Source organism: Rutidosis leptorrhynchoides, chromosome 6 (assembly GCF_046630445.1).
Source record: "Rutidosis leptorrhynchoides isolate AG116_Rl617_1_P2 chromosome 6, CSIRO_AGI_Rlap_v1, whole genome shotgun sequence".
NCBI classification, from domain to species: Eukaryota; Viridiplantae; Streptophyta; class Magnoliopsida; order Asterales; family Asteraceae; genus Rutidosis; species Rutidosis leptorrhynchoides.
In genome coordinates, this window is record NC_092338.1 from 240963773 (window position 1) to 241107951 (window position 144179).

A 144179-nucleotide genomic window follows, 5' to 3' on the forward strand; every position below is an offset into this window, starting at 1 on the left:
TTTGTCTTTCTCGAGGAGAGACCGTAACGATAGGTTGTTAAAGTTAAGTGGTGCGTTGTTCATGTTGTTGTTGTTATTAGCGGCCATCTACAAAATTCAACAAAGTTCTTTTAAGTATCGATTTGGATTTAATAAACAATACCCTTTTAATTTGTTTTATTAAATATTAGAATCCAACGGTAAATCAAATTTCGGTTAGGTGACCTTTATCCCGTCATTTGATTTAGCTAGGTAGTCATAATGACAATTGCAATCCTTTTGCAACTTCTAAGTTATGGGATCATGCAATCCTTTTGCATGGCATATTAATCCCATCAACGCCTATTTGTTCCTCATGCTTCGGTGACCCTAAGTTCATGATTCCCAAATCAAGTCGTCCTACTTGTGTAGACATGTAGACTTAACATACAAGTGGTTAGGTGACCTTTATCCCACAAGCATGCAAAGTGTACTTTATTCATATTAGTTCACTCATGACGGTTAGGTGACCTTTATCCCATCATGAGATTCCTAATATGTCTAAGTGTTTCCACAAAAGGATGGCGTTTAACTTGTTTATCTTGTATTAGTAAAGGGATTTTAGGTTTTCTACATTCTAGTTTAGAAAACAAAGTGCTATACACCAACATGCATTTGGTGTGTAGTATGTTTATGAAAAACCCATTTTCATGTGCCTTTTAGTAACCAATTACTAGTTTTAACCATTTCATTACCTTTTTAAATAAACCATTTTATTCAAGTCTAATAACCAATTATTAGTGTCATTTTGTTATGTTTTATTATAACCATTTTATAATGTATTATGCAAGTGTAATCATGTGATGATCTTGTAGCAACCAAACATACAAACATACACAAACATGCATAGCAAAGTGTTCACAATCAAGAGCCATTTTGGTAGACATTTGTTTAGCCAATAAACAAATGTCACCTAAGGGGTTAAACCAAAGTAAGAGATTTTACCAAAATCTCCCACTTAATCTTGTAATCTTCAAAACTTCATCTTGTAATCTTCTTCATGAATCTTCACTTTCATTTTACAAAATCATATCCTAATACAATTTTTTTAGAAAATGAAATAACAACCTATTCTATTTTACAAACCAAAATAGAACAAATTACATACAAAATACAAGATTAATTACAACTTTTACAAACCAAAATTACAAAATAATTACAAGCCATATGAATGAATATTACACCCATGAATAATCACCAAATCAATCAACCAAACAAACACATGGCCTAGGCTCGATTGTGAACAACAACATAACATCAAACATGGCCAAAACTTGAAATCCCAAACCCATTTTTGGGACCAAATATTTCGGCCATCACCATACACCCACCAAAACTCAATATTTTTACATTCTACTTTCATGCATGTTGGTAGATTGTAAAGAAAGTGAGTTTACTAGCCAAAAACAAGAAGCATATTAACAAGACTTTGGCTCTAGATACCATTGATGGATTTCAATACATAAACAAAGTCACAAACCCATTTTGTTACATATAAATTCGTGTGTATATGTATATATAAAGCGGAAGCAATTTCAAGTTTATGCATGTAAAGTTTAACCCTTTAAATTTGAAATCCATTAAAGATCTAGTCTTGAAAATACACTTAAATGTAAATAGAGCTAGTTAGATGTTTATACCTACTCCAAAATGGAGGTGAAGAACTAGGATGAAGAAGATGATGTAGATGAAGAAAACTTCTAACTTGAAGCCTCAAATCTTTGATACCCACAAGCAATAATCAACACCCAAGACTTGGTTAGGATTTTAGACACTTAATTACTTGCAAAAATCAACCAAGAAGGAGAGGAAATTGCAAGTATTATTTTCAAAATGCTAGAGTCAAAGAGTGTGTTAAAAGTTGCACCAATGCATGTGTATTAGTCATAATTATATGGAGTAATCAAGGAAGGGTGGTTGGCACCTAGGAGCCTTCAAAAATGGCCCCCCCACCCCTTCCATTTATTTTATATTTTATTACATATTTATAAAACATACATGCATTTAGTTGTAAGTATTTTATTTTATAAGCCTTTTATAAAATAAAATGCAACACACATATGTTACATACACTTTATATTATTTATAACCTATATAAATAATATACAACATGTAGTAACTTATAATTATCCAAATAATTATATCTAGCATTTATTTTAGAAAACCAATTTCTAAAATTCAAGTGTCGTGTATTTGCTTTAATGATCCGATTGTCAAAACAAATACATAAAGTGTTGATAGCTTGTTATTGGGTATGACCCGACTTGGATCACAACATGTAAGCCACATTAATTTATTATGTCTCTCGGGCACAAGAAAATCCTTCAGTAAAAACTATATGATGACATATATATGGATATATATATATATAGTTAACATGATACTATGATAAGTAAACATATCATTAAGTATATTAACAATGAATTACATATGTAAAAACAAGACTACAAACTTAATGATTTTTAAACGAGACATATATGTAACGATTATCGTTGTAAAGACATTTAATGTATATATATCATATTAAGAGATATTCATACATGATAATATCATGATAATATAATAATTTAAAATCTCATTTGATATTATAAACATTGGGTTAACAACATTTAACAAGATCGTTAACCTAAATGTTTCAAAACAACACTTACATGTAACGACTAACGATGACTTAACGACTCAGTTAAAATGTATATACATGTAGTGTTTTAATATGTATTTATACACTTTTGAAAGACTTCAATAAACTTATCAAAATACTTCTACTTAACAAAAATGCTTACAATTACATCCTCGTTCAGTTTCATCAACAATTCTACTCGTATGCACCCGTATTCGTACTCGTACAATACACAGCTTTTAGATGTATGTACTATTGGTATATACACTCCAATGATCAGCTCTTAGTAGCCCATGTGAGTCACCTAACACATGTGGGAACCATCATTTGGCAACTAGCATGAAATATCTCATAAAATTACAAAAATATAAGTAATCATTCATGACTTATTTACATGAAAACAAAATTACATATCCTTTATATCTAATCCATACACCAACGACCAAAAACACCTACAAACACTTTCATTCTTCAATTTTCTTCATCTAATTGATCTCTCTCAAGTTCTATCTTCAAGTTCTAAGTGTTCTTCATATATTCTACAAGTTCTAGTTACATAAAATCAAGAATACTTTCAAGTTTGCTAGCTCACTTCCAATCTTGTAAGGTGATCATCCAACCTCAAGAAATCTTTGTTTCTTACAGTAAGTTATCATTCTAATACAAGGTAATAATCATATTCAAACTTTGGTTCAATTTCTATAACTATAACAATCTTATTTCAAGTGATGATCTTACATGAACTTGTTTTCGTGTCATGATTCTGCTTCAAGAACTTCGAGCCATCCAAGGATCCGTTGAAGCTAGATCCATTTTTCTCTTTTCCAGTAGGTTTATCCAAGGAACTTTAGGTAGTAATGATGTTCATAACATCATTCGATTCACACATATAAAGCTATCTTATTCGAAGGTTTAAACCTGTAATCACTAGAACATAGTTTAGTTAATTCTAAACTTGTTCGCAAACAAAAGTTAATCCTTCTAACTTGACTTTTAAAATCAACTAAACACATTTCTATATTTATATGATATGCTAACTTAATTATTTAAAACCTGGAAACACGAAAAACACCGTAAAACCGGATTTACGCCGTCGTAGTAACACCGCGGGCTGTTTTGGGTTAGTTAATTAAAAACTATGATAAACTTTGATTTAAAAGTTGTTATTCTGAGAAAATGATTTTTATTATGAACATGAAACTATATCCAAAAATTATGGTTAAACTCAAAGTGGAAGTATGTTTTCTAAAATGGTCATCTAGACGTCGTTCTTTCGACTGAAATGACTACCTTTACAAAAACGACTTGTAACTTATTTTTCCGACTATAAACCTATACTTTTTCTGTTTAGATTCATAAAATAGAGTTCAATATGAAACCATAGCAATTTGATTCACTCAAAACGGATTTAAAATGAAGAAGTTATGGGTAAAACAAGATTGGATAATTTTTCTCATTTTAGCTACGTGAAAATTGGTAACAAATCTATTCCAACCATAACTTAATCAACTTGTATTGTATATTATGTAATCTTGAGATACCATAGACACGTATACAATGTTTCGACCTATCATGTCGACACATCTATATATATTTCGGAACAACCATAGACACTCTATATGTGAATGTTGGAGTTAGCTATACAGGGTTGAGGTTGATTCCAAAATATATATAGTTTGAGTTGTGATCAATACTGAGATACGTATACACTGGGTCGTGGATTGATTCAAGATAATATTTATCGATTTATTTCTGTACATCTAACTGTGGACAACTAGTTGTAGATTATTAACGAGGACAGCTGACTTAATAAACTTAAAACATCAAAATATATTAAAAGTGTTGTAAATATATTTTGAACATACTTTGATATACATGTATATATTGTTATAGGTTCGTGAATCAACCAGTGGCCAAGTCTTACTTCCCGACGAAGTAAAAATCTGTGAAAGTGAGTTATAGTCCCACTTTTAAAATCTAATATTTTTGGGATGAGAATACATGCAGGTTTTATAAATGATTTACAAAATAGACACAAGTACGTGAAACTACATTCTATGGTTGAATTATCGAAATCGAATATGCCCCTTTTTATTAAGTCTGGTAATCTAAGAATTAGGGAACAGACACCCTAATTGACGCGAATCCTAAAGATAGATCTATTGGGCCTAACAAACCCCATCCAAAGTACCGGATGCTTTAGTACTTCGAAATTTATATCATATCCGAAGGGTGTCCCGGAATGATGGGGATATTCTTATATATGCATCTTGTTAATGTCGGTTACCATGTGTTCACCATATGAATGATTTTTATCTCTATGTATGGGATGTGTATTGAAATATGAAATCTTGTGGTCTATTGTTACGATTTGATATATATAGGTTAAACCTATAACTCACCAACATTTTTGTTGACGTTTAAAGCATGTTTATTCTCAGGTGAATACTAAGAGCTTCCGCTGTTGCATACTAAAATAAGGACAAGATTTGGAGTCCATGTTTGTATGATATTGTGTAAAAACTGCATTCAAGAAACTGATTTCGATGTAACATATTTGTATTGTAAACCATTATGTAATGGTCATGTGTAAACAGGATATTTTAGATTATCATTATTTGATAATCTACGTAAAGCTTTTTAAACCTTTATTTATGAAATAAAGGTTATGGTTTGTTTTAAAAATGAATGCAGTCTTTGAAAAACGTCTCATATAGAGGTCAAAACCTCGCAACGAAATCAATTAATATGGAACGTTTTTAATCAATAAGAACGGGACATTTCAAACGCACAGTATCATTTATCTAACACGTTGTTACGTTTTCAAGTTATAGTATATGTATCTATTTACATATAATTGTTCGCGAATCGTTGAGAACAATCGAAGGGTAATTGTATAGTTCAAAATTTTGAGATTCAACTTCATAGACTTTGCTTATCGTGTCGGAAACGTTAAAGATTAAGTTTAAATTTGGTCAGAAATTTCCGGGTCATCACACGTGACAATAGATGAAATCTTGTGGTCTATTTAAATGATGAAAATGAATGATTATGATAAACTAATGAACTCACCAACCTTTTGGTTGACACTTGAAAGCATGTTTATTCTCAGGTATGAAAGAAATCTTCCGCTGTGTATTTGCTCATATTAGAGATATTACATGGAGTCATTCATGACATATTTCAAAAGACGTTACATTCGAGTCAACGAGTTCTTCAAGATTATTATTAAGTCAATTATAGTTGGATATATTATGAATTGGTATGCATGCCGTCAACTTTCGATGAAATGAAAGTTTGTCTTTTAAAAACGAATGCAATGTTTGTAAAATGTATCATATAGAGGTCAAGTACCTCGCGATGTAACCAAATGTAATGTATTCGTCCAGATGGATTAGGACGGGTCTTTTCACTTTCTTGATTATCGTTCATTACGCACAAGGTGAAATTAGACCAAACGTCACCTTTTCGGATAGTCTTTTTAATGTGGTGAGCATCGTTGTTGGTGTAACGTTGTGAATATGTTCCAACGGAAGCGAAACCAAAAGCGGAAGCTTGTGAATTATCCATTGTAGGATTAGTAAGTAGAGTATAAAGAGTAATTATAATATAATTAGAGAGTATTTAGAGATTTAGAGAGAATTAAGAGAATTAGATGGTTTGCTTTCAACCAAAACCAATATCATCTATTCTATTTATACTTCACTTGTGGGTTAAAATGTACCATAAAAAATAAAAAATCTGCAAAAGAAACAGATATAAACGGCTATTTTTTTTAACCCGAATAATAAAAAGCCAGATTTTATCCGTGTAAAAAATTTCGGTTTTGTCCGCAAAATATCCGGTTTCATTCGACCGTTAAGATCCAGTTGGAACCGGTTCTGATCCAGTAACCGGTTCTGGATCTGACAGGGTCCGGTTTCGGATTTTTTTAGACATTTTCGGATTCGGTTTTTCTGATATACCTCATTGGTTTTTAAACTACCGAGTAATACTCTTAGGCCTACATGCAGATTCAAATCTTTGCTATACACATTTTTTAGTTATAGTGGTCTGACACTTCAATACCATATTGGTTTAATAAAAAATTATACACATTGGTCACCAAATTTACGTATTTTAAAGTTTAATTAAAGGTAATCATTTGTAATAAAATTATTTATTTAACGAAATAAATGTGGTACATTATATTTATGTTACAAGATAATTTAATATTTTTATGTTTCCACTTGATCATAATGTTTCAATTAAAATCTTGTAACTCGATATATTTTAATAGGGGCATGATTAATGGGGAAGTAACCAATTGGGGGAAAGTGGGGGGAAGCAAATTTTTTTTTTTTCCAGCATCAAGATCACACGAAAATATGAACATTTAGAAGAGACACTTTGTGATGAATGTTATTATTTAGGCAGGAAAACGATCGACAAAAATAACATTCAAGATAATATTGTTTGTGAAGAATATGAACGTTTTTTTCTTCTTCATGTTTTGTGAAGTAAAATTTCGCCCGATTTAGAGTTTAGGGTTTAGGATTTAGGGTTTGGTGTTTTGAATTTATTCCATAAACCCAAAACACCAAACCCTAAACCCTACACCCTAAACCCTAAACTCTAAACCGTTCGTGTTAAAAACTCAATCTAAACCCTAAATCTAAACCGTAAACCCTAAATTTCTAAACCATAATATCTAAACCCTATAAACCCTAATATCTAAACCCTAATATCTAAACCCCAATAGCTAAAACTTCAAAATACGTTCGAAAAACACGATAATTGTTATATATTACTTCTTCGAGCGTTTTTCCGCCAAAATAAAAACATTTATCACAAAGTGTCTCTACTAAATGTTCATATTTTCATCTCATCTATAATGTTCGTGAACAAAGTTTTTTCAAAAAACGAAAAAAAAAAAAAATTTGCTTCCCCCCGAATGGTTACTTCCCTCTTGATCCTACCACTATTTTAATATTATATTGTGATACGAACCATTTCAAATCCTGACTCCGTCACTGAGTTTAGGTATCTAAAAGTTGGTAAGATGAAGTGTAGATATCTACAAATTGGTAACATGAACCCATTCTTTTATTACTTACAAAAAGAAAAGGAAAGAAAAACTCTTACCAAAGATTTTGGTCATTGACATTCTATTTAAACTTATTAATGTAATTTACAATTTTCTATTGAATGTTGGTGAAGAAAAATTTATAGTAGATGGTGAAGGTGTCGGTATAGGTACGCAAGACGGAGTTGTGACAGCTTCAGCATTCTTTTCCATCTGGTATACAAATCAAATTCAAAAAACAAAAAAATTATTTTGAGATTAAATAAACATTTATAGCCTAATTACAAAATTAATTAAAGTTTTTGTACAAAAGAATGTGCAGCAGGCATGGAATTTTTGGTCCCTCCCAATGAGTTCAACCCCAGCTGGTGTGTAGAAGCCAAGGTTTTGTGATATATATATATTTTTTACTAAGATAACATATAGATATAGACATCAATGACACCTTAGACGTTGTATCAGTATCGCATTTAATATTAATAAAATAACAATCGTCGTATTCTTAGGGCGAATATGGCAATTCCTTACGATCGCCGTTGTTCGATTTCTGTGATTTCTGTTTTTTCTTCTTCGTTTTTTCTGTTCTGTCTATGTGGATCTCGTTTGATTGTTCTAATGGGAAAGAATTCGGGGGGTAATTCTGTGAAACCAAAAGTCACAACCATTCCTAGGGTTCTTCGAAAAAGGAAAATAGGGTTCGATAATCAAGGTGTGTCGGCAGAAGGGGATGCGAGTAGCACTAACCTAGGGATTCGAATAACACTGGGGAAGAGGACGCGAACAAAAAGGATCCGGTTTCTTTAGAGCTGCCGAATATCCAAAATTTAGATCCCTGTAATGTATTTTCAGAATCAATGATCGTGAAAATACTTGCAGTAACCTGGGAATCGTAAATTGAGAAACAGAGTCTGAGAATTGCTGCATTTAGGGTTTATATTGAAATTGCCCCAATTTGGGAATTTACAATTAGAAGAACAAGATAGGAAATTGATAACAGAAAATCATGACTAACTCTCTAACAGTACATCGCCTATATACAGATACGACCAATTGCAACAACTAACAACTAACTAAGTTTCCCTCCAATTCAGTTGACTTGCTTTCACATGTTGCTACATTTTAACTATAACAATCCCTTCCTCTTCAAAACATTCTTGACCTCAAGAATGGGTCACTGAAAGTCAAAATCTGGAAAGCGAGTCATGATGTCTTCACCCAGCTCCCAAGTAGCATCATCCACATCACCCAAATGCCACTGAATTAACACATAAACGACAACTCGGTTGTCCTGTTTCACTACCTTTCGATCCAACACATTCAATGGGGCAACTGCAATTAATCCTTCCATATCCACCTTTGGTAGTGTGCCCATTGCAGTAGGGATAGGTCCTTTATGTAACTTCAATTGTGAGACATGAAAAGTGGGATGAATCTGGGCAGTAATAGGCAATTCTAAATTGTATGCTACAGCACCCACACGCTCTATGATCAAAAAATGTCCATAATACTTTGGTGTTAGCTTGTGATATTTAGCCTTTCTAAGAGATGATTGCCTATATGGTTGCAATTTTAAGTAGACTCAATCACCCACTACAAGCTCCCTTTCTAAACGTTTAAGATCAGCATAATGTTTCATTCGTCTCTGAGCCTTTTGTATGTGATATTGTAACAACTTGATGACCTCTTCTCTGGCACACAATGTTCTATCAACTTCTTCCACTCTGCTGGTCCCACTGCATAACTAAAGGGTGTGGCAGGTGGTTGCCATACACCACTTCAAAAGTAGTCTGAATTGTAGAATGTTCACTAGTATTATACTAATATTCTGCTAAAGCTATCCATTTAACCCATTCTTTGGGTTTGTCACCAGTCATACATCTTAGAAAACACTCTACACTTTTGTTAACTACTTCAGTCTGTCCATCTGTTTGTGGGTGCTATGCAGTTGACTTATGCAGCCCCACATGCAATAGCTTGAATAATTCTCTCCATAAGACACTTGTAAACACTTTGTCTCTATCACTAACAATGATCTTTAGAAGCCCAAGCAATTTGTATATGTTATACAAGAAAACTGTAGCAACTTGAGCTGCTGTAAATGGGTGAGCTAAAGGAATAAAATGCCCAAATTTACTAAGCCTGTCCACCACTACCAAAATGACTGACTTGCCATAAGACAATGGTAACCCCTCAATGAAGTCCATAGAAATTTCAGTCCAAATCTGAGTAGGTATTGGTAAAGGTTGCAACAATCCTGGTGATTTGGACAGATCAGCTTTATTCTTCTAATATTCAGAGCACTTTTCTGGGCAATTGAGAAAATCAAAATCAAGAAATTGAAGGTTAAAAGGTCAGTGTTGATGAAGGCTGTTGGAGAAACAGAAATGGATCAAGAATTTAGACAGGAAGATGGTGATTCTATCAAGCAATTGGTTGATCTGATGAACACCATCGTTGTTGATATGAAGAAAATGGTGGCTGAACAAAAGGGGTTAAATGAAGAAATGCAGGAAATGACTGAAACAAGACAAGGTAATAATCGATCTTTTCAGTTTCTGGATTGTGATTAAAACCTCTAGTTTTTGCTCACGAGTTATTGGGAATTCAAAAGGCTTGATTGTTGATTATAACAATCAAAAACTAGCAAGAACTGATCATGCCTACAAGATGTTTGACAAAATGTCAATTAATAATTCTCTTAAATAAGAAACATCAATTCAAGAATATTATGAAGCCTTTCATTCTTTGTTCAAAAATATGGATTTGAATGAATCTTACATCATTGATACATTCATTTGGGGGTTGCGACCGGAAGTTAAGAGTGGTGTAAGTTTTTTTCAAATCGAAGAGTATTTATGATGCATATATTTTGGCTAAAGTAAAAGAAGATACACTAGCGGTAATTAAGCGTGGGTCTCATAGCTTTAATAGCCAGTTGTATGATTCTGCAACTTTTGGTCATAAATTCAATGTTGATAATGTTAGCCAATTACACAATCTACAAAGTCCCATTCATTTTAATGACATGGTTTTGTTTGAAGAAGATGACTTAACACCCCAAATGATGGAACCTGATGGTGAAACCCAAGTGTTAAACTTTGATAAAAATACACAAGTTGTGAACTTTGATGCTGAATTGGTGGTGGTGGACATTCCTGGTCTTGTCGACAAGATTGGAACTCAATTATTCAATGAATATAATATTGAAGAAGTTGAAGCTACATATAACAAAGGGAGTGAGAAGTCTGAAGTGATGGATATTTCTAATTTTGTTGCAAATGAGGTAAACAAGGGCAGCAGTAAGGGTTGCATCAAACCTTATAAGCCAAGTGAAGTGGTGGATTGTAGTTTTATGGAATCACTACCTTCTTTAAGCAACAACAACGATATAGATGTTACTGATATTTGTGAAGAAATTGTCAAAGATGATTAAAGCAAGTTTAAACGGACAATAGTTGAGAAGGAATCTAAAGATGTGATTGTGGTTGGCAGTGATTTAAAAGAGGAATATGTAAATTCCGTTTGTACTAACCTAGGTCATAATGTGTACCCAGAGTTTGTTGCATATGATCAAAATCAGAATCAAAGACGAGATGAGGCTGCCAATCTTACAAAAGTGCAATGGGGTACTTCCTTTTCTAATAAAGTGGAGCATAATCTCGTGAATGCTCTCTTGCCACTTAAGTGTGATAATTAGAAAAGGTACAAGAAGGAAAAAAATAGATGTTGATTTTGACTTATGGGGTTTGACTATGAAATTGTGTACAAAAGTGAAACAGACAATGCTGCAGCAGATGCTTTATCTAGGGTACAGGGTTGTGGTGAGCTGTTTGCCATTCAAGCTGTTACTATACAAAATGACCTAGTTAACCAAGTCAAGGAAAGTGTGAGGGCTGATGTGGACCTGCAATTATTCAATAAACAATTGCAGGATGGTACAGTTACTTCTAAACATTACTCTTTAAAAGATGGAATGTTGTATAGGAAGGGTAAGGTGGTAGTGGGGCAAAATAATAACTTGAGGTCACAACTACTGCAATACTTCCATGCTGATTCAATAGGGGGCATTCTGGAGTGGTTACTTCCACTAACAGAATTGCAACTTGTTTTTATTGGAGGAAGATTATGAAACACATGAGACAGTTTATTGCAATGTGCTCTGATACCAATTTATAATGTATTTTCAGAATCAATGATCGTGAAAATACTTGCAGTAACCTAGGAATCGTAAATTATGAAACAGATTCTGAGAATTGCTACAATTAGGGTTTATATTGAAATTGCCCCAATTTGGGAATTTACAATTAGAAGAACAAGATAGGAAATTGATAACAGAAAATCATGACTAACTCTCTAACAATACATCGCCTATATACAGAAACAACTAATTGCAACAACTAACAACTAACTAATTTTCCCTCCAATTCAGTTGACTTGCTTAAACGGTCAACCAGCTATTATATTCAAAATGCCCCCATGTGACTTGCACGTGCTGCTGCATTTTAACTATAACAATCCCATTATCGATCATAAGGTAAGTGTTCATCTTGATAATGATTTGGTTAGTATCCAATCTGAAAGTGATGCTTCTGTTGATGATGTTAATATGAATAATAAGGCTCAGAGCAAGGAATACGAGTATGTATTTCCACCACTTAACACTAATCATAATACCTTGCATGGGAAAACTGCTTCTGTGCAAGATTCATCACATCCTTCTAATCAAGGTTTGAACTTTCTTAATGTTGTGAATGGAAGCCGGGAAAATGGTAGCAAGAAGGTTAAGTTCAGGTTCATCGAATCTCCTTCGTCAGTGGACAAGGATATTGATATTGAATTACCTATTTCGCCAGTACTGGAAGCTAGCTAATGTTATAGTAATACTCTCTATGGGTACTTTATTGGTAAACATATTGCATATCCTGTAGTCAAGAATTATGTATCCAATGCATGGAAGAAACATGGATTAGAGAAGATCATGATGAATGCTAGTGGCTTTTTCTTCTTTAAATTTTCCTCTAAGTCCAGTATGGAAGAAGTGTTACAAGCAGGGCCTTGGATTATTCGCTAGATTCCGATCATACTCAATAGGTGGTCACCGAAACTGGTCTAAGCATAATAGCTTCGAATATTGGCATGCCTATGAATTCGTATACGAGTACCATGTGCTTGGAATCGTGGGGCCGCCCAAACTTTGCCAGAGCGTTAATAGAAATTTCAGCTGAAAATGAGATAAAAGAATCTATTAAGATGGCCATTCCTAGCGTCGATGGGAAGAATAGAGCTACTTGTGAGCTTCGAGTTGAACTTGAATGGAAGCCTCTGCGTTGTTCGTGTTGTCAAGTTTTTGGTCATAAGGACTCCCACTGTCACAAAGTAGTGGTGGAGTCGGTTACTACCCCACATGTAGATGCTGATGGTTTCGGAACTGTTGGGGGGAAAAAGTGATGAAAAATAACAATATTGCTACTAAAAAGCAAGCTGGTGGTTTTAATATTGGTAAACAAAAACAAACTCTTGTTTATCGACCTATTAAGAAGAAGGTTGTGGAAGAGTTTGCTATTTCTAACCAAGCAAAGCCTAATGATGTTGTCACCACTAATGCGTACGAGGTGCTGAATCAATTGAACGAAGAAAATGTCAATACATAGGTTACTACTACGTCAAAAGCTATACCGGATGCATTACCGGATGAAGAAAGTGATCAAGAACCTAATGGTGATGAGACTTCCAAATTTATGAACTACAAATCTAAAGGGGCAAGCAATCCTAATAAAGAAGTTTCCAATCGGTAGTTTTGCTACATGGAATATTCGGAGTTTGAATAACCGCCCGAGACAAAAGGAGATTCAAGACTTTGTAACTAATAGTAATTTATGCTTCTACGCGATTTTAGAAACTCCTGTGGATGTTGGCAATCTGTCTGGTATATGCTCGCGAGTTTTTCCTGACTGGAATTAGACGTCGAACCATTCTGTATTCATTGGTGGCACTCATATTATTTTAGGTTGGAATCCGAACGATATTAATGTCAGGTTTTAAATACGACCCATCAAGTCATTCGATGTTATGTTCGTACTATAATGGGCAACAATCAGCTTTATATCTCAATTATTTATGCGGATAATTACTATGTAACTCGTCGTAACCTGTGGCTTGATTTTAATATGCATGAGCGGTTTGTTGGTGATCATCCATGGGTCCTCATGGGTGATTTTAATGTCTCTCTAAATCCTGAAGGTTCTACTGTTAGTAGTCATCTAATTACCATTGCAATGAGGGAATTTAGGGAGTGCATGGAGGCAATTAGAATGTGTGATGTGAACCACTTTGGGTTGCAATTTACATGGAATCAAAGCCTTTTTTCTTCTGATGGAATTTTAAAAAAGATTGATCGAGTAATGGCGAATGATAGTTTTGTCAGTGAGTATCCTAGATTATTCCACAAAATTATTAAGGGAAGATTGCATCGCAGCCACATATTCGGATTAGTCAATGTGCGGTATGTTATTGTTGACGATTCTAATATTCCTTCTTTATTTGTTGATCATTTTACTAATTTTCTTGATACAAATGCAATTACTAATGTTCAGGTTCCATAAAATCTTATTATGAGAAGGTTGAGCACAGGAAAATCAGTTGCTATGATAAGGCCGATGACGGCAACTGAAGTAAAGGAAGCAATGTTCAATATTGGGAATGATAATTCTCCAGGCCCAGACGGGTATACAACGGAATTCTTTAAATCTTCCTGTAATATGATTGGTGATGAAGTTATTGATGCAATCCAATATTTTTTCCGAAACGATCAGTTACTAAAGGAGTTGAACCATACGGTAATTGCTCTATTACCTAAAGTTCAATCTCCGAGCAAGGTCTCAGATTATCGTCCTATTGCGTGTTGCAATGTTCTATAGAAATGTATTAGTAAGATCATTACTAATCGCATCAAAGATAGTTTGGATGATATAGTGAGTGAAAACTAGTCGGCCTTTATTCCTGGCCGTTCGATTTCAGATAACATTCTTTTAACGCAGGAACTAATGCGAAACTACCATTTAATGACTGGCCCTCCAAGATGTGTTTTTAATGTTACATCCAAAAAGCATATGATACGGTTGAATGGTCATTTTTAGAAGCTATATGTTCCATTTGGTTTGCACAGGATCATGATTTGTTGGCTTATGAAATGCGTGACTACGGTCTCTTTTTCTATTAATGTGAACGGTGACCTTCATGGGTATTTTAAAGAAAAAGAGGATTACGCCAAGCGGACCCTTTGTCCCCATATTTATTCACGTTAGTTATGGAGATACTCACCTTACTCCTACACCAAAATGTAAGCTCTTCTGAATTTCGGTTCCATCTGAAATGTGAAACGCAAGAAATTATTAATTTGTGTTTCGCAGATGATCTATTTATTTTCTCTAGTGCTGATTGTAATTCAGTTCAAGCTATTAGCGGTGCATTGGAGGAACTGGTCTGGGCTGGTGCCTAGCTTAAGGAAGAGCACAACGTTTTTTTGCTAATGTTACTCCATCTTTGAAAGAGCAGATCCTTGCCTTAATGCCTTTTGATGAAGGATCCCTCCAAATTAAATACTTGGGTATTCCTTTGATCGCTTAAAGACTGTTTTACAGTGATTGCAAAGTCTTAGTAGACCAAGTTAAATCTCGAATTAATAGTTGGCAGAACAAATTTCTCTCTTTCGCAGGAAGGGTGCAGCTGATTAATTCGATGTTGTCTTCGATGCAAATATATTAGCAATCCATTTTCCTTCTTCCTTCGGCAATTATTAAAGAAATAGAATGTTTGATGAGCAGTTTTTTGTAGTGCCAAGGTGTTATGAAGAAGGGTAAGGCGAAAGTTAAGTGGGCCGATGTATGTTTACCAAAGGATGAAGGCATCCTAGGTATTCGTCGGTTAATAGTTTGGAACATAGCTCTCTTTTTGACTCATGTTAGGAGGATTCTTAATAATAAAAACTCCCTTTGGGTCAAATGGATTCATATGTATCGTTTGATGAATCAAAATATTTGGGATGCATCTGTTCCTTCTAATGCTAGTTGGGGGTGGCACAAATTATTGAGTATGTGGGGTGTATTACGTGGTAGTTTTGTTCATATTTTGGGTAATGGGAAGCATACTTCAGCTTGGTTCGATGAGTGGGCTAGCATGGGTCACCTCTTGTCTATTATCCGTCGTCGTGACATACTTAGAGCCGGGCTATCCTTATCCCATTCGGTCGCAGATATTATTCACAATGGGGAATGGTTATGGCCTGCAGATTGGGTGGATAGATACATGGTGCTATCTAATCTGGCACCTCCCACGCTAAACAATGATGATGATATTGTCAAATGGAAAGATGTCAATGGTGTAGCTTGCGATTTTTCTATAAAACAAGCATGGGCATCAATTCGTCCAGCAGCTCCTCAAGTGTCTTGGGTTTCAATTGTTTGGCATTCACATTGTATCCCTCATCATTCGTTTGTTCTATGGCTTCTTCTTAAAGATAAGTTAAAAACGCAAGACAGATTGCAACCATGGGAAATTCATCAAGGAGATGCTATTGTGTGTCCGCTTTGTAACTCTGTGCCTGATTCTCATACTCACTTGTTTTTCTCATACAATTATTCGACTCGAGTATGGAGTATGGTCTGGCAACACTGTGATTTTCCGGTCATTAGTTACTACTGGAAGGACTTCGCGTATATGCTAAGCTCATTTGCATCACGTAATGTGGCCCGCATTGTTATTATTAAACTTCTCTTTTCTGCTTCGGTGTACTCTGTGTGGTAAGAACGTAACAGAAGATTGTTTAAGAAAGGAAGACGTTCCCCCGAATAGCTCTATCAAGTGATATATTTGACTGTTCGATTAAAACTTATGAGCTTTAAAAGGAAATCATCTCCAAGTGCGTCTTGAGTGTGTTTTTGTTTTTGTTCGAGCTTTTATGCTCTTGTTTGCTTTTCTGTCATAGTGAAAGCTCGGTAATTTGTGTGGTTATAGGGCGTGTCCTATAACTCAGTGCTTAATTCTTGTATCATTTTTGTTGATAATAATATATTCACCGGGTAACCCCTTTACCCAAAAATAATAATATAACAATGATAATAACAAAATACCTGAAGATTGAGATCGATGTAATCAAGTATTATAGGTTGGGGCTCCATGTCAATTGGAACCATGGAAAGATGACCTTTTATGGCATCATTTAGAATAGTTTTGACCATACGCAAGGGCTTGTCATCTGCTCCCACTCTGCGAGACAAAAATGGTAAAATGCTTAAATAGCAGCAACACTACAATTTGTATAATATAAGATTATATATATATATATATATATATATATATATATATATATATATATATATATATATATATATATATATATATATATATATATATATAATGATTTAATCAAGAGGGAAGCCCTTTTTTGGAGGGAAGTAAATTTTTTTCATTTTTTTAAAATTTTTTTTTCAGGCATCAAGATCACATGAAAATATGAAGATTTAAAAAAGACATTTCGTGATGAATGTTATTATTTTGGCGGGAAAACGCTCGGAGAAATAAAAGACACTTCGGTTTTTAAATGTCTTTTTTAAATATGAAGGTTTTTAAATGTCTTTTTTAAATGTTCATATTTTCCTCTAATCTATAATGTTCGTGAACAAAGTTTTTTCAAAAAACGAAAAAAAAAAAATGATTTGCTTCCCCCTTCCCCCAAAAAAGTGTTTCCCTCTTAATTATGACCTTGTATATATATATATATATATATATATATATATATATATATATATATATATATATATATATATATATATATATATATATATATATATTAGGGGCAGGATCAATGGGGAAGTAACCAATCGGGGGGAAGCAAATTTTTTTTTTCATTTTTTTTGAATTTTTTTTCCCGGCATCAAGATCACACGAAAATATGAACATTTAGAAGAGACACTTCGTGATAAATGTTATTATTTAGGCGGGAAAACGATCGACAAAAATAACATTCAAGATAATATTTTTCGTGAAGAATATGAACGTTTTTTTTCTTCATATTTTGTGAAGTAAAATTTAGCCCGATTTAGAGTTTAGGGTTTAGGGTTTAGGGTTTGGTGTTTTGGGTTTATTCCATAAACCCAAAACCCAAAACACCAAACCCTAAACCCTAAACCGTTCGTGTTAAAAACTCAATCTAAATCCTAAATCTAAACCCTAAATCTAAACCCTAAATCCTAAATTTCTAAACTCTAATATCTAAACCCTATAAACCCTAATATCTAAACCCTAATATCTAAACCCCAATAGCTAAAACCTCAAAATACGCTCGAAAAACACGATAATTGTTATATATTACTTCTTCGAGCGTTTTCCCGCCAAAACAAAAATATTTATCACAAAGTGTCTCTACTAAATGTTCATATTTCCATCTCATCTATAATATTCGTGAACAAAGTTTTTTCAAAAAACGGAAAAAAAAAAGTTTTTGCTTCCCCCCGCTTCCCCCCGATTGGTTACTTCTCCATTGATCCTGCCCCTATATATATATATATATATATATATATATATATATATATATATATATATATATATATATATATATATATATATATATATATATATATATATATATATATATATATATCAGATGCCAATACAAACCTCCTCCTGATTTCTTCCATACTGAGTTCTTGTAGATATATATGCATGCTTTGGAGAATTCGGTCAAGATCAACCTCATGTATGGTACTTTGAAGAACCTGCATAAATAATAAAAATTATAAAAAAAAAATAATAATAAAAATAAGAGGAAAGTAGAGAATGTGCACGCTTAGATAAAAAGTGTTTTGGTTCAACTTTACTAAACCCATACAATGGTACCCTTTACCAAACGGCCCATACAGTTTCTCAATCGCTCAATCGTTCAAATACTCCAAATCCAAATTTTGTTCATAGTAGAATATTCACCAACTTCCAATTCTGACCGCCAAAATCTGTCTTTGACCAACTAAAGACCGGCATTGACCAATTAATTTGAAGGATTTTGAAAAATCTAATCGATATGCTTCAAATAAAGGGTTTAATAATGGTTCAATCGGGATGTTTACAACCGTGTTAAGCTGACCTTTGTAATTTTGATCAAGCATTTGACGACCAAATCAGAAAACTTCATGTTTCTTGAAGCAAAAGATTGATTCGATGAAGGATATGGCCGTCTAGATGGGTCCAGTGGCTTTAAAAGATTGATCAATACCACAAATGATGATGTCCTCTCTGCATTATCCTGCATTACCAAAACATATTATAGATCATCAAAATAACACAACTAAGATGTGCGAGTTTAGGTTTAGGGGCCAATTAAAAATCACCAATATCTTAAGCATTAAGACATTTAATGCTTTCAGATGCTGACTGTCATCATCCATCATCATCCTTGGAACCCTTTCATCTATAAGCCAAAGCAAAAGCTCTGTGATCAGATTCTCAAGTGTTGTCTGATTGACTGAATGAGCCAGCCGTTTATTCTGAAATATCTGCAAAAGGGATCACACTTAAGCTTGCAACATTACATACTCTACTTAATCGGATGACCTTCTTTAGTGTGTTAACAACTTGTAGAACATGATATAAGAAGAACTCACCTGCATGAGTGTGTTGAGAACATATTTACAGGATCTTGAAGATGCAACCATCAAGTCAAATTCAAAAGTCTTTGCAACCTGGTAAATAATATAATAATAAAAATAAACCAAATTAATAGAGTGGCAAAGTGTAAAAGAAAAAAAAAATCAGATAGAGGGTAACCACAATTTACATTAGCAGATAAACATGAAACAAGTCTGTCAGCATCTTTGGTCAGATCATCAATTAAACTGCCATCTGGGTCACTGGTGGCAGCTGCCAGTTCAAGGCACACGACTTTCATACCTTCAACACACTGCAAGGGGAACAAACATTTACATAAAACTTAAGATATAAAAAAGACAACAAGAAATAAAACAAAGCAGAGGAAGACAAAAAAAAAAAATTAACATTAAAAGGCAACCAAACTTACTTAACACCTACCTGCTCAGTAGAAGAGAAATATGTTAAGACATCTAGAGCTTCATTCCAATCTGAAGGACCAATTGCACCTTCAGATGGCTGTGCCATTTGATGTCTTTCCATTTGAGCCTCTGGAGGAGTATAAGTTTCCCTGAAACCGTTTTAAGTCATACAAAATATAACAAAGTCAAATAACGTGTTCTTTCGAATTAAAAATAAATAAATAAATAAATAAATAAATAAATAAATGCATCTCACTACCTGCTAAAGACTGGTCCAGAGACTGGTCTTGAAACTTCACCACTTTTCTCAGCAATTTCAGAGCTGTAGAAAAGTAATTATAAAGATATATATTCTGGAAGATCAACAACAGTATAATAGTCTGTTCATTCTTTTAGCAAAATATAATATAGCTTTGGAGTTTATTATGTGTTCACTACAATAATGTTATCAGTCCATGCAACTTATGTAACTTCTGATATACACAATCTTATAACAAGAATCTAAGATATTTTTTTATTAGCAAATTTACTCCAACCAGTATAAATATTGATATAGATAAGCTTTAATCAGAAATTATTAACACCAAGTAACCAAGCAAGCAGCGAATAATAGTACACCAAATAATAGAAGGTAATTAAAGAAGGTAAAGCTTCTGATGCTTACCTATTTTCCCTCACAGAACGTCTTAAAGCAGCAGCAGCAGCAGCAGCTCTTGCTTCACCTGGCTTCCCCTCCTCCTTACGTTTCTTCATTTCATGGTGGGCCTAAGATTATGATTATGATAATAGACCAAAAGAATTATTGCACATATTAAGGAGCAAATTATACCCCAAATATAATCTACACGAAACAGAAAAAACAATATACCTTCCACTTAAATATATCATCTAGCATGTTTCTAAAAAAATTTCTAGGTGATACTCAAGTACGTGAACTTGGACAAAAATCCAAACTCAATTAAAGCTAGACAAGTTGAGAGTCATAACTTGAAAGAATTATTTTCTTGATGGTTCGGCTCAAGTTAATGACTCTTAAGGTTAAGGAGTCGCCTCAAGTCTAGCTTCGGTTGTTTGTTTAATGGGCTACAAGGCCGTTCTTCATTAAGTCTAGCTTCGGTTATTTGTATCCTTTTACCGAAAGAAAAAAAAAATGCAGCTTAAAGGTGGATGGATACCTTGTTAGAGTCTTTGACATGCAGTGAAGCTTGTGACTGAATGTTAATATCTTGCAATGGCATTATAGACTTTGGTTTTGAGTCCTTGGCTGAAACCCCTCTCTTCAATTCAAATATATATATATATATATAAAAAAAAAAAAAAAAAAAAAAAGATTTTCAATATCTATTAATCCACATATTTGAATGAACAAAGTATATCAGGTATTAATCATACCGAAGATACAGATTTGCTCCCATGCTTCGATCGATATTCATTAGTCTTGGCAACCTTTGAGCGAGTTTTTACTGTTTGCCCTGTTACTAATGTTTTGTTGGTGTCATTTACGTCTGAATATGCACCATGTGACTTCAACCGTTCAAGAACAATAGTCAAAGCAGGTTCCTGAATATCTCTTACATTCTTCATGACCTAGAGTGGACATTAACATACATCGCTCTTAAAAAAACATTACACATATATGTAAATATGTAACACAAAAAAAAAAAAAAAAATGTCGGTTTTACACACCATTTCAAGCCTACACACACTAACGATATCTCCAAAGAATACTTCTGCTGCTTTACGAACATCCGCTAACTTATCCTGATGAGTAAAGGATATTAAATCTATCACCGAGAATCGTTAATTATTTAAGGAAAAATTTAATATAATATATTCTATATATAAAATATATTAAATACCGTCATAGCAACAGCAACCGGTCTCAGTAAATGAATGGCATCAGGAAATTCTGCCGATCCTGTAAGTTGTTTAGATAACCAGTCTAAAAGGTCCTTGCGTCCTTCCGCACCAAGTTTAGCATCCGACAAACCAGTTGTGATATATGGTATCTATATATAAAGATCAACAAGTTGACACTAATTACAGTGTTATTTGAAAAAAAGAAAAAAACAGATATAATTAGGTTGTCTATAAATACTGAATGATATAGCTGTGAATATGGTTTTTATTCAATTTCCATTTATTTCCTGTCCTGATTAGACTTAATTTCTCTAATATATATAACTTGAGGTGCTGATACTAATTATATTTAGTAAATCTTTAATCATTCCCAGTCAATAAACATAAACCCGAAAAGGACAAAAAACACAGACCATCTTATCAAGATGGGTAGCAGCAACCCATGAATCCAAGGTAACCAAGGTACATTCTCTCATGTTCTTTTTGTTGTCACCAAATAACAACATCTAACAATATTCCCTGCAAGTAAAATCATGGCATTTATTTATGTTGTTTTTTGAGGTACAACATATGTATAAACAAATTAGGGTAGGTGTGTGTATCTAAGGACCTTGCTTGACTTTTCTATTGCGGGTCCCATAGCGGACGCGAGACCGCTGATAGATAACAGAGTAGCCATGATTAGCTTCTTGTTGGTGTCATATAGCCGACCTCTAAGAGCCCCAAACAATTCAACTGAACAGAAGGCACAATTAGTTAGTGTTGAGATTAAAAATAGGTTCATGATATTTTTTTTATACAAAATTATAATAACTCACAAATAATATTTATTACCAGTTCCAGTAGGCTGAATGCGCTTGTTAGCTTCTTCCACTATTTTATTTACAGCTTCAATAGATTCTACACGAACCTGAGTAAAATCAATATCCATTTCAAAGTGATTCAAGATTCTAAACGAACCTGAGTTTTCAATTTTTTTTTAGTTGACTTTAAAAACTTATGTTCTCGCAAAAGAAAACATTTCTGAAATTTTGAGAATTAGGTCCACCTTTGACTTTTTGAATAATGTTGACTTTGAGTGGCTGAGTTTAGTGCTAATTAACGGAGCTAACGGAAACCGTTAATTACTGAATGTTTTTGTTAAAAGTTAATTTATTTCAGCTTTACCTTCCAATCAGAACTATCGAATCCTTTCAGAAGAGTTGGTGTTATCTTTCCACTAATATCCTGACGTGGCAGGCTATCCGGGCCACCACCAGACACAGATGACACAGAAGAATCTAATGCCTTGACTGTCTTTTTTGGCACAGCAGCTTCACCCTGCATGTAAAAAAAAAAATATCAAAAAAGAATTTTTTTTTTATTTTTTATTTTTAGAAGCAGACAAATAAAACCATACCTCGAAAGGATTCTTTTCAAACTCCACCTCTACTGCAGTAAGAACCGTAGGCTTGACATCCGACAGGAACAGTTTAATATCAGGACCAACAAATTTATGCAATACGCCAAGAAGTTTAATGGTAGCATTTTTAGTAGCAGGAGGAGCACTTGATTGAAACCACGCAGTATCTTTGCTGAAATCAATAACATCTTTCAACTTCAAATGTGTTACACCAAAGTCCTCAACTGCAGAAACCATCCACAGTAGGCCCTCGCTAACGACCTTAGGATTCTTGTGCACTTTCATGATCTTATACATCTACAAAATCAATCAACCAAGATAAATAATATATTTATTATTGAACTCAAAAAATCTATATAAGGACATTTTCCTGCGTACACTTACTCTTTCGAAAACAAAACCTGGGCCCACTGCCTCGGAGAAAGTGGTTAAACATTTCATAGCTTGAGCACGGGTCTTAATGTCAGCCACCCTTTCACAAATACCTGCCAATATGTAAAAAAACAAAAAACATATTCACAACTCACAAGACGACCATGTTCCTTTAAAAGAAGGCTGTTAATACAAGTGGCACAGATTTATTTATTATGATTCTAAGATTGTGAATAAATACTAATCACAATGTCTTGTTTTACCTCCTATGCACAGATCAACACATTTTTTTGGAAACTTTGATGCGGTAACAGCTATATAACTGACAACTTCAATGACTTGCTGCTGGACCTTGACATTTTTTTCACTCCAACCAGGAACAGCACAAAGTAGTCGGATTAAAATCTCAACCGATGGGTCAAGTTCTTGGAGAGCTTCAACTTGTTCTTTAAATGAGGTTATCGCTACACAAAACATTAAGTATATTCCCTCATCAATCAACTTTGGTTTAAAATTGATATCATCTATATACTTAGCAAGCATCATCCATATTTCATTTTCATTAACTGTGAAAGCAAAAAACCTTCAAGTCGTTCTTTCCATGCAGAACACTTCAACTGGGTGATCGTCTCTGCTTGAATGATAGATCCTAATCTGCTTTCAATCTCTTCAAGGGTCATCTCAGAAGGCTGCAAGCAACAACAAGCAAACCATGCTGTTTAAGAAACACACATATTGCAAAACCATGATATTTGACCGACTTTGACCCAAATTTTCCCGACTTTTTTGCATTGACCGACTTATTAGACGTTTTTAAGCGAAACGGGAAGTGCTAGTCACCAAACTGCCGCAACCATGTGTGTGTGTATATATATATATATATATATATATATATATATATATATATATATATATATATATATATATATATATATATATATATATATATATATATATAGGGGCAGGATCAATGGGGAAGTAACCAATCGGGGGGAAACGGGGGGAAGCAAATTTTTTTTTTTTTTCGTTTTTTTTGAATTTTTTTTTTCTGGCATCAAGATCACACGAAAATATGAACATTTAGAAGAGACACTTCGTGATGAATGTTATTATTTAGGCGGGAAAACGATCGACAAAAATAACATTGAAGATAATATTGTTCGTGAAGAACATGAACGTTTTTTTTTCATGTTTTGTGAAGTAAAATTTAGCCCGATTTAGAGTTTAGGGTTTAGGGTTTAGGGTTTAGAGTTTGGTGTTTTGGGTTTATTCCATAAACCCAAAACACCAAACCCTAAACCCTAAACCCTAAACTCTAAACCGTTCGTGTTAAAAACTCAATCTAAATCCTAAATCTAAACCCTAAATCTAAACCCTAAACCCTAAATTTCTAAACCCTAATATCTAAACCCTATAAACGCTAATATCTAAACCCTAATATCTAAACCCCAATAGCTAAAACCTCAAAATACGCTCGAAAAACACAATAATTGTTATATATTACTTCTTCGAGCGTTTTCCCGCCAAAATAAAAACATTTATCACAAAGCGTCTCTACTAAATGTTCATATTTTCATCTCATCTATAATGTTCGTGAACAAAGTTTTTTCAAAAAACGAAAAAAAAAAAAAGTTTTTGCTTCCCCCCGCTTCCCCCCGAATGGTTACTTCCCTCTTGATCCTACCACTATATATATATATATATATATATATATATATATATATATATATATATATATATATATATATATGTGTGTGTGTGTGTGTGTGTGTGTGTGTGTGTGTGTGTGTGTGTGTGTGTACATAGCACTTATTTGTGTGTGGTGAAAGTAACTAACCTCAACATCTTCAGGTTCTACTTTCTTTGCAGGACCTGGCTTCTTAGCAGCAGGCTTAATAAGCCATATAGACATGTAAATACTTTAGAGCAATCCAATAAAATACATTGAAGACCGGTAAGTTATCGAAAGAATATAAGACGTTTGAACTCACAGCAGCAGCCTGAACAGGCCTCTTCCCACCAAGCATGCTAGCAGCAGACTTCTTTTTAGCACATATTCCATCACAAGCCTGCCAATATAAATATCACACAATGTTATTTTTCAATAAATTTAAGATATAACACTATTCTTACAAAACTATATTCTTATTAGTGAGTGCTTCAGTCATGGTAGGCTTTTTAAACAATTTTTATATGGAAGCTATGTTACCAATATCTTCTTAAACAATTTTTGACTGTTCAACATATTCGAGCAGCTAAGTTCATGAACAAATTATTTGCAGAAAATTACTAAAATAGTATACAAATACAAATAACAACAAAAAGAAACACACCTCTGCAGATGATCGAGTTCCACCAGAAGATTGGACTACAACAACAACAACAACAACACAAAAAAGAGTAAGTCTTACAAGTACGATAGTTATGTTGTGTTATCATACATGTGTAAATACATATTTAAAGAAACATAAGTATCACAAAACCTGCGCCTCCCACGGTCGAAGCACCACCTCCAGAAACACCAATCATTTCAGATAGCTTTTTTTTCCTGACATCGTCAAGTTTCTCCAATGATTTCTTCAATGGCTCCATGCCAACCAACTTTAAGGAGGTAGGGGGGGGGGGGGGGGGGGGAAGAAGACAAAACAAGTGTTAAATATGATATACTAGTGGCTTATACTGATCATTTAAGAAGAAAAAAAATGGATAGCCTACCTTAGTTATTGCCGCCAAGACTGAAAATGCGGCGTCTCTGACATCAGGTGTCCCGTCATTGAGACACTACAAGGAAAAATAAACTAGTTCAATACAAAAACAAGATATTGACAACAAGATAAACACCAACACCAAATTCAACACAAATTCACAAACTAAGATATCATGCTCATGAGTTGAACAAAATGAGAGATCTAATATGTGTTCATTATTAATGCGCTGAATCCGTTGGTTAAAGAACACATAATAATAAATAACCATTTATAACTAATGGACTTGATATTTAAGTATATACTTGATGAGACACCACCTAAGTTGCAAAATTCACTATTCGGAGATTAATCGGTCAGGACTTTGGAAGGAGTAATCGGCAATTCGGGGATTAGTCGGATTGTATTTAATACATTTCAATATTAAATTTCAAAAATTATATGTGCACTAACCTGCATGCAAATCGGAACATATTCCTTGCGCACTTTAAGAATGATAGCCTTGTTGCTTGTCTCGATGCAATGTGTTATCCAATTCAATGTCAGTGATCGTACAAGTGGAACTTTATTTTTGACAGCTGCTTTAACATCTGTAGTGAATCCATTTATTTAGGTGGATATTACTCCACTTAGAGAGTTGAAAGAATTATCTTAAGAGCATGAAAGCCGATAAAAGTAAATTTATATGCAACCATCAAATTTCACCTAGATGTGCACATCCAAATGCACCATTGACGGAATTTACTAATATTTGTTTACCACAATGGATATGGACAGGGGCGGACCTATTAAGGGTCAGGGTGGGGCACCCGCCCCCAGTGGATTTGCAATTTTTAGTGTAAATTTTTTTGGTTTTTTGATTTTGCCCCCGGTGGAATTTTTTTTTGCCCCAAGCCCTTCGTATTTTGAACAAAAATCTCTAAATTTTGCTCAAAAAACTCTATATTTTGCCCCAAAACCTCCATATTTTGCAAAAAAAAAAAATCTCTACTCATTAGAAAAAAATTTCGCCCTCGGTGAAAAAATTTCCTGAATCCGCCACTGGATATGGATATTCTAGTCTCTAATACAGAATAGATTGAATTATTATATTGTTCAGTAAACCATCTATCTATCCAAGTATTATAACAAAATACTTGTTGATAATATTCAGAAAATAAAGGCAAGAAAACTAAATTATAAACTGTCCATTTTAGTACCTTCAACGATATCAGCAAGAGTCACAGATCCAGCCTTGTGGATTGCTTGGAGAGTATTAGTAAGTGCTTCAGTCATGGTAGGCTTTTTCTCTTTCAATTTTTCCTTTAAGGAAAAAAAGGAAAAAAGATGAAGTTAAAAAAAAAAAAAAAAAGGAAGGTCAAAATAATATTACAACGTGCAAGGAACTCCATTACCAATTATTAGAAACTCAAAAATTAATTAAAAAAAAACAACTTAGCAATGTGAAACATGTTAACAGCCCACACCAGTAGCTGTATGAATACACAAGTAAACATGCATGATCGAATGTACACTCTTACAAGTAAAACGGGCAGTATAAAGCGTGCACAAGTGGAAAAATTAGTTCTTAGTCCCAGTGCAAGTTTGCCAATGGCTACGACTGCTTCAACTCCAACAGCAATATTTACATCGATTATAAGCTGCAAAGAGAAACAAATTCAAAATTACAATGTGGATTATAAAATAACTATGTCCGACAAGAGCAAATAAAATTCAGGAAATTTTGAAGGATATGGACAGTTATAAATACCTACCTTCTTAAGTGTACGACATATTTCTGTAAAATCTCCGGCAGCAATCCTCTTTGTAGAAGCAAGCTTAGTCAATTCTGCAACAGCCTCTTTCCGCTCAGACCACTTGGTAGCTTTCTGACATATCAAATTACTGTAAATATGGTATTCGTGCGAGTATAAAATTAATATTAATATTAAATATTAAATAGTAATAACATGAATGTAAACATGGTTACTGATTTTCCTAAACTAAACAAGAAGCACTCACTACTCCTTTCCTATTACTACATCACGCCCCCTTTCAGTGTAGGGCGGATCAATCCAAATTTGCAGCCTTCTGCAACGCTCAGACATCATCAAGATCCGGGACGTACCACCACAACCATAAAAGCGTCGACCGTACTGGATTCATCCGACAAGCAAGTTTTGACCACCATCTTTGAACCACATGTTCGACAGAATTTCACAACAAAAGTTTCTTCTGGACCATACTGGTAATGGTGATTCATATTGTGCAGTCACGTATTGTTGTTATTAGTGGGTTATTATATAGAAAGAATTTTCCCGCCTAAAAGCCATCTATCGTTTTCCCGCCCAAAATTTCCCACCTAAAGTTTCCCGTCAGACCGGATCGTTTAGGGGTAGGTTGATGTCAAACCCCGTCCAAGTCCCCCTGGACGAAATCATCAATATCTGGTTCCATTGCGATGATCGACTCCAAGTAATGTCTTTAGTATGAGCAAATGCACAGCGGAAGACTTAATTCGTACATGAGAATAACATGCTTTAAAAAGTCAACATAAAGTTGGTGAGATATATAGGTTTGATGCTAGCAGCGTTATAACTATGAACCACAAGATTTCATGTTTATACAAAATACACTCCTCGTGTATGAAAAGTCGTTGAGCACTTGGTAACCATACTTAATATATATATAATCGCAGCATATTCTTAAATAAACCCTACACTGTACCAAGTGTAGTAACGAAACGAAGTACTGTGCAACCATTTAAAACTGGTCGTCCAGCCCGGTTGGGGTTGTCAGGCCCGATAGATCTATCAACAGGATTCGCGTTTACGCTCCTCACGTAAATATTAGCTACCAAGTATAAAGAAATATGCCATGGTACAACTCAACGTAGTTTTTATTTTTGATCACTTGTGTCCATAACGTAAATCATTTATAAAAACAGCACATGTATTCTCAGCCCAAAAATATTTAGAGTTTAAAAGGGACTATATACTCACCATACTGTATTTTGTAGTAAAAATACATATATCATCATTGATCAAGTTTAAGGTTGGCCTCGGATTCACGAACCTATATCAAGTATATATATTAAAACCTATAATATAATCAAGTAAGTTTATATATTAATTTTTAGTAATATGCTTTATATTTTCATTTCCTATCTTGTTAATAAATAGTTAATATTTATTTTTAACTTAAGTAAGTTCTTAAATATTAATATACACATACTAATAACTGATAATCTTTATAATAATAATTTTTTTAATAAAAAGATAAATTTAACAAAAATGATATTTTCTAATAATAACGATGGTTTTTGTTATTAATAATAATTTTAATCAATAATGATTCTGTTAATAATAATAATTTTAATCCTAACGATAATAATATCAATATTAGTAATAATAATAATAATTTTTGGTGATATATTGTAAATGATAATATTTATAAAAATAATAATAATAATCTAATTAATTTTGTTAATATTAATAATAATAATATTTAAGATATCAATTTATACTTTAATACCTTAGCAGCATTAAAAAGGAATAAATTGCTCGGGAAGGACTCGAACCCGTGACCTCTCGCTCACCCGAACACTCAACACGCCTAACCATCTGAGCCATCCTATTTTTCTATTTATATATGGATCGTGATTATATTTAACCCATTACTAATGTCGTTCACTAAAGCCCAAGGAGTAAATCACCAAGCCCAATACTTAAATCAAACCCGCTAATTAACTAAACCCAACAAGACAGTCCAGCAGATACTTCGGCCCAATCTAGGTTTATTTAAAAAAATAATGTTCCCTCCTAGAATCGAACCCTGGTCCCCTCGTCTAAACACAACACCTTGAACCTTCTGTCTGCTGTCTACATTTCTATTTTAATTAACAGTCTATAACTATTAATCCTGTACTCTTCTGTTTCCATTTTCTTTTCTTCTTTCTTCACCAAAACTTAATCGATTGGGATCAAGAATTATCATAGTCCTCGTCTCTGAATCATCTAATATCGATCATTAAATCACCGTTCATCATCAACGGATCATCATCAACTTTACTAATTATCATTTTCTTCATCCGACATCATTATCGTTATACCTTATATTATCATCATCTAACATGAAACCACGATTATGCTTCCATGCGCCTCATCAATATCAATCCCGTAACCTATTCATTAACAACTATCATCCTAGTCATCATTACTATCATAATCATCGTAATTTCTAATCATTATCAACTCGTTAAGTAATAAACTGAAATATTGCAGCAGCCTCCAACGAGTACTACAGCAGGAGTCCAACCGAACCTCTAAACAGGCCCTCGGCCCAAGATAAACCCAATCAGATTTTAAGTCCATTAAGCAAATTTAAGTGGCCCGACTGGAAATCAAAACGTGTTCTGTTATGTTACCCGACTCCAAGGATTTCTAAATAAGAAAAAAAAAAACAACAGCTCAACAATCTGCAAGTGGGGTTTATCTATTCAGAAATTGTCGGCCATCAATATTTTTTTAAACGTCCACTAGCTCCTTTTGTGATCATAGCAATTATTTACTCGTTCATTTAAGGTAGGGTCAATCTTTTTTTTAAATGGCCACTATATCAAATCACTTGCCATAATATAAAGTTGGTACCCTATCACTTTTTAAAATAAAACGATGCTAGCTGCTGTAGTCATCGATGGTTGCAGCGTACTGTTTGTCAAAGAAATTCAGTAGGTTTTTGCAGTGTACTTCGAGTAGGTTTTATGGCAATTTTGTTTGTGGAAGAAGGTGATAGCGAGGTTAACGGTTATGGTAGTGATGGGGTGGTTGTGGTGGTTCTAGGGTTGAAGCAGGATGGTGGAAACAAGGACATATAAATAAGGTGATGGTTTATGTTGATGGTTTTTCGAAGAAGAAGGGAAAATGTGGAGTTGTAAGGTTGTAGGAGGTTGTGTGGTGGCGCGAAGATGGTGAGATATGGTTAGCCAATGGTTCATCAAAACAACATTAAAGAAGGTGGTTCATGGTGATGGGTGATGAAAACGACAAAGGTGACAATTTGGTTGTGGTGTTGGTGTTTGATGAAAGAGTTATTGACGGTGATCGTTGTGGTGGTGATTGAGGATGTCTGCCTCAACAATAAACGAAGTAGAAACAGTTGTGGGTCAAGGTGGTGTTAGATGGTCTCGGTTACAAGGTGATTCTTCGAATGGTAGTCTCAAAACCAAAGTGGGTTTGGTGTGGTTTCGAGTGGTGATGACCGAAAAAGAAATATGAAATGTTATGGTGGTTCGATGGAAATGGTTTGTGGTTAACAGATTGAAATAGTAGCAAGTGCTTACGGTTTATAAGTGGTGGTAAACAATGGGTATGTATTGGTGATCACGATGGTTCAAGGTGGTGGATGAGGGTGGCTTTGGTTGTGAGGTGAACGAAGATAAATCAAGAAGAAAGAAAGAGAAGAAGTGTTGTGTTTGTGTGTGTGATTCTCTAAGTCTGTATCTCAAGTCCATATGTATATATACTATAATATTTAGATAGTTGAATTGTGGATATCTATTTATCTAGTGCAGGTATATATGCATAAACAAAGAGTAGATAGATGGAGATTAAAAAGAAATAAAACAAAATATGTACTGTAATGAATTCCTTAAATCACGGAGTAGTAATTATAATAATATAATATAATCATAAATATCTATCTCAATTAAATCATAGATTGAAGAAACGTGTGAAACATTTTATTTTATCTATCGACGATTTTCATTCGGGTAATAAATCGTGCTCCATTGCTAAACAATTACGGATAAAAAGTGTTCCTAAAAATCCCAAATTTTTAGATTAAAAAAAATATATTTAATTATTTCACTCAATAACTGTTTGAAACCCGATCAAAATTTCTTAATTTTAATAATCACACAAGTATATACACATACATATCTATGTACACATAATTGTTCGTGAATCGTCAGGCATGGTCAAAGGTAACTGTTTATCCGAATAAAGATTTCACACTTCCTAGACTTAAAATTAAGGTTTTTGCTTATCGTGTCAGATACATATAGAAATTAGGGTTTAAATTTGGTCGGAAATTTCCGGGTCGTTACAGTACCCACCCGTTAAAGAAATTTCGTCCCCGAAATTTGGTAGAGGTTGTCATAAATAACAATAGGAATGTTTTCATGACGAATATGAGGTAATAACGGAGTTTTATCATTATTGATAGATATAGATAAAACATTTCGATCATGTGAAGCGTACGAGCGAAGCTATCACAAAAGAGAGTGAAATGAGTAATATGATATCGTTTTAACTGATGACGTGATTATGATTGATTTCCGGAATTCACAAGATTTAAGGAATACCTTTCGTAATAAGATTTGGTTCTTCGGCGATTTAGGAAACAGGATCTCCTTTGATTTAATGCGGCAAATCTGTTGTGATTTCTTTGTCGGATACTTATAAAACTACCCCCTTCGTTCCCTTATTTCCATATCCCACATCTTCTACTCTTTCTCCTTAATTCTTACTTAAAAAAAATATATTTGCCAATATGCTCCATCCTATTCTAATCCTTGATATATTATTAATTTTCACATCTGTCATCCTTCTTTTTCATCTACCACCAGAAGAATCTATTTACTTCTACTATACTCTTGTGTTTATAGTGTTTTTAATTCTCCCATTGTAATGACCCGCACTTTTTCGATCGTTCTATACTTATAAGATTAATATTTATATAAATTACACCTTACCAACATGATAAGCAATTCAAATTGTTGAGACTTATGTTTTCAAAGAGAGTTTTACACAACGATTGACCGTCTAGTTTGACCGATGATATCACGAACTATACAATATATGATAATTATACGTTTGTGTATATATATGTATATATACATATTTAACATGATCTAAGGATGTTTTAATATCTCATTTTGTATTAATAACAATAAGTTATAAGTATATTTTAAAACTACTAACTTAAGTTTTCAAAACAATAACCATACGTAACGTTATTTGACATAAATACTTATAACCTATAATGTTTATACATATATCGTATATGTAATGTATTTAATCACTTTTAAAGACTTAAATACATAAAACAATATAAGTATATTCACAAAAGATAGCTATATTTGAATTCTCATTCCATTTTTCACAAAATTTCTATACGTATATCTAGAGTACATGTACTCGTATCATACCTAGCTTCTATACGTATTTACTATTGGTATATACACATCAAATCACCACCAACCAGCCCTTGTTCAATGCCTTATGTATAAGGTAACTACTTTTGTTATCTAGTATGACAATTTCACATGATTAAAAGATTTTTTCACAAAATTACAAACTTATACACCTTTTACACCACCATTTATACTCCATTCCATTTTCATTTTACTACACATTTCCTTTAACTAAAACACACTCTTAAGAAACTCCATAACTATTCAGCTAGTATCCATGAAGATCTAGCCATAAAAACATCACTTAAACACCATAAGAAAAACCTTACAAAAACACTTCAAGAATCCTTTCAAGAACACAAGTTTACTTCCAATCTTTCATCCAACTCCACCACTCTTTTGGTTCTAGGTCTTTACTCCTCTTTTACAGCAATCTTGTCCAAGTAACTTGAGGTAGTAACTTTGTTCATAACCTTATTTGATTCATATATATATAGCTATCTTATTATATGGTATAAAATTTTAACAACAAGAACATAGTTTGAATGTTTTCAAACTTGTTTGCAAACTAAATAGATCCTTCTAACTTAACTTTTAAAATACTTCAAGACCTGTAATATATCATAAATATATGCTAATTTAACAAGGTATAACTTGGTTTTTCAAAGAACACCTTAAAAACTGAATTTACGACGTCGGAGTGCAACCGGGGGCTGTTTTGGGTTGGATAATTAAAAACCATCTTAAACTTTGAATTGGAGGTTTATTTTCTGGAAAAATGATTTTTACTATGAATATGATAACACATAAAAATTTCATGATTTAACTCAAAGTATATGTATTTTTAGAAAAATAATCATTTAAGGTTGTTTACATGATGGAAAATGATTAACTTCATAAGTTTCACTAAAGTTTGACCTATGACCTGTGATTTCGAATACAAACTAAGGTATTTACAGTTCATAGTCTTAAAGAGGGACTCGATCCAAGGAAGTGGCAAGTTGAATCAACGAAAACGGAGTTGTAACGAAGAAACTATGACCAAAACGAGATCGGATATCTAAGACTAGTTTAGCTACGAAAATAATTGGAGAAAATTAAATAAATCACATCTTTTTAAAATAACATGATGTTTTATATATATGTACTCATAATTTAATTTTATATGGTTCAGGATCACCCGTAAACAATACGAGAAGATTAATCATAAGATCTCATGATTGTACGCAACACGTCATTTGACAACACCGGTACTTTATGTACGCAACACGTCATTTGACAACACCGGTACCATGGGTCAAGATTAATCTCGACCAATACATATACGATGGGGGTTTTATTTATTTCATTGGGGGTTTATTAAACACCTAAAAATGAACCATTAAAATTGAATTACTAACATCGGACTGCTAACTACGGACTAAGAAATTATTAAAAGTATAATAAGTATATATATGTGACGATTGTTTTAAAAAGAAAAGGTATTGATATATTATATATGGATAGGTTCGTGATATCAATCGGAGACCAAGTCAAAATTACATATCTTCAAGACGAAAGTGAGTATATAGTCCCACTTTTAAACTCTAAGTATTTCGGGATGAGAATACATGTATTTTATGTTTTACGTTATGGACACAAGTAACTGAAAAATATATTCTACGTTGAGTTGTACCACTGGCATACTTCCCTGTAGCTTGGTAACTATTATTTACAGCGGTATTGTAAACGCGAATCCTATTGATAGATCTATCGGGCCTGACAACCCCAACCGGACTGGACGACCAGTATTCAACGGTTGCACAGTACTTCGTTTCGTGACTACATTTGGTACGGTGTAGTAAGATTTCATAATAAAGGGAATATGCGACGTGATAAAATGTTAAGTATGGTTACCAAGTGCTCAACCACTTAGAATATTTTTATTAAAATGTTTATATATGAAATCTTGTGGTCTATATATATATATTGCTGCCGGCATTAAACCTATATCTCACCAACTTTATGTTGACGTTTTAAACATGTCTATTCTCAGGTGATAACTAAAAGCTTCCGCTGCAACATGTTGAATTTAAACAAGATCTTGAGTATGCATATTTGTGTCAAAAATAAAACTGCATATCGGAGGATTTGTAATGTAAAATATGCTAGAAATCGTATTGTTATCATCACATGTAAAGTTTGTAAGTCTAAGATTATCGCTAAACGATAATCATCTTTATTTTGTCTAAAGCTTGTATCAAAATAAGAATTATGGTTTGTAATGTAAAATATATGCAGTTGTTCTTTTAAAAATGTCGCATATAGTGGTCAATACCTCGCAATGAAATCATACGTTATCTAACACGTTCTTATGGTTAAGGACGGGTTATGACATGTGGTATCAGAGCGGTGGTCTTAGCGAACCAGGTTTGCATTTGTGTGTCTAACTGATAAGTCGTTAGGATACATTAGTAAGTCTGGACTTTGACCGGGTCTGATTTAAAAACCATTGCTTATCATTGTTGGTTAAAATTTATATGTAAATATTATGTAGTACTAATGGGTTAGTTGTTGTGTGATAGATGTCGGGCTCAAAACTTGTCATCACATTCAGCGACTCCGAACCAGAATCTTCAGATGGTGTTCCAGTCATTAACCTATCCGATGACGAAAATGATATCTTTGGGGAAGACTCACAAATTTCGGATGAACCGACTATAGAGAACCCGGAAAGTGAACCCGAGGAGGAAAGTGAACCCGAGGAGGAAAGTGAACCCGAGGAAGAAATACAGGAAATTACAAAAGACAAGTTCGAACTAGGAAAGAAACGAAAGGCTAATGAATTAGAAAATTCAAATCCCGAGTTTAGTAAGGATGATGTGGCACCAACTCCACTAGACACTACCACCCCTATTCCCGCTATTCCTATTCGTTCTATCCCGGCATCCAGTTCTTCAGTCCCACAGTCAAAATATAGGCAGACAGCCAGGATAAGCGTTAAGCGATTCTTTGAACCTAAACGTCCTAGAAAATAGACCAAACGATGCGCTGCCGTATTAAACCATGGGATCATATAATGTTTTGTATAATATTATTAGTGTGGTTTGCTTAATGTTCGATGTAAGATAAGCATATGTAAAATAGTGAAGTGTGAAATGCAATAATTTTCCATGGTTAAGTATTATTTGGGTGGTAGTAATTGATTTTCGTACTAAGCTATTAAGTATGAACTTTAACGGGTAGGTACTACCCTAGATATAATTATAAAATGCTAATAAGAAGAAAAGGCTTTTATAATAATAACTGGTTCATATTATTAATAAGCTACGATGTACTGTAAATACATACTACATCTATAATATTCCATGTGAATAATTATTTTTTTTCATTCTTATTGAAGATTATGGCGCGATTGAACCGAATGACGGAACAAGAAATCCAGGAACTCATCAATCAGCGAGTGAACGACAGAATGTTATGGGTCGAGGCTGCAAGAACTGCTGCAGTTAACCCAAATCCTCGTGTAGGATGCACCTACAAAACTTTTCAAGCTTGCAAGCCCTCATCATTCAGTGGAACGGAAGGACCGATCGGTTTAACCCGGTGGATAGAAAAGATGGAGACTGTGTTTAAAATCAGTGGTTGTGTTGAAAAGGACATGACCAAGTATGCATCGTGCACTTTACAAGATAGTGCACTCACGTGGTGGAAAAATTTTGTGAAGGCTGTAGGAGGAGATGTAGCTTATGATACTCCTTGGGAAGAATTCAAAACAATGTTAATCAACGAGTATTGTCCAAGGAACGAGGTTAGGAAGTTGGAAGATGAATTACGAAGTCTGAAGGTTATTGGTACTGAAATCACCAACTACAATCAGCGATTCATGGAATTAGTTTTGCTATGTCCTGAATTGGTTCCAACCGAAGAACGGAAAATTGAAATGTACAAAGATGGTTTGCCCAAAAAGGTCAAGGCAAATGTTACAGCATCGAAACCTAAGACAATTCATGAAGCTATAACCATGGCAAACGAGCTAATGGATCAGGTCATCATGGATAAGAAAGTATCCAATACTGATGTGAAGGTATCAGGTAACAAAAGAAAGTGGAATGGAAATTATGATCGAGGTAACCAACAACAATCTTTTAAGAAACAAGAAATCACGCAAGGTGCGGGTAGTGGTTTAAGCTTTGGTTACAAAGGACAAAATCCTTTATGTAACCGATGCCACAAACATCACTCTGGTTACTGTAATGTGGTATGCAACAAATGTAATCGAAAGGGTCATCTTGCTGAAGATTGTAGGGCTCTCGTTACAAATACAAATGGTACCAAGACTCCTGCCACTAATGCAAATAGAACTACTTTGGCTACTGTTACTTGTTATGGATGTGGGAAACAGGGTCATTATAAGAGCCAGTGCCCGAATCCAGAGAAGAATATCGGACCTGCACGAGGGAGAGCATTTGTTATTAATGCTAGAGAGGCGTGTGAAGACCCGGAGCTTGTTACGGGTACGTTTACCATTAATAACTTATCCGCATCTATTATATTTGATACTGGTGCTGATAGAAGTTACGTGTGTAGAGACTTTCACGCTAAATTGAATTGTTCATCATTACCTCTAGATGCTAAGTACATGATTGAGTTAGCTAATGGTAAACTAATTAAAGCCGATAAAATTTGCCGTGATTGTAAAATAAATTTAGCTGGAGAAACATTTAAGATTGATTTGATACCCGTAGAATTAGGAAGTTTTGATGTAATAGTCGGCATGGACTGGATGTCCAAAATAGGAGCTGAAGTTGTGTGCGCCAAGAAGGCAATTCGCATTCCTCGTAAGGATAAAACGCCAGTAATGATTTATGGAGAGAAGGGTAACTCAAAGCTAAAACTCATTAGTTATTTGAAAGCTCAAAAGTGTTTGAAGAAAGGGTGCTATGCTATCTTAGCACATGTTAATAAAGTCGAAAAGAAAGAAAAAGAAAAGTGCATCAATGACGTGCCTGTGGCAAGAGATTTTCCTGAAGTATTTCCGGAAGAGTTGCCGGGATTACCTCCATTTAGATCTGTAGAATTTCAAATAGATCTTGTACCAGGAGCTGCACCGGTTGCCCGTGCTCCATATAGACTTGCACCGTCCGAGTTAAAAGAACTTCAGAGTCAGTTAAAAGAATTACTGGATCGTGGATTCATACGACCAAGTACTTCACCGTGGGGAGCTCCAATTTTATTCGTCAAGAAGAAAGACGGATCTTTCCGAATGTGTATAGATTATCGTGAATTAAATAAGTTAACTATCAAGAATCGGTATCCACTACCGAGAATTGACGACTTATTTGATCAACTCCAAGGATCATGTGTGTACTCGAAAATTGACCTAAGATCGGGCTATCATCAATTACGTGTCAAAGAAGAAGATATACCGAAAACTGCTTTTCGGACACGCTACGGTCATTACGAATTTTTGGTCATGCTGTTTGGATTGACGAATGCGCCAGCTGTATTCATGGACCTCATGAATCGAGTTTGTAGTCCATATTTAGATAAGTTTGTTATCGTTTTCATTGATGATATTCTTATCTATTCCAAGAGTGAGCAAGAGCATGAGCAGCATTTAAGGTTGATATTAGAGTTGTTAAGAAAAGAACAGCTATATGCTAAATTTTCTAAATGTGCTTTCTGGTTGAAAGAAGTGCAATTTCTTGGCCACGTTGTTAGTAGCAAAGGAATTCAGGTTGATCCAGCAAAAATTGAAGCCATTGAAAAATGGGAGACTCCTAAGACACCAACGCAGATACGCCAATTTTTGGGTTTAGCCGGTTATTATAGAAGGTTTATTCAAGATTTTTCCCGAATAGCTAAGCCGTTGACAGCGTTAACGCAAAAAGGGAAGAAATATGAATGGACTTCTGAGCAGGAGAGTGCATTTCAATTACTGAAAAAGAAGTTGACTACGGCGCCTATTTTATCGTTACCAGAAGGGAACGATGATTTTGAAATATATTGTGACGCTTCGCGACAAGGTTTTGGTTGCGTTCTTATGCAACGGAAGAAAGTTATTGCATACGCATCCCGACAATTGAAGATTCACGAGCGGAATTATACGACGCATGATCTAGAATTGGGAGCAGTCGTGTTTGCATTGAAGATGTGGAGACACTACTTGTATGGAGTTAAATGCACTGTGTTTACTGATCATAAAAGCCTTCAACATATTTTTGATCAGAAACAGCTGAACATGAGGCAACGTAGGTGGGTCGAGTTAATAAACGACTATGATTGTGAAATTCGTTATCATCCCGGGAAAGCGAATGTGGTGGCTGACGCATTAAGCAGAAAGGAACGAGAACCAATTCGAGTACGAGCGATGAACATAAAAATTCGCATGAATCTCAACTCACAAATCAAAGAAGTTCAACGAGAAGCACTTACTAAAGAAAATATAGGAAATGAAATAATAAAGAAGTATGAGAAGCAACTCGTTATGCGGGAAGATGGAATTCGATATTTTGCAAATCGTATTTGGGTACCAAAGTTGGGTGGATTAAGGAAGTTGATATTGAACGAGGCACATAAGACAAGATATTCGATACATCCTGGAGTTGGAAAGATGTACCAAGATCTTAAGACACATTATTGGTGGCCTAATTTAAAGACAGACGTTGCAACATATGTTGGGGAGTGTTTAACTTGTTCCAAAGTCAAAGCAGAACACCAAAAGCCGTCAGGGTTACTTCAACAACCAGAAATCCCAGAATGGAAATGGGATGGTATTACCATGGATTTCATCACGAAGTTACCAAAGACTGCCTGGGGATACGACACCATTTGGGTAATTGTTGATCGTCTTACCAAATCTGCACATTTCTTGCCTATAAAGGAAACGGATAGAATGGAGAAATTATTACGATTATATATAAAGGAAATAGTTTCAAGGCATGGAATACCTATTTCCATTATATCTGATCGTGATAGTAGATTTACCTCAAAGTTCTGGCAATCACTACAAGAGGCACTAGGAACTCGTTTGGATATGAGTACTGCATATCATCCGCAAACTGACGGGCAGAGTGAAAAAACAATTCAGACTCTTGAAGACATGCTCAGGGCATGTGTGATCGATTTTGGAAACGGATGGGATAAGTATTTACCATTAGCAGAATTCTCGTATAATAATAGTTATCATGCGAGCATTAAAGCTGCACCATTCGAAGCACTGTATGGAAGGAAGTGTAGATCTCCTATCTGTTGGAATGAAGTAGGAGATCGACAATTAACTGGTCCCGAGATCATACATGAAACTACTGAAAAGATAGTACAAATCAAGGAGAGATTGAGAACGGCCCGTAGTCGCCAAAAGAGCTACGCCGATGTTCGAAGGAAACCATTAGAGTTTCAGATCGGTGACATGGTTATGCTAAAGGTGTCACCTTGGAAAGGTGTAATACGTTTCGGTAAAAGAGGTAAACTGAACCCAAGATATGTAGGCCTGTGACGACTCCGTCAAAACACTTAACGGCTCCGTCACTTGGTCCCACAGCTTGATCGAAACTCTATATGAATTTAATAAAACAACCTTGCATTCTTTATTTAAAAAAAAAATGATTTCCTATAAAGGAAATCTACTAAAATATATAAGTTTAGAAAAACTATACAATAATACTTTAACCAAAAGTTGACCAAAACAAAGTCAACAAACAACCACTACCAAATGTAACAAAATAGAGTGCAAGTTAATGTTTAACAAAAGCTGCTATCATAAATATGCAGACTCTCTAAGCACAGCGGAAGCAATCAATCATGAACCTGAGAATAAAACATGCGAGTAACTGTCAACAAAAATGTTGAGTGAATTATAGGTTTAATATTGCAAACAATATTTAATTTAAACAATAAAAATTTATGTTTGAAAACATAAAACTCCTTTTTAAACCACCAAATTATATGCTAGAAAACATATAATAAAACATTATTCCATTTTCCGTGAGCCACCTGGTAACCACTTAACCATTTATTTACCCTTGCCAAACACAATAAATAATATACACCGAACAAGTGTATCTACAACAAAATACGAAGTACTAAACATTCCGATTATAAATTGCTAGCGCGACTAGCTCGAAATGGGGTTGTCAAACCCGATAGATCTATCCATAGGGTTCGCGTTCACCAGTAGAAACCAGTGATTACAGTTACCAGACTAGGGAATATTTTTGTTCAACTCACAATGAATAATTTAAACCAACTTCCACTTGTGTCCAAAATATAAAATAAATTGCATGTATTCTCATCCCAAAAGATTTAAAATAGAAAATGGGACTATAACTCACCTTAATAGCAACGAAGTAACCAATACAATTAAGCGAACAGCAAATGTAGTACAGTGATCAGGAATGATCACAACGCCGACCTATAAATAAAGCAGGTCGATATAAATAACTAACTTAGGTCAAGTCTTAGTATGACAGCTATTGTACATGTTGCAAGTAGTCATAGAACAATACTCAATATGCATCGGTTTGATCGGAACAGCTTACGGACACACACTTTCTATTTTTAGAAAGTTTCTATTTTTAGCAGGTTTCCATTTTTGGAAAGTTTCTATTTTTGGAAAGTTTCTATTTTTGGAAAGTTTCTATTTTTGGAAAGTTTCCAAATTTAGAAAGTTGCTATTTTAGGAAAGTTTATAAGTTAGGAAAGTTTCCTTAATTAGAAAGTCAACAAAAGTCAACTGAAAGTCAAAGTCAACCGAAAGTCAACTCAAAAGTCAACCTTGGTCAAACATGGTCAATGTAAATTTTAAAAGTGTAAGTTATAATAATAATATAAGTTATAACGTTTATTAAAGTTAAATATGTCTAATTATGTCATAACATAAGTTTAATTAAATTAAAATGAATTATTAAAGTTAATATAGATTTAAATGATATAATTAATATAACATAAGTATTTAATTAATTAATTAAATATTAGTCATAATATAAGTATTATTCATTAATAATAAATTTTAAATTATATCATAAGTATTATTAATTAATAATGAATTATTAATCATATCATAAGTTTCTAATTATAATCATTAAATCATAAGTATTTAATAATTAAATTATAATTAAATAATAACTAAGCCTTAGAATAATTAAATAATTAATTAATCCTTATTATAAGTCTTATAATAGTAATCTCATAATATAAGTTTAATACTTATCATAAGTATTTTCCATTAATAATGAAGTATCATTTATCATATGTTTAATTAAAATGTTAATTAAATCATAGGTATTAATTAAATGATATAATAAATATATATATCATAAGTTGTAAATAATAATAATTACTTTTTTTATCATAAGTAATTAAATAATAATGAAATCCATTATTTATATCATAAGTTTAATAATTAGTCACAAGTTTTAAATCAAAAGTTCATCGGGTCGTATCCTGAGCCCCGGGTATCGGTTTTCGGCGAGCCTTACATATATCTCCGCCCAAGCAAACCACCCGACACTTTGGTACACTCAAGAACACCCCAAGAACATCCCACAAGTCGTGATGTACAGCCAATTCACTACTTGGAACTTTAATTCAATCAAAAACGTGTTTTAGACGTAACGGGTGATTCGTGGCTCGGATTGAGATGACCCGAACATGAAAGTTTGCCCCACCATCAGTAGTAACACACTAACACACCCTAAAGTCACCAAATATGGTCACAAAGTCGGACCAAACCTGGTTCATACCAAAATCACATTTCAATCTTAACAAAATACCACTTTGATCGTAACTAGGGCTCCGGGAATCGAAACGACATGAATCCGGAGTCTAAAATTAATGTCTTGATGAGAGGAACTCATTTATATACTTTATTTTATGATCAACATCAGTTAAAATATCAGAAACACACGAAAAAGCTGCTGTTCCAATTTTATCAAACCGAAAAATATGCAATCGAGTAATTCTACGAACACAATCAACATTACAACAACTAATAATCATCATACTAATAAAATATAATCAAAATACAGAAAAATAAAGAAAAATTAAAAAATCTAGGGTTAGGGTTTATACCCTAATCAATAATCAAGAGATGTTAACTTGTAGAGAAGAACGTGTAGAATCCGATTATGCAATCTATTTGATGATCCATGCAAGATTAGATGAAGATGATGATGATTTGGTGGAGCTAGGGTGACGGCTCAAAAAAAAAAAAAAAAAAAAAAAAAAAAGAGAAGAGGAGGAAGAAAATAAAATGGGAGTAATTAGGTTTGAGAGGAAATGCTAGTGTTTAGAAAATGAAAAATGGAATAATGAAATAAAATCACAAACCACCCCCTCCCTAAGGGAATTTTCGGCCAACAACTGAATGGGGTGGGCCCCACATGGCCCACAATGATAAATATGTAATTTCTTTTAGCCCGAACGCCCGATCGAAGCCCGAAACGCGAAAACGCTACTACGCGATTGATTTTTCGGAGAGATAACAACTACGCGACGGATAAAATATATAAACACTATATATAATCATATGACATCAAAATATCATAATTAAAATAATTAGGACTTAAAAATTCCAAAAGTTCGACCGTTGGTTTGAAAACCGAAAAGATTCGCCGGATAGAAATCCGCGACTCGTAGGAACGTATAATTTAAAATATGAATACAAATATTCATATAACACATAATAATTAATATATTATTACAAAAATAATAATATAGGTCATAGAAATGACGTGGCATGAATAACAATTAACGGTCGTTAAATAGTTAACGGTAAAAGATAACGGAAAAAGTAGGGTCGTTACAGTACCTTCCCGTTACGGAAATTTCGTCCCGAAATTTAAGCAGGTGCAGGGGTTGACTCAGCATTTGGGAACAAATGCGGGTACTTCTTCTTCATCTGATCTTCACGCTCCCAAGTGAACTCGGGACCGCATCCGGTGTTCCCTCTAACTCGAACAATAGGAATTTTACTCTGCTTAAGAGTCTTTACCTCTCGGTCCATAATTTCAACAGGTTCTTCAATAAAATAAAGTTGCTTATCAACATGAAGTTCATCAAAAAGAATAGTTTCATTGGGCTCGGCCAAACACTTCTTTAAATTCGATACATGAAAAACGTCACGAATAGCACTGAGTTCTTGTGGCAATTTCAAACGATAAGCCACTGGTCCAACTCTCTCAATAATCCCAAAAGGTTCAACAAAATGAGGATTCAACTTTCCCCCTTTTACCAAAATGTATCAGCCCTTCCAAGGTGATACCTTCAACATAACACGATCACCGTCCTGAAATTCAATATCGTTTCTTCTTTTATTGGCATAGCTCTTTTGCCAACTTCTGGCGATTCTCAATCTTTCCTTAATCTGTGCAATCTTCTAGGTAGTCTCGTGAATGATCTCTGGTCATGTGAGTTGAGCATCCCCAACCTCATTCCAACAGACAGGAGACCTACACTTTCTACCATACAGAGCTTCAAATGGTGCGGCTTTAATACTTGCATGATAACTGCTGTTATAAGAAAACTCATCCAGCGACAAATATTTATCCCACCCATTTCCAAAATCAATAACACACGCTCTTAACATGTTTTCTATGTTTGAATGGTCCTTTCACTCTGACCATCCGTCTGTGGATGATAAGCGGTGCTCATATCCAATTTAGTTCCTAGAGCACCTTGTTAGGACTGCCTCAGTCCAACATAATCGATACGGGAACACCATGTCTCGAAATAATCTCCTTCAAATACAAACGAGTAAACTTCTTCATTGAATATGTTTCCTTAATTGGCAAGAAAAGAGTTGACTTAGCGAGTCGGTAACAATCACCCAAATGGTATCATAACCACCCACAACTCCCGGTAACTTCGTAATAAAGTCCATCTTAATACCTTCCCACTTCCACTCGGGAATTTCAGGTTGCACCAAAAGTCCAGACGGTTTTTGATGTTCAGCTTTAACCTTAGCGCAGGTCAAACACTTAGCCACATACGTAGCCACATCAACTTTCAAATTAGGCCACCAATACAGCTCCTTAAGATCATGATACATCTTTCCTGAACCAGGATGAATAGAGTACCTAGACTTATGAGCCTCATCTAAAACAAGTTTTCGTAGATCACCAAACTTCGGAACCCAAAGGCATCCCGCAAAATACCGAGTACCATCGGTTTGTACCTCTAACTGTTTACTCAAGCCTCGGACCTTCCCGTTACAAAATTTTCCTCCTTCAAGGCTTCTTATTGTGCCTCAAGGATCTGCCTAGCGAGGTTTGTTTGAATTGTCATATTCAAGGCCCTAAACCTGCGAGGTTCAGCCCTTTCTTTACGACTTAATGCATCAGCCACATCATTGGCCTTTCCCGGATGATATAAAAGTTCGCAATCATAATCATTTAACGTCTCAACCCATCTTCGTTGCCTCATATTTAACTGTTTCTGATCAAGAATATGTTGAAGACTTTTGTGATCAGTGTACAATGTACCTTTGACCCCATATAGATAATGTCTGCAAATCTTAAGCGCAAACACAACAGCTCTCAACTCTAAATCATGGGTTACGTAATTCTGCTCGTGAATCTTCAACTGACGTGACGCGTACGCAATAACTTTCTTTCGTTGCATCAAAACACAACCAAAGTCTTGACACGAAGCATCACAATAGATAACCAAATCATCATTACCCTCAGGTGGTGATAATATCGGTGCAGAAGTTAACTTCTTCTTCAGAGTTTGGAAAGCAGACTCTTGTTCACTCTTCCACTCGTACTTCTTCCCCTTATGCGTTAAAGCAGTCAGAGGTTTCGCTACTCGTGAAAAATCTTGAATGAACCTTCTATAATAGCCTGCTAATCCTAGAAACTGGCGAATCTGAGTAGGAGTTTTGGGAACTTCCCACTTTTCAATCGCCTCAATCTTAGCAAAATCAACTTGTATTCCTTATTTACTAACAATATGTCCGAGGAAATTGAATTTCTCTTAACCAGAAAGCACACTTAGAGAACTTAGCGTACAACTCTTCTTTCCTCAACAGATCAAGCACTAACTTCAAATGTTCTTCGCCCTTCATCACTCTTAGAATAAATAAGGATGTGGTCGATGAAAACAGTAACGAATTTGTCCAGATAGGGTCTACACACACGGTTCATGAGGTCCATGAACACAACAGGTGCATTTGTCAATCTGAACGGCATAACAAGAAATTCAAAGTGACTATAACGGGTACAGAAAGCGGTTTTCAGAATATCAGTTTCTTTAGCGCGTAATTGGTGATAACCGGAACGAAGATCAATCTTATAATAAACGGACGAACCTTGAAGTTGATCGAACAGATCATCAATTCTCGGAAGAGGGTAACGGTTTTTAACAGTAAGCTCGTTCAATTCACGATAATCAATACACAAACGAAATGAACCATCTTTCTTCTCAACGAACAAAACGGGAGCTCCCCAAGGGGACGAACTGGAACGGATGAAATAAAGTTGCAATAATGAAGGAAGAAATAAATATGGAGTAGTCACATCTGTGGCATAGATATTTAAGGCAATTCTCTCAAAGGAGTTAACGAGGATCATGGACTCCAAAGTAAATTTTCATTATATTTCCGAGAGGAAGACGTATGAAAGGTGTGATAATTCAACGAGAGTGAACTTCCGTGTACAATGAGCGAGGAAGTCTAGGATTCATCCATATTCTTAAATTTATGTGCGGATGAAAAGAACGCGAATCATGGGTTATAAAGAATGGCCGACTCCAGGTGAGATGAATCTCCAAAAATAATTTCGTGCACCCTAAAGTATCGAATCCTAGGATTGATGTTTACGAGGGTGTTGCGGTTGACAGCGAAAATTGAGAGTAGAAACTCCTCAAACGGTCTAGAGTAATATATATCCATGATACCCATTATAACAACAGTTGGGGTAGAAACCCACCTAGCGCCTTTTCTACAATAAGGTGACCATCGAGTGTACCCCAGAAACTTGATTTATCGGTCTGCGTTTCGGCCATGTCCAACCATAAGAGGGAAAGTTTTATGAGCGCAAGGACTTTCCAACAATTTTTATAAAACCGAAATCCAAAGTGGTGTAAGAGTTTCTATCAACGAACTTAATGGTAAGTTCCATCCTTAAACGGAGAATAAGAAGAACCGTGATCCAAACACCTTGTAGAGTAATGCGAAAATTCTAATGTAATCAACCAAAGAAGTTTTGAAAAAAAAACTTTAAACGTCTAATGTAACCCCATAAATGGAACGAAGCTCTTAGTAAATTTAGAAGTACGTACAACGTGTACCATTTTACGTAAATCAATTTGAGTTAACCAGACAACTCAATAAGAGTGGTTTTAAAATAATTTTGAAGGTATAAATTAGTGTATACTAGCCAAAATAGGTAAGGGTAAATTTGTCCATTTGAATTCATACGTACATATATGATTTTATAAATAGTATACATGACAAAGTCTTTCATTACTTCTATTCGCCCATAAATCTCGTGAGATCCGCCCAATTACACAAATGTGTAAAATTTTTAATGAAAAGCAGGGTATCCGCATCACAGAGGTTACGAGTTGAAGTAAGATCGTTAAAGCTCGAGTGATGGACTTGAATCGTCTTGCGACATCTCTTCAATAAATGCTACGAGGTCATGAAAACCAATGAGTTAAATAATGTCTTGACTTTTATCAGAACACAAGTCCTTGGGTCAAAACTATTCACGTGCGAAGCTGTCACTAACAAGCGAGTTATAAATGATAAAACATGGGGTAGGTAGTTCGGTTAAGATGAGTCTCTCGCATATCAACAAATAAGATAATGAGTATCTTCCTTACTCATGTAATAACGTTAGAATTTCCGAATGAGTGGTGTACAAATTTTCTTTGACTCGCTTTCTATTCCTCATGTCACAATATTGGGACTTCTTTATGAATTAACGTAATATAATCACGTTGGCCTGACGCCATTATATTTCACTAAGTCATAGTTCCATTCCAATAGCACTACATGAGGTCAGGACACGCGGTCAACCTCGAATTTCAACACAATTTCCCTAAAACAATTTCTTAACAATGTGCTAAGGATAGCACAAGAGACAAAGACATCGAAAGTAATGAGTAGGAGTAACGATGAGATAAAAATGTCTTCGAAGTACCAAGAATCTCTAAAAGTAAGAATGACGTTTTCCGTTTCAACAACCAAAGCACATAGGCACAACGGCACAAATGCACGTAATATAACAAAAATGTTATATACCTAAACATAATAGCTGACATTGAAATGCCGAGCATTTAGAAGTCAAGAATGACATCTCGCGTAATATAACTCAAACGTTATATACATAACCATAATAGATGACATAGAAATGCCGAGAATTCTAGAACACGTAATGTAACTTAAACGTTATATCAATAAACACTAATTATGACATAGAAATGTCGAGAATTCCAGAAGTCAAGAATGACACCCCCTCGGTTTCACTAACCGAGGTGTTCCTTTAAAAGATGAACTCGCATGAGTCGGAGAATACGTTTAAATCGGAATGGGAGTTCCTCCCGGATTCAGAACATAATAGAAATGTATGTATGATAACAATATACATGCCAACACGACACAAATAATCACATATAATAATATATAATAGGCCGGGCTGTAGACTAGACTCACTAATGCACCCTATTGACCCGGGTAACGACATCAATGCAGCCTAATTCCCTACAACCAGAGCTCTGATACCAACTGTGACGACTCCGTCAAAACACTTAACGGCTCCGTCACTTGGTCCCACAGCTTGATCGAAACTCTATATGAATTTAATAAAACAACCTTGCATTCTTTATTTAAAAAAAAAATGATTTCCTATAAAGGAAATCTACTAAAATATATAAGTTTAGAAAAACTATACAATAATACTTTAACCAAAAGTTGACCAAAACAAAGTCAACAAACAACCACTACCAAATGTAACAAAATAGAGTGCAAGTTAATGTTTAACAAAAGCTGCTATCATAAATATGCAGACTCTCTAAGCACAGCGGAAGCAATCAATCATGAACCTGAGAATAAAACATGCGAGTAACTGTCAACAAAAATGTTGAGTGAATTATAGGTTTAATATTGCAAACAATATTTAATTTAAACAATAAAAATTTATGTTTGAAAACATAAAACTCCTTTTTAAACCACCAAATTATATGCTAGAAAACATATAATAAAACATTATTCCATTTTCCGTGAGCCACCTGGTAACCACTTAACCATTTATTTACCCTTGCCAAACACAATAAATAATATACACCGAACAAGTGTATCTACAACAAAATACGAAGTACTAAACATTCCGATTATAAATTGCTAGCGCGACTAGCTCGAAATGGGGTTGTCAAACCCGATAGATCTATCCATAGGGTTCGCGTTCACCAGTAGAAACCAGTGATTACAGTTACCAGACTAGGGAATATTTTTGTTCAACTCACAATGAATAATTTAAACCAACTTCCACTTGTGTCCAAAATATAAAATAAATTGCATGTATTCTCATCCCAAAAGATTTAAAATAGAAAATGGGACTATAACTCACCTTAATAGCAACGAAGTAACCAATACAATTAAGCGAACAGCAAATGTAGTACAGTGATCAGGAATGATCACAACGCCGACCTATAAATAAAGCAGGTCGATATAAATAACTAACTTAGGTCAAGTCTTAGTATGACAGCTATTGTACATGTTGCAAGTAGTCATAGAACAATACTCAATATGCATCGGTTTGATCGGAACAGCTTACGGACACACACTTTCTATTTTTAGAAAGTTTCTATTTTTAGCAGGTTTCCATTTTTGGAAAGTTTCTATTTTTGGAAAGTTTCTATTTTTGGAAAGTTTCTATTTTTGGAAAGTTTCCAAATTTAGAAAGTTGCTATTTTAGGAAAGTTTATAAGTTAGGAAAGTTTCCTTAATTAGAAAGTCAACAAAAGTCAACTGAAAGTCAAAGTCAACCGAAAGTCAACTCAAAAGTCAACCTTGGTCAAACATGGTCAATGTAAATTTTAAAAGTGTAAGTTATAATAATAATATAAGTTATAACGTTTATTAAAGTTAAATATGTCTAATTATGTCATAACATAAGTTTAATTAAATTAAAATGAATTATTAAAGTTAATATAGATTTAAATGATATAATTAATATAACATAAGTATTTAATTAATTAATTAAATATTAGTCATAATATAAGTATTATTCATTAATAATAAATTTTAAATTATATCATAAGTATTATTAATTAATAATGAATTATTAATCATATCATAAGTTTCTAATTATAATCATTAAATCATAAGTATTTAATAATTAAATTATAATTAAATAATAACTAAGCCTTAGAATAATTAAATAATTAATTAATCCTTATTATAAGTCTTATAATAGTAATCTCATAATATAAGTTTAATACTTATCATAAGTATTTTCCATTAATAATGAAGTATCATTTATCATATGTTTAATTAAAATGTTAATTAAATCATAGGTATTAATTAAATGATATAATAAATATATATATCATAAGTTGTAAATAATAATAATTACTTTTTTTATCATAAGTAATTAAATAATAATGAAATCCATTATTTATATCATAAGTTTAATAATTAGTCACAAGTTTTAAATCAAAAGTTCATCGGGTCGTATCCTGAGCCCCGGGTATCGGTTTTCGGCGAGCCTTACATATATCTCCGCCCAAGCAAACCACCCGACACTTTGGTACACTCAAGAACACCCCAAGAACATCCCACAAGTCGTGATGTACAGCCAATTCACTACTTGGAACTTTAATTCAATCAAAAACGTGTTTTAGACGTAACGGGTGATTCGTGGCTCGGATTGAGATGACCCGAACATGAAAGTTTGCCCCACCATCAGTAGTAACACACTAACACACCCTAAAGTCACCAAATATGGTCACAAAGTCGGACCAAACCTGGTTCATACCAAAATCACATTTCAATCTTAACAAAATACCACTTTGATCGTAACTAGGGCTCCGGGAATCGAAACGACATGAATCCGGAGTCTAAAATTAATGTCTTGATGAGAGGAACTCATTTATATACTTTATTTTATGATCAACATCAGTTAAAATATCAGAAACACACGAAAAAGCTGCTGTTCCAATTTTATCAAACCGAAAAATATGCAATCGAGTAATTCTACGAACACAATCAACATTACAACAACTAATAATCATCATACTAATAAAATATAATCAAAATACAGAAAAATAAAGAAAAATTAAAAAATCTAGGGTTAGGGTTTATACCCTAATCAATAATCAAGAGATGTTAACTTGTAGAGAAGAACGTGTAGAATCCGATTATGCAATCTATTTGATGATCCATGCAAGATTAGATGAAGATGATGATGATTTGGTGGAGCTAGGGTGACGGCTCAAAAAAAAAAAAAAAAAAAAAAAAGAGAAGAGGAGGAAGAAAATAAAATGGGAGTAATTAGGTTTGAGAGGAAATGCTAGTGTTTAGAAAATGAAAAATGGAATAATGAAATAAAATCACAAACCACCCCCTCCCTAAGGGAATTTTCGGCCAACAACTGAATGGGGTGGGCCCCACATGGCCCACAATGATAAATATGTAATTTCTTTTAGCCCGAACGCCCGATCGAAGCCCGAAACGCGAAAACGCTACTACGCGATTGATTTTTCGGAGAGATAACAACTACGCGACGGATAAAATATATAAACACTATATATAATCATATGACATCAAAATATCATAATTAAAATAATTAGGACTTAAAAATTCCAAAAGTTCGACCGTTGGTTTGAAAACCGAAAAGATTCGCCGGATAGAAATCCGCGACTCGTAGGAACGTATAATTTAAAATATGAATACAAATATTCATATAACACATAATAATTAATATATTATTACAAAAATAATAATATAGGTCATAGAAATGACGTGGCATGAATAACAATTAACGGTCGTTAAATAGTTAACGGTAAAAGATAACGGAAAAAGTAGGGTCGTTACAAGGCCCGTTCAAGATCATCGAACGCATTGGACCGGTAGCTTATCGACTCGAGTTACCGCAACAACTCGCCGGAGTACATAATACCTTTCACGTCTCGAACCTTAAGAAGTGTCTTGCAAAGGAAGACCTCACCATTCCTCTTGAAGAAATCCATGTCGACGAAAAACTACAATTCATCGAAGAACCAATCGAAATCATGGACCGTGAAGTTAAACAGCTCAAGCAGAGCAACATACCGATCGTTAAGGTACGTTGGAATGCTCGAAGAGGTCCCGAGTTTACTTGGGAACGGGAAGATCAGATGAAACAAAAGTATCCACACTTGTTTTCCGATGACGCAAAATAGGTACAATTTTAAAATTTCGGGACGAAATTTATTTAACGGGTAGGTACTGTAATGACCCGCACTTTTTCGATCGTTCTATACTTATAAGATTAATATTTATATAAATTAAACCTTACCAACATGATAAGCAATTCAAATTGTTGAGACTTATGTTTTCAAAGAGAGTTTTACACAACGATTGACCGTCTAGTTTGACCGATGATATCACGAACTATACAATATATGATAATTATACGTTTGTGTATATATATGTATATATACATATTTAACATGATCTAAGGATGTTTTAATATCTCATTTTGTATTAATAACAATAAGTTATAAGTATATTTTAAAACTACTAACTTAAGTTTTCAAAACATTAACCATACGTAACGTTATTTGACATAAATACTTATAACCTATAATGTTTATACATATATCGTATATGTAATGTATTTAATCACTTTTAAAGACTTAAATACATAAAACAATATAAGTATATTCACAAAAGATAGCTATATTTGAATTCTCATTCCATTTTTCACAAAATTTCTATACGTATATCTAGAGTACATGTACTCGTATCATACCTAGCTTCTATACGTATTTACTATTGGTATATACACATCAAATCACCACCAACCAGCCCTTGTTCAATGCCTTATGTATAAGGTAACTACTTTTTTTATCTAGTATGACAATTTCACATGATTAAAAGATTTTTTCACAAAATTACAAACTTATACACCTTTTACACCACCATTTATACTCCATTCCATTTTCATTTTACTACACATTTCCTTTAACTAAAACACACTCTTAAGAAACTCCATAACCATTCAGCTAGTATCCATGAAGATCTAGCCATAAAAACATCACTTAAACACCATAAGAAAAACCTTACAAAAACACTTCAAGAATCCTTTCAAGAACACAAGTTTACTTCCAATCTTTCATCCAACTCCACCACTCTTTTGGTTCTAGGTCTTTACTCCTCTTTTACAGCAATCTTGTCCAAGTAACTTGAGGTAGTAACTTTGTTCATAACCTTATTTGATTCATATATATATAGCTATCTTATTATATGGTATAAAATTTTAACAACAAGAACATAGTTTGAATGTTTTCAAACTTGTTTGCAAACTAAATAGATCCTTCTAACTTAACTTTTAAAATACTTCAAGACCTGTAATATATCATAAATATATTCTAATTTAACAAGGTATAACTTGGTTTTTCAAAGAACACCTTAAAAACTGAATTTACGACGTCGGAGTGCAACCGGGGGCTGTTTTGGGTTGGATAATTAAAAACCATCTTAAAATTTGAATTGGAGGTTTATTTTCTGGAAAAATGATTTTTACTATGAATATGATAACACATAAAAATTTCATGATTTAACTCAAAGTATATGTATTTTTAGAAAAATAATCATTTAAGGTTGTTTACATGATGGAAAATGATTAACTTCATAAGTTTCACTAAAGTTTGACCTATGACCTGTGATTTCGAATACAAACTAAGGTATTTACAGTTCATAGTCTTAAAGAGGGACTCGATCCAAGGAAGTGGCAAGTTGAATCAACGAAAACGGAGTTGTAACGAAGAAACTATGACCAAAACGAGATCGGATATCTAAGACTAGTTTAGCTACGAAAATAATTGGAGAAAATTAAATAAATCACATCTTTTTAAAATAACATGATATTTTATATATATGTACTCATAATTTAATTTTATATGGTTCAGGATCACCCGTAAACAATACGAGAAGATTAATCATAAGATCCCATGATTGTACGCAACACGTCATTTGACAACACCGGTACTTTATGTACGCAACACGTCATTTGACAACACCGGTACCATGGGTCAAGATTAATCTCGACCAATACATATACGATGGGGGTTTTATTTATTTCATTGGGGGTTTATTAAACACCTAAAAATGAACCATTAAAATTGAATTACTAACATCGGACTGCTAACTACGGACTAAGAAATTATTAAAAGTATTAAAAGTATAATAAGTATATATATGTGACGATTGTTTTAAAAAGAAAAGGTATTGATATATTATATATGGATAGGTTCGTGATATCAATCGGAGACCAAGTCAAAATTACATATCTTCAAGACGAAAGTGAGTATATAGTCCCACTTTTAAACTCTAAGTATTTCGGGATGAGAATACATGTATTTTATGTTTTACGTTATGGACACAAGTAACTGAAAAATATATTCTACGTTGAGTTGTACCACTGGAATACTTCCCTGTAGCTTGGTAACTATTATTTACAGCGGTATTGTAAACGCGAATCCTGTTGATAGATCTATCGGGCCTGACAACCCCAACCGGACTGGACGACCAGTATTCAACGGTTGCACAGTACTTCATTTCGTGACTACATTTGGTACGGTGTAGTAAGATTTCATAATAAAGGGAATATGCGACGTGATAAAATGTTAAGTATGGTTACCAAGTGCTCAACCACTTAGAATATTTTTATTAAAATGTTTATATATGAAATCTTGTGGTCTATATATATATTGCTGCCGGCATTAAACCTATATCTCACCAACTTTATGTTGACGTTTTAAACATGTCTATTCTCAGGTGATAACTAAAAGCTTCCACTGCAACATGTTGAATTTAAACAACATCTTGAGTATGCATATTTGTGTCAAAAATAAAACTGCATATCGGAGGATTTGTAATGTAAAATATGCTAGAAATCGTATTGTTATCATCACATGTAAAGTTTGTAAGTCTAAGATTATCGCTAAACGATAATCATCTTTATTTTGTCTAAAGCTTGTATCAAAATAAGAATTATGGTTTGTAATGTAAAATATATGCAGTTGTTCTTTTAAAAATGTCGCATATAGAGGTCAATACCTCGCAATGAAATCATACGTTATCTAACACGTTCTTATGGTTAAGGACGGGTTATGACACCCATGTCTCTATATTGCTATTTGTATTGATATACATGATTTGAAATTTCTGGGTGATTGTTGGGTTTTATATCCTTCATTATTTTTTCGGAGCTTCATGCTTTCGTTTTCTCTTCCCGATTTCGAGTCAAGCAAGTAATGGTCCGGAATTCGTAGGTATGAAATTTAGAATGAACATAGCTAATGCTCTAAGATAGAAATGGTAATGGAATAAATTTTGATTTGTCAAATTACCAGAATATCCTGGAAAAGATAGAACTATCAAGATGATATGTTCCTAATATGTTTGGGAATTGGATAGAATGTAAGAGCCGTGTAACATGGCACATGATGATGGTACTGTGAATCATCACATTCCATTAGAAACTCAACATGACTTACTGTAATATAATGAAGTTGATCAAGTTTCATTATATTATACTAATTCATGCATCAGTTCCCAACACTGCTTCAAAACATTCCTATTTTAAACTCGAAGATTTTAGAACTTAGAAACTAACACAGTTTCTTTTATGTTGTAACGCAGATGTTACGAAGAGATAAATGATCCCGGATAAGAATATTTATGAAAATATCTCCAGAAATATGGAGAATATGTATAACGGAAGATATGAGAATATCTTATAATATCTAAGATAAGATGATGATAAAGAATATCATCCGGGCAAGGTTTAGAACAAAGAGTAGGGTTCTTACTGACAGTTTCAGCAGGCACTGAATCATTTTGATTCTTCGAAGTCAGGTTTAGTTTTCACAATTTGTTCACGGCCTCCTTCATACTTTGCTCAAACCTTTTTCCAGTTTTCAACCTTCTCTTTTTCGGAGCTTTACCAATACATTGTACTTTATCATCAAACTTTTGACCGTTAAAGTCATTTACGATTTTTGCTACTTCATCAGCATTTCAAGAACTACTTCATAGTCCAGGGTGTTTTTCAGAAACTTCACATTCAAAATATGAAATTCTTAGGAATAGATGCTATAGGTATATCTGGAGGAGTTCTGCGAGATTTTCAAAATACTAATTGCGGGTTTGAGAAGTCGAAGTGGAGCTATGACAAAATTAGCTTCCTGAAAAGAAATTGTAGGGTTGTTTTTGCTAATAATTGGCAAAGGATTCAACACGATATGTGTTAAACTATGAATTTGGATTCGAAAGTTGTTCAGGTGCATAAATCTTTTCTTCCGTAGATGAAGTGCGGTTGGTTCATCTTTCCGATCGAGGTGTTTTTAAGGATCATGAAAAGATTTGAACGCGGGATGGTAATTGTCGAGGTACCAATGAGGTTTAAGGTGAAATCAAGTGGCAAACTTGAAGATTAGTTTAGTTTCATCTGTTATAATCAATATTTTAATTCATTTTACTTGTCCATAGTTAGCAGTCTATTAGTCCGATTGTCCAATGGTCCAATAGTTCAACAGTTCAATATATAATTTAATATACATAATTAATACGTATCGTGACCCGTGTACCGGTCTGAGTGTCGATCACAACTCAAAGTATATATATATTTTGGAATCCACTTCGACCCTGTATAGCCAACTCCCACCTTCACATATAGAGTGTCTACGGTTGTTCCAAAATATATATATAGATGGGTCGATATGATAAGTCGAAACCTTGCATACGTGTCCCGTTATTTAAAATGCGTAAAGTACATAAATATATATCATGACCCATTATACAACGTGTTGTCTCAGAATTAATCCGACGTATTGTTGTACATGTGTCCCGACGGTATGTAAAGTGCAGAAATAAAATTGCGAGAATGTAAATTGCAATAAATTAAATGTTAATCAGTTAGGTGGGAACAGTTAGCCGGAATAGTTAGCGTGGAATCTTAACAATATTCATCATAGTTAATTCGTGTGTTTCTAACCAATTTTTAATTTGTCCAATGTTTCTTCTTTATGCCACTTGTTGGATTCTGATAGGTCAAAATCCGAATATGAAATTTGAATGGAAATGGTTATTCTGGGGTGAGCGAATATGAATATCGGTGGTTGTAAGTAGGATAATAGATGACCGTTAAATCAGATTCAAAGAATGTACAGTGTAACTTATTAATGTGAAATCTAAATATTCCTCGGGTACTACCCACCCGTTAAAATATTTTCATCATTAACAGTTTGTACGAAAGAATTTTTAATTACAATCTTTATGAAAATATACTTGCATATATATTTTCTTCGGATGTAATTATAGATTTAATGAGTCAATAAGATATTAAACTCATTTGATTTATCATTAGCACTTGATTACATGATCTCTAAATCATTAGAGATTACATAATTGCCATGTTGAACAAAGGTAAATGAGGTAGAACGATATATAAAGCGAAATTAATCGATGTAGAATGATGTGTAGAACGAAGATTATACTCGAGGTACTCGTGGTGTTGATATCCGAGGTACAGATCGTGATGTTGGGATTTAAGACGTGGTTGTGGTTGGGGTGATAAGGGTATTGTCGACGTTGATGATGGTGGTACGGATTATACTGCCAGTGCTGCTGCTGGTGTTTGTAACCTTCGCATCATATTTTCTAAAGCCACTACCCGAGCGCGAAGTTCGTTGACTTCTTCTCTTACACCGGGATGATTGACGGTTGGGGTGAGCGAATGAACAAGATCTGAAATATGGGATAGTATATAATCGTGACGAGATACTCTAGAAATGAGCGAGAAAAAGGTGTTTCGAGTAGGTTCGCCGGTAAGTGATTCAGGTTCATTGCCAAAAGAGCAATTTGGTGGACGGAATGGATCTTCGATGTGAAATGATTTTCGTATATCGGATGATATTCTAGCTATATAGAATATCTATATATATAAAAGATTTCGTAGACTACAGAGGAACCTACGGCATGTGTCAGGCAAGTCTACAGATGTGCTAAGATATGAATTATCAGATACGCTAAGATTTGAATTTTGTCTATACACTATCGATGCACTAAATGCAGTAAGACGTGTCTAGACTTTGGAATGATAAGCAGGTATTTTCCTAAAGATAATAAGCAGATGGTTTCCGACTAGAAATGATAAGTAAAACTGTTTGACATGTAGACACGATCAAAGTCCAGACTCACTAATGTATCCTAACAACTACTAGTCAGACACACTAATGCAAGGTCTGGTTCGCTAAGACCACCGCTCTGATACCATTCTGTCAAACCCCGTCCAAGTCCCCCTGGACGAAATCATCAATATCTGGTTCAATTGCGATGATCGACTCCAAGTAATGTCTTTAGTATGAGCAAATGCACAGCGGAAGACTTAATTCGTACCTGAGAATAACATGCTTTAAAAAGTCAACATAAAGTTGGTGAGATATATAGGTTTGATGCTAGCAGCGTTATAACTATGAACCACAAGATTTCATGTTTATACAAAATACACTCCTCGTGTATGAAAAGTCGTTGAGCACTTGGTAACCATACTTAACATATATATAATCGCAGCATATTCTTAAATAAACCCTACACTGTACCAAGTGTAGTAACGAAACGAAGTACTGTGCAACCGTTTAAAACTGGTCGTCCAGCCAGGTTGGGGTTGTCAGGCCCGATAGATTTATCAACAGGATTCGCGTTTACGCTCCTCACGTAAATATTAGCTACCAAGTATAAAGAAATATGCCATGGTACAACTCAACGTAGTTTTTATTTTTGATCACTTGTGTCCATAACATAAATCATTTATAAAAACAGCGCATGTATTCTCAGCCCAAAAATATTTAGAGTTTAAAAGGGACTATATACTCACCATACTGTATTTTGTAGTAAAAATACATATATCATCATTGATCAAGTTTAAGGTTGGCCTCGGATTCACGAACCTATATCAAGTATATATATTAAAACCTATAATATAATCAAGTAAGTTTATATATTAATTTTTAGTAATATGCTTTATATTTTCATTTCCTATCTTGTTAATAAATAGTTAATATTTATTTTTAACTTAAGTAAGTTCTTAAATATTAATATACACATACTAATAACTGATAATCTTTATAATAATAATTTTTTTAATAAAAAGATAAATTTAACAAAAATGATATTTTCTAATAATAACGATGGTTTTTGTTATTAATAATAATTTTAATCAATAACGATTCTGTTAATAATAATAATTTTAATCCTAACGATAATAATATCAATATTAGTAATAATAATAATAATTTTTGGTGATATATTGTAAATGATAATATTTATAAAAATAATAATAATAATCTAATTAATTTTGTTAATATTAATAATAATAATATTTAAGATATCAATTTATACTTTAATACCTTAGCAGCATTAAAAAGGAATAAATTGCTCGGGAAGGACTCGAACCCGTGACCTCTCGCTCACCCGAACACTCAACACGCCTAACCATCTGAGCCATCCTATTTTTCTATTTATATATGGATCGTGATTATATTTAACCCATTACTAATGTCGTTCACTAAAGCCCAAGGAGTAAATCACCAAGCCCAATACTTAAATCAAACCCGCTAATTAACTAAACCCAACAAGACAGTCCAGCAGATACTTCGGCCCAATCCAGGTTTATTTAAAAAAATAATGTTCCCTCCTAGAATCGAACCCTGGTCCCCTCGTCTAAACACAACACCTTGAACCTTCTGTCTGCTGTCTACATTTCTATTTTAATTAACAGTCTATAACTATTAATCATGTACTCTTCTGTTTCCATTTTCTTTTCTTCTTTCTTCACCAAAACTTAATCGATTGGGATCAAGAATTATCATAGTCCTCGTCTCTGAATCATCTAATATCGATCATTAAATCACCGTTCATCATCAACGGATCATCATCAACTTTACTAATTATCATTTTCTTCATCCGACATCATTATCGTTATACCTTATATTATCATCATCTAACGTGAAACCATGATTATGCTTCCATGCGCCTCATCAATATCAATCCCGTAACCTATTCATTAACAACTATCATCCTAGTCATCATTACTATCATAATCATCGTAATTTCTAATCATTATCAACTCGTTAAGTAATAAACTGAAATATTGCAGCAGCCTCCAACGAGTACTACAGGAGGAGTCCAACCGAACCTCTAAACAGGCCCTCGGCCCAAGATAAACCCAATCAGATTTTAAGTCCATTAAGCAAATTTAAGTGGCCCGACTGGAAATCAAAACGTGTTCTGTTATGTTACCCGACTCCAAGGATTTCTAAATAAGAAAAAAAAAAACAACAGCTCAACAATCTGCAAGTGGGGTTTATCTATTCAGAAATTGTCGGCCATCAATATTTTTTTAAACGTCCACTAGCTCCTTTTGTGATCATAGCAATTATTTACTCGTTCATTTAAGGTAGGGTCAATCTTTTTTTTAAATGGCCACTATATCAAATCACTTGCCATGATATAAAGTTGGTACCCTATCACTTTTTAAAATAAAACGATGCTAGCTGCTATAGTCATCGATGGTTGCAGCGTACTGTTTGTCAAAGAAATTCAGTAGGTTTTTGCAGTGTACTTCGAGTAGGTTTTATGGCAATTTTGTTTGTGGAAGAAGGTGATAGCGAGGTTAACGGTTATGGTAGTGATGGGGTGGTTGTGGTGGTTCTAGGGTTGAAGCAGGATGGTGGAAACAAGGACATATAAATAAGGTGATGGTTTATGTTGATGGTTTTTCGAAGAAGAAGGGAAAATGTGGAGTTGTAAGGTTGTAGGAGGTTGTGTGGTGGCGCGAAGATGGTGAGATATGGTTAGCCGATGGTTCATCAAAACAACATTAAAGAAGGTGGTTCATGGTGATGGGTGATGAAAACGACAAAGGTGACAATTTGGTTGTGGTGTTGGTGTTTGATGAAAGAGTTATTGACGGTGATCGTTGTGGTGGTGATTGAGGATGTCTGCCTCAACAATAAACGAAGTAGAAACAGTTGTGGGTCAAGGTGGTGTTAGATGGTCTCGGTTACAAGGTGATTCTTCGAATGGTAGTCTCAAAACCAAAGTGGGTTTGGTGTGGTTTCGAGTGGTGATGACCGAAAAAGAAATATGAAATGTTATGGTGGTTCGATGGAAATGGTTTGTGGTTAACAGATTGAAATAGTAGCAAGTGCTTACGGTTTATAAGTGGTGGTAAACGATGGGTTTGTATTGGTGATCACGATGGTTCAAGGTGGTGGATGAGGGTGGCTTTGGTTGTGAGGTGAACGAAGATAAATCAAGAAGAAAGAAAGAGAAGAAGTGTTGTGTTTGTGTGTGTGATTCTCTAAGTCTATATCTCAAGTCCATATGTATATATACTATAATATTTAGATAGTTGAATTGTGGATATCTATTTATCTAGTGCAGGTATATATGCATAAACAAAGAGTAGATAGATGGAGATTAAAAAGAAATAAAACAAAATATGTACTGTAATGAATTCCTTAAATCACGGAGTAGTAATTATAATAATATAATATAATCATAAATATCTATCTCAATTAAATCATAGATTGAAGAAACGTGTGAAACATTTTATTTTATCTATCGACGATTTTCATTCGGGTAATAAATCGTGCTCCATTGCTAAACAGTTACGGATAAAAAGTGTTCCTAAAAATCTCAAATTTTTAGATTAAAAAAAAATATATTTAATTATTTCACTCAATAACTGTTTGAAACCCGATCAAAATTTCTTAATTTTAATAATCACACAAGTATATACACATACATATCTATGTACACATAATTGTTCGTGAATCGTCAGGCATGGTCAAAGGTAACTGTTTATCCGAATAAAGATTTCACACTTCCTAGACTTAAAATTAAGGTTTTTGCTTATCGTGTCAGATACATATAGAAATTAGGGTTTAAATTTGGTCGGAAATTTCCGGGTCGTTACAGTTGAATTTAATTAGGGTTTAATATTTAGTGACGACATGTCATTTCTTTTATCACACTCACCTACTTCCCTGTTTGAGGTGATGTATAATTAACTTTTTACTGCACCTTTTTGTCATTAGTCTGAAATTGTACAATGCTTTAAATAAAGGTTTAATTACTTTACAGTGCACTCAGCTACTGCACCCCTCCTTTCATTTATTTATTATTATTTTTAAATATTTTATCCGTTGGAAAGATTGCAAAACAACACTTTTATTCATCACACAAACGGTTACATTTTTTTAAACTCGAAACAAATTAAACTAAAATACAACACAAAATATTAATCATCTGCGAAGTAGAGTTCACCAGTCATTTCACCATCTGTGAGGTACTCAGGAGACATCGGTTTTTCTGTTGCCGCTTCAGCTGATTCAGCGAGGTAACGATAACCCAACGTCTCTTCATCTTCAAGAACCACATACAGAGAAATGCGTTTACCACGATCTTCAATAGTATCTTTTATAAAGTACCATTGGTCATCGGTAGAGAGATAACTTGCTGGCCTTAAATCCGCATCACAATCGTCTTTATAAAAGTAAACAGCCGTGAATTCACACGGAACTTTTTCCTTCAGAAAGTTTAGCAAGTCTTGTAAACCAACATCACGAATGTCGATATCTTCAAACGAAATTGTGTTGCCCCACATGTATTCCTTCATTTTATTACGGAAATCACCTCCGTAACGAACATCGAATGAAACAATCATTGGGGGAAGTGTTGACATTTTTACTGGTTGGAAGTGTTTTGATTTTGATTTTGAGTTGAGAAGTGTGTGAAATGAGTTGAGTTAGAAGGTGTATTTATAGGTGAAAAAATAGCCGTTTTTAGAAATAAATTAAAAAAAAGGTTTAATTAATTTATCACACTCAGCTACTTCCCTGTAAGCCCATGATGTATAATTAACTTTTTACTGCACCTTTTTGTCATTATTCTGAAATTGTACAATGCTTTAAATAAAGGTTTAATTACTTAGGGGTAGGTTGAATGTAATTAGGGTTTAATTATCAGTAAATTAAATAGAAATTAAAAGTAATTTTTTTTGATTTTTTAAAAATAATTTTTTTAAATTATGCAAAAATTATTATTAAGTAATTTTTAATTAATTACTTAAGTAATTATATTGTTTTTTAAATTATTAATTTATTTAAAATTTAAAATAATTTTATAATTTATAAGTAATTAATAATAATATTTAAGTAATTAAAAATTATTGTTAAGTAATTTTTTATAATTTATATGTAATTAATAAAGAAAATAAATAAAAAAACTCACTCCACCAAAATTTTCAGCGGCGCCTAAATATTTTCGTTTCCCTCCATTTTATTCCCGGACGATTTATCGTCCGGGATGTGTCATCCGGCAAAAAATCGGCAGAAAAGCTGAATTGTTGGCTTCCTTTTTCACACTTTCACCTACCAAAAACACTCACACACTTCCGGCGAAATCGAGCGGTTTCCGGCATTTTCGAGCTTCTTTCACACCAAATCCAACAATCTTTTATCCCAATCACTACCAAGGTATGTTCTTCACTTTTTTCTTTTTTAATTTTGATTCTTTTTCATGTTTAGTTTGTTAAAACCCCAAATCCGAAAATTGGGGTTAACATTTGATAATTGTTGTGATTATATATGTTTTAGCTTATGATTTTCATGTTTAGTTTGTTACTATGCTTATGTTTGTTGATTTCTTGAATATTTTGAGGCTTTAAATCCGAATTTAGTTAGTAAAGTGGTGGGTTTTGTGATGAAATTGTCAAGAACATGAAATTGTTGTATGACAATATGTTTAGGTTCATGAATTTCATGCTTAGTTTGTTAAGTTGCTTAAGTTTTGATTATAATTGTTCCTAAAATTTAATTTTAATTAGTAAATTGATAGGTATACAAGTTTAATTAGAAAAATTAGTATAAGTATATACTTATATAATTATAAGTATACAAGTATAAGTATATAAGTATGTAATTATAAGTATACAAGTATAAGTATATAATTATAAATTTTATTGTTTATGTTTATGTTTATGCTTATGATTATGCTTAGGTTTATGTTTATGTTTATGTTTATGTTTATGTTTATGTTTATGCTTATGCTTATTGTTGTATGCTTATTGTTAGGTTTAGTGGTTAATTTCGAAATAGTTCTACCTTAGGTTCGAAATTAACCAATCCTATAGAATACCCGTCCAAGGTTAATTCATTAGAAATTAACTTTGGAAGGTCCCCTTTTTGGGACCGCTTTCTGCGTGTTTTGTATAAATGTATATGTATATATCATTGTTCTATTAACTTTTATTTTGTATTTATGCAGATGAATTTCTTTGCTATGCTTTTCCTAATGATGGCCGGGATGGTCGGGGGGGCCGGGGGGACGGGGGCCAAAATAATCGGGGTAAACGGGGAAAAACACAAAACATAGGTTTGCGAAAGTTGAGGAATGCTCATGGAAAACTCCCGATTGACTTTGATATTAAGTTGAAAACCATTAATCTGATAGGCGACAATAGTGCAATGTTTGTTAATTTGATATCTAGTGTTGTTCGGAAACCAAGCTTCCCAAAATATTACAAGTGTTGGGCGGATGTGCCATCATCTTTCAAAGACGACGTCTGGGTTGATATACGCGTAAGTTTAATTAATTACTACTTATATATATATATATATATATATATATATATATATATAGTTATATACGTATATATATATATATATATATATATACTTATATATATATCTATATCTATATATATATATATACACACTTATATATATATACACTTATATATATATACATATATATATTTATATATACATATATATATATATATATATACATATATATATATATATATACATATATATATATATATAGATATATATATATATATAGATATATATATATATATATATATATATATATATATATATATATATATATATATATATATATATATATATATGTATGTATGCGTTTCTTATATATAATCTTTTAATATATTTATTACTTTTTATCGTAGAATTACTTTCAAATTGATACATGGCTAGAAGGTGAGCATGCAGCTGAAATCCGAACGGGTATTAACAAGATTGCGGCGGCACGATGGAAAAACGCAAAAAGTGAGTATATTGGTTATTACGAATTCCTCGAAGGAGAATATCCGAATGATATAAATTTCATTCGTGCGAACCCACCCGAGGATTGTGAAGCCCGAGAGTGGGAGCCTTTTGTTGACATGATGCTTGACGAAGCATATCGAAAGCGTTGTGCTCAAAATAAAAAAAAACCGGGCTGAAGTCAAATACAACAGTTTGCATGGTGCCAAATCGATAGTTAAACATTTGGTAAATTACTTGCACCTACTTGTTTTTAATGTTTTATATAAATGATAAAATGTAAGAAAATGGGTTATTTGATTTTATACATTTAAGTTATTTATTTATGTGTTTGTAGCACGAACGTCAAGCCAAGGATTTGGAAGTCGGTCCTATAAAAAATTACAAGCTCTTGCACAAACCCAAGGATCGTACCAAGTGGAATGATTCGTTCATACCGAAAAAAAATTACGTAAGTGATACATTTTTATAGATTATGGTGTACTTCTTATAAATATAAGTATAAGTCAATTGGTGTACTCCCGATATATATATATATATATATATATATATATATATATATATATATATATATATATATATATATATATATATATATATATATATATATATATATATATATATATATATATAATATAATGGTTTTGTAAGTGATACATTTTTATACGTATGTATGTATATATAAATAATGATATGTTAGTAATATTTATATTTTTTTAACTTTGTAGAAAGATATGAAGAGGTTGTTAAAAGAATTTCCCGGCACCGACGAGGAAGTTATCATGGAACAAGTTTTGGGCGAACGACCGGGACACCAACGCGGATTGGGCCCGAAGATGCCAAAGTCGGTAACTAATTCTGAATCTTCATCGTCTACCGGTCGGAGTCGTCAACCCGAAATACCACCACAACCATACTACACGCCGGCCGACATTGAACGAATAATTGCTTTTAATAATATGCAAATTCCCGACGATGTTCGACCAAGATTTGGCTATCCTCCCGGTACTTCCACTACCGGTACTTCCAATACCGGTACTTCCACTTCCGGTAACCCGAGCTCTTACCATGACTTTGATAACGATTTGTATAATGATGCATTTGACGGTTTGTAATTTGTTTGGTGTGCGTCAAGACAATTATGAAATGGTTCGTACGTTTTGTAAACGATATTTTACTTTGTAGTTTTTCGGATATTGTAATGCATGTTTGGACAAGTGTATGTTTCAAGACTTTTGTTTAGTGTTATTATGGTATTTTGTGAATTCGTAATCGTTATTATATAGCAGGTTTTTCATTTGTAAATGTGCTGGAAACTGCAGTTTTGTGCCGTATTATTCGGCTGGAAATGCAGAAACCAAATCTGCTAAAAATGCAGATAATGGCTTTCCCAGACGACTTATCGTCTGGGAAGAGTCGTCCAGGAAACGTTACGACGTCATTATGACGTCATTATTCCAGCGTTGTTTAACGATTAAATAAAATAAATATTAGTTTAATATTATAACGGAGAAACGACTTCTCGTCCGGGAAGAGTCGTCCGAGAAAACCGTCCACGAATGCAGCGTTGAAAGTCAAAGTGGGGCCCACGTGTGCGTCCGGGATGAAAAAGTCGTCGTCCAGGAATACTTTCAAGGACGGACTTTCCCAGACGACCTTTCAGGGACGAAAGGTCGTCCGGGATCACTTTCGGGGACGAGTTATCGTCCGGACCTTTCGTCCGGCAAGACCTCGTTTCGTCCGTCATTGAGACACTACAAGGAAAAATAAACTAGTTCAATACAAAAACAAGATATTGACAACAAGATAAACACCAACACCAAATTCAACACAAATTCACAAACTAAGATATCATGCTCATGAGTTGAACAAAATGAGAGATCTAATATGTGTTCATTATTAATGCGCTGAATCCGTTGGTTAAAGAACACATAATAATAAATAACCATTTATAACTAATGGACTTGATATTTAAGTATATACTTGATGAGACACCAACAAGGTTGCAAAATTCACTATTCGGGGATTAATCGGTCAGGACTTTGGAAGGAGTAATCGACAATTCGGAGATTAGTCGGATTGTATTTAATACATTTAAATATTAAATTTCAAAAATTATATGTGCACTAACCTGCATGCAAATCGGAACATATTCCTTGCGCACTTTAAGAATGATAGCCTTGTTGCTTGTCTCGATGCAATGTGTTATCCAATTCAATGTCAGTGATCGTACAAGTGGAACTTTATTTTTGACAGCTGCTTTAACATCTGTAGTGAATCCATTTATTTAGGTGGATATTACTCCACTTAGAGAGTTGAAAGAATTATCTTAAGAGCATGAAAGCCGATAAAAGTAAATTTATATGCAACCATCAAATTTCACCTATATGTGCACATCCAAATGCACCATTGACCGAATTTACTAATATTTGTTTACCACAATGGATATGGACAGGGGCGGACCTATTAAGGGTCAGGGTGGGGCACCCGCCCCAGTGGATTTGCAATTTTTAGTGTAAATTTTTTTGGTTTTTTGATTTTGCCCCCGGTGGAATTTTTTTTTGCCCCAAGCCCTTCGTATTTTGAACAAAAATCTCTAAATTTTGCTCAAAAAACTCTATATTTTGCCCCAAAACCTCCATATTTTGCAAAAAAAAAAAAAATCTCTACTCATTAGAAAAAAATTTCGCCCCCGGTGAAAAAATTTCCTGAATCCGCCACTGGATATGGATATTCTAGTCTCTAATACAGAATAGATTGAATTATTATATTGTTCAGTAAACCATCTATCTATCCAAGTATTATAACAAAATACTTGTTGATAATATTCAGAAAATAAAGGCAAGAAAACTAAATTATAAACTGTCCATTTTAGTACCTTCAACGATATCAGCAAGAGTCACAGATCCAGCCTTGTGGATTGCTTGGAGAGTATTAGTAAGTGCTTCAGTCATGGTAGGCTTTTTCTCTTTCAATTTTTCCTTTAAGGAAAAAAAGGAAAAAAGATGAAGTTAAAAAAAAAAAAAAAAAAGGAAGGTCAAAATAATATTACAACGTGCAAGGAACTCCATTACCAATTATTAGAAACTCAAAAATTAATTAAAAAAAAAAACAACTTAGCAATGTGAAACATGTTAACAGCCCACACCAGTAGCTGTATGAATACACAAGTAAACATGCATGATCGAATGTACACTCTTACAAGTAAAACGGGCAGTATAAAGCGTGCACAAGTGGAAAAATTAGTTCTTAGTCCCAGTGCAAGTTTGCCAATGGCTACGACTGCTTCAACTCCAACAGCAATATTTACATCGATTATAAGCTGCAAAGAGAAACAAATTCAAAATTACAATGTGGATTATAAAATAACTATGTCCGACAAGAGCAAATAAAATTCAGGAAATTTTGAAGGATATGGACAGTTATAAATACCTACCTTCTTAAGTGTACGACATATTTCTGTAAAATCTCCGGCAGCAATCCTCTTTGTAGAAGCAAGCTTAGTCAATTCTGCAACAGCCTCTTTCCGCTCAGACCACTTGGTAGCTTTCTGACATATCAAATTACTGTAAATATGGTATTCGTGCGAGTATAAAATTAATATTAATATTAAATATTAAATAGTAATAACATGAATGTAAACATGGTTACTGATTTTCCTAAACTAAACAAGAAGCACTCACTACTCATTTCCAAAACCCTGACTTGTCTAAAGGTGTTATGATATCAACAGGGTCAACAAGTTCATATTCATCTATTTCATGCAGATCTGCAACACAGATTCACATCAGTACAAATTCATTCGTTCACAATTGCTTAAGAAAAAAAAAAAAAAAAAAAATTTGTTCACAATTGTACGTTCTATAAACCCTGTTAATTTAATCGCATACCCTCAGCAGAAGAGTCTTCAGAATGAGCAGCTCCCGCATCCTCAGCCTCAACTTCCTGATCTGGTTCTTTGTCTTGCTCGGATCTGGCGAGAATTGGTAAATATGATCAAAACTCTTATCATCACCAATAATAATAATAATAATAATAATAATAATAATAATAATAATAATAATAATAATAATAATAATAATAATAATAATAATAATATTAGTAACTAAGACTAAGACTAGCATGATGTAAAGATGTCAAAAACCTTATTTTGCGAGTAGACTTAGCAGTCCCCGTGACATTGGCAAGATCAGCATCCAACTCTTTTTTCTTTTTATGTGAAAGAGAGAGGTATTAGTAGTAATTTAAGAAAAGTTAACTGTTACTGTTTTTATATATTGTTTATATAAGTTAAATAGTAAGTGATGACCATACATACCATTGTATCCCTCATTTTCACAAACAATATGGACTTAACAGGGTCTCTACCAATCCAACGACAAAGCTCAAGTGTTAGTCCTTTGGATGAAGCCCGGACATTTTGATCTTGATGTTCAAAAAGTTCCGGAAGCATCTTTAAAATTCTCTTTGGCGGCACAATCTTTGAACCAAATTCACTGTTATTGAAATAAAGACATCAATAAAATAAATAACAGAAAAAAAAAATGTTTTAAAGTTTAAACCTTTCAAGTATTGAAAGTTTAGAAAATTCAAACACCAAACCTTAAGGCTTGAAACATGACATCTATGGCAGGTACAACAGCTTTAGCGACTTTATTCTTGATTGCTTTATCCATAGCATCCTATCAAGAAAAAACAACTAAATAAGAAGAATGACACCTCATACACAAAACGATTGTAGAAATGAATATTGGAATTCAACTTCAACACAAATTGTCTAGTCTCCTTTTGCAGTTGGTTATTTTCGTAGCGCAATAAAACACACTTCACAACTTTCAAAGCTAGAGTCGATCATTGTATTGTCAAAGGTAAAATTGGTTAGAGCAAATATTACTATGAAATTATAGCCATCCTGGAACCAACTACCTACATATATTGGAAGGTTTGCTGATCATTCAAACAGCACTCGGGAAAAATCGAACTTCTTGTAGATGAGTGAGTACCAAATGCATTAAAAAACTTGCAACGGTATTATATATCCACTATGGGGAGTCACAAGATGGAGACGAGTCGGTCCAGACCTTGAAACGATTAGTCAGTTGAGAGGACTAGTCAGACGTTGACCACTGTTGACTTTTTAATAAACATAGATATATCAAACATAAATAGTAAAAAATATTTCAGACACATTTATAGAGCACAACATCTAATTTTTGAAAATATCAAAATTTTGAACTAACTTTGACCAGCCTTGACTTTTGCTTATTTTGACCGCCTCTGACCACCCAACTCAGACCCGATTCATACTTACATTGACCCGACTCATATTGACATTGACTGACTTTGTCACTTTGTCCTGACTTTTTAGTATCACGACCGTCTGACTGACGTTTTAGAAGTTTTTGGGCGAGACGGACGACATTAGATGGGGAAAAACATTACATTAAATTAAAGTAAGTATTCATGAAAAGATACAATTAGAAGGGTGCGGAAACTATAAAGAAAACATGAGTTTAGATTTAGCTAACCAAAAATAATAAGCAATAATTCTGCATCAAACTTACCAAAAATACATCCACAGCCTCCAATTCCACCCACAGCATAAACACAATTTGTGCCTTCTCCACCGTCTTTGGCCTCCCTGTAAGACATTTCGCCACAATTGAATCGCAAACTTCCTTCGCGTACCTACATTAATACATAATAGCATCTTCAAACATTGTACATTTTGATATAACCAACATATATTGCTTCAAATTAAAATAGTACTTCCACTTGCACTATCTACAATGTAAATCCAACAGTCATTGTAAATATTTCATTTTTAATATACATTTACCAGGTAGAACACCCTTCACCCAAAACAAAACAAAAAACAACGTAAATTCAACATCAAAAACGTAGCGAGACTAAATGCAACACTGAAATCTTGATTATTGATAAATAATAAAACACAATATTTGCAACCATGCAAAACCTGTTGGGATTTAACAAGTTCATATATCTTAAAACCTTTTAAGAATCATTATAAACGGAAGCGTGTAATTATCATATATTACTTGTTATCTTTAAACCAATTTATAATTAAATCCCACAAGGATCAAGTTGTTAAATATATGCTTACAATTAACAAGAAAAGAAGTGATTCAATACCTCCTCAAAACCAAGTTTGAGGGCTGTTTTGAAGGCTTAAGATGATGATGAAGATGATAGAACAATACACCAAACCACCCTTGAGTTGGTTAAACCTTTATCACCTTGAAACCTAGCTCGAAACCCACTTTCTGCCCTTGAGAAAACCGAACAGCAGCAGCTGTATTTGAGCAGAAAGTTTGATGAGTTTTGATGGCTTTTACGCTTCTAACTTGAAGCCTCAAGTGTTGCATACCCCAAGCAATAACCCCAACACCTTTTGCCTTTAGTTGGTTAGGATTTTGGCACTTGTTCAAGCTTCCAAATGACCTTACGTTCTCTCTTTTCTGCTGGAAAAAAACTGACCAGAATGTGAGAGAGAGAGAGAGGTAATGTTTTTCACTTGAAATGTTGTGTTATGCATGTGTGTTTTGATTCCCACAAGTCATGGTCCTTATGCACATGCACATGAGAAGTTGTGCTCTTGAAAAACACAAGAATCAAGCATGCTTGTCCCTCCATTTTGATATTTACATGTTTTATAAACCTTTTATAAAATATAACACAACATAATTATTTAAACCTATAAATAATATATATATAAATTATCCAAATAATTTATTTCAAGTGATAATATTTTAGAAACCGATTTTCTAAAATCCAAGTGTCGCGTATTCATTTAATGATCCGTTCATTAAGATTAAATACGTATAAGGTGTCGGTAAGCGTGTTATTGGGTATGACCCGACTTGGATCATAACATATTAGCCACATTGATTTAATACGTCTCTCGGGCATACGAAATACTTTCAATCTTCCACTTGCACGAGAAACGTAAGAAATTAATGCAAGTGACGGATACCACCTAACGACCGTCCATCACCCCCAATATGTTATGACTTTGTGCCATTCAATAACATCATCCCTTTCGAGTTCCCATCTCGAATATGAATAGGTGAATCTTTTCATTATATCCTTTCATCCTAGATGTCATGTTAAATCCAAGAGATACAGAGTGATCACTCTCTTTCTAGATTTAACTTTATCAGGCCTTAGACATCTGACTCTCAACGAATAAGAGGGACAAATTCCATCTTGACTACATACGTCCTAAATATGTACCCTGCATTGTACCTGAGCTCTTCCTTATGAACTACCATATTTCAGAATAGCGAAGGAAAGATTCAAGGCACAATACTTGGTAAATATCTGAATCCAATATGTATCTCAGGTCAGAGGATACAATGATATTCGCCTTTACTCAAGATTACATGTGATCAACCACAAAGGCTCCATTTAGCAAATCTTGAGGGCGGGTCTTCCAATATTTGCATCCCACAAATATCTATGAACCTTGGTAGCAACCTTGCCCCACATTCAGTCCGTGAATGTATACCAATCCAAGTTCATAATAGTCTAAACCTCACACTTGTTCCCACAAATGTGATCGACTACGGAATTTAGAATAATTACTTATTCATGGATAAAATATGCAAAATAGGAACATAACTCAAAATAAATTAAACCATAATTATATTAATGAGTTTGAACCACTTCGTTCCGTTACAATACTTAAAACAGATCATAACCAATCACTAGAATATCGAAGCCCTAATGCACTAACATGCCCTTCATGTTTTGCTCCATGTAAGAGCTTCGTGAGTGGATCCGCTATATTAAGATCTGTGTGAACCTTGCGAATACATATCTTTCCTTTTTCAACTTCATCCCTTATGTAGTTGAATCTCCGCTCAATGTGACGGGTCTTTTGATGAGCACGAGGTTCTTTGATTTGAGCAATCGCACCCTCGTTGTCACAAAAGATCTCAAGAGGGTCCTGAATGGAAGGGACTACTCCTAAGTCGTCGATGAATTTCTTCATCCATACAGCTTCCTGAGCTGCCAATGATGCGGCGATGTACTCTGACTCTGTAGTGGATAGAGCAACAACATCCTGTTTTGAACTCTTCCAAGAGACCGCACCTCCATTTAATGTGAAGACATAACCGGATTGTGATCGAGAATCATCACGATCAGTTTGGAAACTCGCATCCACGTAACCTTTTACTGCAAGTTCCTCCTCACCAGACCCGTATATTAGAAACATATCCTTAGTCCTCCTAAGGTATTTCAATATACTTTTAACAGCAACCCAATGACTGTTTCCAGGGTTATTCTGGTATCTACTTGTCAAGCTGAGAGCGCATGACACATCCGGTCTAGTGCATATCATTGCATACATGATTGACCCAATGGCAGAAGCATATGGGACTTTCTTCATTCTCTCCTGTTCATCTTTCGTGGTGGGGCACTGAGATGAACTGAGAAGTGTTCCCTTTTGAATAGGTACCAAACCTTTCTTAGAGTTCTCCATCTTGAACCTTTTCAAGATCTTTTCAATGTATGCACTTTGATTTAAACCTATCAGTTTCTTAGATCTATTCCTGTAGATCCCAATCCATAAAACGTATTGTGCTTCTCCAAGATCCTTAATGGAGAAACATTTACTTAGCCAAGTTTTAACTCCTTGCATTGCCGGAATATCATTTCCAAATAACAATATATCATCCACATATAGTACAAGGAACATGATAGTGCTCCCACTAGCTTTCTTGTATACACAAGCTTCATCACCATTTTTAATGAAGCCAAATTTCTTGGCCTCCTCATTAAAACGATGATTCCACATTCTAGATGCTTGTTTCAATCCGTAGATTGACTTCTTTAACTTGCATACCTTCTTAGGATATTTCGGATCAACAAAACCTTCAGGCTGAACCATGTAGACATCTTCCTCAAGATGTCCGTTTAGGAAAGCGGTCTTGACATCCATTTGCCATATTTCATAATCATAATGAGCAGCAATGGCAAGTAATATCCTAATAGACTTTAGCATTGCCACTGGCGAAAAAGTTTCATCATAGTCAACCCCTTGAGTTTGAGTGAAACCTTTTGCTACAAGTCTAGCTTTATATGTATCCAAGTTTCCATGTATGTCGGTTTTCATTTTGAACAGCCATTTACAATCAACTAGCCTAGAGCCAGGAGGTTGCGCAACAAGTTCCCAAACTTAGTTGTCATATATGGATTGCATCTCAGCATTCATGGCTTCCTGCCATTTATCTTTATCAATCCTTGATAAAGCATCTTGGTAGTTTATTGGTTCATCCAAATCAACCACATAGCAACCATCCATGAGAAACCCATATCTCTCAGGAGGATTACTAATCCTACCAGATCTGCGAAAGTCTTGTGTATTTTGATCATCCATCTGATCACTCTCAACATTTTCATGTTGAGTGCTAGTGTCAGCCAATTGTGTATCATCTACTTGATCTTGAACCTCTTCAAGATCTATCTTCCTTTCACTTTCGCCTTCCATTAGGAACTTAGTTTCAAGGAATTTAGCCTTCCGAGCAACAAATACATTCTGCTCGGAAGGATCATAGAAATAGTATCCCATATCATCCTTGGGATATCCTATGAAGATACACTTCGTAGATCGAGCATTCAGCTTATTAGGGACGTAACGCTTAGGGTAAGCTTCACATCCCCATACCTTTAAGTATGATAGAGATGGAGGTTTTCCAAACCACATCTCATGAGGTGTTCGTTCCACTTTCTTGGTTGGGGCCATATTTAAAATACGAGCCGCTGAGCATAGACAATAACCCCAGAATGATAGAGGTAACGAGCTTCTAGCCATCATAGATCGAACCATATCCATCAGGGTTCGGTTTCTCCTTTCGTACACTCCATTAAGCTGGGGTGTTCTGGGTGGAGTAAGTTGTGAGATAATCCCACAATTTCTAAGATGATCCTGGAAGGCTTCGCTGAGGTATTCACCTCCTCTATCGGTACGAAGTACCTTAATTGTCTTGTTGAGTTGATTTTGTACTTCGTTTTGATATTCTTTGAATGCTTCAAAAGTTTCATCCTTATGTCTTAATAAGTAGACATATCCGAAACGACTGAAGTCATCAATGAAAGTAACGAAGTATCTTTCACCATTCCTAGTCATGGGCTTAAAAGGTCCACATACATCCGAATGTATTAATCCTAATAAGTCTTTAGCCCTTTCATAGGTCCCTTTGAAAGGTGCTTTAGTCATTTTGCCTTGTAAACAAGATTCACACACATCAAACGAGTCCAGTTCATTTGATTTCAAAAGGCCATTCTTTTGAAGTGTATGCATTAGACTCTTGTTTATGTGACCAAGGCGACAATGCCATAAGTAGGAATCACTCAAATCCATTTTGAGTTTCTTGGTGCTAGTATGGTATATCGAGCTACTAGATGATGTGTCATCGTGAACCAATTCATAAATTCCATTTGAAGGCGAAGCCTTAAAATAAAATACATTATCTAAATAAACGTGGATATCATCATTAACAAAATTAAGATAAAACCACATTGTTTTAAACGGGAAACTGAAATAATGTTTCGACATAAATCCGGTGCATACAAAACATTGTTCAAAATAAGTTCCAAACCACTTGGAAGTTTTAATACAAAGTCTCCTTGAGCCTTCACTTGCACTTTGGCTCCATTACCCATAAGGAGACTTGATGTTCCCGTTTGCTTGCTACTTCTTTTGAACCCCTGCAAAGAATTGCAAATGTGAGTTCCACATCCAGTGTCTAATACCCATGTATTAGAAGAAGTAATACTAAGCTCTATATATACCATATATATGTTACCCGAGGATTGCCCCGCATCCCTCTTTTCCTTCAACTCCTTAAGGTAGACCGGGCAATTGCGTTTCCAGTGACCCATTTCACCGCAACTGAAGCACGGGTCTTCCTTGGGGTTTGCTTGTCCGGCAACCTTTTTCTTCTTGTTCTTGTTTTTGGTTGGGGTAACCATCCTCCCCTTTCCCTTGCCTTGATGGGCGGGTCCTTTCCTCTTAGCCGCCTTTGGCTTAGAGGTGTTGATACCTTTGGACCCACCATCATTGATCATTAGCACGGGTGAAGCCCTCTTACCCATGCTAGCAGCAGCAGCCTGAACAGGCCTCTTCCCACCAAGCATGCTAGCAGCAGACTTCTTTTTAGCACATATTCCATCACAAGCCTGCCAATATAAATATCACACAATGTTATTTTTCAATAAATTTAAGATATAACACTATTCTTACAAAACTATATTCTTATTAGTGAGTGCTTCAGTCATGGTAGGCTTTTTAAACAATTTTTATATGGAAGCTATGTTACCAATATCTTCTTAAACAATTTTTGACTGTTCAACATATTCGAGCAGCTAAGTTCATGAACAAATTATTTGCAGAAAATTACTAAAATAGTATACAAATACAAATAACAACAAAAAGAAACACACCTCTGCAGATGATCGAGTTCCACCAGAAGATTGGACTACAACAACAACAACAACAACACAAAAAAGAGTAAGTCTTACAAGTACGATAGTTATGTTGTGTTATCATACATGTGTAAATACATATTTAAAGAAACATAAGTATCACAAAACCTGCGCCTCCCACGGTCGAAGCACCACCTCCAGAAACACCAATCATTTCAGATAGCTTTTTTTTCCTGACATCGTCAAGTTTCTCCAATGATTTCTTCAATGGCTCCATGCCAACCAACTTTAAGGAGGTAGGGGGGGGGGGAAGAAGACAAAACAAGTGTTAAATATGATATACTAGTGGCTTATACTGATCATTTAAGAAGAAAAAAAATGGATAGCCTACCTTAGTTATTGCCGCCAAGACTGAAAATGCGGCGTCTCTGACATCAGGTGTCCCGTCATTGAGACACTACAAGGAAAAATAAACTAGTTCAATACAAAAACAAGATATTGACAACAAGATAAACACCAACACCAAATTCAACACAAATTCACAAACTAAGATATCATGCTCATGAGTTGAACAAAATGAGAGATCTAATATGTGTTCATTATTAATGCGCTGAATCCGTTGGTTAAAGAACACATAATAATAAATAACCATTTATAACTAATGGACTTGATATTTAAGTATATACTTGATGAGACACCACCTAGGTTGCAAAATTCACTATTCGGAGATTAATCGGTCAGGACTTTGGAAGGAGTAATCGGCAATTCGGGGATTAGTCGGATTGTATTTAATACATTTAAATATTAAATTTCAAAAATTATATGTGCACTAACCTGCATGCAAATCGGAACATATTCCTTGCGCACTTTAAGAATGATAGCCTTGTTGCTTGTCTCGATGCAATGTGTTATCCAATTCAATGTCAGTGATCGTACAAGTGGAACTTTATTTTTGACAGCTGCTTTAACATCTGTAGTGAATCCATTTATTTAGGTGGATATTACTCCACTTAGAGAGTTGAAAGAATTATCTTAAGAGCATGAAAGCCGATAAAAGTAAATTTATATGCAACCATCAAATTTCACCTAGATGTGCACATCCAAATGCACCATTGACGGAATTTACTAATATTTGTTTACCACAATGGATATGGACAGGGGCGGACCTATTAAGGGTCAGGGTGGGGCACCCGCCCCCAGTGGATTTGCAATTTTTAGTGTAAATTTTTTTGGTTTTTTGATTTTGCCCCCGGTGGAATTTTTTTTTGCCCCAAGCCCTTCGTATTTTGAACAAAAATCTCTAAATTTTGCTCAAAAAACTCTATATTTTGCCCCAAAACCTCCATATTTTGCAAAAAAAAAAAAATCTCTACTCATTAGAAAAAAATTTCGCCCTCGGTGAAAAAATTTCCTGAATCCGCCACTGGATATGGATATTCTAGTCTCTAATACAGAATAGATTGAATTATTATATTGTTCAGTAAACCATCTATCTATCCAAGTATTATAACAAAATACTTGTTGATAATATTCAGAAAATAAAGGCAAGAAAACTAAATTATAAACTGTCCATTTTAGTACCTTCAACGATATCAGCAAGAGTCACAGATCCAGCCTTGTGGATTGCTTGGAGAGTATTAGTAAGTGCTTCAGTCATGGTAGGCTTTTTCTCTTTCAATTTTTCCTTTAAGGAAAAAAAGGAAAAAAGATGAAGTTAAAAAAAAAAAAAAAAAAGGAAGGTCAAAATAATATTACAACGTGCAAGGAACTCCATTACCAATTATTAGAAACTCAAAAATTAATAAAAAAAAAAAAACAACTTAGCAATGTGAAACATGTTAACAGCCCACACCAGTAGCTGTATGAATACACAAGTAAACATGCATGATCGAATGTACACTCTTACAAGTAAAACGGGCAGTATAAAGCGTGCACAAGTGGAAAAATTAGTTCTTAGTCCCAGTGCAAGTTTGCCAATGGCTACGACTGCTTCAACTCCAACAGCAATATTTACATCGATTATAAGCTGCAAAGAGAAACAAATTCAAAATTACAATGTGGATTATAAAATAACTATGTCCGACAAGAGCAAATAAAATTCAGGAAATTTTGAAGGATATGGACAGTTATAAATACCTACCTTCTTAAGTGTACGACATATTTCTGTAAAATCTCCGGCAGCAATCCTCTTTGTAGAAGCAAGCTTAGTCAATTCTGCAACAGCCTCTTTCCACTCAGACCACTTGGTAGCTTTCTGACATATCAAATTACTGTAAATATGGTATTCGTGCGAGTATAAAATTAATATTAATATTAAATATTAAATAGTAATAACATGAATGTAAACATGGTTACTGATTTTCCTAAACTAAACAAGAAGCACTCACTACTCCTTTCCTATTACTACATCACGCCCCCTTTCAGTGTAGGGCGGATCAATCCAAATTTGCAGCCTTCTGCAACGCTCAGACATCATCAAGATCCGGGACGTACCACCACAACCATAAAAGCGTCGACCGTACTGGATTCATCCGACAAGCAAGTTTTGACCACCATCTTTGAACCACATGTTCGACAGAATTTCACAACAAAAGTTTCTTCTGGACCATACTGGTAATGGTGATTCATATTGTGCAGTCACATATTGTTGTTATTAGTGGGTTATTATATAGAAAGAATTTTCCCGCCTAAAAGCCATCTATCGTTTTCCCGCCCAAAATTTCCCACCTAAAGTTTCCCGTCAGACCGGATCGTTTAGGGGTAGGTTGATGTCAAACCCCGTCCAAGTCCCCCTGGACGAAATCATCAATATCTGGTTCCATTGCGATGATCGACTCCAAGTAATGTCTTTAGTATGAGCAAATGCACAGCGGAAGACTTAATTCGTACATGAGAATAACATGCTTTAAAAAGTCAACATAAAGTTGGTGAGATATATAGGTTTGATGCTAGCAGCGTTATAACTATGAACCACAAGATTTCATGTTTATACAAAATACACTCCTCGTGTATGAAAAGTCGTTGAGCACTTGGTAACCATACTTAACATATATATAATCGCAGCATATTCTTAAATAAACCCTACACTGTACCAAGTGTAGTAACGAAACGAAGTACTGTGCAACCATTTAAAACTGGTCGTCCAGCCCGGTTGGGGTTGTCAGGCCCGATAGATCTATCAACAGGATTCGCGTTTACGCTCCTCACGTAAATATTAGCTACCAAGTATAAAGAAATATGCCATGGTACAACTCAACGTAGTTTTTATTTTTGATCACTTGTGTCCATAACGTAAATCATTTATAAAAACAGCGCATGTATTCTCAGCCCAAAAATATTTAGAGTTTAAAAGGGACTATATACTCACCATACTGTATTTTGTAGTAAAAATACATATATCATCATTGATCAAGTTTAAGGTTGGCCTCGGATTCACGAACCTATATCAAGTATATATATTAAAACCTATAATATAATCAAGTAAGTTTATATATTAATTTTTAGTAATATGCTTTATATTTTCATTTCCTATCTTGTTAATAAATAGTTAATATTTATTTTTAACTTAAGTAAGTTCTTAAATATTAATATACACATACTAATAACTGATAATCTTTATAATAATAATTTTTTTAATAAAAAGATAAATTTAACAAAAATGATATTTTCTAATAATAACGATGGTTTTTGTTATTAATAATAATTTTAATCAATAATGATTCTGTTAATAATAATAATTTTAATCCTAACGATAATAATATCAATATTAGTAATAATAATAATAATTTTTGGTGATATATTGTAAATGATAATATTTATAAAAATAATAATAATAATCTAATTAATTTTGTTAATATTAATAATAATAATATTTAAGATATCAATTTATACTTTAATACCTTAGCAGCATTAAAAAGGAATAAATTGCTCGGGAAGGACTCGAACCCGTGACCTCTCGCTCACCCGAACACTCAACACGCCTAACCATCTGAGCCATCCTATTTTTCTATTTATATATGGATCGTGATTATATTTAACCCATTACTAATGTCGTTCACTAAAGCCCAAGGAGTAAATCACCAAGCCCAATACTTAAATCAAACCCGCTAATTAACTAAACCCAACAAGACAGTCCAGCAGATACTTCGGCCCAATCCAGGTTTATTTAAAAAAATAATGTTCCCTCCTAGAATCGAACCCTGGTCCCCTCGTCTAAACACAACACCTTGAACCTTCTGTCTGCTGTCTACATTTCTATTTTAATTAACAGTCTATAACTATTAATCCTGTACTCTTCTGTTTCCATTTTCTTTTCTTCTTTCTTCACCAAAACTTAATCGATTGGGATCAAGAATTATCATAGTCCTCGTCTCTGAATCATCTAATATCGATCATTAAATCACCGTTCATCATCAACGGATCATCATCAACTTTACTAATTATCATTTTCTTCATCCGACATCATTATCGTTATACCTTATATTATCATCATCTAACATGAAACCACGATTATGCTTCCATGCGCCTCATCAATATCAATCCCGTAACCTATTCATTAACAACTATCATCCTAGTCATCATTACTATCATAATCATCGTAATTTCTAATCATTATCAACTCGTTAAGTAATAAACTGAAATATTGCAGCAGCCTCCAACGAGTACTACAGGAGGAGTCCAACCGAACCTCTAAACAGGCCCTCGGCCCAAGATAAACCCAATCAGATTTTAAGTCCATTAAGCAAATTTAAGTGGCCCGACTGGAAATCAAAACGTGTTCTGTTATGTTACCCGACTCCAAGGATTTCTAAATAAGAAAAAAAAAAACAACAGCTCAACAATCTGCAAGTGGGGTTTATCTATTCAGAAATTGTCGGCCATCAATATTTTTTTAAACGTCCACTAGCTCCTTTTGTGATCATAGCAATTATTTACTCGTTCATTTAAGGTAGGGTCAATCTTTTTTTTAAATGGCCACTATATCAAATCACTTGCCATAATATAAAGTTGGTACCCTATCACTTTTTAAAATAAAACGATGCTAGCTGCTGTAGTCATCGATGGTTGCAGCGTACTGTTTGTCAAAGAAATTCAGTAGGTTTTTGCAGTGTACTTCGAGTAGGTTTTATGGCAATTTTGTTTGTGGAAGAAGGTGATAGCGAGGTTAACGGTTATGGTAGTGATGGGGTGGTTGTGGTGGTTCTAGGGTTGAAGCAGGATGGTGGAAACAAGGACATATAAATAAGGTGATGGTTTATGTTGATGGTTTTTCGAAGAAGAAGGGAAAATGTGGAGTTGTAAGGTTGTAGGAGGTTGTGTGGTGGCGCGAAGATGGTGAGATATGGTTAGCCAATGGTTCATCAAAACAACATTAAAGAAGGTGGTTCATGGTGATGGGTGATGAAAACGACAAAGGTGACAATTTGGTTGTGGTGTTGGTGTTTGATGAAAGAGTTATTGACGGTGATCGTTGTGGTGGTGATTGAGGATGTCTGCCTCAACAATAAACGAAGTAGAAACAGTTGTGGGTCAAGGTGGTGTTAGATGGTCTCGGTTACAATGTGATTCTTCGAATGGTAGTCTCAAAACCAAAGTGGGTTTGGTGTGGTTTCGAGTGGTGATGACCGAAAAAGAAATATGAAATGTTATGGTGGTTCGATGGAAATGGTTTGTGGTTAACAGATTGAAATAGTAGCAAGTGCTTACGGTTTATAAGTGGTGGTAAACGATGGGTATGTATTGGTGATCACGATGGTTCAAGGTGGTGGATGAGGGTGGCTTTGGTTGTGAGGTGAACGAAGATAAATCAAGAAGAAAGAAAGAGAAGAAGTGTTGTGTTTGTGTGTGTGATTCTCTAAGTCTATATCTCAAGTCCATATGTATATATACTATAATATTTAGATAGTTGAATTGTGGATATCTATTTATCTAGTGCAGGTATATATGCATAAACAAAGAGTAGATAGATGGAGATTAAAAAGAAATAAAACAAAATATGTACTGTAATGAATTCCTTAAATCACGGAGTAGTAATTATAATAATATAATATAATCATAAATATCTATCTCAATTAAATCATAGATTGAAGAAACGTGTGAAACATTTTATTTTATCTATCGACGATTTTCATTCGGGTAATAAATCGTGCTCCATTGCTAAACAATTACGGATAAAAAGTGTTCCTAAAAATCCCAAATTTTTAGATTAAAAAAAAATATATTTAATTATTTCACTCAATAACTGTTTGAAACCCGATCAAAATTTCTTAATTTTAATAATCACACAAGTATATACACATACATATCTATGTACACATAATTGTTCGTGAATCGTCAGGCATGGTCAAAGGTAACTGTTTATCCGAATAAAGATTTCACACTTCCTAGACTTAAAATTAAGGTTTTTGCTTATCGTGTCAGATACATATAGAAATTAGGGTTTAAATTTGGTCGGAAATTTCCGGGTCGTTACAGTACCCACCCGTTAAAGAAATTTCGTCCCCGAAATTTGGTAGAGGTTGTCATAAATAACAATAGGAATGTTTTCATGACGAATATGAGGTAATAACGGAGTTTTATCATTATTGATAGATATAGATAAAACATTTAGATCATGTGAAGCGTACGAGCGAAGCTATCACAAAAGAGAGTGAAATGAGTAATATGATATCGTTTTAACTGATGACGTGATTATGATTGATTTCCGGAATTCACAAGATTTAAGGAATACCTTTCGTAATAAGATTTGGTTCTTCGGCGATTTAGGAAACAGGATCTCCTTTGATTTAATGCGGCAAATCTGTTGTGATTTCTTTGTCGGATACTTATAAAACTACCCCCTTCGTTCCCTTATTTCCATATCCCACATCTTCTACTCTTTCTCCTTAATTCTTACTTAAAAAAAATATATTTGCCAATATGCTCCATCCTATTCTAATCCTTGATATATTATTAATTTTCACATCTGTCATCCTTCTTTTTCATCTACCACCAGAAGAATCTATTTACTTCTACTATACTCTTGTGTTTATAGTGTTTTTAATTCTCCCATTGTAATGACCCGCACTTTTTCGATCGTTCTATACTTATAAGATTAATATTTATATAAATTAAACCTTACCAACATGATAAGCAATTCAAATTGTTGAGACTTATGTTTTCAAAGAGAGTTTTACACAACGATTGACCGTCTAGTTTGACCGATGATATCACGAACTATACAATATATGATAATTATACGTTTGTGTATATATATGTATATATACATATTTAACATGATCTAAGGATGTTTTAATATCTCATTTTGTATTAATAACAATAAGTTATAAGTATATTTTAAAACTACTAACTTAAGTTTTCAAAACAATAACCATACGTAACGTTATTTGACATAAATACTTATAACCTATAATGTTTATACATATATCGTATATGTAATGTATTTAATCACTTTTAAAGACTTAAATACATAAAACAATATAAGTATATTCACAAAAGATAGCTATATTTGAATTCTCATTCCATTTTTCACAAAATTTCTATACGTATATCTAGAGTACATGTACTCGTATCATACCTAGCTTCTATACGTATTTACTATTGGTATATACACATCAAATCACCACCAACCAGCCCTTGTTCAATGCCTTATGTATAAGGTAACTACTTTTGTTATCTAGTATGACAATTTCACATGATTAAAAGATTTTTTCACAAAATTACAAACTTATACACCTTTTACACCACCATTTATACTCCATTCCATTTTCATTTTACTACACATTTCCTTTAACTAAAACACACTCTTAAGAAACTCCATAACTATTCAGCTAGTATCCATGAAGATCTAGCCATAAAAACATCACTTAAACACCATAAGAAAAACCTTACAAAAACACTTCAAGAATCCTTTCAAGAACACAAGTTTACTTCCAATCTTTCATCCAACTCCACCACTCTTTTGGTTCTAGGTCTTTACTCCTCTTTTACAGCAATCTTGTCCAAGTAACTTGAGGTAGTAACTTTGTTCATAACCTTATTCGATTCATATATATATAGCTATCTTATTATATGGTATAAAATTTTAACAACAAGAACATAGTTTGAATGTTTTCAAACTTGTTTGCAAACTAAATAGATCCTTCTAACTTAACTTTTAAAATACTTCAAGACTTGTAATATATCATAAATATATGCTAATTTAACAAGGTATAACTTGGTTTTTCAAAGAACACCTTAAAAACTGAATTTACGACGTCGGAGTGCAACCGGGGGCTGTTTTGGGTTGGATAATTAAAAACCATCTTAAACTTTGAATTGGAGGTTTATTTTCTGGAAAAATGATTTTTACTATGAATATGATAACACATAAAAATTTCATGATTTAACTCAAAGTATATGTATTTTTAGAAAAATAATCATTTAAGGTTGTTTACATGATGGAAAATGATTAACTTCATAAGTTTCACTAAAGTTTGACCTATGACCTGTGATTTCGAATACAAACTAAGGTATTTACAGTTCATAGTCTTAAAGAGGGACTCGATCCAAGGAAGTGGCAAGTTGAATCAACGAAAACGGAGTTGTAACGAAGAAACTATGACCAAAACGAGATCGGATATCTAAGACTAGTTTAGCTACGAAAATAATTGGAGAAAATTAAATAAATCACATCTTTTTAAAATAACATGATGTTTTATATATATGTACTCATAATTTAATTTTATATGGTTCAGGATCACCCGTAAACAATACGAGAAGATTAATCATAAGATCTCATGATTGTACGCAACACGTCATTTGACAACACCGGTACTTTATGTACGCAACACGTCATTTGACAACACCGGTACCATGGGTCAAGATTAATCTCGACCAATACATATACGATGGGGGTTTTATTTATTTCATTGGGGGTTTATTAAACACCTAAAAATGAACCATTAAAATTGAATTACTAACATCGGACTGCTAACTACGGACTAAGAAATTATTAAAAGTATAATAAGTATATATATGTGACGATTGTTTTAAAAAGAAAAGGTATTGATATATTATATATGGATAGGTTCGTGATATCAATCGGAGACCAAGTCAAAATTACATATCTTCAAGACGAAAGTGAGTATATAGTCCCACTTTTAAACTCTAAGTATTTCGGGATGAGAATACATGTATTTTATGTTTTACGTTATGGACACAAGTAACTGAAAAATATATTCTACGTTGAGTTGTACCACTGGCATACTTCCCTGTATCTTGGTAACTATTATTTACAGCGGTATTGTAAACGCGAATCCTGTTGATAGATCTATCGGGCCTGACAACCCCAACCGGACTGGACGACCAGTATTCAACGGTTGCACAGTACTTCGTTTCGTGACTACATTTGGTACGGTGTAGTAAGATTTCATAATAAAGGGAATATGCGACGTGATAAAATGTTAAGTATGGTTACCAAGTGCTCAACCACTTAGAATATTTTTATTAAAATGTTTATATATGAAATCTTGTGGTCTATATATATATATATTGCTGCCGGCATTAAACCTATATCTCACCAACTTTATGTTGACGTTTTAAACATGTCTATTCTCAGGTGATAACTAAAAGCTTCCGCTGCAACATGTTGAATTTAAACAAGATCTTGAGTATGCATATTTGTGTCAAAAATAAAACTGCATATCGGAGGATTTGTAATGTAAAATATGCTAGAAATCGTATTGTTATCATCACATGTAAAGTTTGTAAGTCTAAGATTATCGCTAAACGATAATCATCTTTATTTTGTCTAAAGCTTGTATCAAAATAAGAATTATGGTTTGTAATGTAAAATATATGCAGTTGTTCTTTTAAAAATGTCGCATATAGTGGTCAATACCTCGCAATGAAATCATACGTTATCTAACACGTTCTTATGGTTAAGGACGGGTTATGACATGTGGTATCAGAGCGGTGGTCTTAGCGAACCAGGTTTGCATTTGTGTGTCTAACTGATAAGTCGTTAGGATACATTAGTAAGTCTGGACTTTGACCGGGTCTGATTTAAAAACCATTGCTTATCATTGTTGGTTAAAATTTATATGTAAATATTATGTAGTACTAATGGGTTAGTTGTTGTGTGATAGATGTCGGGCTCAAAACTTGTCATCACATTCAGCGACTCCGAACCAGAATCTTCAGATGGTGTTCCAGTCATTAACCTATCCGATGACGAAAATGATATCTTTGGGGAAGACTCACAAATTTCGGATGAACCGACTATAGAGAACCCGGAAAGTGAACCCGAGGAGGAAAGTGAACCCGAGGAGGAAAGTGAACCCGAGGAAGAAATACAGGAAATTACAAAAGACAAGTTCGAACTAGGAAAGAAACGAAAGGCTAATGAATTAGAAAATTCAAATCCCGAGTTTAGTAAGGATGATGTGGCACCAACTCCACTAGACACTACCACCCCTATTCCCGCTATTCCTATTCGTTCTATCCCGGCATCCAGTTCTTCAGTCCCACAGTCAAAATATAGGCAGACAGCCAGGATAAGCGTTAAGCGATTCTTTGAACCTAAACGTCCTAGAAAATAGACCAAACGATGCGCTGCCGTATTAAACCATGGGATCATATAATGTTTTGTATAATATTATTAGTGTGGTTTGCTTAATGTTCGATGTAAGATAAGCATATGTAAAATAGTGAAGTGTGAAATGCAATAATTTTCCATGGTTAAGTATTATTTGGGTGGTAGTAATTGATTTTCGTACTAAGCTATTAAGTATGAACTTTAACGGGTAGGTACTACCCTAGATATAATTATAAAATGCTAATAAGAAGAAAAGGCTTTTATAATAATAACTGGTTCATATTATTAATAAGCTACGATGTACTGTAAATACATACTACATCTATAATATTCCATGTGAATAATTATTTTTTTTCATTCTTATTGAAGATTATGGCGCGATTGAACCGAATGACGGAACAAGAAATCCAGGAACTCATCAATCAGCGAGTGAACGACAGAATGTTATGGGTCGAGGCTGCAAGAACTGCTGCAGTTAACCCAAATCCTCGTGTAGGATGCACCTACAAAACTTTTCAAGCTTGCAAGCCCTCATCATTCAGTGGAACGGAAGGACCGATCGGTTTAACCCGGTGGATAGAAAAGATGGAGACTGTGTTTAAAATCAGTGGTTGTGTTGAAAAGGACATGACCAAGTATGCATCGTGCACTTTACAAGATAGTGCACTCACGTGGTGGAAAAATTTTGTGAAGGCTGTAGGAGGAGATGTAGCTTATGATACTCCTTGGGAAGAATTCAAAACAATGTTAATCAACGAGTATTGTCCAAGGAACGAGGTTAGGAAGTTGGAAGATGAATTACGAAGTCTGAAGGTTATTGGTACTGAAATCACCAACTACAATCAGCGATTCATGGAATTAGTTTTGCTATGTCCTGAATTGGTTCCAACCGAAGAACGGAAAATTGAAATGTACAAAGATGGTTTGCCCAAAAAGGTCAAGGCAAATGTTACAGCATCGAAACCTAAGACAATTCATGAAGCTATAACCATGGCAAACGAGCTAATGGATCAGGTCATCATGGATAAGAAAGTATCCAATACTGATGTGAAGGTATCAGGTAACAAAAGAAAGTGGAATGGAAATTATGATCGAGGTAACCAACAACAATCTTTTAAGAAACAAGAAATCACGCAAGGTGCGGGTAGTGGTTTAAGCTTTGGTTACAAAGGACAAAATCCTTTATGTAACCGATGCCACAAACATCACTCTGGTTACTGTAATGTGGTATGCAACAAATGTAATCGAAAGGGTAATCTTGCTGAAGATTGTAGGGCTCTCGTTACAAATACAAATGGTACCAAGACTCCTGCCACTAATGCAAATAGAACTACTTTGGCTACTGTTACTTGTTATGGATGTGGGAAACAGGGTCATTATAAGAGCCAGTGCCCGAATCCAGAGAAGAATATCGGACCTGCACGAGGGAGAGCATTTGTTATTAATGCTAGAGAGGCGTGTGAAGACCCGGAGCTTGTTACGGGTACGTTTACCATTAATAACTTATCCGCATCTATTATATTTGATACTGGTGCTGATAGAAGTTACGTGTGTAGAGACTTTCACGCTAAATTGAATTGTTCATCATTACCTCTAGATGCTAAGTACATGATTGAGTTAGCTAATGGTAAACTAATTAAAGCCGATAAAATTTGCCGTGATTGTAAAATAAATTTAGCTGGAGAAACATTTAAGATTGATTTGATACCCGTAGAATTAGGAAGTTTTGATGTAATAGTCGGCATGGACTGGATGTCCAAAATAGGAGCTGAAGTTGTGTGCGCCAAGAAGGCAATTCGCATTCCTCGTAAGGATAAAACGCCAGTAATGATTTATGGAGAGAAGGGTAACTCAAAGCTAAAACTCATTAGTTATTTGAAAGCTCAAAAGTGTTTGAAGAAAGGGTGCTATGCTATCTTAGCACATGTTAATAAAGTCGAAAAGAAAGAAAAAGAAAAGTGCATCAATGACGTGCCTGTGGCAAGAGATTTTCCTGAAGTATTTTCGGAAGAGTTGCCGGGATTACCTCCATTTAGATCTGTAGAATTTCAAATAGATCTTGTACCAGGAGCTGCACCGGTTGCCCGTGCTCCATATAGACTTGCATCGTCCGAGTTAAAAGAACTTCAGAGTCAGTTAAAAGAATTACTGGATCGTGGATTCATACGACCAAGTACTTCACCGTGGGGAGCTCCAATTTTATTCGTCAAGAAGAAAGACGGATCTTTCCGAATGTGTATAGATTATCGTGAATTAAATAAGTTAACTATCAAGAATCGGTATCCACTACCGAGAATTGACGACTTATTTGATCAACTCCAAGGATCATGTGTGTACTCGAAAATTGACCTAAGATCGGGCTATCATCAATTACGTGTCAAAGAAGAAGATATACCGAAAACTGCTTTTCGGACACGCTACGGTCATTACGAATTTTTGGTCATGCCGTTTGGATTGACGAATGCGCCAGCTGTATTCATGGACCTCATGAATCGAGTTTGTAGTCCATATTTAGATAAGTTTGTTATCGTTTTCATTGATGATATTCTTATCTATTCCAAGAGTGAGCAAGAGCATGAGCAGCATTTAAGGTTGATATTAGAGTTGTTAAGAAAAGAACAGCTATATGCTAAATTTTCTAACTGTGCTTTCTGGTTGAAAGAAGTGCAATTTCTTGGCCACGTTGTTAGTAGCAAAGGAATTCAGGTTGATCCAGCAAAAATTGAAGCCATTGAAAAATGGGAGACTCCTAAGACACCAACGCAGATACGCCAATTTTTGGGTTTAGCCGGTTATTATAGAAGGTTTATTCAAGATTTTTCCCGAATAGCTAAGCCGTTGACAGCGTTAACGCAAAAAGGGAAGAAATATGAATGGACTTCTGAGCAGGAGAGTGCATTTCAATTACTGAAAAAGAAGTTGACTACGGCGCCTATTTTATCGTTACCAGAAGGGAACGATGATTTTGAAATATATTGTGACGCTTCACGACAAGGTTTTGGTTGCGTTCTTATGCAACGGAAGAAAGTTATTGCATACGCATCCCGACAATTGAAGATTCACGAGCGGAATTATACGACGCATGATCTAGAATTGGGAGCAGTCGTGTTTGCATTGAAGATGTGGAGACACTACTTGTATGGAGTTAAATGCACTGTGTTTACTGATCATAAAAGCCTTCAACATATTTTTGATCAGAAACAGCTGAACATGAGGCAACGTAGGTGGGTCGAGTTAATAAATGACTATGATTGTGAAATTCGTTATCATCCCGGGAAAGCGAATGTGGTGGCTGACGCATTAAGCAGAAAGGAACGAGAACCAATTCGAGTACGAGCGATGAACATAAAAATTCGCATGAATCTCAACTCATAAATCAAAGAAGTTCAACGAGAAGCACTTACTAAAGAAAATATAGGAAATGAAATAATAAAGAAGTATGAGAAGCAACTCGTTATGCGGGAAGATGGAATTCGATATTTTGCAAATCGTATTTGGGTACCAAAGTTGGGTGCATTAAGGAAGTTGATATTGAACGAGGCACATAAGACAAGATATTCGATACATCCTGGAGTTGGAAAGATGTACCAAGATCTTAAGACACATTATTGGTGGCCTAATTTAAAGACAGACGTTGCAACATATGTTGGGGAGTGTTTAACTTGTTCCAAAGTCAAAGCAGAACACCAAAAGCCGTCAGGGTTACTTCAACAACCAGAAATCCCAGAATGGAAATGGGATGGTATTACCATGGATTTCATCACGAAGTTACCAAAGACTGCCTGGGGATACGACACCATTTGGGTAATTGTTGATCGTCTTACCAAATCTGCACATTTCTTGCCTATAAAGGAAACGGATAGAATGGAGAAATTATTACGATTATATATAAAGGAAATAGTTTCAAGGCATGGAATACCTATTTCCATTATATCTGATCGTGATAGTAGATTTACCTCAAAGTTCTGGCAATCACTACAAGAGGCACTAGGAACTCGTTTGGATATGAGTACTGCATATCATCCGCAAACTGACGGGCAGAGTGAAAGAACAATTCAGACTCTTGAAGACATGCTCAGGGCATGTGTGATCGATTTTGGAAACGGATGGGATAAGTATTTACCATTAGCAGAATTCTCGTATAATAATAGTTATCATGCGAGCATTAAAGCTGCACCATTCGAAGCACTGTATGGAAGGAAGTGTAGATCTCCTATCTGTTGGAATGAAGTAGGAGATCGACAATTAACTGGTCCCGAGATCATACATGAAACTACTGAAAAGATAGTACAAATCAAGGAGAGATTGAGAACGGCCCGTAGTCGCCAAAAGAGCTACGCCGATGTTCGAAGGAAACCATTAGAGTTTCAGATCGGTGACATGGTTATGCTAAAGGTGTCACCTTGGAAAGGTGTAATACGTTTCGGTAAAAGAGGTAAACTGAACCCAAGATATGTAGGCCCGTTCAAGATCATCGAACGCATTGGACCGGTAGCTTATCGACTCGAGTTACCGCAACAACTCGCCGGAGTACATAATACCTTTCACGTCTCGAACCTTAAGAAGTGTCTTGCAAAGGAAGACCTCACCATTCCTCTTGAAGAAATCCATGTCGACGAAAAACTACAATTCATCGAAGAACCAATCGAAATCATGGACCGTGAAGTTAAACAGCTCAAGCAGAGCAACATACCGATCGTTAAGGTACGTTGGAATGCTCGAAGAGGTCCCGAGTTTACTTGGGAACGGGAAGATCAGATGAAACAAAAGTATCCACACTTGTTTTCCGATGACGCAAAATAGGTACAATTTTAAAATTTCGGGACGAAATTTATTTAACGGGTAGGTACTGTAATGACCCGCACTTTTTCGATCGTTCTATACTTATAAGATTAATATTTATATAAATTAAACCTTACCAACATGATAAGCAATTCAAATTGTTGAGACTTATGTTTTCAAAGAGAGTTTTACACAACGATTGACCGTCTAGTTTGACCGATGATATCACGAACTATACAATATATGATAATTATACGTTTGTGTATATATATGTATATATACATATTTAACATGATCTAAGGATGTTTTAATATCTCATTTTGTATTAATAACAATAAGTTATAAGTATATTTTAAAACTACTAACTTAAGTTTTCAAAACAATAACCATACGTAACGTTATTTGACATAAATACTTATAACCTATAATGTTTATACATATATCGTATATGTAATGTATTTAATCACTTTTAAAGACTTAAATACATAAAACAATATAAGTATATTCACAAAAGATAGCTATATTTGAATTCTCATTCCATTTTTCACAAAATTTCTATACGTATATCTAGAGTACATGTACTCGTATCATACCTAGCTTCTATACGTATTTACTATTGGTATATACACATCAAATCACCACCAACCAGCCCTTGTTCAATGCCTTATGTATAAGGTAACTACTTTTTTTTATCTAGTATGACAATTTCACATGATTAAAAGATTTTTTCACAAAATTACAAACTTATACACCTTTTACACCACCATTTATACTCCATTCCATTTTCATTTTACTACACATTTCCTTTAACTAAAACACACTCTTAAGAAACTCCATAACCATTCAGCTAGTATCCATGAAGATCTAGCCATAAAAACATCACTTAAACACCATAAGAAAAACCTTACAAAAACACTTCAAGAATCCTTTCAAGAACACAAGTTTACTTCCAATCTTTCATCCAACTCCACCACTCTTTTGGTTCTAGGTCTTTACTCCTCTTTTACAGCAATCTTGTCCAAGTAACTTGAGGTAGTAACTTTGTTCATAACCTTATTTGATTCATATATATATAGCTATCTTATTATATGGTATAAAATTTTAACAACAAGAACATAGTTTGAATGTTTTCAAACTTGTTTGCAAACTAAATAGATCCTTCTAACTTAACTTTTAAAATACTTCAAGACCTGTAATATATCATAAATATATGCTAATTTAACAAGGTATAACTTGGTTTTTCAAAGAACACCTTAAAAACTGAATTTACGACGTCGGAGTGCAACCGGGGGCTGTTTTGGGTTGGATAATTAAAAACCATCTTAAACTTTGAATTGGAGGTTTATTTTCTGGAAAAATGATTTTTACTATGAATATGATAACACATAAAAATTTCATGATTTAACTCAAAGTATATGTATTTTTAGAAAAATAATCATTTAAGGTTGTTTACATGATGGAAAATGATTAACTTCATAAGTTTCACTAAAGTTTGACCTATGACCTGTGATTTCGAATACAAACTAAGGTATTTACAGTTCATAGTCTTAAAGAGGGACTCGATCCAAGGAAGTGGCAAGTTGAATCAACGAAAACGGAGTTGTAACGAAGAAACTATGACCAAAACGAGATCGGATATCTAAGACTAGTTTAGCTACGAAAATAATTGGAGAAAATTAAATAAATCACATCTTTATAAAATAACATGATATTTTATATATATGTACTCATAATTTAATTTTATATGGTTCAGGATCACCCGTAAACAATACGAGAAGATTAATCATAAGATCCCATGATTGTACGCAACACGTCATTTGACAACACCGGTACTTTATGTACGCAACACGTCATTTGACAACACCGGTACCATGGGTCAAGATTAATCTCGACCAATACATATACGATGGGGGTTTTATTTATTTCATTGGGGGTTTATTAAACACCTAAAAATGAACCATTAAAATTGAATTACTAACATCGGACTGCTAACTACGGACAAAGAAATTATTAAAAGTATTAAAAGTATAATAAGTATATATATGTGACGATTGTTTTAAAAAGAAAAGGTATTGATATATTATATATGGATAGGTTCGTGATATCAATCGGAGACCAAGTCAAAATTACATATCTTCAAGACGAAAGTGAGTATATAGTCCCACTTTTAAACTCTAAGTATTTCGGGATGAGAATACATGTATTTTATGTTTTACGTTATGGACACAAGTAACTGAAAAATATATTCTACGTTGAGTTGTACCACTGGCATACTTCCCTGTAGCTTGGTAACTATTATTTACAGCGGTATTGTAAACGCGAATCCTGTTGATAGATCTATCGGGCCTGACAACCCCAACCGGACTGGACGACCAGTATTCAACGGTTGCACAGTACTTCATTTCGTGACTACATTTGGTACGGTGTAGTAAGATTTCATAATAAAGGGAATATGCGACGTGATAAAATGTTAAGTATGGTTACCAAGTGCTCAACCACTTAGAATATTTTTATTAAAATGTTTATATATGAAATCTTGTGGTCTATATATATATTGCTGCCGGCATTAAACCTATATCTCACCAACTTTATGTTGACGTTTTAAACATGTCTATTCTCAGGTGATAACTAAAAGCTTCCACTGCAACATGTTGAATTTAAACAACATCTTGAGTATGCATATTTGTGTCAAAAATAAAACTGCATATCGGAGGATTTGTAATGTAAAATATGCTAGAAATCGTATTGTTATCATCACATGTAAAGTTTGTAAGTCTAAGATTATCGCTAAACGATAATCATCTTTATTTTGTCTAAAGCTTGTATCAAAATAAGAATTATGGTTTGTAATGTAAAATATATGCAGTTGTTCTTTTAAAAATGTCGCATATAGAGGTCAATACCTCGCAATGAAATCATACGTTATCTAACACGTTCTTATGGTTAAGGACGGGTTATGACACCCATGTCTCTATATTGCTATTTGTATTGATATACATGATTTGAAATTTCTGGGTGATTGTTGGGTTTTATATCCTTCATTATTTTTTCGGAGCTTCATGCTTTCGTTTTCTCTTCCCGATTTCGAGTCAAGCAAGTAATGGTCCGGAATTCGTAGGTATGAAATTTAGAATGAACATAGCTAATGCTCTAAGATAGAAATGGTAATGGAATAAATTTTGATTTGTCAAATTACCAGAATATCCTGGAAAAGATAGAACTATCAAGATGATATGTTCCTAATATGTTTGGGAATTGGATAGAATGTAAGAGCCGTGTAACATGGCACATGATGATGGTACTGTGAATCATCACATTCCATTAGAAACTCAACATGACTTACTGTAATATAATGAAGTTGATCAAGTTTCATTATATTATACTAATTCATGCATCAGTTCCCAACACTGCTTCAAAACATTCCTATTTTAAACTCGAAGATTTTAGAACTTAGAAACTAACACAGTTTCTTTTATGTTGTAACGCAGATGTTACGAAGAGATAAATGATCCCGGATAAGAATATTTATGAAAATATCTCCAGAAATATGGAGAATATGTATAACGGAAGATATGAGAATATCTTATAATATCTAAGATAAGATGATGATAAAGAATATCATCCGGGCAAGGTTTAGAACAAAGAGTAGGGTTCTTACTGACAGTTTCAGCAGGCACTGAATCATTTTGATTCTTCGAAGTCAGGTTTAGTTTTCACAATTTGTTCACGGCCTCCTTCATACTTTGCTCAAACCTTTTTCCAGTTTTCAACCTTCTCTTTTTCGGAGCTTTACCAATACATTGTACTTTATCATCAAACTTTTGACCGTTAAAGTCATTTACGATTTTTGCTACTTCATCAGCATTTCAAGAACTACTTCATAGTCCAGGGTGTTTTTCAGACACTTCACATTCAAAATATGAAATTCTTAGGAATAGATGCTATAGGTATATCTGGAGGAGTTCTGCGAGATTTTCAAAATACTAATTGCGGGTTTGAGAAGTCGAAGTGGAGCTATGACAAAATTAGCTTCCTGAAAAGAAATTGTAGGGTTGTTTTTGCTAATAATTGGCAAAGGATTCAACACGATATGTGTTAAACTATGAATTTGGATTCGAAAGTTGTTCAGGTGCATAAATCTTTTCTTCCGTAGATGAAGTGCGGTTGGTTCATCTTTCCGATCGAGGTGTTTTTAAGGATCATGAAAAGATTTGAACGCGGGATGGTAATTGTCGAGGTACCAATGAGGTTTAAGGTGAAATCAAGTGGCAAACTTGAAGATTAGTTTAGTTTCATCTGTTATAATCAATATTTTAATTCATTTTACTTGTCCATAGTTAGCAGTCTATTAGTCCGATTGTCCAATGGTCCAATAGTTCAACAGTTCAATATATAATTTAATATACATAATTAATACGTATCGTGACCCGTGTACCGGTCTGAGTGTCGATCACAACTCAAAGTATATATATATTTTGGAATCCACTTCGACCCTGTATAGCCAACTCCCACCTTCACATATAGAGTGTCTACGGTTGTTCCAAAATATATATATAGATGGGTCGATATGATAAGTCGAAACCTTGCATACGTGTCCCGTTATTTAAAATGCGTAAAGTACATAAATATATATCATGACCCATTATACAACGTGTTGTCTCAGAATTAATCCGACGTATTGTTGTACATGTGTCCCGATGGTATGTAAAGTGCAGAAATAAAATTGCGAGAATGTAAATTGCAATAAATTAAATGTTAATCAGTTAGGTGGGAACAGTTAGCCGGAATAGTTAGCGTGGAATCTTAACAATATTCATCATAGTTAATTCGTGTGTTTCTAACCAATTTTTAATTTGTCCAATGTTTCTTCTTTATGCCACTTGTTGGATTCTGATAGGTCAAAATCCGAATATGAAATTTGAATGGAAATGGTTATTCTGGGGTGAGCGAATATGAATATCGGTGGTTGTAAGTAGGATAATAGATGACCGTTAAATCAGATTCAAAGAATGTACAGTGTAACTTATTAATGTGAAATCTAAATATTCCTCGGGTACTACCCACCCGTTAAAATATTTTCATCATTAACAGTTTGTACGAAAGAATTTTTAATTACAATCTTTATGAAAATATACTTGCATATATATTTTCTTCGGATGTAATTATAGATTTAATGAGTCAATAAGATATTAAACTCATTTGATTTATCATTAGCACTTGATTACATGATCTCTAAATCATTAGAGATTACATAATTGCCATGTTGAACAAAGGTAAATGAGGTAGAACGATATATAAAGCGAAATTAATCGATGTAGAATGATGTGTAGAACGAAGATTATACTCGAGGTACTCGTGGTGTTGATATCCGAGGTACAGATCGTGATGTTGGGATTTAAGACGTGGTTGTGGTTGGGGTGATAAGGGTATTGTCGACGTTGATGATGGTGGTACGGATTATACTGCCAGTGCTGCTGCTGGTGTTTGTAACCTTCGCATCATATTTTCTAAAGCCACTACCCGAGCGCGAAGTTCGTTGACTTCTTCTCTTACACCGGGATGATTGACGGTTGGGGTGAGCGAATGAACAAGATCTGAAATATGGGATAGTATATAATCGTGACGAGATACTCTAGAAATGAGCGAGAAAAAGGTGTTTCGAATAGGTTCGCCGGTAAGTGATTCAGGTTCATTGCCAAAAGAGCAATTTGGTGGACGAAATGGATCTTCGATGTGAAATGATTTTCGTATATCGGATGATATTCTAGCTATATAGAATATCTATATATATAAAAGATTTCGTAGACTACAGAGGAACCTATGGCATGTGTCAGGCAAGTCTACAGATGTGCTAAGATATGAATTATCAGATACGCTAAGATTTGAATTTTGTCTATACACTATCGATGCACTAAATGCAGTAAGACGTGTCTAGACTTTGGAATGATAAGCAGGTATTTTCCTAAAGATAATAAGCAGATGGTTTCCGACTAGAAATGATAAGTAAAACTGTTTGACATGTAGACACGGTCAAAGTCCAGACTCACTAATGTATCCTAACAACTACTAGTCAGACACACTAATGCAAGGTCTGGTTCGCTAAGACCACCGCTCTGATACCATTCTGTCAAACCCCGTCCAAGTCCCCCTGGACGAAATCATCAATATCTGGTTCAATTGCGATGATCGACTCCAAGTAATGTCTTTAGTATGAGCAAATGCACAGCGGAAGACTTAATTCGTACCTGAGAATAACATGCTTTAAAAAGTCAACATAAAGTTGGTGAGATATATAGGTTTGATGCTAGCAGCGTTATAACTATGAACCACAAGATTTCATGTTTATACAAAATACACTCCTCGTGTATGAAAAGTCGTTGAGCACTTGGTAACCATACTTAACATATATATAATCGCAGCATATTCTTAAATAAACCCTACACTGTACCAAGTGTAGTAACGAAACGAAGTACTGTGCAACCGTTTAAAACTGGTCGTCCAGCCAGGTTGGGGTTGTCAGGCCCGATAGATTTATCAACAGGATTCGCGTTTACGCTCCTCACGTAAATATTAGCTACCAAGTATAAAGAAATATGCCATGGTACAACTCAACGTAGTTTTTATTTTTGATCACTTGTGTCCATAACATAAATCATTTATAAAAACAGCGCATGTATTCTCAGCCCAAAAATATTTAGAGTTTAAAAGGGACTATATACTCACCATACTGTATTTTGTAGTAAAAATACATATATCATCATTGATCAAGTTTAAGGTTGGCCTCGGATTCACGAACCTATATCAAGTATATATATTAAAACCTATAATATAATCAAGTAAGTTTATATATTAATTTTTAGTAATATGCTTTATATTTTCATTTCCTATCTTGTTAATAAATAGTTAATATTTATTTTTAACTTAAGTAAGTTCTTAAATATTAATATACACATACTAATAACTGATAATCTTTATAATAATAATTTTTTTAATAAAAAGATAAATTTAACAAAAATGATATTTTCTAATAATAACGATGGTTTTTGTTATTAATAATAATTTTAATCAATAATGATTCTGTTAATAATAATAATTTTAATCCTAACGATAATAATATCAATATTAGTAATAATAATAATAATTTTTGGTGATATATTGTAAATGATAATATTTATAAAAATAATAATAATAATCTAATTAATTTTGTTAATATTAATAATAATAATATTTAAGATATCAATTTATACTTTAATACCTTAGCAGCATTAAAAAGGAATAAATTGCTCGGGAAGGACTCGAACCCGTGACCTCTCGCTCACCCGAACACTCAACACACCTAACCATCTGAGCCATCCTATTTTTCTATTTATATATGGATCGTGATTATATTTAACCCATTACTAATGTCGTTCACTAAAGCCCAAGGAGTAAATCACCAAGCCCAATACTTAAATCAAACCCGCTAATTAACTAAACCCAACAAGACAGTCCAGCAGATACTTCGGCCCAATCCAGGTTTATTTAAAAAAATAATGTTCCCTCCTAGAATCGAACCCTGGTCCCCTCGTCTAAACACAACACCTTGAACCTTCTGTCTGCTGTCTACATTTCTATTTTAATTAACAGTCTATAACTATTAATCATGTACTCTTCTGTTTCCATTTTCTTTTCTTCTTTCTTCACCAAAACTTAATCGATTGGGATCAAGAATTATCATAGTCCTCGTCTCTGAATCATCTAATATCGATCATTAAATCACTGTTCATCATCAACGGATCATCATCAACTTTACTAATTATCATTTTCTTCATCCGACATCATTATCGTTATACCTTATATTATCATCATCTAACATGAAACCACGATTATGCTTCCATGCGCCTCATCAATATCAATCCCGTAACCTATTCATTAACAACTATCATCCTAGTCATCATTACTATCATAATCATCGTAATTTCTAATCATTATCAACTCGTTAAGTAATAAACTGAAATATTGCAGCAGCCTCCAACGAGTACTACAGGAGGAGTCCAACCGAACCCCTAAACAGGCCCTCGGCCCAAGATAAACCCAATCAGATTTTAAGTCCATTAAGCAAATTTAAGTGGCCCGACTGGAAATCAAAACGTGTTCTGTTATGTTACCCGACTCCAAGGATTTCTAAATAAGAAAAAAAAAACAACAGCTCAACAATCTGCAAGTGGGGTTTATCTATTCAGAAATTGTCGGCCATCAATATTTTTTTAAACGTCCACTAGCTCCTTTTGTGATCATAGCAATTATTTACTCGTTCATTTAAGGTAGGGTCAATCTTTTTTTTAAATGGCCACTATATCAAATCACTTGCCATGATATAAAGTTGGTACCCTATCACTTTTTAAAATAAAACGATGCTAGCTGCTATAGTCATCGATGGTTGCAGCGTACTGTTTGTCAAAGAAATTCAGTAGGTTTTTGCAGTGTACTTCGAGTAGGTTTTATGGCAATTTTGTTTGTGGAAGAAGGTGATAGCGAGGTTAACGGTTATGGTAGTGATGGGGTGGTTGTGGTGGTTCTAGGGTTGAAGCAGGATGGTGGAAACAAGGACATATAAATAAGGTGATGGTTTATGTTGATGGTTTTTCGAAGAAGAAGGGAAAATGTGGAGTTGTAAGGTTGTAGGAGGTTGTGTGGTGGCGCGAAGATGGTGAGATATGGTTAGCCGATGGTTCATCAAAACAACATTAAAGAAGGTGGTTCATGGTGATGGGTGATGAAAACGACAAAGGTGACAATTTGGTTGTGGTGTTGGTGTTTGATGAAAGAGTTATTGACGGTGATCGTTGTGGTGGTGATTGAGGATGTCTGCCTCAACAATAAACGAAGTAGAAACAGTTGTGGGTCAAGGTGGTGTTAGATGGTCTCGGTTACAAGGTGATTCTTCGAATGGTAGTCTCAAAACCAAAGTGGGTTTGGTGTGGTTTCGAGTGGTGATGACCGAAAAAGAAATATGAAATGTTATGGTGGTTCGATGGAAATGGTTTGTGGTTAACAGATTGAAATAGTAGCAAGTGCTTACGGTTTATAAGTGGTGGTAAACGATGGGTTTGTATTGGTGATCACGATGGTTCAAGGTGGTGGATGAGGGTGGCTTTGGTTGTGAGGTGAACGAAGATAAATCAAGAAGAAAGAAAGAGAAGAAGTGTTGTGTTTGTGTGTGTGATTCTCTAAGTCTATATCTCAAGTCCATATGTATATATACTATAATATTTAGATAGTTGAATTGTGGATATCTATTTATCTAGTGCAGGTATATATGCATAAACAAAGAGTAGATAGATGGAGATTAAAAAGAAATAAAACAAAATATGTACTGTAATGAATTCCTTAAATCACGGAGTAGTAATTATAATAATATAATATAATCATAAATATCTATCTCAATTAAATCATAGATTGAAGAAACGTGTGAAACATTTTATTTTATCTATCGACGATTTTCATTCGGGTAATAAATCGTGCTCCATTGCTAAACAGTTACGGATAAAAAGTGTTCCTAAAAATCTCAAATTTTTAGATTAAAAAAAATATATATTTAATTATTTCACTCAATAACTGTTTGAAACCCGATCAAAATTTCTTAATTTTAATAATCACACAAGTATATACACATACATATCTATGTACACATAATTGTTCGTGAATCGTCAGGCATGGTCAAAGGTAACTGTTTATCCGAATAAAGATTTCACACTTCCTAGACTTAAAATTAAGGTTTTTGCTTATCGTGTCAGATACATATAGAAATTAGGGTTTAAATTTGGTCGGAAATTTCCGGGTCGTTACAGTTGAATTTAATTAGGGTTTAATATTTAGTGACGACATGTCATTTCTTTTATCACACTCACCTACTTCCCTGTTTGAGGTGATGTATAATTAACTTTTTACTGCACCTTTTTGTCATTAGTCTGAAATTGTACAATGCTTTAAATAAAGGTTTAATTACTTTATAGTGCACTCAGCTACTGCACCCCTCCTTTCATTTATTTATTATTATTTTTAAATATTTTATCCGTTGGAAAGATTGCAAAACAACACTTTTATTCATCACACAAACGGTTACATTTTTTTAAACTCGAAACAAATTAAACTAAAATACAACACAAAATATTAATCATCTGCGAAGTAGAGTTCACCAGTCATTTCACCATCTGTGAGGTACTCAGGAGACATCGGTTTTTCTGTTGCCGCTTCAGCTGATTCAGCGAGGTAACGATAACCCAACGTCTCTTCATCTTCAAGAACCACATACAGAGAAATGCGTTTACCACGATCTTCAATAGTATCTTTTATAAAGTACCATTGGTCATCGGTAGAGAGATAACTTGCTGGCCTTAAATCCGCATCACAATCGTCTTTATAAAAGTAAACAGCCGTGAATTCACACGGAACTTTTTCCTTCAGAAAGTTTAGCAAGTCTTGTAAACCAACATCACGAATGTCGATATCTTCAAACGAAATTGTGTTGCCCCACATGTATTCCTTCATTTTATTACGGAAATCACCTCCGTAACGAACATCGAATGAAACAATCATTGGGGGAAGTGTTGACATTTTTACTGGTTGGAAGTGTTTTGATTTTGATTTTGAGTTGAGAAGTGTGTGAAATGAGTTGAGTTAGAAGGTGTATTTATAGGTGAAAAAATAGCCGTTTTTAGAAATAAATTAAAAAAAAGGTTTAATTAATTTATCACACTCAGCTACTTCCCTGTAAGCCCATGATGTATAATTAACTTTTTACTGCACCTTTTTGTCATTATTCTGAAATTGTACAATGCTTTAAATAAAGGTTTAATTACTTAGGGGTAGGTTGAATGTAATTAGGGTTTAATTATCAGTAAATTAAATAGAAATTAAAAGTAATTTTTTTTGATTTTTTAAAAATAATTTTTTTAAATTATGCAAAAATTATTATTAAGTAATTTTTAATTAATTACTTAAGTAATTATATTGTTTTTTAAATTATTAATTTATTTAAAATTTAAAATAATTTTATAATTTATAAGTAATTAATAATAATATTTAAGTAATTAAAAATTATTGTTAAGTAATTTTTTATAATTTATATGTAATTAATAAAGAAAATAAATAAAAAAACTCACTCCACCAAAATTTTCAGCGGCGCCTAAATATTTTCGTTTCCCTCCATTTTATTCCCGGACGATTTATCGTCCGGGATGTGTCATCCGGCAAAAAATCGGCAGAAAAGCTGAATTGTTGGCTTCCTTTTTCACACTTTCACCTACCAAAAACACTCACACACTTCCGGCGAAATCGAGCAGTTTCCGGCATTTTCGAGCTTCTTTCACACCAAATCCAACAATCTTTTATCCCAATCACTACCAAGGTATGTTCTTCACTTTTTTCTTTTTTAATTTTGATTCTTTTTCATGTTTAGTTTGTTAAAACCCCAAATCCGAAAATTGGGGTTAACATTTGATAATTGTTGTGATTATATATGTTTTAGCTTATGATTTTCATGTTTAGTTTGTTACTATGCTTATGTTTGTTGATTTCTTGAATATTTTGAGGCTTTAAATCCGAATTTAGTTAGTAAAGTGGTGGGTTTTGTGATGAAATTGTCAAGAACATGAAATTGTTGTATGACAATATGTTTAGGTTCATGAATTTCATGCTTAGTTTGTTAAGTTGCTTAAGTTTTGATTATAATTGTTCCTAAAATTTAATTTTAATTAGTAAATTGATAGGTATACAAGTTTAATTAGAAAAATTAGTATAAGTATATACTTATATAATTATAAGTATACAAGTATAAGTATATAAGTATGTAATTATAAGTATACAAGTATAAGTATATAATTATAAATTTTATTGTTTATGTTTATGTTTATGCTTATGATTATGCTTAGGTTTATGTTTATGTTTATGTTTATGTTTATGTTTATGTTTATGCTTATGCTTATTGTTGTATGCTTATTGTTAGGTTTAGTGGTTAATTTCGAAATAGTTCTACCTTAGGTTCGAAATTAACCAATCCTATAGAATACCCGTCCAAGGTTAATTCATTAGAAATTAACTTTGGAAGGTCCCCTTTTTGGGACCGCTTTCTGCGTGTTTTGTATAAATGTATATGTATATATCATTGTTCTATTAACTTTTATTTTGTATTTATGCAGATGAATTTCTTTGCTATGCTTTTCCTAATGATGGCCGGGATGGTCGGGGGGCCGGGGGGACGGGGGCCAAAATAATCGGGGTAAACAGGGAAAAACACAAAACATAGGTTTGCGAAAGTTGAGGAATGCTCATGGAAAACTCCCGATTGACTTTGATATTAAGTTGAAAACCATTAATCTGATAGGCGACAATAGTGCAATGTTTGTTAATTTGATATCTAGTGTTGTTCGGAAACCAAGCTTCCCAAAATATTACAAGTGTTGGGCGGATGTGCCATCATCTTTCAAAGACGACGTCTGGGTTGATATACGCGTAAGTTTAATTAATTACTACTTATATATATATATATATATATATATATATATATATATATATATGTATATAGTTATATACGTATATATATATATATATATATATACTTATATATATATCTATATCTATATATATATATATATACACACTTATATATATATACACTTATATATATATACATATATATATTTATATATACATATATATATATATATATACATATATATATATATATATACATATATATATATAGATATATATATATATATATATATATATATATATATATATATATATATATATATATATATATATATATATATATATATATATATATATATATATATATATATATGTATGCGTTTCTTATATATAATCTTTTAATATATTTATTACTTTTTATCGTAGAATTACTTTCAAATTGATACATGGCTAGAAGGTGAGCATGCAGCTGAAATCCGAACGGGTATTAACAAGATTGCGGCGGCACGATGGAAAAACGCAAAAAGTGAGTATATTGGTTATTACGAATTCCTCGAAGGAGAATATCCGAATGATATAAATTTCATTCGTGCGAACCCACCCGAGGATTGTGAAGCCCGAGAGTGGGAGCCTTTTGTTGACATGATGCTTGACGAAGCATATCGAAAGCGTTGTGCTCAAAATAAAAAAAACCGGGCTGAAGTCAAATACAACAGTTTGCATGGTGCCAAATCGATAGTTAAACATTTGGTAAATTACTTGCACCTACTTGTTTTTAATGTTTTATATAAATGATAAAATGTAAGAAAATGGGTTATTTGATTTTATACATTTAAGTTATTTATTTATGTGTTTGTAGCACGAACGTCAAGCCAAGGATGCGGAAGTCGGTCCTATAAAAAATTACAAGCTCTTGCACAAACCCAAGGATCGTACCAAGTGGAATGATTCGTTCATACCGAAAAAAAATTACGTAAGTGATACATTTTTATAGATTATGGTGTACTTCTTATAAATATAAGTATAAGTCAATTGGTGTACTCCCGATATATATATATATATATATATATATATATATATATATATATATATATATATATATATATATATATATATATATATATATATATATATATATATATATAATATAATGGTTTTGTAAGTGATACATTTTTATACGTATGTATGTATATATAAATAATGATATGTTAGTAATATTTATATTTTTTTAACTTTGTAGAAAGATATGAAGAGGTTGTTAAAAGAATTTCCCGGCACCGACGAGGAAGTTATCATGGAACAAGTTTTGGGCGAACGACCGGGACACCAACGCGGATTGGGCCCGAAGATGCCAAAGTCGGTAACTAATTCTGAATCTTCATCGTCTACCGGTCGGAGTCGTCAACCCGAAATACCACCACAACCATACTACACGGCGGCCGACATTGAACGAATAATTGCTTTTAATAATATGCAAATTCCCGACGATGTTCGACCAAGATTTGGCTATCCTCCCGGTACTTCCACTACCGGTACTTCCAATACCGGTACTTCCACTTCCGGTAACCCGAGCTCTTACCATGACTTTGATAACGATTTGTATAATGATGCATTTGACGGTTTGTAATTTGTTTGGTGTGCGTCAAGACAATTATGAAATGGTTGGTACGTTTTGTAAACGATATTTTACTTTGTAGTTTTTCGGATATTGTAATGCATGTTTGGACAAGTGTATGTTTCAAGACTTTTGTTTAGTGTTATTATGGTATTTTGTGAATTCGTAATCGTTATTATATAGCAGGTTTTTCATTTGTAAATGTGCTGGAAACTGCAGTTTTGTGCCGTATTATTCGGCTGGAAATGCAGAAACCAAATCTGCTAAAAATGCAGATAATGGCTTTCCCAGACGACTTATCGTCTGGGAAGAGTCGTCCAGGAAACGTTACGACGTCATTATGACGTCATTATTCCAGCGTTGTTTAACGATTAAATAAAATAAATATTAGTTTAATATTATAACGGAGAAACGACTTCTCGTCCGGGAAGAGTCGTCCGAGAAAACCGTCCACGAATGCAGCGTTGAAAGTCAAAGTGGGGCCCACGTGTGCGTCCGGGATGAAAAAGTCGTCGTCCAGGAATACTTTCAAGGACGGACTTTCCCAGACGACCTTTCAGGGACGAAAGGTCGTCCGGGATCACTTTCGGGGACGAGTTATCGTCCGGACCTTTCGTCCGGCAAGACCTCGTTTCGTCCGTCATTGAGACACTACAAGGAAAAATAAACTAGTTCAATACAAAAACAAGATATTGACAACAAGATAAACACCAACACCAAATTCAACACAAATTCACAAACTAAGATATCATGCTCATGAGTTGAACAAAATGAGAGATCTAATATGTGTTCATTATTAATGCGCTGAATCCGTTGGTTAAAGAACACATAATAATAAATAACCATTTATAACTAATGGACTTGATATTTAAGTATATACTTGATGAGACACCAACAAGGTTGCAAAATTCACTATTCGGGGATTAATCGGTCAGGACTTTGGAAGGAGTAATCGACAATTCGGAGATTAGTCGGATTGTATTTAATACATTTAAATATTAAATTTCAAAAATTATATGTGCACTAACCTGCATGCAAATCGGAACATATTCCTTGCGCACTTTAAGAATGATAGCCTTGTTGCTTGTCTCGATGCAATGTGTTATCCAATTCAATGTCAGTGATCGTACAAGTGGAACTTTATTTTTGACAGCTGCTTTAACATCTGTAGTGAATCCATTTATTTAGGTGGATATTACTCCACTTAGAGAGTTGAAAGAATTATCTTAAGAGCATGAAAGCCGATAAAAGTAAATTTATATGCAACCATCAAATTTCACCTATATGTGCACATCCAAATGCACCATTGACCGAATTTACTAATATTTGTTTACCACAATGGATATGGACAGGGGCGGACCTATTAAGGGTCAGGGTGGGGCACCCGCCCCAGTGGATTTGCAATTTTTAGTGTAAATTTTTTTGGTTTTTTGATTTTGCCCCCGGTGGAATTTTTTTTTGCCCCAAGCCCTTCGTATTTTGAACAAAAATCTCTAAATTTTGCTCAAAAAACTCTATATTTTGCCCCAAAACCTCCATATTTTGCAAAAAAAAAAAAAATCTCTACTCATTAGAAAAAAATTTCGCCCCCGGTGAAAAAATTTCCTGAATCCGCCACTGGATATGGATATTCTAGTCTCTAATACAGAATAGATTGAATTATTATATTGTTCAGTAAACCATCTATCTATCCAAGTATTATAACAAAATACTTGTTGATAATATTCAGAAAATAAAGGCAAGAAAACTAAATTATAAACTGTCCATTTTAGTACCTTCAACGATATCAGCAAGAGTCACAGATCCAGCCTTGTGGATTGCTTGGAGAGTATTAGTAAGTGCTTCAGTCATGGTAGGCTTTTTCTCTTTCAATTTTTCCTTTAAGGAAAAAAAGGAAAAAAGATGAAGTTAAAAAAAAAAAAAAAAAAAAAGGAAGGTCAAAATAATATTACAACGTGCAAGGAACTCCATTACCAATTATTAGAAACTCAAAAATTAATTAAAAAAAAAACAACTTAGCAATGTGAAACATGTTAACAGCCCACACCAGTAGCTGTATGAATACACAAGTAAACATGCATGATCGAATGTACACTCTTACAAGTAAAACGGGCAGTATAAAGCGTGCACAAGTGGAAAAATTAGTTCTTAGTCCCAGTGCAAGTTTGCCAATGGCTACGACTGCTTCAACTCCAACAGCAATATTTACATCGATTATAAGCTGCAAAGAGAAACAAATTCAAAATTACAATGTGGATTATAAAATAACTATGTCCGACAAGAGCAAATAAAATTCAGGAAATTTTGAAGGATATGGACAGTTATAAATACCTACCTTCTTAAGTGTACGACATATTTCTGTAAAATCTCCGGCAGCAATCCTCTTTGTAGAAGCAAGCTTAGTCAATTCTGCAACAGCCTCTTTCCGCTCACACCACTTGGTAGCTTTCTGACATATCAAATTACTGTAAATATGGTATTCGTGCGAGTATAAAATTAATATTAATATTAAATATTAAATAGTAATAACATGAATGTAAACATGGTTACTGATTTTCCTAAACTAAACAAGAAGCACTCACTACTCCTTTCCAAAACCCTGACTTGTCTAAAGGTGTTATGATATCAACAGGGTCAACAAGTTCATATTCATCTATTTCATGCAGATCTGCAACACAGATTCACATCAGTACAAATTCATTCGTTCACAATTGCTTAAGAAAAAAAAAAAAAAAAAAATTTGTTCACAATTGTACGTTCTATAAACCCTGTTAATTTAATCGCATACCCTCAGCAGAAGAGTCTTCAGAATGAGCAGCTCCCGCATCCTCAGCCTCAACTTCCTGATCTGGTTCTTTGTCTTGCTCGGATCTGGCGAGAATTGGTAAATATGATCAAAACTCTTATCATCACCAATAATAATAATAATAATAATAATAATAATAATAATAATAATAATAATAATAATAATAATAATAAAAATAATAATAATAATAATAATAATAATAATAATAATAATAATATTAGTAACTAAGACTAAGACTAGCATGATGTAAAGATGTCAAAAACCTTATTTTGCGAGTAGACTTAGCAGTCCCCGTGACATTGGCAAGATCAGCATCCAACTCTTTTTTCTTTTTATGTGAAAGAGAGAGGTATTAGTAGTAATTTAAGAAAAGTTAACTGTTACTGTTTTTATATATTGTTTATATAAGTTAAATAGTAAGTGATGACCATACATACCATTGTATCCCTCATTTTCACAAACAATATGGACTTAACAGGGTCTCTACCAATCCAACGACAAAGCTCAAGTGTTAGTCCTTTGGATGAAGCCCGGACATTTTGATCTTGATGTTCAAAAAGTTCCGGAAGCATCTTTAAAATTCTCTTTGGCGGCACAATCTTTGAACCAAATTCACTGTTATTGAAATAAAGACATCAATAAAATAAATAACAGAAAAAAAAAATGTTTTAAAGTTTAAACCTTTCAAGTATTGAAAGATTAGAAAATTCAAACACCAAACCTTAAGGCTTGAAACATGACATCTATGGCAGGTACAACAGCTTTAGCGACTTTATTCTTGATTGCTTTATCCATAGCATCCTATCAAGAAAAAACAACTAAATAAGAAGAATGACACCTCATACACAAAACGATTGTAGAAATGAATATTGGAATTCAACTTCAACACAAATTGTCTAGTCTCCTTTTGCAGTTGGTTATTTTCGTAGCGCAATAAAACACACTTCACAACTTTCAAAGCTAGAGTCGATCATTGTATTGTCAAAGGTAAAATTGGTTAGAGCAAATATTACTATGAAATTATAGCCATCCTGGAACCAACTACCTACATATATTGGAAGGTTTGCTGATCATTCAAACAGCACTCGGGAAAAATCGAACTTCTTGTAGATGAGTGAGTACCAAATGCATTAAAAAACTTGCAACGGTATTATATATCCACTATGGGGAGTCACAAGATGGAGACGAGTCGGTCCAGACCTTGAAACGATTAGTCAGTTGAGAGGACTAGTCAGACGTTGACCACTGTTGACTTTTTAATAAACATAGATATATCAAACATAAATAGTAAAAAATATTTCAGACACATTTATAGAGCACAAGATCTAATTTTTGAAAATATCAAAATTTTGAACTAACTTTGACCAGCCTTGACTTTTGCTTATTTTGACCGCCTCTGACCACCCAACTCAGACCCGATTCATACTTACATTGACCCGACTCATATTGACATTGACTGACTTTGTCACTTTGTCCTGACTTTTTAGTATCACGACCGTCTGACTGACGTTTTAGAAGTTTTTGGGCGAGACGGACGACATTAGATGGGGAAAAACATTACATTAAATTAAAGTAAGTATTCATGAAAAGATACAATTAGAAGGGTGCGGAAACTATAAAGAAAACATGAGTTTAGATTTAGCTAACCAAAAATAATAAGCAATAATTCTGCATCAAACTTACCAAAAATACATCCACAGCCTCCAATTCCACCCACAGCATAAACACAATTTGTGCCTTCTCCACCGTCTTTGGCCTCCCTGTAAGACATTTCGCCACAATTGAATCGCAAACTTCCTTCGCGTACCTACATTAATACATAATAGCATCTTCAAACATTGTACATTTTGATATAACCAACATATATTGCTTCAAATTAAAATAGTACTTCCACTTGCACTATCTACAATGTAAATCCAACAGTCATTGTAAATATTTCATTTTTAATATACATTTACCAGGTAGAACACCCTTCACCCAAAACAAAACAAAAAACAACGTAAATTCAACATCAAAAACGTAGCGAGACTAAATGCAACACTGAAATCTTGATTATTGATAAATAATAAAACACAATATTTGCAACCATGCAAAACCTGTTGGGATTTAACAAGTTCATATATCTTAAAACCTTTTAAGAATCATTATAAACGGAAGCGTGTAATTATCATATATTACTTGTTATCTTTAAACCAATTTATAATTAAATCCCACAAGGATCAAGTTGTTAAATATATGCTTACAATTAACAAGAAAAGAAGTGATTCAATACCTCCTCAAAACCAAGTTTGAGGGCTGTTTTGAAGGCTTAAGATGATGATGAAGATGATAGAACAATACACCAAACCACCCTTGAGTTGGTTAACCTTTATCACCTTGAAACCTAGCTAAAAACCCACTTTTCTGCCCTTGAGAAAACCGAACAGCAGCAGCTGTATTTGAGCAGAAAGTTTGATGAGTTTTGATGGCTTTTACGCTTCTAACTTGAAGCCTCAAGTGTTGCATACCCCAAGCAATAACCCCAACACCTTTTGCCTTTAGTTGGTTAGGATTTTGGCACTTGTTCAAGCTTCCAAATGACCTTACGTTCTCTCTTTTCTGCTGGAAAAAAACTGACCAGAATGTGAGAGAGAGAGAGAGGTAATGTTTTTCACTTGAAATGTTGTGTTATGCATGTGTGTTTTGATTCCCACAAGTCATGGTCCTTATGCACATGCACATGAGAAGTTGTGCTCTTGAAAAACACAAGAATCAAGCATGCTTGTCCCTCCATTTTGATATTTACATGTTTTATAAACCTTTTATAAAATATAACACAACATAATTATTTAAACCTATAAATAATATATATATAAATTATCCAAATAATTTATTTCAAGTGATAATATTTTAGAAACCGATTTTCTAAAATCCAAGTGTCGCGTATTCATTTAATGATCCGTTCATTAAGATTAAATACGTATAAGGTGTCGGTAAGCGTGTTATTGGGTATGACCCGACTTGGATCATAACATATTAGCCACATTGATTTAATACGTCTCTCGGGCATACGAAATACTTTCAATCTTCCACTTGCACGAGAAACGTAAGAAATTAATGCAAGTGACGGATACCACCTAACGACCGTCCATCACCCCCAATATGTTATGACTTTGTGCCATTCAATAACATCATCCCTTTCGAGTTCCCATCTCGAATATGAATAGGTGAATCTTTTCATTATATCCTTTCATCCTAGATGTCATGTTAAATCCAAGAGATACAGAGTGATCACTCTCTTTCTAGATTTAACTTTATCAGGCCTTAGACATCTGACTCTCAACGAATAAGAGGGACAAATTCCATCTTGACTACATACGTCCTAAATATGTACCCTGCATTGTACCTGAGCTCTTCCTTATGAACTACCATATTTCAGAATAGCGAAGGAAAGATTCAAGGCACAATACTTGGTAAATATCTGAATCCAATATGTATCTCAGGTCAGAGGATACAATGATATTCGCCTTTACTCAAGATTACATGTGATCAACCACAAAGGCTCCATTTAGCAAATCTTGAGGGCGGGTCTTCCAATATTTGCATCCCACAAATATCTATGAACCTTGGTAGCAACCTTGCCCCACATTCAGTCCGTGAATGTATACCAATCCAAGTTCATAATAGTCTAAACCTCACACTTGTTCCCACAAATGTGATCGACTACGGAATTTAGAATAATTACTTATTCATGGATAAAATATGCAAAATAGGAACATAACTCAAAATAAATTAAACCATAATTATATTAATGAGTTTGAACCACTTCGTTCCGTTACAATACTTAAAACAGATCATAACCAATCACTAGAATATCGAGGCCCTAATGCACTAACATGCCCTTCATGTTTTGCTCCATGTAAGAGCTTCGTGAGTGGATCCGCTATATTAAGATCTGTGTGAACCTTGCGAATACATATCTTTCCTTTTTCAACTTCATCCCTTATGTAGTTGAATCTCCGCTCAATGTGACGGGTCTTTTGATGAGCACGAGGTTCTTTGATTTGAGCAATCGCACCCTCGTTGTCACAAAAGATCTCAAGAGGGTCCTGAATGGAAGGGACTACTCCTAAGTCGTCGATGAATTTCTTCATCCATACAGCTTCCTGAGCTGCCAATGATGCGGCGATGTACTCTGACTCTGTAGTGGATAGAGCAACAACATCCTGTTTTGAACTCTTCCAAGAGACCGCACCTCCATTTAATGTGAAGACATAACCGGATTGTGATCGAGAATCATCACGATCAGTTTGGAAACTCGCATCCACGTAACCTTTTACTGCAAGTTTCTCCTCACCAGACCCGTATATTAGAAACATATCCTTAGTCCTCCTAAGGTATTTCAATATACTTTTAACAGCAACCCAATGACTGTTTCCAGGGTTATTCTGGTATCTACTTGTCAAGCTGAGAGCGCATGACACATCCGGTCTAGTGCATATCATTGCATACATGATTGACCCAATGGCAGAAGCATATGGGACTTTCTTCATTATCTCCTGTTCATCTTTCGTGGTGGGGCACTGAGATGAACTGAGAAGTGTTCCCTTTTGAATAGGTACCAAACCTTTCTTAGAGTTCTCCATCTTGAACCTTTTCAAGATCTTTTCAATGTATGCACTTTGATTTAAACCTATCAGTTTCTTAGATCTATTCCTGTAGATCCCAATCCCTAAAACGTATTGTGCTTCTCCAAGATCCTTAATGGAGAAACATTTACTTAGCCAAGTTTTAACTCCTTGCATTGCCGGAATATCATTTCCAAATAACAATATATCATCCACATATAGTACAAGGAACATGATAGTGCTCCCACTAGCTTTCTTGTATACACAAGCTTCATCACCATTTTTAATGAAGCCAAATTTCTTGGCCTCCTCATTAAAACGATGATTCCACATTCTAGATGCTTGTTTCAATCCGTAGATTGACTTCTTTAACTTGCATACCTTCTTAGGATATTTCGGATCAACAAAACCTTCAGGCTGAACCATGTAGACATCTTCCTCAAGATGTCCGTTTAGGAAAGCGGTCTTGACATCCATTTGCCATATTTCATAATCATAATGAGCAGCAATGGCAAGTAATATCCTAATAGACTTTAGCATTGCCACTGGCGAAAAAGTTTCATCATAGTCAACCCCTTGAGTTTGAGTGAAACCTTTTGCTACAAGTCTAGCTTTATATGTATCCAAGTTTCCATGTATGTCGGTTTTCATTTTGAACAGCCATTTACAATCAACTAGCCTAGAGCCAGGAGGTTGCGCAACAAGTTCCCAAACTTGGTTGTCATATATGGATTGCATCTCAGCATTCATGGCTTCCTGCCATTTATCTTTATCAATCCTTGATAAAGCATCTTGGTAGTTTATTGGTTCATCCAAATCAACCACATAGCAACCATCCATGAGAAACCCATATCTCTCAGGAGGATTACTAATCCTACCAGATCTGCGAACGTCTTGTGTATTTTGATCATCCATCTGATCACTCTCAACATTTTCATGTTGAGTGCTAGTGTCAGCCAATTGTGTATCATCTACTTGATCTTGAACCTCTTCAAGATCTATCTTCCTTTCACTTTCGCCTTCCATTAGGAACTTAGTTTCAAGGAATTCAGCCTTCCGAGCAACAAATACATTCTGCTCGGAAGGATCATAGAAATAGTATCCCATATCATCCTTGGGATATCCTATGAAGATACACTTCGTAGATCGAGCATTCAGCTTATTAGGGACGTAACGCTTAGGGTAAGCTTCACATCCCCATACCTTTAAGTATGATAGAGATGGAGGTTTTCCAAACCACATCTCATGAGGTGTTCGTTCCACTTTCTTGGTTGGGGCCATATTTAAAATACGAGCCGCTGAGCATAGACAATAACCCCAGAATGATAGAGGTAACGAGCTTCTAGCCATCATAGATCGAACCATATCCATCAGGGTTCGGTTTCTCCTTTCGTACACTCCATTAAGCTGGGGTGTTCTGGGTGGAGTAAGTTGTGAGATAATCCCACAATTTCTAAGATGATCCTGGAAGGCTTCGCTGAGGTATTCACCTCCTCTATCGGTACGAAGTACCTTAATTGTCTTGTTGAGTTGATTTTGTACTTCGTTTTGATATTCTTTGAATGCTTCAAAAGTTTCATCCTTATGTCTTAATAAGTAGACATATCCGAAACGACTGAAGTCATCAATGAAAGTAACGAAGTATCTTTCACCATTCCTAGTCATGGGCTTAAAAGGTCCACATACATCCGAATGTATTAATCCTAATAAGTCTTTAGCCCTTTCATAGGTCCCTTTGAAAGGTGCTTTAGTCATTTTGCCTTGTAAACAAGATTCACACACATCAAACGAGTCCAGTTCATTTGATTTCAAAAGGCCATTCTTTTGAAGTGTATGCATTAGACTCTTGTTTATGTGACCAAGGCGACAATGCCATAAGTAGGAATCACTCAAATCCATTTTGAGTTTCTTGGTGCTAGTATGGTATATCGAGCTACTAGATGATGTGTCATCGTGAACCAATTCATAAATTCCATTTGAAGGCGAAGCCTTAAAATAAAATACATTATCTAAATAAACGTGGATATCATCATTAACAAAATTAAGATAAAACCACATTGTTTTAAACGGGAAACTGAAATAATGTTTCGACATAAATCCGGTGCATACAAAACATTGTTCAAAATAAGTTCCAAACCACTTGGAAGTTTTAATACAAAGTCTCCTTGAGCCTTCACTTGCACTTTGGCTCCATTACCCATAAGGAGACTTGATGTTCCCGTTTGCTTGCTACTTCTTTTGAACCCCTGCAAAGAATTGCAAATGTGAGTTCCACATCCAGTGTCTAATACCCATGTATTAGAAGAAGTAATACTAAGCTCTATATATACCATATATATGTTACCTGAGGATTGCCCCGCATCCCTCTTTTCCTTCAACTCCTTAAGGTAGACCGGGCAATTGCGTTTCCAGTGACCCATTTCACCGCAACTGAAGCACGGGTCTTCCTTGGGGTTTGCTTGTCCGGCAACCTTTTGCTTCTTGTTCTTGTTTTTGGTTGGGGTAACCATCCTCCCATTTCCCTTGCCTTGATGGGCGGGTCCTTTCCTCTTAGCCGCCTTTGGCTTAGAGGTGTTGATACCTTTGGACCCACCATCATTGATCATTAGCACGGGTGAAGCCCTCTTACCCATGCTAGTTTCCGCCGTCCTTAACATGCCATGAAGTTCACCAATGGTTTTATCCATCCCATTCATATTGTAATTAATTACAAATTGGTCAAACCTCTTTGACAGGGAGTTTAGGATAAGATCAGTGGCTAGCTCATTAGATATGTTGAGATTAAGACGGTTTGCGCGATCAATAAGGCTTTTCATTTTGAGGACATAAGAGGATACGGATTGGGTGTCATCCATACGACATGCATGTAACGCTCGAACCGTTTCGAAGCGCTCGACACGTGCTTGTTGAAGGAACATCTCCTTCAATTGCGTAATCATGTCATATGCACTATGATGTTCGAAATCCTTTTGGAGTTCGGGTATCATAGTCCCAAGCATTAGGCAAGCGACTTGCACCGAATCGGCGCAATACTTATCCCAATAAGCCATGCCTTCCGTATCATCCTCGTCGGGTGGATCGGGAATGGGGTCTTCCAACACATACGCCTTATCCTCAAGTTTGAGGACAATTCTAAGATTACAGAACCAATCCATAAAGTTCGTATGGTTGAGTTTGCCTTTCTAGAGGAGAGACCTTAATGATAGGTTGTTCAAGTTAATATGTGCGTTTTGTATGTTGTTGTTATTGGCGGCCATCTACAAAATTTTAACAAAGTAGTTTAAGTATCAATTTTAATTTAAAAATCAATACCCTTTAAATCCAATTGATATTTATTAAATTTTAGAATCCAACGGTGAACCAAATTTCGGTTAGGTGACCTTTATCCCGTCATTTGGTTTAGCTAGGTAGTCATTATATGACAATTGCAATCCTTTTGCAACTTCTATATTATGGGATCATGCAATCCTTTTGCATGGCATATTTATCCCATCAACGCCTATTTGTTCCTCATGCTTCGGTGACCCTAAGTTCATGATTCCCAAATCAAGTCGTCCTACTTGTAACATGTAAAATTAACATACAAGTGGTTAGGTGACCTTTATCCCACAAGCATGCGAATTTTACCTTAACCATATTAGTTAGCTCATAACGGTTAGGTGACCTTTATCCCATTACGAATTCCCTACTATGTTTAAGTGTCCCACAAAAGGATGGCGTTAAACTTGTTTACTTTGTCGATTAAGGGATTTTAAGTTTTCGTTAATTCTAGTTTAAGAAAACATTTATGCCATACACCAACATGCATTTAGTGTATGGTTCATTTGAAATCCATTTTCAAGTCTTGTAATTGAGCCAATTACTTGATATAAACCATTTTATATACGTTATCCTTTTCTTGTTCTTAATAACCATTTATTAAGGTTTTTGGTTGCTATTTTAATTTAACCATTTAAATTGCCGTTTTGCATGTACTTAGTACGTCTAATTTAACCAATTAAATTGTCGTTTTGTTTGTTGTTATCTTGTGATTAATTGTATCAACCAAACATACAAAACAATAATCATACAAACAACCACACATGCAAAATAAGTGTGTTCACAATCTAGCCATTTTGGTGGACATTTGTTTAGCCGAAAACAAATGCCACCGGTTAAGGGGTTTTAACACAAAGCAAGAGATTTCCAATCTCCCACTTAACTTTGCATCCAAATGCTTCTTGTGTTCTTCACATCTTCATCATCTTGTATCTTCATTTTACAAAATATGTATCCTAATACATTTTTATCTAGAAAATGAAAATACAACCTATTCTCCTTTACATACCAAATATAAAATGAATTACATAACAAATGAATGAATTATTACAAACCAATTGAATAATTATTACATGCCATTTGAATGAATAATAATACATACCAAATGAATCATAAATCAACCAAACACACATGCATGCAACACAAGGTCAAGGCTAGGATTGTGAACATTAACATGCAACCAAATATGAACCAAACGGAAGAGCCCAAACCCACTTTTGGACTTCAAACAATTCGGCTCATTCATAAACCCACCCAAATCCAACAATTTTTGCATTCTTCTTTCATGCATGTACTTAGAATGCAAAGTTGATGGGTTTTAAAACAACAATTCGAAGCATATTTCAACAACTTCGGCTCTGGATACCATTGTTGGGATTTAACAAGTTCATATATCTTAAAACCTTTTAAGAATCATTATAAACGGAAGCGTGTAATTATCAAATATTGCTTGTTATCTTTAAACCAATTTATAATTAAATCCCGCAAGGATCAAGTTGTTAAATATATGCTTACAATTAACAAGAAAAGAAGTGATTCAATACCTCCTCAAAACCAAGTTTGAGGGCTGTTTTGAAGGCTTAAGATGATGATGAAGATGATAGAACAATACACCAAACCACCCTTGAGTTGGTTAAACCTTTATCACCTTGAAACCTAGCTCGAAACCCACTTTTCTGCCCTTGAGAAAACCGAACAGCAGCAGCTGTATTTGAGCAGAAAGTTTGATGAGTTTTGATGGCTTTTACGCTTCTAACTTGAAGCCTCAAGTGTTGCATACCCCAAGCAATAACCCCAACACCTTTTGCCTTTAGTTGGTTAGGATTTTGGCACTTGTTCAAGCTTCCAAATGACCTTACGTTCTCTCTTTTCTGCTGGAAAAAAACTGACCAGAATGTGAGAGAGAGAGAGAGGTAATGTTTTTCACTTGAAATGTTGTGTTATGCATGTGTGTTTTGATTCCCACAAGTCATGGTCCTTATGCACATGCACATGAGAAGTTGTGCTCTTGAAAAACACAAGAATCAAGCATGCTTGTCCCTCCATTTTGACCCTTAGAACCGGCCATCCCATGGGAGGGTTTTATTTTTATAAAACTTTGTCAATTTATATAAATTTGTAACATAAACTCAAGCATTTATTTGATATTTACATGTTTTATAAACCTTTTATAAAATATAACACAACATAATTATTTAAACCTATAAATAATATATATATAAATTATCCAAATAATTTATTTCAAGTGATAATATTTTAGAAACCGATTTTCTAAAATCCAAGTGTCGCGTATTCATTTAATGATCCGTTCATTAAGATTAAATACGTATAAGGTGTCGGTAAGCTTGTTATTGGGTATGACCCGACTTGGATCATAACATATTAGCCACATTGATTTAATACGTCTCTCGGGCATACGAAATACTTTCAAAACCATGCAAAACCCTAGTTGTAATACTAGAATTACACAACCAAAAAGATATAATATCAGTAGTGAGCTATCAACACAATTTCGTACTTGAAAATTACCATTACTATATATATTTATCATAAACATAAATATCACATAACAGAAACAAAACCTTCCAGCATCAGCATCAGCGGCTTTTAAGTAAGCAATTAGAGCATCAAGCGCCTTATCTTGTACAGCCGCGTTTGAATCAGCAACCGACTTCTTAAAAAAATGCCCTAATCAAACAAACATTAATCAATATAACTACGAAATAATCAAACATACATTACACGGATAGAGGTTAAAATCTAACGAATTTAGATTTTTAATTAGCCAAAAACTAAGAAGAAGGAAAAAAAGAACAAAATGAAAACCCTAACCTAATTCACGAATACGTGGATCTTTAGGATCGGTAATAGAGTCACACAAAGCGGCAAGATCAATGTTGGCATCATTACGAACTTTCCAGTTCTTATGTAATAATCGATCTCCCCAAGGTAACTTCTTCCCTTCTTTCAACAACTTCTCATCTTCGGTCGACATTTTCTTTAATTTATTATTAAAATCAAATTAAATATTAAATATAATTATAATTATAATTATACGTGTATATAATATATATCGAGATTTATATAGAGATATAATATATAATATAATGTGTGAATAACAACATATACAGAGGAATTGAATCGAATCGAATCAAAAGTGTGACGTAAGTTGTTCTTGTAGTGCAGCCCTCTATCCCGAATTTCTTATGGAAAATTCGAAAAACGCATTTGAAATTATTCAAAATTTAGGATATTCGATGTGTATAAATTTTTTTTATTTCCAAATATAATAAATAAGTAGAAGATTTGATTTGGAGTTTCCGTTACTTGCATTAATTAAAAATACAAAGTACGTATACAAATTTACTTGGAATAACTAAATTAATTAATCGATTTAAATTATCACTCCGTATTTGCTTCTTTTTCCCTTTCTTATCTCACTATGTAACTACTATGTAAGTATCTTTCGGTAAACTTTTAAATAAGTTTAGAATTTCTCTAACGTCCTTTCTAATCGTTTACAAAAAGTGGTTGCAAGTGTCATCGGGGAGAAACAGCGTGCCTTTGTAAGAAATCGGCGCATTCTTGATGGCATATTGATCGCTAATGAATCTGTGAATTATCTATTCGGGAACAGGAAGAAATGTTTTATCTTCAAGGTGAATTTTGAAAAAGCTTTTTAAAGTATCAATTGGGATTGCCTTTTCGAAGTAATGAGTGCCATGGGGTTCGGGATTAAATGGATGATATGGATTAGGGCTTGCCTTCATTCAGCGTCTATTTCGGTCCTGGTAAATGGCTCTCCAACAAAAGAATTTCGTATGGGTAGAGGTGTAAGACAAAGGGAACCCTACTCATCAGTTTCTACCTCTAGCAATTTACTGTTGAACAGCAATTTCTACTGTGACGACCCGGAAATTTTTGACCAAATTTAAACTTAATCTTTATATGGTTTCGACATGATAAACAAAGTCTATTAAATTGAATCTCAAAATTTTTGAACTACTTTTATATATTCAATTACCCTTTGAATGTGCTCGACGATTCACGAACATTTGTTTGTAAATAAATATGTACATATATATATATATATATATATATATATATATATATATATATATATATATATATATATATATATATATATATATATATATATATATATATATATATACTAATTTGAAATAATAAAATACAATTTAATCATTAGAACTAAAAATATAAAATAATATACAAAATGATAAAGTGGTTATCAAAATTATATAAATACATATATAGGATTTCTATATGTAATTATTATTATGTATGTATGTATATATATATATATATATATATATATATATATATATATATATATATATATATATATATATATATATATTAAAAGGTGTAAATACTTGATAATGCTAAAAACGAACACATATTTCATAGCATTATCCTTCAAGAAAGACAAACTTTTAGTTGCAATTGTTCTATTTACAAGTGATATTCGTTTAAATAATAAAAGGTGAAGATAAAAGACAGATTCGACGATTTGAAGACGCAAACAACCAAAAAGCTAAAAAGTACAAAGTACAATCCAAGTGGTTCAATTTATTGATGAGAAACGTCTAGAAATTACAAGAGTACGAGCCGCGAAACGCAAAGTACAAGATATTAAATAGTACGCAAGGACGTTCGAAAATCCGGAACCGGGACATGAACCAATTATCAACGCGCGACGCAACGGAGCTGAAAGTACAAGTCAACTATGCACAAGAATATAATATAATATATATAAAATTATATATATTATATTATATATTATATTTAAACGAGCAGCCCACGTTTTTATTGCTTGGTGACCAGTGAATGGCGACCATGCGATCGCATGGCCAGCATGAAGAAATCTCATGCGATCGCATGAGCCCAGGAGTCATGCCACATCTATAAATTGAAGCGTTTTTCGGACGAAATAAACACACCTTTTTCTAATCTCTTACTCTCTCAATATATTTATATTTATATTTTAATTATAATTTTAATATTATAGTTTAATAATAATAAGGTTATGTTAGCGAATGTTTTAAGTTTGTAAGTCGAAACTCTGTCCGTGTAACGCCACGCTATTATTAATCATTGTAAGTTATGTTCAACCTTTTTAAATTAATGTCTCGTAGCTAAATTATTATTATGATTATTTAAGCCGAAGTAATCGTGATGTTGGGCTAAATATTAAGATTGGGTAATTGGGCTTTGTACCATAATTGGGGTTTGGACAAAAGAATGACACTTGTGGAAATTAGACTATGGGCTATTAATGGGCTTTATATTAACTAAACGATACCTCATTAATTTAATATAAAGGTTACAATTTGATGTATCTATAAATAACCATATACGCTTAATCGGGTACGGTGGGCGGGATATTTATAAATACAAATTATTGTTCATTTGACCGGACACGGGGATGGATTAATAGTTAATGGACTCATTAAAACAGGGGTGGATTACATTCAAGAGTAATTGGTGTAATTGTTAACAAAGTAGTAAAACCTTGGATTACACGCAGTCGATAACCTGGTGTATTCATTAAACAAAGTATTAAGACCTTGTTACAGTTCGAATCCCCAATTAGTTAGAATATTTGACTTCGAATATAAGGTTAATTTGACGAAGATCCTCGCACTTTATAATTATGACCGATGGACTATTATGGACAAAACTGTATGGACATATCGAATAATCCAGGACAAAAGACAATTAACCCATGGTAATAAATTAAAATCAACACGTCGAACATCATGATTACGGAAGTTTAAATAAGCATAATTCCTTTATTTTATATCTCATTGCACTTTTATTTACTGTCATTTTATTTATTGCACTTTTAATTATCGTACTTTTAATTATCGCATTTTTATTTATTGTCATTTACTTTACGCTTTAAATTAAGTTATTTTTATATTTAATATTTTACATTAGGTTTTAATTGTGACTTAAGATATAAAATCGACAAACCGGTCATTAAACGGTAAAATCCCCTTTTATAATAATAATAATATTACTTATATATATATATATATATATATATATATATATATATATATATATATATATATATATATATATATATATATATATATATATATATATATATATAGTTTTAAAAATATAATGTTAAACTTGGCTAGCTCCCTGCGGACGAACCGGACTTACTAAAAACTACACTACTCTACGATTAGGTACACTGCCTATAGTGTTGTAGCAAGGTTTAGGTATATCCACTCTATAAATAAATAAATAACATGTGTAAAATTGTATCGTATTTAATAGTATTTCGCAATAAAAATATAACTATTTCGTATACACCTCGCATAACATCAAGTATTTTTGGCGCCGCTGCCGGGGAACGCTGAAGCGAAACTCTATTTTTCTATTAAAAAATATATTTATTTTTAATCTATTTTTGTAAAAATATAGTAAGTTTTAAATATTAAAAACAAGAAAAAGAAAAATACATATCTATATTTTTAAGTTTAGTTAAAATTAAAAAGTTTATATTTTTGTTTATTGTTAAAAGTTATAAAAAACTAATAAGTAAAAAAAAATTTAAGTTTTATTTAAATTATTTTATCTCTATAAAAAAAAGTATTTTTTTAGTTCATAAAAATAAGTTTATAAATATTAATTATTTTGTAAAATTATAAATCAAATAAAAATTAAAATAAAAAGAATCTGGGCCGAGCCTGCCGAAGCCCAACTCCTGGCCTGGTATCGGGTTCCATGCGATCGCATGTCCCGCAAGTGTAAAACTCATGCGGTCGCATGAGCTGTTGTGACAGGCAAACTTAGTATGTAATTAATGTTGAATTAGGGTTTAAATTTTATTATTATTATAACCTAATTAGGGTTTAGTAATTTAATATAATTAGTTTTAAGTTTTAATTAAATTTTGTATTTTTAAGTTTTAATTAGTTTTATTAATATATAAAGCTAATATTTTTATAAAATACTTTATATAAAAATAATATAAAAATTGTATTTTTATAACTTTAAGTTTTATTTTTATATTTCGTATCATTTTAATCGTTCAAGCGTAATTTTGTATATTTATCGTTCGTAACTAGTTTTAAACTTAGTTTTTGCCGTAGTTACTTTATTTCTAGATTTTTAGGCCTTGCCGTAAAATCCCTTAAGTGCTTTTTCTTTAGACTAAGATTTAGGTGCTTAAGAATTTTGCGATGCCGTTTTATGATTTTAGTACTTTTTGTTATTGCCGTTTTGGATTTAGAATTCCTCTAAGCTTTAATACCTTTAGACGCAACTTTTAGACTTTAGTTTTTAGAATTTTAAGTTTCGACGCTTTATTTTCTTATTTTTATTTTTTGACTGTTTGTTTTTCGACGTTTATTTTTCGACTTTTGTTTTTCGACGCACTCTTTTTCTTTCTCATTTCGACGCTCTAGTTTTTAGGACATAGAATTTTCTTTATTTTCTTTAAAACTTCGACAAAAAATTATTTTAAGTGGTTAAATTGATAGACCTCCAAAATTTTCTGGTTCGTAGTAATAGTTGGATTTGTTAGTGGCAAGTTGTGGGCTTCCGATTTAAAGGGTCCTGACTACTTGCTGCATCTATTGGCTATTCGAAACGTGAGCAAAATCAAAAAAGTTTATTAACTTGATAGCTTATATAATTTTTATCTTTTATAACTAATAAGACATTCAGTGAATGCACCGAGCAAAACGTTCACCACCTTTCATACGTTCACCACCTGTAACTCGATCAAGATAATCATATACATAGCATTGTATATGTATATTTTATTTTCTAAAAGCTAAGGACAGAACTACGCGGATTATAAGGCACAATTATGCAATATTCGCTGAAAATAAATACTGCGATTATGTATTCGCTGAAATACCAAACTGCGGTTTGATCCGCTGACTTTTCGCGGAGAGCCGAGCATCTTGCAGACCGCGGATATCACGGATACTATAAATAGGGAGCTTGGCCTCTCATTTATGGGTTGTTGATTCTCTGCCATTTGCCTAAGCCTTTGTAGATTTCACTTGTGACTTTGCCCAAGGACTTCTTACATTGAGTTAAGGTGAATCATGCTAATCGATAACGAAGACCGGGTCGGGGTGGTTGATCACTTGATAGTTAAAGTGAAAAACGATCATCGGGGCCCAAAATAATCATCGAACATCCCATCCTCCATTATAATCTTATTGCACTCAATCCGTAATTAAGTAACATCATTAATTAAGGATTGATCAATTGGCGCCATCCGTGGGACACGTTTTACGAATTAAACTGAAAATTGTTGTTTTACGCTGTTAAACAATTAATTAGGCGGTTTAATTTCAACCGTGTTTTTGTTGCGATGATATGCAGGTGCGTGTTGATTCAAATTGGAAGTAATTAATGAGCGAACCGCGCTAAAACCAGCAGTTAATGAAACTCGGGAGTTATATACTGATGGTGCTTCTTGTGCGGAAGGTGCAGGTGCGGGTTTAGTTTTGGTAAGTTCTAACGGCGAAGAGCACACTTACGCACTGCGGTTTAATTTTGATGTGACAAACAATGAGGCAGAATATGAAGCATTGCTTACAGGCTTAAATATCGCCCAAAAAATGAATATTGTTAAGTTGCGTGCATTTACAGATTCGCAACTAGTAGCGAATCAGTTTAACGGATCTTTTGAAGCGCAAGATCCTTCCATGCAGAAGTACTTGCAACTGCTAAAAGAAACTACTGCGCGGTTCGAATACTTTGAACTCGCGCAAGTGCCTAGAAGTCAAAACAAAAAGGCAGATGCTTTGAGCAAATTAGCCGCTCTAACATTTTCGCATTTTTAAAAACAAGTATGGGTTGAGGAATTGCCAAGTAAGTCAATTGATAGTGATTTAATGGTAGCATCTGTTACAGAGGCGCAGCCAAATTGGATGGAACCAATCCTGCAATATATTCGCAATGATATTTTGCCAGAGGGTAGTCGCGAAGCTCGTTTAGTGCGAGAGCGAACGCCGATGTATCTCATACAAGATGATGTCTTATATCGCAAATCGTACTGCGGACCGATGATGCGGTGTGTTGGACCAATTGAGGCGGAAATGCTTGTTGAAGAAGTGCATAATGGTACTTGTGCGCTACATTCAGGATACAAGACTATTGCTGCGAAAATTATGCGGATGGGATACTTTTGGCCGTCCCTATACCGCGATGTGGCAAAAATTGTTAAACGCTGTAAAAGTTGCAAAAGGCATGCTCCGCAGAATCGAATGCCGCGGCATGATATGATCCCTGTTAATTCGCCATGGCCATTTAGTAAATGGGCCATTGACATTGTGGGGCCATTTCCTGCAGGACCTAGCAATGTTAAATTCCTAATCGTTGCAATTGATTATTTTACTAAATGGGTTGAAGCGAAAGCGGTTCACACAATCACTGGTGTGCAGGTGCAAAATTTTGTGTGGGAATACATTGTGTGCAGATTTGGTATTCCGCGAGAATTGGTTAGCGATAATGGAGCACAAATAGCGAAAGATCCATTTAAGTCGTGGTGCACTGACTTAAACATAATACAAAAGTTCACGTCAGTAGCGCACCCGCAAGCTAATGGTTTATGCGAGGTAACAAATCGCGATATTGTAAGCGGAATAAAAAAGAGGTTGTGCGAAAGGCGAACTGGTTGGGTAGATGAATTACCCAATGTCTTATGGGCACATCGTATAACTTTCAAAAAGAGTACAGGTGAAACACCATTTAGCCTGGTTTATAGCTCTGAGGCAGTAATCCCCGCTGAAATTTTAGTACCAACGCATCGAATCGCTAACTTTGATGAAGAAGCAAATGATGTTGCGTTGTGCGAAAATCTCAATTTTATAGAAGAGCGAAGATTAATAGCTGCTATCAGAGAAGCGAATAATAAACAGCAAATTGCTAACTATTATAATAAAAGAGTGCGAGCTTTATCATTCGCTATAGGTGAATGGGTGTTGCGTAATAATGAGGCAAGCAGAGCAGAAAAGCTAGGCAAATTGGGTCCTAATTGGGAAGGCCCTTATCAAATTGTGGCAATTAATGCGGCAGGCTCATATAAGCTCGCGGACGTGGAAGGGCAAACTTTGCCTAATGCATGGCATGTGTCCTTCTAAAGCGATATTATGAATAGTTTTGCGGAAATTAACAATTGTATATGTAAAAAATGGCGAAAATTATATTCAGTACACATGGCTGAAATACTTATCAAGTGTCCTTGTTTTTAATTTTTTGCAAGTCTTGATCACGCTTGTTAAAATTTTAAGAATACTCACTTGTAAAAGTATGCGAAAGTTCTAATGCGAATAAATATGATATGTTTTGCAGTTAATTTCATATTTTTATATTCCGCATTGTTTATATAGCAAAGTGATGAAATTGCCCACTTTTGCACGCGAATTATTGCGAAAGGAATATTATCTCCTAAATATTTGATCTTGCCAATATTTAGATGCTTCGCAATGCTGATTACAAACCTAAGGATCGTTACGACGGACTTAGAAGATTCATAACGTATAAGTATATACGCATACAAATTGTTTCGCGAAAGTACGCGCTTATTATGTGCACAATAATAAAGTGTTGGAAATTGCAAAGGACAAGTTTGTGTTATGAATATTGCTAAAATAAAAAGCGCTATATAAATATTGAGTACTCGCAAATAAATATAAAACGCTGAAATTTTATTGACAAAACCGCAGAGATAGCTACGTGCTATATTACATATCCCTAATCTAATTTTGACAAGTCAAGTGCTATGATGTCTTGAGCAGTAGCATCCTCTGCATAACTAATAGCAACAACTTTGTCAATAGGGATATCCGCTAACTTAGCTTCTGCCACAGCAGCTGCGTTCCGTGCGTCTTCAAGAGCACAAATGTGGTCACTAATTGCGGAGGGAAGAGGATCTGGTATGGTGCAAAGCGGTGCAATTTCATGCAGAAACTCTACCCTTTCGTGCAATTGCAAGGCAGATGCATAAGTTGTGAACTGCGCGTTCACGGGTGCTGAATTAAGCACCTTTTTCAAAAACTCCGGTAAGTGTTGGCGGAGTAGAGAAAATTCATGCTTTGCAGCAGCCGCTTTAGCCAGAGCATTATCCCGCTCTGCGGTGAGCTGAAACTTGAGTGAGGAAATAGAAGATTCCAGTTTCTTCTCATTTTCAGCAACGGCTGAAACTTGAGATTGCAAATCCTCTGCGGTAGTCTTCGCCGCAGTAAGTTGATAAGCTAAGTCAACAGCGCGCTTCTCGCTATTTTCAGCTCTGATCCGCTCAGAGTTATATTTTTGCTGCTCAATGTCGAGGATGTCGAAGAATTTTTCTTCGCGCAAAATCATATCATATGCCGAGTTAAAGCACATGTAAAAGTTTTGTACAAAACTATTATGTGCATCAACGGCAGAGCGTTTGGCGAATTCACGGCGAAGTTCGCTCGGAATTGCAAGCTTCATTTGTTTGCACTGATCTGCAGCAGCGCCGGGAGAAGTGTAAGTATATCCCGATAACCCATCAATTCGCACTCCATATGAATCAGGAGGAGTGCGAAGAAGCTCTGTGATCTGCGCCACAGTGTTCGGGCTGGGAAACAAAGGATTGAAGGATGCGCCTTCTGCAAACAAAAAAAGAAACGCGGATTATAATCATAACAATAAATATTTCAGATAAAGGTATGAGATCATGGTTATTAGATTTATACCTGGTTGTTGTTCTCCTTCATACTCCACTGATATCGGATTATCGAAAAGGGGAGAACTTTGTTTGGCCCTCTTGCTTTGCGTAGAAGGTGGGGTTTCGAGCGGTCGTTTACCAGTACTTGACTGGGGCGGTGGTGACTTTGCCGTCAAATCCACAAGAGGAATGTCAGGCTTCTCTTGTTTAATTTGACGGCCGGATAATACTGACTTCGCCTCCGGGCTTAAGAGTAGCTTGTTAATTAGCGTTTTTGGGTCCACCTTTCGATCAACTTCATCCATCTTCATGATTAATGATTGAAGGTTGTGATTGCCGACCTGATAATGTTTTAAAGAGAACAAATGAATTGAGAATAAGCAAAAGAAAGTGAGAATAGCGAAGGTAAGTGTGACGTTGGTGATTGTGAACCACAATATATATAGGCGAATGCAAGGGGTAATTAAGTGTTTTAATTATCCGTTGTAAAAAACTCAAACGGTAATATTTGAGTTAGCAGGAAACAACAGTAACTTTTACAACGGTAACTATGCTAACGTGACATTAATTAAAGCGGAAAATAATTGCGAACATTGCGAATTTTAGAGTTTATCATGATGCATTTGCTTCGCGAAAATACATCATAATAAACTGGGGGGACTTGATCATATACATAGCATTGTATATGTATATTTTATTTTCTAAAAGCTAAGGACAGAACTACGCGGATTATAAGGCACAGTTATGCAATATTCGCTGAAAATAAATACTGCGCTTATGTATTCGCTGAAATACCAAACTGCGGTTTGATCCGCTGACTTTCCGTGGAGAGCCGAGCATCTCGCAGACCGCGGATATCACGGATACTATAAATAGGGAGCTTGGCCTCTCATTTATGGTTTGTTGATTCTCTGCCATTTGCCTAAGCCTTTGTAGATTTCACTTGTGACTTTGCCCAAGGACTTCTTACATTGAGTTAAGGTGAATCATGCTAATCGATAACGAAGACCGGGTCGGGGTGGTTGATCACTTGATAGTTAAAGTGAAAAACGATCATCGGGGCCCAAAATAATCATCGAACATCCCATCCTCTATTATAATCTTATTGCACTCAATCCGTAATTAAGTAACATCATTAATTAAGGATTGATCACAAGACATCTAGCCAACGTTGTCGCCGTTGATTTTTCTTTAGAATCGTCATCTAGTCGACCAAGTACTCCAATTCAAATTTCCGATAATCCATTTTTTGAACCCGACCTCACAATTGAGAACCCGGAGGATATTCAAGGACAATTCAGAGATCCTGAACCACTAATCATTTCTCCTGAACCACAAATCACTCATCCAGAGATTGTCGAGGAAGAAACCATTAAATCAGAATCCTCTAGTGATTCAGATTCAACAAATTCAATCATGGAAAATCTGGAACCTCTAAGTATGGAAGACCGAATGAGAGCTAAATGCACTGGCCAAGGTCACGCAATTACTCAACCAGACATTAATGCGCCAGATTATGAAATCAAAGGACAAATCCTACACATGGTTACTAATCAATGCCAATTTAGTGGTGCGCCGAAGGAAGATTCAAACGAACATCTTCGAACCTTTAATAGGATCTGTACTCTATTTAAAATCAAAGAAGTTGAGGATGAACAGATCTATCTCATGTTATTTCCCTGGACTTTAAAGGGAGAAGCCAAAGATTGGTTAGAATCATTACCTGAAGAGGCGATTGATACATGGGATGTTTTAGTTGAAAAATTTCTTAAACAATTCTTTCCGGCATCTAAAGCTGTGAGACTTCAAGGGAAAATTGTTACGTTCACGCAAAAGCCAAATGAAACTCTATATGAGGCGTGGATAAGATTTGGAAAGTTGTTGAGAGGATGTCCTCAACATGGTTTAGACACTTATCAAATAGTACAAATATTCTATCAAGGATGCGACATTACTACACGCAAAGACATCGACATAGCAGCTGGTGGTTCCATTATGAAGAAAACCGCGACTGAAGCTTATAAAATTATTGATAACACTGCCTCTCACTCACATGAGTGGCATCAAGAAAAAGATATCGTTAAATCATCTAAAGCGGCTAGAGCTGATTCTAGCCATGACTTTGATTCCATGTCCGCAAAGATATATGCTTTCGATAGACGAATGGAAAAGATGACGAAAGATATTCACGCAATACGAATTAGTTGTGAGCAGTGTGGAGGACCACATTTGACAAAAGATTGTCTCAGTATTGAACAAACAATGGAACAAAGAGAGAATGTTTCATACATGAACCGAAGGCCTGGAAATAATTACCAAAGTAATTATCAACTGCCAAGACCAATCTACAATCAAAATCAGAATTATAACCGAAATATTCCATACAACAACCAACAAGGTCCTAGCAATCAACAATTATCTAACAATACTTACAACCAGCAAAGACCTATTTTTCAAAATAAACCACCACAAACCGATGAAAAAAAGCCAAATTTAGAAGATATTATGTCGAAGCTAGTTGAATCTCAAACGCAGTTTTTCACATCTCAAAAACAAACTAATTGTAGCGACCCGTCCTAATCCACCTGGAGGAATACATTACAATTGGTTATATCACGAGGTACTTGACCTCTATATGATACATTTTACAAACATTGCATTCGTTTTTAAAAGACAAACTTTTATTTCATTGAAAGTTGACAGCATGCATACCATTTCATAATATATCCAACTATAATTCACTTAATAATAATAATAATAATCATGATGAACTCAACAACTCGAATGCAACGTCTTTTGAAATATGTCATGAATGACTCCAAGTAATGTCTCTAAAATGAGCAAATGCACAGCGGAAGATTTCTTTCATAACTGAGAATAAACATGCTTTCAAGTGTCAACCAAAAGGTTGGTGAGTTCATTAGTTTAACATAAATAATCATTTCCATCATTTTAATAGACCACAAGATTTTCATTTTCAGTTCTCATAAATATACGTCCCATGCATAGAGACAAAAACAATCATTCATATGGTGAACACCTGGTAACCGACCTTAACAAGATGCATATAAGAATATCCCCTATCATTTCGAGAAATCCTTCGAACATGATAAAACAACATCGAAGTACTAAAGCATCCGGTACTTTGGATGGGGTTCGTTACGCCCAATAGATCTATCTTTAAGATTCGCGTCAATTAGTAGATCGGTTTACTAATTCTTAGGTTACCAAGCAAAAGAGGCATATTCGGCTTCGATCATTCACCCATATAAGTAGTTTCAATTACTTGTGTCTATTTCGTAAAACATTTATAAAAATTGCGCATGTATTCTCAGCCCAAAAATATAAAGGGTAAAAAGGCAAATGAAACTTACCATATTGTATTTTGTAGTAAAAATACATATGACGATATTGAACACTGAACAATGCAGGGTTGGCCTCGGATTCACGAACCTATATCATTTGTATATTTATTAATATACATAGTTGTAATCGAACAAATATATATATAAATTTATTGATTATATCCTTTTTATATTAATAATATATATGTTTCTTATATTCATTTTGTTATATAAAAGTATTAATCTTGTTATGTTATATGTATTAAATAAATTTTTAATACATATATATATATATATATATATATATATATATATATATATATATATATATATATATATATATATATATATATATATATATATATATATATATATATATATATATATATATATATATATATCATTTGTATATTAATAACAATAGTAGTCAAATTAATATTAATAGTTGTAAAAAAATGATAATTATAATACTTAATATTACTAATAAGATTATAATATTAATAATTCTATTAATGATAATAATAATAATGATATTAATAATTATAATTGTAAAAAATATTAATTTTACTGTAAATGACAGTTTTGATAATGATTTTGATAATTATATAATAGTAATACTCATAATAATATTAATAATCATACTTATGTTAATAATAATTCTAGTATTTATAAAATGACACCAATACTAATATTTATGAAAATAATAATAATAACTTTCATTATCTTTATAAAAATTAAGATGATAATAATCATACTCATATTAATAATAATAATACTTATACTAGAAGTAAAATGATAAAGTTATATTTTTAAATGATATTAATAATATTAGTAATAACATTAAAAATCATACTTGTAACCATAATCGTAATAATAAAAATGAGACTTCTATCCTAATACTCATATTAGTAAGAATAGTCTTAATAATAATAATAATAATAATAATAATAATAATAATAATAATAATAATAATAATAATAATAATCATAATATTCGAAATACTTAGTAATAATAATACTAACAATAATAATACTAATACTTAACAATAACTATACTAATAATAATAATAATAATAATAATAATAATAATAATAATAATAATAATAATAATAATAATAATAATTATTATTATTATTATTATTATTATGATATAAAAACACAACCTTTGAAAAAAACTGTAAAAATATTTCGCCACTGAAGAGAATCGAACCCGCGACCTTTCGAAACCCGACACCCTACTTAACCATCCAATCTAATCTGTTTTTCTGATTAAAGGTATAACTTTAATGGTTTTAACCCGTTTGTTTTTCTGAATTACTTTCTTCTTCCTCGCCATTTAAATCGACCACAGAACATCCCGAATTATAAAACGAGTTGCTAAATTATGATTTAAGACTTTGTAAACAATTAGGAAACTATATAGTGGTGAATTTGGTTAACAAGGAAAATGAAGGGAAAAAAAGAAACAGTCTGTTGTTACGAGAGAAAAAAAATAAAAAAAATAAAAGAACTCCATAATCGATTTCAGTTTATGGAATGTTTTAGCCGAAAATTTTAACACCAAACATGTTTTAAATCACCTCTACAAAGTTTCTGGAGCATTAATTGATCATAAAACATTACATTGAATTCGAATTTTTCTCAAGAACAATTTGGTTGACTTTATTTTCAAAAACTTTGACTCCAAAATTCTCGATCAATATGATGAATTGGAGTCTCAAACTTTGCAGAAAGATTAAATAAAATATTCTTAACAACCCTACATTTATAGTTTTTGAAATTATATTCGAATTCAAGATTTGAAAAAAAAAATACGCGTACAGAGGATATTCATGTTCTTCCCTATTTTTCTGCAATTTTAATTAAATAAATGTAGATGTAAGAGATAATTGATAAGGAAAGAAGTATGAACGAATTACTAACACATTTTTTTATATTGTTATATGGATATCGAATTAATTAGACAGCAAGGATAGAAATAATTGAAACAGATAGATGAAAAAAAAAATAATAATAATAGACAACCACTTGCAACTGCATTTGGATTGTATCGAATGCAATCACCCTGTAACCGATTTTACTATGCTCCTATGATTAATCGTACGAGTTTAGATATAGGAAAGCAACAGAATTGTAAGAAAACAAAAATATTTATTCGATATCAGATTTTTTTTTATTTTTTAATTAATATCAATAATTAATTAATATTAATATTAATATTAATACTTTTAATATTTTTAAGAATAATATTAATAGTATAAACAACTATGATATTAATAATATAAACAACTATGATAATAATAATTATTAATAATAATACTAGTAATGATATTAATAATAATGATAACATTAATAAATAAATAAAAAGAATGATAACAATAATATTATTTATGATATTAATAATAATATTAACTAAAATAATATTAGTATTATTAATGATAATAATAATATTAATAATAACAATATAACAATTTATTCATATCAAATTTCATATCTATACATTATATATTTTAAATAATGATATTAGTAATACTAATAATATAACAAATTAAATGTATTAAACTTCGTATCTATATATATATATATATATATATATATATATATATATATATATATGATAATATTAATAACACTAATATTGATATTAATATTATTAGTAATATTGAAAGTAATAATAATATCATTATATCAACTATATTTTTAACTTTTAAGTACATTTGATATAGTAACATTACAATTACACTATATTATATTTTAACATATATTAAATATTTAACATTTAATATATATATCGTTATGTAATATGTGTTTGAATATTAATTATATTATATATGTATATATGAAAATATAAATGTTTATATATATAAATATATATTTACATATACAAATTATTATGTTATTTCATCATAGAATTAAATATTATAAGTGTTAACATATAATATCTAGGCCATTTATATATATTTCAATTCAAATGATAAAATTGTATTTTTATTGATTCAAATTAATAAATATACTTATAATTATGTTAGCATATATATATATATATATATATATATATATATATATATATATACATATTTATTTACAAAATTGTTCGTGAATCGTCGGGATAGTCAAAGGTCAAATGATTTTATGAAACAGTTCAAAGTTTTTGAGATTTCAACATTACAGACTTTGCTTATCATGTCGGAAATTTATAAAGATCAAGTTTAAATTTGGTTGGAAATTTCCGGGTCGTCACAGTACCTACCCGTTAAAGAAATTTCGTCCCGAAATTTGAGTGAGGTCGTCATGGCTAACAATAAAAATGTTTTCATGGCTAATATGAGTTGATAAATAGATTTTTATCATCATTGAGTAATGTGGATAAAACAATTCGATTATTTGAAGAGTACGAATGAATCTATCACAAAAGATTGAAATAGGAAAAGTAAAGATTCGTCTTAACTTTTGGCAGAGTTAGGGTTGAATTCCGAAATTCAAGAGATTCAAAGAAAATCTTCGAAATCTAAAAGATTTGATTCTTCGGCGAGTAAGAAAATTAAGATCTCTATAATTAAATACGATGATCTGCCTCGGTTACTCAGTCTGATATTTCCATTATAAATTAAACTCTTCCGTTCCATTATTCTCACCATTCCTATACTTTCTTTCTTAGTTCATACATCCAAAAGATCGTAAAAATGCTTAATCCCATTCTAATCCTTAATATTTTTCTAATTATCATTTCTGTCATCCTTCTTTTCAATCTTCCACCAGAAAAATCTATTTACTTTTACTATTACTTTGGGGTGATACTATTCTTAATTCTACCGTGTCTTTATATTGCTATTCGTATTAATATCCATGTTTTGTAACCTCCGTCTTGTTATTGGGCTTTATATTTTCTCTTATATTTTGGAGCTCTTTGCCTTTTTATTCTCCTCTCGACCTCTATTAAAGCGAGTAATGGTCCAGAATTCGTAAGTATGGAGTTTTGAATGAACTTAATGTTCTAAACAAGAAAGAATGTAATCGCACGATTTGATTTGTCAAATTACCAGAATCACTGAGAATAGAACTATCAAGAATATACTTTCTTGATATGTTCAGAAGTTAAGCAGAATGAAAGAGTTATGTAACATGGCACATGATGACATTATGATATGTGAATCATCACGTTCCATTAGAAAATCAACATGACTTACTGTAATATAATCACGTTGATCAAGTGTCATTATATTATATTAACTCATGCTTCAGTTCCCAACACTACTTCAATAACATTCGTATTTCAACTCGAATTTTTAAAGAAATTTAGAAACTAAAGTAGTTTTCTTTATGATGTAGTATAGATAGCACGAAGAGATAAATAATTTCGGACGAGAATATTTATGAAAATATCTTCAGAAATATCGAAGATATTTATGATGATATTTTGGAATTTCTAAGTTCGATGGTTGATGAAGAAATTTTTTTCCGCAAGATTCTAACATGACTTCGGAGCAAGATATTCTCTAAAGATTTCAACGGATCCAGAATTATCTGGATTCTTTGAATATAGGGTATGGTCCTTGTATTTGTCCTTGGTCTCCTTCGTGGTTAGCTCAATCTGTTTTCTAGTTCTAATTTTTCTGAGCTTTTCCAGCATACTATTCTTTATCATCAAACTTCTGACGGTTAAGGTCGTTTACGGTTGTCTACAGTTTCTGCTGCTTCATTCAACTTTTTCAACATTCAGATTATTGATTTGTAGACTGAGTGATTTTCAGAATTTCATAATGAAAGATCATAATTCTAAGAGATAAATGTTATATGTATATATATAATTGTTGATGTAAACATGCTGCGAGATTTCGAATACTGATTGCTGATTCCCAGTAATTGGTATAACAGTTCTCGTTACATGATGCGGATTAGTATATGATAGAGTTTCAATGAATATAATAATTTTTCGAAAAGTCAAAGATCAATGAAGTTGCTGGTAAGTTTACTGCTAATGTGGTGGACTATAAACGGTTCCCCGGTAACGATGACGAAAGACAAACTTATATATCAAGGTTATAATAAGACCAATTCGGATGAAAAGTCGAAGTTGACTTGCTGAAGCTGTGATAAAACTGGCTATTTTGAAAAAGAATTGCAAAGTTATTTTTGGTTATAACAACGCCAAAGGAGCTAGCACAATACGTGTTAAACGTTTACTCAAGTTCCGAATGTTTTTCGGTGCATAACTATATGCATCAATCTCTTTTCCATAGATGAAGTGCGGTTGGTTCATCTTCTCGACTGAGGTGTTTTCAAGAATCATGAAAGGTTTGAGCGCAGATTGTAATTGTCAAGTTACAAATGAGGTTTAAGATGAAATCAAGTGGCAAACTTAAAGAAATGTTTAGTTTCATATGTTATAATCAATATTTTAATTCATTTTAATTGTCCAATGTTTTTAGTCCACAGTCGATAGTCCACAGTTAACAGTCCAATAATTCATATATAGTTTAATTTATAATATTCGAATTAATTAATACGTATCGTGACCCGTGTACATGTCTCAGACTCGATCACAACTCAAACTATATATATTATTGTAGAATTAACCTCAACCCAGTATAGCTAACTCCATCATTACTGGATATAGAGTGTCTATGGTTATTCCAAATAATATATATAGATGCATCGATATGATATGTCAAAACCTTGTATAGGTGTCCTGATATTTAAAGTGCGTAAAATAAATAACAGAAATTAAATGACGATAAATAAAATTGCGAAAATAAAAATTGCGATAAATAAATTGCGATAATTAAATTGTGATAATGTAATAGGGAATTAACAGTTAGCTAGGAACAGTTAACTGGATTTTGTTAGCGTGAATTCTTAACAAAATTTCTCATAGTTAATTTGTTTGTTTCTAACAAATTTTATTTTTTTCAATGTTTTCTTCATTATGCCACTTGTTGGATTCTGATAGGTCAAAATCCAAATATGAAATTGAATGAAAATGGTTATTCTGTGGTGAACAGATTCGTATATCGGTGGATGTAAGTAGGGTAGTAAATGACTGTTGAATCAGATTCGAAGAATGTACAGTGTAACTTATTAATGTGAAATCTAAATATTCCTCGGGTATTACCTACCCGTTAAAATATTTTCATCATTAACAGTTTGTACGAAAGAATTTTCAATTACAATCTTTATGAAAATATATATACATATATATTTTCTGCAGATGTAATTATGGATTTAATGAGTCAATGTGATATTAAACTCATTTGATTTTCGCTTTGAGCTAGAATAAATAATCTCTAAAACTTTTAGAAACCACATATTCTTCGCAGAATATTTCTTCAATGAAGTTATGAATTAATACATCATCGTTCATTGTTGTTGGTACTCCTTGGTATCTATGGTGCGTATGACGTTGATGTTCGTGTGACAGATTGTGAAGTTGAGGTTTGCAATGCGGTTGTTGTTGGTGGTGGTAATGGTGCTGTTGGCGTTGATGATGGTGGTACTGGTTATGCTGCTGGTGCTGCTGCTGGTGTTTGTAACCTTTGCACCATATTCTCCAAAGCCACTACCCGAGCTCGAAGCTCGTTGACTTCTTCTATTACACCGGGGTGATTGTCAGTTCGGACGAGCGGATAAATATGATCTAGAATTTGATATAGTATATAATCATGACGAGATACTCTGGAAATGAGAGAGAAAATAGTGTTTTGGACAGGTTCGCCGGTAAGTGCTTCAGGTTCTTCGCCAAGAGGGCAATGTGGTGGATGGAAGGGATCACCTTCTTCTTGTCTCCAATGATTGAGGAGGCTACGAACCCATCCCCAATTCATCCAGAATAGATGATGGCTGATTGGTTGATCCATTCCGGTCACAAAGTGTTCTCGGAGCTTGATTGGGATTCCATTTCGGAATCCGAAGGACTTGAACTGATGACGAATTCCATTTCGTACGATTAAATATAGGATTTTTCATTATGAAATGATTTTCCGGCTATCGGGTGGTATTCTAATTACATAGAATATCTATATATATATAGCGCAAAAGATTTCGTAGATTACGGAGAAATTTACGGAATATGTCAGGCAAAGTTTACAGTAACAGATACGCTATGATATGGTTTAGCAGATACGCTAAGATATGGATTTTGTTTATACACTATTTATGCAATCAATGCAATAAGATGTATCTAGACTAAGGATAATGAGCAGGTAATTTCCGACAAAAATGATAAGCAAAACTTTTGACATGCAGACATGGTCGAAGTCCAGACTCATTAATGCATCCTAACAACTACTAGTTAGACACACTAATGCAAGACCTGGTTCGCTAAGACCACCGCTCTAATACCACATGTAGCGACCCGTCCTAATCCACCTGGACGAATACATTACAATTGGTTACATCGCGAGGTACTTGACCTCTATATGATACATTTCACAAACATTGCATTCGTTTTTAAAAGACAAACTTTTATTTCATTGAAAGTTGACGGCATGCATACCATTTCATAAGATATCCAACTATAATTGACTTAATAATAATAATCTTGATGAAGTCAACAACTCGAATGCAACGTCTTTTGAAATATGTCATGAATGACTCCAAGTAATGTCTCTAAAATGAGCAAATGCACAGCGGAAGATTTCTTTCATACCTGAGAATAAACATGCTTTCAAGTGTCAACCAAAAGGTTGGTGAGTTCATTAGTTTAACATAAATAATCATTTCCATCATTTTAATAGACCACAAGATTTTGATTTTCAGTTCTCATAAATATACGTCCCATGCATAGAGACAAAAATTATCATTCATATGGTGAACACCTGGTAACCGACCTTAACAAGATGCATATAAGAATATTCCCTATCATTTCGGGAAATCCTTCGGACATGATAAAACAAAATCGAAGTACTAAAGCATCCAGTACTTTGGATTGGGTTCGTTAGGCCCAATAGATCTATCTTTAGGATTCGCGTCAATTAGTAGATCGGTTTACTAATTCTTAGGTTATCAAGCAAAAGGGGCATATTCGGCTTCAATCATTCACCCATATAATGTAGTTTCAATTACTTGTGTCTATTTCATAAAATATTTATAAAAATTGCGCATGTATTCTCAGCCCAAAAATATAAAGGGTAAAAAGGCAAATGAAACTCACCATATTGTATTTTGTAGTAAAAATACATATGACGATATTGAACACTGAACAATGCAGGGTTGGCCTCGGATTCACGAACTTATATCATTTATATATTTACTAATATATATATTTGTAATCGAACAAATATATATATAAATTTATTGATTGTATCCTTTTTATATTAATAATATATATGTTTCTTACATTCATTTTGTTATATAAAAGTATTAATCTTGTTATTTTATATGTATTAAATAAATTTTTAATGTATATATATATATATATATATATATATATATATATATATATATATATATATATATATATATATATATGTATCATTTGTATGTTAATAATAATAGTAGTCAAATTAATATTAATTGTGGTAAAAACATGATAATTATAATACTTAATATTAATAATAAGATTATAATGTTAATAATTCTATTAATGATAATAATAATAATGATATTAATAATTATAATTGTAAAAAATATTAATTTTACTATAAATGACAGTTTTGATAATGATTTTGATAATTATATAATAGTAATACTCATGATAATATTAATAATCATACTTATGTTAATAATAATTCTAGTATTTATAAAATGACACCAATACTAATATTTATGAAAAAAATAATAATAACTTTCATTATCTTTATAAAAATTAAGATGATAATAATCATATTCATATTAATTATAATAATAATACTTATACTAGTAGTAAAATGATAAAGTTATATTTTTAAATGATATTAATAATATTAGTAATAACATTAAAAATCATACTTGTAACCATAATCGTAATAATAAAAATGAGACTTCTATCCTAATACTCATATTAGTAAGAATAGTCTTAATAATAATAATAATAATAATAATAATAATAATAATAATAATAATAATAATAATAATAATAATAATCATAATCATAATCATAATCATAATCATAATCATAATCATAATCATAATCATAATATTTGAAATACTTAGTAATAATAATACTAACAATAATAATACTAATACTTAATAATAACATACTAATAATAATAATAATAATAATAATAATAATAATAATAATAATAATAACAATAATAATAATAATAATAATAATGATATAAAAACACAACCTTTGAAGAAAACTGTAAAAATATTTCTCCACTGAAGAGAATCGAACCCGCGACCTTTCGAAACCCGACACCCTACTTAACCATCCAATCTAATCTATTTTTCTGATTAAAGGTATAACTTTAATGGTTTTAACCCGTTTGTTTTTCTGAATTCCTTTCTTCTTCCTCGCCATTTAAATCGACCACAGAACATCCCGAATTATAAAACTAGTTGCTAAATTATGATTTAAGACTTTGTAAACAATTAGAAAACTATATAGTGGTGAATTTGGTTAACAAGGAAAACGAAGAAAAAAAAAGAAACAGTCTGTTGTTACGAGAGAAAAAAATAAAAAAATAAAAGAACTCCATAATCGATTTCAGTTTATGGAATGTTTTTGGCGAAAATTTTAACACCAAACATGTTTTAAATCACCTCTACAAAGTTTCTGGAGCATTAATTGATTATTTTAACACCAAACATTACATTAAATTCGAATTTTTCTCAAGAACAATTTGGTTGACTTTATTTTCAAAAACTTTGACTCCAAAATTCTCGATCAATATGATGAATTGGAGTCTCAAACTTTGCAGAAAGATTAAGTAAAATATTCTTAACAACCCTACATTTATAGTTTTTGAAATTATATTCGAATTCAAGTTTTAAAAAAAATACGCGTACAGAGGATATTCATGTTCTTCCCTATTTTTCTACAATTTTAATTAAATAAATGTAGATGTAAGAGATAATTGATAAGGAAAGAAGTATGAACGAATTACTAACACATTGTTTTATATAGTTATATGGATATCGAATTAATTAGATAGCAAGGACAGAAATAATTGAACCAGATAGATGAAAAAAAATAATAATAATAGACAACGACTTGCAACTTCATTTGGATTGTATCGAATGCAATCACCCTGTAACTGATTTTACTATGCTCCTGTGATTAATTGTACGAGTTTAGATATAGGAAAGAAACAGAATTGTAAGAAAACAAAAATATTTATTCGATATCAGATTTTTTTTATTTTTTAATTAATATCAATAATTAATTAATATTAATATTAATATTAATATTAATACTTTTAATATTTTTAAGAATAATATTAATAATATAAACAACTATGATAATAATAATTATTAATAATAATACTAGTAATGATATTAATAATAATGATAACATTAATAAATAAATAAAAAGAATAATAACAATAATATTATTCATGATATTAATAATAATATTAACTAAAATAATATTAGTATTATTAATGATAATAATAATATTAATAATAACCATATAACAATTTATTCATATCAAATTTCATATCTATACATTATATATTTCAAATAATGATATTAGTAATACTAATAATATAACAAATTAAATGTATTAAACTTCGTATCTATATATATATGATAATATTAATAATACTAATATTGATATTAATATTATTAGTAATATTGAAAGTAATAATAATATCATTATATCAACTATATTTTTAACTTTTAAGTACATTTGATATAGTAACATTTCAATTACACTATATTATATTTTAACATATATTAAATATTTAACATTTAATATATATATCATTATGTAATATGTGTTTGAATATTAATTATATTATATATGTATATATGAAAATATAAATGTTTATATATATAAATATATATTTACATATACAAATTATTATGTTATTTCATCATAGAATTAAATATTATAAGTGTTAACATATAATATCTATGCCATTTATATATATTTCAATTCAAATGATTAAATTGTATTTTTATTGATTCAAATTAATATATATATATATATATATATACTTATAATTATGTTAGCATATATATATATATATATATATATATATATATATATATATATATATATATATATATATATATATATATATATATATATATATATATATATATATACATATTTATTTACAAAATTGTTCGTGAATCGTCGGGATAGTCAAAGGTCAAATGATTTTATGAAACAGTTCAAAGTTTTTGAGATTTTAACATTACAGACTTTGCTTATCGTGTCGGAAACTTATAAAGGTCAAGTTTAAATTTGGTTGGAAATTTCCGGGTCGTCACACTAATGAACAAAATGCTCAAGCATTTAAAAATCAACAAGCTTCAATTCAAAATTTGGAACAAAAAGTGAGTAACCAAGCAAGGTTGATAGGTGAAAGAAAACCAGGGAGTCTACCTAGCGATACAAATGCTAACCCCCGGAATGAAACATCTAAAGCCATTACCACAAGAAGTGGTATTACACTTAAACCACCTGAAATACCTGTAAATTCTGATGACTCTATTCCTACTCCACAAGCACCACAATCTGAACAAGAGAAGGAATCAGAACCGGTAGTTGAAAAGGTTAATGAAGAGAATACAGTTAAGGTAAAGACTTATGTTAAACCATACCAACCACCACTTCCTTACCTAAGTAAAATGAGAAAAGAAAGACTTGAAGCCGAACAATCCAAATTTTTGGATATGTTTAAACAAATAAATGTTAATTTTCCTTTCATTGATGTAATTTCAGGAATGCCTAGGTATGCCAAATTCTTGAAAGATCTAATTACAAATAGAAAGAAAATGGAAGAACTCTCGGCTGTTACTATGAATGCTAATTGTTT

At 33.4% G+C, this 144179-nt stretch overlaps 1 pseudogene; it reads right to left on the reverse strand.

Annotated features, from left to right (window-relative positions):
- Positions 1–7808: 7808 nt before the first annotated feature.
- LOC139854434 (protein MOR1-like) lies at positions 7809–120227 on the reverse strand (annotated as a pseudogene).
- Positions 120228–144179: the final 23952 nt, after the last annotated feature.